Source organism: Cibotium barometz, chromosome 4 (genome assembly GCF_041138505.1).
Source record: "Cibotium barometz isolate CiBa-2024 chromosome 4, ASM4113850v1, whole genome shotgun sequence".
NCBI classification, from domain to species: Eukaryota; Viridiplantae; Streptophyta; class Polypodiopsida; order Cyatheales; family Cibotiaceae; genus Cibotium; species Cibotium barometz.
The window spans coordinates 19,418,867-19,563,045 of record NC_141049.1 but is presented as its reverse complement, the minus strand read 5'-3'; the positions used below and the strand labels follow the sequence as shown (position 1 = coordinate 19,563,045).

Sequence of the window (144,179 nt, the reverse complement as noted above, 5' to 3'; positions counted from 1 at the left end):
AATCAAACAGGGAGCCAATGTTCTCAGGGAGATCAGGAAGGCACAAAAGGCTGTAGGCTTCGTAATGCCCATGGCTCCTTTCCAGAGACTTGTGAGGCAAGTATGTGACTATTGGGGTGTCGGATTCAGGTGGTGTAGGACAAGCCTTCTCACCCTACAGGAGGCAGCAGAAGATTTTCTCATAGAGTTTTTCCAGGATACCATGCTTGCTGCCCATGCACATAGGGTGACAATAATGAAAAAGGATATCAACACATTAGTGAGAGTAAGGTACAGATATGATAAAATTCTGAATGCAGAAGACTGGGATGATATTAAGATGAGAGACATCTTATTAATACCACCAAACAGGAAGCACTCTAAGGATGAGGTGAAGATAAAAGAGGTCACACACAACTATGAGACTAGAGGGAAGTCAGCCTATGAGGATTTAATGAAACAAAAAGTGAAGGATTCATCTTCGGACCTAGAGTCAGAAACACTTGTTAAGGAGTTGAAGATACAAGAGAGGCTTCTGGAATTGGGGCCCAAAATTAAAATAAAATTAGAGACCACTGATTTTGATATGGCTGATTTGGAGTTCAGGCTCACTAGAGACTGTATAAAAGCTCTTTCCCAGAGAAAGTCGTACCTGACAGATACTCTCATCCTAGCTACTCTCTAGTGAGTGTTTTCCAAGATTATTTTTTCTACAAAAGTATCAATCCTTTTCAATCTCAAACTGAGTCTTTGAGTCTTTTCTTGTGCAGCATGTTCAAGAGCAAATTGCATCCTAGGGTTATGCATAGGATCTTCATCACTGATCTAGGAATCTCTTTCAAGCTCAGAGATCACACAGAGAGCAGTGCAGACATTGCAAAATGGTTCAATTACTGCAATTTTGAAGTAGTTGATGTCATCTTCCTACCATACCACTCCAAGTAAGTACACCTAGATTTTAGATTTCACAGTACTTTGCTTTTTTGGTTCCTTTATCTTTTTGGTCCTTATATTATTCTTCTTTTTGTAGCTCTCATTGGAGTTTTGTTTCCATTGACCTTGAACAAAAGAGATGTTATACATTTAACTCTCTTCAAGGTATCCACCAGGAGCTAGGCCTGTAAGTCTTATCCTTAATGTATTATCATGAAAGTTTGGAGTATGGAGGATACTAATATCAAAGAAATTTGATAGTTCTCACATTTCCTTTGGTATTGTAGTGTCTTGAAAAGACTTTTTGATGCCCTGGACATATGTCCTCTAAATACAAATTTACTCAACCTTATTGAACCAATTGCACTGTAGGTTTGTGGAAGAACACCAATCTTATTTTATCTTCTGTATAGAGAACTGTTTATCTTTATTTAAATTCTCATAATTTATTTACAGACACCACAACAATCAGACCCATATTCTTGTGGATGGAGATTACTTATAATAGCTAAATATGTGTTGGACTCCTACTTTGGAGAGAAGCAGCCTGAGTTTGTAAGTCAAAAGATTTACAATCATCAAATTTTTTAACATAAATGCAGTTAGTTTCTGAAAATAATATTTTCTTTATTGCAAATGCAAGAAGATAGTTTTGGCTCTGACTATGTCTATAGTTTTAGAGACAATACAATTTTGAGGTTGCTACGACTTGCTTCTCCTATTCCTGCATCTCCTCCAATTCTAAACGAGCCAATATCCCCTTCCAATATTGATGTAGAAGTGATTACTGAGTAGAAAGATGATTTGAAATCTTTCAATCTAAATGATAACATTCTTGATGGGTTCCAGAAAGTTCAGGAGCAGCCTTCCAAAGTGCCTGAGGAGATGAAAATGGAAGATGAGCCTCTCCCACGAAATATGAAGTCTTCGGATGTAACTGAGGAGCAAAAGGAGAAGCTGAGGGAGAGCCATATCGACAAGGAGCCTTTATCTGAGTCTTTAGACCAAAGCCAGGCTCAACCTAAGCTAGAAACCCAAATATAGGATTATTTGTACATCTGTAGATATACCCTCCTCTGTACATCTGTGAGCACAACAACAGTAAATGCAAAGATAAATGCAATTACTTTTTCTCAATGGATCACTTCTTGGTTTGAAAATGTTAAGAATTCTATAATGCTTTTACTGTTTGCTAAAAGTATATATGAATTGTCTATTGTACTTGAGTTCAAGATGATTGAACTATCTGAATTGTTCTGCTTGCAGATGTCTACATTTTTTGAATTAAAATTTCGATAAAACAATTTTGCCAATCTTGAATGAGTACTTTAGGAAACTCAGTTTACCTTTTTGTTGTTTAAAATGAATGAAAATCCCAAGTAGACACTCCCTTCAGTCTCGTTTATAATGTCATTCCGTAATCAAGAGAGTGTGCAGTATCTTCCAAGTGTGATGGATGCTATTAAAATGCCATTCTCGACAACATCTATATCAATAATATCATTTTCTAGACATGAAGAGCTCTCATCTTGTTCCATTGGTACTAGTTGTGTACCTATCATCCTGCTTCGTTTATAGTAAAATGAGAAAATAAAATTCTGGGAGGCAAACATGTACTTGAGATTGATTGTGTCATGGACAACCTCACAATACATAGTGTTGGCCATAATTTTATCCCAACCATCATCCAAAAATTTTGGAATGTCATCACAGCCTTTTGCTTTAAAAGAAAACATAGTCTTACAAACTCTAATTGAATATTCTTGAAAAATATCTATGAAAACATTGACAGGCATAAAAACTGTGATTTTGACTATTCTTGTTGCAATATTTGGTTTCAATGAATGTGGGCCTTTAAGGCCAAAGCAGGTGAATAGATGTATGTTTGATAAGCCGTCATGGTTCTTTTCATGGTTGAAAGGGTGTCCAAATGAGGATTCCATACAGGTTAAAAAGCAAAAGCAAAAGGAGTGCTTGACAGGTCTTGAAGAGAAGCCATTGTTTTTGGAAAACGGGGTTGTTGACGAAGACGTTATTATGCCGAATGAAGAGCTGGAGGTGCCAATTTGTGCAGAGGAAGAGATGTCCTTTGCAATCGTATGTCGATGCTGTTGTGGAAAGTGATTTGGAATGCTCTTTTGGTGATGACTTGATTGTGGCTGCGGATGTTGAACATATGTGTGATGACACACCCATGTGGGAGGATAAGCAGGTTCTTTTGGCCAACGAAAAAGATGCTTTTTATAATGATATTTGTTTTGATGATTCTTCTATACAAACCATTACCAAGGAGGACAGGGTAGAGAGCTTTTCACTTGAGGATGATGATGTGAGTGCTTATATGTGTGGACAAGATGTGGACCATGAGCTGATTGCTTTGAAGAATGAAGAGGAGCAGGTCATTGCGGACTTCTTGGATGAGCATGTTTATGATTGTGAGAATGTGATTGATGCTGTGGATGTTTCCTTGTCTGATGAGCCAAGTGATATGGATCTTATGCATGAAGATGAAACCTGGATGGGCATAGACAAGAATGTTATGGATGATTGCTTTGATGTGACTTTGGACAGGAAAGATGATGCTCCCTTATATGCTTTGGTTAGAGGATGGTGTTCACAAGTGGTCTTGAATTTGATGATGAGTGCTGCCATACAACAGGTTAGACAGATGAGTCTATGCATTGTGGGTTATCACTTATGTGATGCTTTGAAGCAGGAATCAACCAAAGTTTTGGACAAAGAGGACAGGATGTGTGATGAGGATGTTACAAAGGGGTTTTTAGCTGCTATGGGTGAGAATGGTGTGGTGATAAAGGAGAAGCTTTCAATGAAAAAGATGGATATATGGTCAAAACCAGTACTCTTGGATGTTAAAGTTGAATGGTGGTCTATGCGTTTTGGACATGGTTTGCATGCAGATGTTGAGGGTGCTTATCTTCTCAAGTGGTGGCAGTGTATTGATCAGTCCTTGTTCTTTCAAGAGCCTTTATGCTGGCATGGTGAATTTAAAAGGATGCTCTTTGACCCAAGTGGGTGGATGTGGTATGCTATGATGTTAAGTTGGGTGATACAACTTTGGCCATTTGATCCAGGAATATGAATGCAAGTTCTTGTTTTCTGCTGAGCATGAATGCTCTAGCAGGCTGGGGGGTGGCAAAGTATGTCAGGCAAAAATCTGAAAGTTGTTTTGGGCTTGTGTACATATGGAATGCATGGTATGCAATAAAACTTTGCCCTTAATGCCCTGGCAAATGTACAGACTGAATGGCTTTGCAGTGAGCTAATACATGTGTGTTGCTTTTTTCGAGAGCAAGTGCTTCAAATTGGAAGTTTTTTTATTGCAGCAGTATGGTGTGCAGTTGGTTGCCAAATGCAGGGCACCGACCGATTCGAAAGAGAGGCCGCCTTTGGAGCATGGGGAATTGACATGTCTGGCAAGTCGAGGTGCAGCTGATGATGATTAATGCTAAAAGCTAGGGGAAAGAGTGATTGTAGCCATCCTTGAGGCCTTAGAAAAAATAAAACAAATATAATATCGATGTGGCCAACTTGAAGGGTCCACGTGGAGGCTTGTGCTGCAGCCAACGCCTTCGCCAGCACGATGAGGGTGATGCTAGAAGGTTGGCGAAGAGTGGTGAGTCGGGTTGGGGTGTGGTGTGGTTGCCACTTTGGAGAAGAAATGACTCTCTGATCAGCGTGGGAGAGCTAGGGGGAAGGGAGACTCCCTGGGATTGTGGAGAGCAAACAGACAGTGTGGTTGCTGCCTTGTGAGAGAGGGGCTGGAGTGGAGCCAGACGGAGGGTGGCCGGCACAGCCACGATGCAGCAGAGAGAGGGCTACTGACAGTGTGGAGAGCGCCCTGGGTTAGCTGTTGTTGCAGGCGCTGGAGTGGCTGGCAACCTCGACGACGGGCTCTGGGTTTGAGGCCGCCGGGAGGTGGACCACCTGCAGAGGGAGCCGCCTAGGATAGCGCATTGGAGGGCTGGCGACGGCCTTGGTGAAGCGCTGGTGGGACAGCGTGTGCAGAGCGAGAGGAGCTGACAAGCTGCAGAGGCTCTTGTATTGGCGTTGCTGCTGGCCATGACACAGAGAGAGAGAGCTGCTGAAGTCGAGGGTTGCTGGTGGGGCGCTCTCTGAAGAGAGAGAAGTGGCTGGTTTATGTGTGGGTGGCGACTGCAGGCAGAGAGTGCAGTGCAGAGACCGGGAGAGAGGCTTGGTTGTCAGACGCAAGGGTGAATTCCCTTGGCAGTAAATCCAAGCTTGAGTCTTGGTTTTTGGTGTAATTGCTGAGTTTGTTTGAAGTGTGATGAAGATGGGATTGGATTTCCCTAAGTGTTATGGTGTGGATGGTGCTGTGTATGTTTTTGCTGAATGATCATTTGTCTATCGTGGTTTTGAGCCATCTTTCTGGTGTGGGTGGGTGGTGAACTGTGAAAAGTGTTCCAGCCTGTGGGCTGGTGGTGCCCCTGTTGGTGTTCGTGTTTCCAAAGTTGGGAGGTGAAGGGCTATAGAGGCATGGTCTTTTCTTCTTGCTTTAACCTCACATCGGCATGTGTCTTCTATGCAAAGCATAAGGATATGATGCACTTATTGGTGAAAAAAACATTATTTGGAAGGGTTGTAGGATTTGTTTTTGTTATTGACTTTCAAAAAAGAGGTTTGCCACATGCACATATATTATTGATACTGGAAAGTGGATGAAGCCATTCTACAACATACAACATTTCAAATGAGTTTCAATTCAAGAGTAGATATATATATATATGGAGATACTACCAGCCCAATCAACATCTGTGTACCCATGTACACATATCTCTGTCCCAATCTCATAGAATAGTCCACAATGCAAAGTAGACCTCACATACCTCAGTATGCGTCTCACAGCATCCAAATGCGGTTTCCGTGGAACCTGCATAAATTGACTCACCAACCCAACAGCATAGCTCAAATCTGGTCTGGTGATCGTCATGTAGATCAAACTTCCTACTATGCTCCTGTACATAGTAGGATCCTCCAAGATCTCTCCTGAATCTGCACTCAACTTGCCATTCTGATCCAATGGCACAGAAATAGGCTTACAGCCTGTCATACCATACTTGGACAACATGTCCAAGCCATACTGTCTCTGCAGTAATCCAATACCATGTGGTGACCTAATCACCTCAATGCCCAAGAAATATCTGAGCTCCCCCAGATCCTTCATCTCGAACTTCTGTCTAAGCAAGATCTTTACATCAAAGATCTCTGCATCATGGTCCCCCGTAATGATCAAGTCATCTACATAGATGACAACAAGCACAACCCCTCTATCACCATGTCTCACATACAATGAGAAATCTGCATTGGCTACATGAAAGCCAATAGTGACAAGATATTCAGAAATCTTGTCAGACCATGCTCTTGGTGCTTGCTTTAAGCCATACAAGGCTTTCTTCAACCTGCAAACATGCTCGGGGTGACCCACATCCTCATAACCAGGTGGCTGCAACATATACACCTCTTCTTGCAAATCCCCATGCAAGAATGCATTCTTTACATCCATCTGATGTAAAGACCATTGCTTTGACGCAGCCACTGCTATCACAACTCTCACCGTTGCCATCTTGGCAACTGGGCTGAAAGTTTCCTCATAATCAATCCCATATGTCTGCGCATATCCTTTGGCTACCAATCTAGCCTTGTACCTGTTTATGCTTCCATCACTGTTATGTTTAACTTTGTACACCCACTTGCATCCAATGGCTTTCTTGCCTTCAGGCAATTGCACTAAATCCCAAGTTTCATTTCCATATAGTGCATCCATCTCCTCATCCATAGCTTTCTCCCAACACACATTTCCAACAGCCTCATCAATGCATGTGGGCTCAACAACCTGCACAACCTTTGCCATATATGTATAGTGATGTGCCACATAACCATCATATGTAAATCTCTGCACAGGGTTCTTCACTCTCCCTGATCTTCGCAGCTTTTCATTCATGGCTTCCATAGCCTTCTTTACACCAGGTGTTCTCATAGCTGGGATCCCAAGCTCCTCATCAAGGCTCATATCTGAGCCACTAGACTCTCCATCAACATGAGAATGCCCTGCAGAAATGTCAGGCATACCAAGGGGCTCAACCACTTTCTCTTCTCCTTTACGTGATGTACTAATCACATTTGCAGGGCTGGTATTATGACGCAGCCTGCCACTCCATGGTCTATCAACAGACCCACTAGATGAGGACTCTCCTGGTCCACTCAAAGACTGTGATTGCTGACCTGCATTCTGTGCAACCACACTTCCACTTAAATCAGCCCCAACAGCTTTTTTTTCAGCAGCATACCAGCTGCTCATCTCATCAAAGACAACATCCCTGCTTACCCTCAACTCACGTGTAGCAGGGTTATAACACCTGTATCCCTTTTGCTCAAGGGAATATCCAATAAACACACATTTTTCAGCTTTTGGATCCAGCTTGGTTCTCAGCTCATCTGGCACATGCACATATGCAATGCATCCAAAAACTTTCAGATGAGATAAATCTGGTTTTCTGCCAGTAAACCTCTCCTCTGGAGTTACATCATGTATGGCTACAATTGGAGTCCTGTTCATGATGTATACTGCTGTAGAAACAGCCTCAGCCCAATAGCAATGCGGCATATTCTTCTCTTCCATCAATGCTCGCGCAATCTCAGCAATGTGCCTGTTTTTCCGCTCAGCAACTCCATTTTGCTGCGGAGTGTATCTGCATGTGTACTGTCTCCGAATACCATTCTTCTTCAAAAATTCAGAGAACTCATTGGAGAAGTATTCTCCCCCTCCATCTGACCTTAGGCACTTAACATATTTCCCTGTTTGCTTTTCAACCAAAACTCTGAAATTCTGAAAGTGAGTGAACACCTCACTCTTCTCCTTCATGAAATATACCCACACTTTCCTTGTGTGGTCATCAATGAAAGTGACATAGTACCTGCAGCCTCCCATAGACACGGTCTTCGTAGGACCCCATACATCTGAATGCACAACATCTAGTGCATTTCTGCTCACATATCTCTTACGTGGAAACACATGCTTTGTTTGCTTCCCAAATTGGCATGCTTCACATATTTTCTGCATACCTTCCACTTTAAATTTTGGCAGCCCTGTCACAATTTCTTTTGTCTGCATAGACTTCAATCTCTGCACATTTACATGTCCAATTCTTTTATGCCATATGTCTGTGTCTGCAACAACTCCTGAACCATTTGCAAACATCGCAGCACTCATTTCAGGCATGTCTACATCCAACGTAAACATTCTGCCCACTCTGTTGCCTTTTGCAACCAACCTGCACTTGTCTTTGAAATCTTCAACATAACACCCATCAGGGTTAAACCGAACCTGCAAACCCTGCTCAATCATCTGGCCAACTGAAACCAGATTCTTTGTTATGTTCGGTACATGAAGTACATCTGCAAGGTACTTCACTTTGCCATCCTGCATAGATAATGGCACATCTCCAACGTGGGCAATTGGATGAGCAGTGTCATCCCCTGTTTCCACAAAACCTGGTCTTTCCGGGTTTTTCATCTCCTTGAACCACTCCCCATGACTCGTCATGTGGTTCGAAGCGCCTGAATCCACATACCATACATTATCTTTTTGTGCTGCATCAACATTTTCAGACATGGCATTCACAACATGCTGCATAACAAACAACCTTTCATTATCCTCATTATTTCTGCTTGAGGATGCATAGTTGTTTTGCTGCACTTTCCCATTTTGCATGTCAGCCTGCTTCTTATAACATTCTGACTGCACATGTCCAGGCTTACCACAATAATAGCATTCACGTGCATCATTATATTGCCTTTGCCAATTTCCACGGCCTCTTTGACTCCCCCTGCCTCTGAATTTGCCTCTTCCACCTACGTGTTGTTGTTGTTGTTGATTCTGGGACTGTTGTTGTTGCTGCTGCTGCTGGCCATAATTCTGATTACCTGTTCGGCCACCTCCTTGACCGCGTCCACGGCCTCCTCTACCTCGTCCTCTTCCTGAACTCGTGTAGAAGGCCTATTGCTCTGATACCATGAAAAGATGCAGGGGGGAAGAGAGCTTGAGCTCTTGCAAGCACACACACACACTCACAAAACCCTAATAGAGAACACACAAGGTGAGAGGCTGAAAATCTTCTTCTTCTCTACTCAACACTCAACACACCATATACAAGATAAGAGTACACGCAATATGAAAGGTACTCAACCAATACATACACGGGTTCTCTATAGTGTGAACCCGACTAAATGAGCTGGCGCTATAACTATGCCAGCCTCTAGAGTGGCTGTCACACAGCCTGTCATCCCACTGGCCGCATATCACCCAAGATCTCACCAACCATGCCAGTGTGCGGGGCCTATCCCCCAAGCGGGTCATCAGTGTCCACCGCCTCACTAGAGCTCGATATCTCAACAACCCCAACACATACACACCCCCTAGCATACACCCCCAACACACTAAAACATACACGAGGCATACACACATTATAACTAATCACATATGCATACCTTATCACTCCGAACACATTAAATCCATACACTCACTAAACACTAAAAGAGAAAATAAAAGATAAGTGAAAAAAGAAAAGAGGAGAGAATAATCACAGGAGAGGATGCAGGAAGAAAGAGAAGTAGAGGAAAAAGGACAATGATATGAGCCACAAGATCACACCAAGATTTCACACAAGCCAAAGGAGCCATTGGAAAGATAATTGGAAGGAGAATAACTCAAATCTCAAGCATCAACAACAATAGCTAGGAATTGAAAGGAACATATACATGCTTATAGTGACAAACCAAGGATAAGTTTTTCATTAAATCTAAAGTAAGGTTCTACATCTTGGCAAAACATATGAATTCAAACTTTCATATGAGTGGTACCATTTAACTCTTTCTTAACAGTGGCTAGTTCTTTGACTTGTGCCAATCTCATGCAAGGAAAAACATAAGGATACCTAGTATCCATCACCCAAGAGGTCCTCCGGGCCTCTGCACTTATACGAAAACACCCAGATCCTCATGGGTCTCATCCATAATCGCATGAGCCATGCCTTCTTGATAAACTAGGATGCACATGGGACAATGATCCTTGGTGTCATTTCTAGATGGGCAACAACAACACGTCTTGATGATCAACCCGACCATGGTTGCTTAAGCACTCTAATTACATTGCCTCCCCACTAACCCAGTGCTTCTCAATGAAACCTAATAATTCAATCCAAGATAGATAACTATCTCTACTAACTACAAGAAGAGAATCAACTCATGTAGAAATGCAAAGTGAAAATGAGGAAGAAGGGACTACGAACCCTAAACTAGACTCGCAAGTGAACATACCTATAAGCAGCATCTACCTAGGCTTGATACCTAGGCTGGGAAAGATCATAACAAGAAACCAAATCCATGATAAATGATAAATTGATAATCAAAGAACTGACAACCATTAAAATAATAGTATTATTTAAGTCTCGACTAATGAGAGCAAAAGAGTTTAGTATGTAGCTCACAAGAGCATGTTATGCATAATCTCCAAGTGCAATCACTAGCATGCACCCATCCACATCCAACTCCATGAAATCACTCCAATTGCATCATCCATGACATAGGGAATTTCTACAGCTTTTTATATTTTCTTGCAAATTTCCAATCTATCATTAAAATTTTAGCTATTTTTTTTCATATCTTCTCACTAATTTATACTCTCTGAGTTCTAATGAACCATTGACCATACAAATGCATACATATGTAGGAGAACTCTTTCATTCCATTAATCAACCAAATTTGGGAGAACTTGCATCCACTCAATAATGTAATGACAATGTAGGCCCATAATATTTTAACAATGATAGAATGGTTGAACCAATAGTAATACATGCATGCATGTGTGTGTGAAAGACTTGGTGCCTCCACACTCCTATATTGTTATAATATCAAATACAATGCTAATAACCTTGGAAGCTAGTTTTATAACCACATTTAGTCTAGTGGATAGAGTATGATGTGTCCTTTTTATACTTTTCATTCACTTTTGGATTAGGGTTACATAATAGATCTCACTTTTTGTGCTTCTTCCTTCATTTGGATTGAGGTTATGGAATAAAGCTCACTTTTGTGCTTCGTCCACCTTTTGGATTTGGGGTTAGGAAATTGTGCTTCTTCCACCTTATGATCATGTTGTTGTGAGCTCTTCCTATCTAGAATTTGTTCATGGTACTAGAGCGCCAAGAAGCTTAACGACATTGCATTGGTGAGAATTCGATTCTCAACCCATTTCTTTTTCATTTTGAAACACACATCGCACATCATTTTAAGGGGAGAAACCATTGCCCTCTTGTGAGAGCTCATTGTGGATGCCATAGAAGCCCACATTGGACTTACCATTTTGCTATGTTTCGGGACAGCTCAACCACACTCAAATCAGTGAGAAATTAGCTTGAAATAAAAGGCATTTAGAGACCTAGCATTGGGCAATGTAAAGAGAGTAGTTCTCAGCTCATTAATGAAATTAGAGAGCATTTTAGTTACAACACTAATATAGCAATGGGAGCTTGAGAAATAGGTTAATCTCAACATTATGAACATTTTTAGAGATTTGCAACCCTACGACTCACATCTTTTGATGCCTATAGATTTAGTCCATTTTGAACCTCATTTACATGAGCATGAAGCAATGAAGGTGCCAAGAAAGCATGGGAATGTGAAGCATATGATGTTGGAAAGCTTGCATTATTGCATCAAATCACATTAAATTACAACCCATCAAAGAGTTTTGAAGTGATTAGTGCTTGATATATGACAATTTGGACAAAAACATGAAAATTTAGACATGTTCATGTATGTATGTATGTTGGTGAATATAAAGCAATGTATCCTCAAATTGTAAGGATAAAATTTATGGTTAAATTGCCAAGATAAATGATTTAGAAGCCCGCAAATATACATTGAGTTTATGTGAAGCTATGGGTTTACGATTTGCTGTTAAAAAACAAATAATAATTCTTCTACTCTAAGTTTTACTTTTTTAAAATTTTTGGAAAGAAGATTTGACCCAGATATTTGGAGCTATAGAGCTCCTCAATAAAATACATGTAACTCAAGTTATGAGCAAAAATATATGTTGTTATTTGTAAAAACCTATTAAAACACATGTAGCCATTATTATCTCATTGGTGGATGTACTTGGTGAATACTTGCATTTGGACACTTAAATGTATATTGCAATAAGTCCATGTGTTTTTATTTGTATGTGTGATGTCCATGTTCAATGAATATACCATTGGTATGTAAAAGCCAGAATATACTTATACCCTCAGTGTGTGAAAGCTAGAATACTTGTAATAAAAAAATGTTATTGTTGGAATAACCAAAGTTGGTGCATTTGATAGTTGAGCATTTTGCACCACATTTGGACATTATTTTACATTTTCTTATTTACTAATTTTCATTTTATGTTGAGACACACTTAGAAGTATTGCACCTAATAATGAGGTACAGTCTTAAGGTGATGCAAACAAATTTGAACAATTGGAATAGACCAAATATATGTGACATGGAAGTCAATCTATGCTTTTGTTCAAGGCACGAAGACACTACCCCACAAGCTCCACAAAAGAAATATTGGCATAGATGATCTAATTTGGGATCAACTTGAATGTGTAAAATGCTATGATAGGACAAAAAAAGCACTTGCCAATCACCTAAAGAGGCATTGGACATACTTAAATGCTTGCTTCAAGCCAAGATTACAGTGTGAGAGATTCACTTAAAGAAAAAGCTCAATCTTATTAAGGATTTTCCATAAAAAACCATCCATAAATACTTGTTAAAGATTAGATGATGAGCTAGTTGTGATGGGTACCATGGTTGGAGATGAAGAGATCAATCAATCCATTCTTAGAGGACTCAAAGGAGAAACATAAAAACATTTTGTCACATAAAAATTCATAAGCTATGAAGGCCTTGTGAGACCATTAGTGCAAGGAGAGGAAAGAAACCATCCCAACACATGTAATAAGCAAGCATATTCTCTTGCAATGAGGAGGGACACAAAGGAAGGAATCTAAGAAGGTTTAAACTTTTGTGAAAAGGAGTCCAAGATAATAACAATAATGTAAATGCAACCAAAAGAGGTAGCAGACAATAGTCATACAATCGAGGTACAAGCTCATATAAAGGTTAAGGAAGAGGTGGACGGCTAGGTAGACCTAGCTCATGTAAGTTTTATTGCATCCCATATCTCATGTAACTTTTTGTGTCATCTCAAGTCACTGAAAAATAGAATCTAGGAATGGAGGAAACAAATCTTAAGATTCACATTACATGTATACATTTTCTTCCAATGAAGCAGGTACATCAAGCAAATGAGAAATCCATGTCATTGATTATAACCACAAAGAATGGGAATGTATTAGGAGACCTAAAATATTGTTGGCACATTATAGACACTAAGCTATGCAAAATCAGAGTTGCTCATTTACAACCACAAAGCATGGGGACCTTAAAGGTTATTAGTACATTACAATGATAGCATAGGAGCATATTGGGAGACCTCAAATTGTTGGTACATTAAAAAAATGATAAAGCAATGAGAAATCTAAGTTGCTCATTAACAACCACAAAGAATGGGAATGTATTGGGAGACCATAAAGATTATTGGTCATTATAACCACAAAGCATGGGAATGTGTTGGGAGACCTTAAAGATTGTTGGTACATGGATTCAGCACCATGAAAAAATTAGAGGCCATTTTTAGCCCAATGGCTATTTTATAAGGTCCTGCAAAAAGTGATGGGCTATTTTACAAGGAATACTTGTGTCAATATTTTTTTAAATTGTTCAAATTCGCTAATTTTGAGTGGGTTATGGAGATAAAATTACCAAAACATACACTACATGTTAGCATGTAAGATTGACAAAAGATTCACCCAAGATTTTTATACTTTTATATACATAGAAAACATATATTTGCCAACCAATAAATATTTATATTATGATAATAGGATCTTATTTTTTACCTTGATCGATAACTTCAAATAAATTCTCAAACCACACTACACATCATGTGATGAAGAGTGGTTTAGCATACTCAACCAAACATAGGATGGATCTCATGCATAAAAGATGATAGTGAACATGCATTCATGGATTTTGCAAAGTGCCAACGCAAATGCCAAGTGGGAAAGTGCAAGCAATTAAGAATGTGTTCTTGATGCCTGGAATTACTAAGAATTTAGTGTTTAGTGTGGACAAATAGAGGGGAATTAAATCCTGCCATTTGATGAGGGAAACACCCTAAAAACTCTCCCAAGTATTGAGCTTTAGAAGACAGACAAGAGGATCTTGGTCAGTTGGCCAAACCATAGAGAAAACCCTTGTAACTATATTTTGGGCACCCCGGGTCACTTACTCCCAGGCAGCCTAGTGGGAAAAGGCTTGGAACTATAAAAGCCAATTTCTCTTGTTTGTAACTGATTCTCCCATTTATGCAATAGAAGTGAAGTGTTCTCTCTCTCCAATTTCTCTTGTTTGTAACTGATTCTCCCATTTGTGCAATAGAGGTGTTCTCTCTCTTGCAACTCTAATCTAGCATGTGTGGTGTGCTTAGGGTTTGGGTTTGGGAGTGACTAGTGCTAGTCACTTGTTCTCTCTCTCTCTCTCTCTCTCTCTCTCTCTCTCTCTCTCTCTCTCTCTCTCGTGATTAAGCTAACCAACGCGATCCTCTTCTGTGGAGATCCCACACGATCTTCGTGAGAGAGCTTACATCACCCGTTGGATTAGAGCAACCACCCCTCGGTGTGATAATGAGTGCGGGAGGACGGCGGTGACGAGCGGCTATGGTGGAGCTCTTGAGCCATGCTCGAGCTTGGCGGATAGGCAACTTCCAACGACATATTAGGATAGGGTTTCCTTAACATCTTTGGCACCACTACCGGGGAGCGCCATCCGCTTCTTGGCTACGCCATCTTTGATTTGAATCCGACGGAGCCCCCATAGCCGGTGCCAGGTAGGCTCTTTGGCATGCGGTTTTTTGATTTTTTGTTGTATTTTAATGTTTTGTTTAGTTGTTTTTAAGGTTTTTTAAAAGATTCATTGATAGCTTTGTGTTTAGATTAGGATTACTACTTGTTTAAGTTAAAAAAACTTGTGATTTGGGTGATTAGAGAGCTTAATCAAGAGGATTTTTACTTAAACCTGGGCTTCTTTTGTTATTTTTAAGCTTAATCTTATTTTTTTCCTTAAGTCCTTTGCATAGGTAGGTTAGCATTACTAGATAGAACACTAATCAAACAAAAAAAACCATAAACTATCTCTTAATTTTCACTAATTATCACTAACCTACTGGTTAGTGTGATCAGTGGACTTAAAGAGAGCAAAAAACTAAAAAATTGAGCCTAAGACTAATTGGAGTGGCATTAGTGTTCTAAACACTTGCCTTGACTCAAATCTATGCTTAGTTCACTCCAATTAGGCCTTTAATTATTAGCACTAGTTTGGTCTCTTTTGTCTAATTTTTCCTCTTTTGAGTTGATTAATTAGTGATCTAATTAGTGAAATTATTTTGGGATAATTACATCTTTGGATTAGCATAAACATTGCTAATCCACCTATCAAATCTCCATGCTTAAACTCCTCACCACAATTAGGAGTAATTTGAGGGCAAAGATGAGGGTTAAGGAGTGATTAACAGTGAGATTAAGAGAATTAATTTTTAGTTAGGCTAGAGTGCCTCTAAATTAGTTGAAATCCACTAATTTAGAGGTAGCCTCTAACTTTATCCCTTTCCCACCTACCTAGCATTAATGAGGGAATCTTAGTTGTCTCCCACTCACTTCCCTCCAATTTGAAGTTCAAATTCCAAATTTTAAATTCCAACTCGCCCACGGCTGTTCCACATTTGCCACGGGCGTTCCATCCTAAAGCCACGAGTGTACGCTTGTAAGCATACGACCATACCCAAAAAAACCATTTTTTTTAATTAAAAAAAGTTGTACGGTTCCACACTTGCCGCAACCGTTCTATACGAAAGCCACAGGTGTACACTTGCAAGCGTACAACTGTACCCCAAAAAAATTTTCGAACGGTCGTTCCACACTAAAGCAAGGGTGTACGTTTGTAAACGTATGGCCATACCAAAAAATTTATACATATTTTTTTAAAAAATCCGAACGGTCGTTCCACACTTGCCGCGGCCGTTTCACACTTAAGCCACGGCCGTATGCTTGTAAGCGTACAACCATACAAAAAAAAACTTTTTAAAAAATCCGAACGGCCGTTCCACACAAAGCCACGGGCGTACGCTAAGCGTACGATCGTACCCAAAAAAAATTTCAAAAAAAAATTTCAAAATGCCGTTCCACACTTGCCACAGCCGTTCCACACTAAAGCCACGGGCGTATTGTAAGCATACGACCGTACCAAACCCAAAAAAAAAACTTTTTTTTTCTTCAAAATTTTTAAAGCTTTAGAAGTGCTTTTGGTCTACCTCCCCAACTCACTAGGGTCATTTTTACATGCATAAAACACCTCAAAAGTCCAATTTTAACCTTAAGGGTGCATTCACGCGCAAAGCAAAAATGAGCTAAAACTCGTATTTTGGGCCTACACGCGTATTGTTGAAGCTTTTTTAAGCTTCCCCGCACACCATGGACACCTTTCGATCATGGTTGCATGCCTCCATTCCATTCGGCATCACCCCATCCTCAATTGCTCATTCACATGTGGTCGCCATGCCACACATGCTTGGCCGGGAGGGCGAAACGATCTTTGAAGAGCCCTCATCTACTAGTGGGACTCCTCCATAGATGCACCCCAGCATGGATAGACGCACCACACATTCACATACCCTCTTCTCTATTCACCATGGATCTATTTCCACCTCCCTTATGCACCACCTCCCCTTATGCCACAACTTGACATTCCAAACTTAACACAAGCTCTAGGAAGGGGAGTGTCACAACACTTGCACCCATAAACATCACATACAAAACCTGTGGGTGAAAATTTGTAAAATTCTGCCAAAATTCCATGGAGTTGGAGACCCCATATTTCACATCAAGGTCTTTAACCAAATCTATCAAGCATTTAAAATTTTCAACGATGCAACCAAAGTCCATCTCCTTGGACTCAGCCTTGAAGGCAAGGCCATGCAATGGTTCCGATCATTGGACACTCCACACAAAAGCACTTTTAAAGCGATGAGAGAGGCCTTCATTCTCAGATTTGCACCCTACGGGCCCAAATGGAACCCCATCATCCAACTATTCCAATTGGAACAAAATGTGAGGATGCATTACGCGACTACATCGCTTAGATCAAGTACCTTGGTTCACATTGCAAAGAGAGGGAAAATTTGAGAGATAAGCAATTAACGGACCGTTTCTTGTTGGGCTTGCACATTCCAAGGCTTCACGACCACCTGTTAGTTAAGGACCCCTCCACCTTTGATCAAGCTTGCCAAGTGGGGGATCTTTCTCGATGACAACATGTGAGAAAGCTATTCCATGCAATTAGCCACCACGCCAATAACAACCCAAAGCTCGTTTGTAATGTTACCTTCTTCTCCTCCCGGGCCCTAAGCCTTGCTGGTGGCACTGCCCCAAACCAACTACTCACATAACGCGCCACCATGCCCCAGTACCAATCTTTCCATCCCAACCGTTGCCTCTCCAAGCACACCTATTGCTCATAGAAAGATTCCAACCAGGACCATTATTAAACCTATGGAGCCCATGTGCTACGCCATCCCCGAGGCACCCCTAGCACCTCATCTCCCTTTGCTGGTGCCTCACATGGACCCTAAACCACTTGTGCACACTATATGTGCCCCCGTAGGGAAACCACCTCTTCTGTGTTTCCTCTACCCCCATGAACCCCATAGAGTGGCGGAATGCCCTAAAAAGAAACGTTTACCAATGCAAACCCAATGTCAGGCAGTGGAATTGACCATTACTATAAGAATTGTCCTTTGCAATCAGTTTCTTATTCCACAGTCGAAGGCATGTCATCCCTCAATGTATTGAGCGTTCAGCATGGAAAGATATCCACTATCCCATTGAATATTGTCACACAGTTTGCAGGCCCAGATAAAGAAGGCCACATCCCAAAAGAAACAACGCTCTAAGCACGTTGGCCACGGTTACAATCGGGTTAGCATCCACATGGACTCAACAAAGACCACATCATCCTCCTCCTGGAGCGATGATCGTGCTGCCAAATTGCCACTCTGCCATGCAGCCCACCAAAAACTCACCAAACGGGAAAAACAGCAGGCCACATATCCCAATGCGATCCTTGAGAAGCAACGTCTTCATGAGGCCCAAGCACTGGTAGAGCAATACCAGGCTCAACTTGAACCGCCACCCATTTTCATAACCTTTGACCCCGTACCTGGGTGCGCGTTGTCCCCCATTGAACTTGAACTTCTGCACTAGGTAAGGTAGGAGTCCCGCAAATGCTCAAGGCCGAGGATGATCCATTCACCAACATGATGTTGACAAATGACGATTTTGCCCCTCCTGCGCCTCCTCATCCTCCAACGCCTATTCCAAAAATGGCCAAGCCCAAATCCCCCGTTCACATCGAACAACTCGATGTGAATACTGACACAGAGTCCGACAAAGACTCACGAGGTCCACACACCAAATTTGCTGAGATATTTTATCCTCCTACTGCAACCACCTCTCGATCTCCACATCTATCAAATAAGGACCAAATTGAACTTCCATATACTATTACTGGTCCACACGATGATCAAGGCCCCGCTCCTCAACAAGAAGCCCCTACTCATCAACGCGACTTGGTCGGCCTCTCTGCCTTTCTTTCCTCCCAAATCCATATGCCCATTGGAACCTTGTTAAAAGGTAGTCCAAATTTATGGAATGACCTTCAAGATTGGATGGAACACAAACTACAGGCTTATGTGGAGGTGGAAGCTTCAAGCTCCTTAGATGAATGCGAGCTCCATCATCCAGACTTACTCCATCACCACCACCCACAACACAAAGATGCACCAGCAATTCGCATCAATGCACTGGGACAATACTTTGAAGGTGATGACACAAACACAACATTTCCCATTTCTTATAACACGGACATGTGGCCAAAGGCATCTTGGATGGAGGTACTGGTGTAAGCATCCTCACACAAACATGTTGGGAAACCTAGGGCCAACCATGCCTTGATCCCACCAAATTGGTGATCAAGCTTGTGGACAGGAACTGTGCGAAACCCTTGGGCCTAGTGTATGACCTCAAGGTCAAAGTCTGTGACATGAATTTCCACCTCACATTTCTGGTCATTGACTTTCGTAATGCTGCCTATGATGCCATCTTAGGTCGACCCTTCATGAGAGAAACCCGACTAATCCATGACTAGGACTTGCATCATGTCTACCTTCGCAAATAGTCTCAAATGCTTAAGGTCAATTTATATACATGGCACTCACATCCCATGGCCAAATCTCCCTTTGCTGAAGACTCTGTGACCACCACCAGGACCAATGATCTCTTGGTTTGCGAGGCTTGTCATTGCTACACTTGACACCCTCACTGATCGCAAACTCGGCACATAATTTGTGCTCCCAAACAGCCCTACAAAGCCATTGCCTCACTTAACACCCTGAGTGTAAGTGTAGCTCCACAACCTGAAACAACCACCCTTCGGGTCTGGATAGATTTCCCCTTTGGTAGAAACATGCAAAGAAAACATTCCTTGTTATCTCCCATAGCTAGCCATATTCTTTTGCCATGGGAAACATGGGTCTATCTGGGCAAAACCTCTCTTAAAACTATCCATGCCAAAGTTCAATTGCCTAGTAGACAACACATACAAAGCTTTGGGTCTTTTACACAAACTATACATACTATATCTAACCCATTGGCTGGTAAGTTCTGAGAAAAAAGCAGCAATCATCCTCAGAGGAAGCTGGGTACAGAACGCTACAAGTACAATCAACTCCACTGACAACACAACCACCCTCAAGCTTCCCCAAGGCAAGGTAACAATGATCCTCTAGTCTCGGGGGGGGGGGGGGGGGTCACTCATAAATATGTAAGCGTAACACGTGGGTTTAATAGAAGGGGTTTTTTAAATCCTTTTTTAACACATTTTTTACATACAAAAGGGTACCATTTAAAGGGGGTATTTACGGATTGAATAGAAAAAGGGTTTGTTTTATTCATAAAAAATTTACAGATTAGGGGTTTTTAAATTAGGCCTTGAATGCATGTGAAATAGAGAGTTTATATATAGTGAACCCCCCAAGCCTCTGGTACGGGAAGTGCATCAACTCTAATCCTCTGCCCCCACCAAATGCTTCCACAAAGGGTACTCCCTCACCCCCCACAATAGTTGGTAAGTCTTCCACTGTCCCTAAACTACCACCAGAACTCAACCCACCAAGAATATGGATTGGAGTCCTGACCAAGAATGGTCTCCAACGGTGGCAAGCACACATCTATCCTATGGTCCGCACCAATCTCATATTCTTGGAGGCATGGAAAGCTCTTGGAAAACCCACCCTTATATTCAAATTTCACATGAAATGCATTTAATGAGTGTTGGGTCTTTCATTCCTAAAATTTCTATTGAAAATAACCAGTTGGAGTGCAGATTTCATGTCATAGATGCAGGTGCACTCCAAGGCTAGGTTATCATTGGAAAAGAGTGGATCGATGCCACTCACTGCCAAATCAATTGGCGTGAAGAAACGGCCACCATGGAAATCAACGGCAAAAAGGCCACAGTCCTCTTGTGTCCCCAAGAGGAAATCATCCACAGATCCTCACCCTCGACTGCCCTTCCACCTCACGCCCCCTCCTCATCACCGATAGTCTCCCCTATTCCCCTACCCCATGCCTCACCAAAGCCGGTCAATTGGCCACTGTCAACACCACCCACCAATGACAAACAAGCCTCATCTCGTCGACATTGCCCCTCAACTCTACATCCTTGACCACCCACACTGCAAGCACCCTAACCTCATATCTTTATCATGATAATCAATGGTGGGTGCCCAAGAATATTCTAACCGCTTAGGGATTCTATGATGGCTACATAGAGCTATGGATTCCCAGACGGCCATATCTAAAACCCAAGCACAAAAAGCCAACTAAGTCAACAAACACTAACCCTAAGACAAAGCTTCAACGTTGGCTAGTCCCCAACCACCTATTATGAGCACAAGGCTACTATGAAGGCAACACTCGCCTCTCGCTACCCAAGAATGCTGCTTGTGCTCATCCACCACAACCACGCCCCCAAAAGTCGCGACAAAAGGTCCGACAACCACGGGTTCGCCAACCCCAAGAACAGCAAAGCCAACAATGCTAGGCACCTACCAATGTGCTCCAACCAATGTGCTCCAAGCACAAGGCTTCCATGAAGGCAACACGGACATGTGGCTCCCCAAGCCACAATCAAAAGCCTCCTCTCCGCGTCAACAACCATCTCATAGCTCAAAGCCTCATCGACAAAAAAGTCGGAAGCCTCACCAACCACTGACCTTCATCACTCGGCAGCGTTGGGTGCCCAAATGTCTCTTAGAAGCCCAAGGCTTCCATGATGGAAATTCCATCATTTGGCTCTCAAGGCATACCCCTCAGTAATTCACCCAAACCACACCCACCACACCAGTACTTGTCCAATCGACAAAGATGGTTTGGCAACCAATGACTAGGCAAGTTCCCTCCTTTACAAAATCCTCCAAAATTGCCCACACCCAACCCATGGGCACTCTAAAGCTCAATTTGCCCAACCCTTTCAACCCACAGAGCCTCAGCCACCATGAAACTCCACCCCGCCCCTCGACTTCATCACTGAACCAAGAGATTGTGCTACACATGGCTAAGCTTATCCAACCACTAAAAGATAAACTCAAAGGTAAGCTCAAAAGTCTAGCCACATGGGCCACTCAGTACAAAACCCTTTTTAGGGCTGCTGACCAATAAACACACGCCCAAAGAGAGAAAAAAAGGGAGTCTCTGGGTGATTAGGACCACGGGCATACCTTTTTCCCTCGCCCATGGACAACACCTACAAATCTCACTGGGTTCTGTCCTCTGCGAACACACCGCATAAAGCTTCATCTCATCATCAATAACCATTCAGGTACATCTTTGGATGGGGGGACCATGGTGTGTGCAAGCCTGGTCCATGGTATGACCCATCGCCTGGATCTTCTTAATCACCCCTACTACACACTCGAATAAGTGCACTTCATGTCTAATCAATCCTACCCAAAACTTCTTCTTCGGCTCAACACCTATGCCTCGACATCAACTACCACTCCTATATAACACAGGATCCCAAAGCTCTAATGACAAAAGAAGACAAAGCATAAAAAGAAAATGAAAGAACACTAGAACCTTATGTCTCAACATCCACGGGAGCCAAGATACCCATCACAGTGTCTTAACAAAGATGCTAGAGCTTCATGAACATCGCCATTGACATACAGCATCTCGAAGCACAAGCAGTCTCCATGCATGTTGCCTCCTTGTTCCTCTGAAATTCCCCCCTTGCAACTTGCTTACTAAACCCATTGTTTTAGTAACTCTTCTTTAATCATGCCACCTACCATTGGGATACTGGTCATTAAGTATTCCATGCTAGTCTACTCATTTAAGTACTCTGACTCCTCTAGTGAGGATGTCCCTCCACAAAGGCAAAATTTTTTTTAAGAAAGAAAGAAAAAGACCAAAAAAGAGAGTACTACTGGGCACATACAAAAAAGAGAGTACTACTGGGCACATACAAAAAAGCAAACTCATAAGAGCCCATCAGACTCGCTGGATACTTAATTGCTAGTACTCCACTAACTTCTTTCCATCTTACTAACTCCCCACTCCCTCTCCTTTCCGATGAGACATGAGAACCAAACCAGTGCGATACTTCCTTGCGTTGACAACCCCTCACTGACCACGAGGACGGGATCGACTTCAGGAAGGGGAGTATGTTAACCACATATTGGTTAACACATTCCTATGACAACTATGTCCGCACACTTATGTAATGGACGCCCGTGTTATATTGTAAATCCCATCATTTGATGAGGGAAACGCCCTAAAGACGCTCCCAAGTATTGAGCTTCAGAGGACATACAAGAGGATCTTGGTCAGTTGGCCAAATCATAGAGAAAAGCCTTGTAACTATATTTTGGGTGCCCCGGGTCACTTACTCCCGGGCGACGGCCTAGTGGGAAAAGGCTTGGAACTATAAAAGCTAATTTCTCTTGTTTGTAACTCATTCTCCCATTTGTGCAATAGAAGTGGAGTGTTCTCCCCCTCCCTCTCTCTTGCAACTCTAATCTAGCATGTGTGGTGTGCTTAGGGTTAGGGTTTGGGAGTGATTAGTGTTAATCACTTGTTCCCTCTTGCTTCCTCTCTCTCTCTCTCTCTCTCTCTCTCTCTCTCTCTCTCTCTCTCTCTCTCTCTCGTGATTAGGCTAACCAACGCGATCCTCTTTCGTGGAGATCCCACACGATCTTCACGAGAGAGCTTACATCACCCATTGGATTAGAGCAACCGCTCGGTGTGACAACGAGTGTGGGAGGACAACGTGGTGACGAGCGGCTATGGTGGAGCTCTTGAGCCATGCTGGAGCTCAGCGGATAGGCAACTTCCCATGACATGTTAGGGTAGGGTTTACTTTACAATTTATAACTTAATCAAGTGGAATAGTACTAATCTTTAAAGATTAGTGTATAATCTCCTTCATAGCAACAAGATTTGAAGCATTGCAGTATCCAACAAGTTTACGGTAATAAGAAACCAAGAAGAGAACAATTGTAAGAGGAGTAGATAGATTTAAGGACATGGCTATAAGGAACCCAAGAACAGGTTTGACAGTGCTTCCATCACTCTTGTTCGCAACACAAAAACTTCAAGCATCAAGGTTTTGTTTTATTTATTAGAAGTCTAGAAGTGCATGGTAGGAACTCTCACGGACTCAAAGGACAGCTATGGCTTCTCCTCCGTTTTAGAAGAGCTAGGGACACAAGGGGAGGGAGGATCATTGGAATGCTTCATCTTGGCCAATAACACGCTTAGACCGAATAAAAATCTCGTGTTTGGTGTCTATCCACCAAACGGAGCTGGAGGTAGCACATCATTTCTCTCTCTCTCTCTCTCTCTCTCTCTCTCTCTCTCTCTACCATTACAACACTGTAGTTGGCATACTTCGCGGGGAATTAGCTCACGTTTATCATAGTAAGCCCAATGCACCATTGTAGTAAGCTACAACTGAAGACATGACTGGTAAGAATAGCAATGTCTTGAAGTATTGCCTTCCATCTCTCAGCGCAACACTCAGCGCATCATTGATGGAGATAGACCATATTTATGAGGATGACCTTGGAGATCTTATGGATGCCATAGATGATGATTTAGGAGATGATACCATTTATCTTTCATGTGGGGATACCTCTTCATTTTTCAATAATAACTATGATGATGTTGATGATCATATTATTGTTTTATATCATCATACACACATAAAGGGTTTTGCACAGGAGGAGATGGTGCATGGTTTGGCTCATGCCCATATACCTATTGATGCAGTGGATCATGTCTTTGACTTTTTGTGTAATGCTACATGGGATGATGGCATTGGTTCGCTCTTACCCTCGCATGATGCCAACCTTGAGATATGTTCTTTTGGCTCCTATGCGTGTCTACATGATCCTATCTTCTTTAGAGCTAGGGCATTTACTTTTGGATACATTATATGACATTTCAGATGCATGGTATTTTATTATGTGGATTTACATATATTACATCCAAATTTGCACTCAAGCAGTTATTTTTGGGCCATGGATTTGATGGTATTTTTGGTGGTCATTTCACCTTAGACGAGGAGCTTGGATATTTCCTTCTCAATCCAAGTGGTCACACATTTGTTTCATGGTTGGATGGTCTACACTTTGGTTATCCATTTGACATGGGCGGATATATAGCGCATTACGTCATCAACATGGGTGGATATCCATTTTATCCACAAGAGGATTGGCTGGACACATCAATGACATTGGCTCGCCACATTTTCCATTCGATCTAGGTGGTTAAAGAGCCATGGGGCAACACTCATATCTTTCCCATTTGATCTTGGAGGATACTCGACTAGCCTCATCATCGAACGGGAGTCCTATATCTTTTCCATTTGACCTCAGGGGTCATGAGATTCATGTATTGGTATTGGTTCTCTACGATGGTGACATTTAGTCATGTATTGGGCTTTTTGTATATAGCCGTTGTATTTGTCTTTTGTGCACGACAACCCTTCGATTTCGAGGATGAAACCATTGTAGGAGGGGATGGTTTCTAATGAAGTAGATTTGGTATGCACATGCATGTGATGGATGGGGCTTAAGCACTTGGGCATAGGTCATTCACATGTGTACTTTGGGGGCCTTGGGCTATATTAGGCATAGGGCTCATGGACATTGTACCCTTTTTGATGATATTTTACTCTATAGACATCTTGTCTTCTTGGAGTTTATGCCCAAGCTTTCATGGTGAACTTCACCCATGTCTAGATTTTCATGTAAATGACGTCTCATGTCTCTAGGCTCCACGTAAACAAATCTCCCTGTTTCCCCCCTTCTTGCAAGGATGGAAAGATGTTTAAATTGGATGCGGCTCCACGTAAACAAATCTCCCTATTTCTCCCCTTCTTGCAAGGATGGAAAGATGTTTAAATTGGATGCGGCTCCAACAAATCGTATAAAATGAAACTCTGAAGGTTATCTTGAGAGCGTTTATTACCCATGGGACAACTTAGAACAATAAAATATAGGCAACAATAATAACTATTTGAAATAACTCACCCTGAGGCATGACATATTTTGCAAGAGCAATTTGAAACGTCTTTGGAAGGGAATGGTCTGTCTTTTCATTCACACACGTCCAAAAACACACTCTCTTCGTTGTGCAGAGCAGACACTGAGGAAACCCACAATAAACTCAAAGCTCGAGCTGTTTTATGCGAGCTATGGTGGAATTGTGGTCTGATGAGAAGCCAAGCCATGGTTATCACGCGCACAGTCATCGTGGTGGGTTCCATCGCTGCTGCAACAGCGGCTTTCTTGTGCTACTACCAACACCACTCCTTCACAACAACAAGAAGAAAAAGAATAGCCTCTTTGGATTTGAAGCCCCAACGCAACTTCAAGGTCCTGCTCGCCGACAACTCCCCGCAGCCCTTCGCCCACCTCCGCGGCCGCCACAACACAGGTTCTTCTCTATGACCACGCGGGCGCTGCCGGCAGCTTCAGTAAAAAATAAAATAAATTAAAATACGTACTCCGTACATCATGAACTAGGTTCAATGGAGTAGATCCAATTAGGTCATGGACTAGGGTCAATGGAGTAGATCCAATTAGGTGATTAGAAACATTATGGTCATGAACTAGAGATCCAATTAGGTGATTAGAAAAATTATGGTGCTCTTGTGTGCATAGATGTATGTACATGAGGTTTAAGGCGAGTATCCTGAACTAAACATTGGCCAATTGATTTTGACTTGGTCTGCCAAGTGGTGAATAAAACTCTACACACCCAACTCCACCAGAGTTGTTTGGGCCTAACGTACTGTCACTGCAGGATTCCACTGCCATGAATGTAAGATTTTTGTGTTTGGGAAACACATTGATGGCTGTTGCATTTACTGGTTGGTTCTTCCTTGTATTGCTTGCTTGTGCATGTAAACGTTGGAACTGGACTTCTTCTTTTTGCTCTATAAGCATTCACACCTGATGGTATCTTCATTGACACAATCTTGTTTGTTCTGCATAAAGAAACAGAAGAGTTGCATCCTTTCCATGAAGAAATAAGCATTTTGTTAGAGAGCTCTGGAAGTCCACGAACACCTGCTACCACAGAGGTGGGTCCACCGCCTATGACAGAGGACTGCATTTGGATCGATACGAAAGATCAGCTGGTAAGCTTGGCCAATGTTCTTAGCCAAGAATGCGAGTTTGCAGTTGATACAGAGCAACATAGTGTGAGATCCTTTCTAGGCTTCACTGCCCTTCTCCAGGTATACAACACAAAAGCATGCAGTTCTCTCATTTCTGGTAAATGACATGATAGCTGACTAGTGAATGGCCTTTTTTTTGTGTGTAAAAGCAGGTGTCAACTCGCAAACAAGATTTTTTGATCGATGCCATTGCATTGCATGATGAAATGGGTATTCTACGGGATGTTTTTGCTGATCCCGGCATCTGCAAGGCAGGTTTTACTGCTTCTGTTTGATGTTTAATACGGAAATCAAGTGGGATGTTTTTCTCATAAAATCTAGTATTCACAAATGGTCAATCTTACAAGTGTGGCATAGGGGTTGTGAAGGGGGTGTCTCCTTCGGGAGCTTGAGTGTTCTTAAGCGGGCACTTGGCCATTTGGTGTGGAACTTGACAATGAAAGGAATGCAACACCGGTTTTCTTGTAGAAACACTCACAATTTAAGCACTAGGTGTAGGGGATTGGGGTGGTAGAATTTGTGGTTCACCACAAGGTTGAGGGGTGAGTGAGACTGTGTCAGGCTTTGGCATGGCTATAGATACCGTAGAGCATAATGGCCTAGACGATGATAGTTGATGTAGAAAGTGAAAGGACTTGGTGTCTGATGTGAATATTCAATCTACTATACAATGTTAAAGACATGGCGTTTCCTAGTTGTTTCCGTTTCTGAGTTTCAAGTAGTTTCCGTTGCAAAGACATCATCCTTTTCCGTTGCATGCAACTATGCCAGAAACCCATGCTAGTGTGACTAACATACACTCTCTACCTAGTATGACTGGCAATTGTGTGCCACCATTGTGACTGGGAACACACGCCCAGGGTTGCCTGGTGTGACTAGAGCCTTGTGGATCAGTACAAGTATTGAGAACATGAGATTTCCAATGTATACATGCATTTGCACTGACTAGATGATTTGCTAGTTGTGTCATGTTTTTGTGTGCTGCGTGCGTTGTCATGGGTCAATCCTGAAGTCTTGGGGATGCCCGGAACTATCGCATATAGGACTGTGTGATAGCACTTGTTTGTTGACGAGCGATTGGCATTTTGCAGGGCTTCAAACAAGTGAAGAAATCATGCCCAAAAGCCATTTGGGACTTGAATCATTTTCAAGAGGAATTTTGTAATTTATAGTGTTCACACACACGTTAATGTGTGTGAACACCATTAATGTGTGGTCACATTGGCTTATGGGCACTCATCCCAGTTCCTTTGACCCAGGCGCCCTCTATTGGGCTGGTTTGGAGTGCCCAAACTCATTTTTGGCATAAGTGTGCTTATTGGATGGTGGCTGACCAGGGCCACTCTTACCCCATGTACACCGTCTGGAATGCCTCTTTCTCTATTGGGCTGGTTTGGAGTGCCCAAACTCATTTTTGGCATAAGATGGTGGCTGACCAGGGCCACTCTTACCCCATGTACACCGTCTGGAATGCCTTTTTCTCCTAAGTGCCTTCATGAATACCTTCGCTTAAGCAAGGCAACCTAATCAGCACTGCCCTCTCAGCTGTACGACCACTGTACGGACTGCCACGTGACCTGTATGACCACTGTACGGAGTGTCATGTGCACAGTTGCATAGAAACGCGTTTCGTACAGGTTCGAAACGTACGAAACGTTTCGTCTTGTACGAAATGCATTTTTTTCATCATGCCACGTTTCCCCAGTGGCGGTCGCCTGTGACTTTTCGCCGATTTGTGTGCCAGCCTGCCATCGCGCGTGTCAGCCCGCGTGCTCCTTGGTGTCCTTGGGCCTTGTGGAGGTCTTCCAAGGGGTAATGTCATGTTTTGCTTTATGTTGGTTTTCTCTGCACAACTCACAAAGCAGCACACTTTTTTCTCTTCCATCAATATTTATGGCATATCTTCCACGGTCCACCCTTGCTCTATTGAGGCCTAACTTCTAAGGCTATCTACCTTCTCTTCCCCTTGCTCTATTGTTGGCCAAGATGACAGTTTAAATCATGAATCATATAATGAGATTAGTTTATGTTCTGTGTCGCACTTGCAGGGCCAACAATCTGCATTTATCCCCACCTTGTAGGATGCCTCGAACAGGTGATTCTCTTTGGAACAATGTCACCTTCGAGTCTAGATATGGTGGCTCAGGCTCCGGAAAGTGGAAATGCAACTTTTGTGCTGATAAGCACCATGGCAGTGTCACTAGGCTGAAGGCACATTTGTCACAAACAAAGGGTTTTGGCATCGGGCCATGTAAGCATGTGCCACAAGAAATCTATGATAGTCTCAAGGCTTGGAAGGCCATGCAGCTAGGTACCCCCCTTGAGGATATCCCCAATCTGGGAGAGCCTAAAGCACGTCAAAGTGTCTCCAAGAGGACTCGCAGTATCAGAGAGGAAGATACCAGTGGTGAGGTTGCACGTGGTGTTGCAGGTGGTTCTAGCTCGCACCTCGAGCCAAAAGAACTAGTCTTCCAGTGTTTAAGAAAGGACATGTACAGGCAGGGATGCAAAAGGCTGCCATGAAAGAGGCAACGAGGGAGTTGATGAAGTTGTTTATTCAATGTGGATTATCCTTCCACATTGTCAGGACTCCTCGATGGAAGAAGGCAATGAGAGCTGTCTCCCGCATTGGGTGTGAGTGGGATGGCCCCTCCTACGAGACATTGCGCACTACTGAGCTTCGCAAGGAGCAACTGGCTGTGGAGATGGAGATGGAGCCTCTCAAGGCCACTTGGGCAAAGTATGGTTGTACTTTGCTTTGTGATGGATGGATGGATGTGCGGAAGAGAAATGTGTACAACATTCTTGTGTCCTCCTGCAAAGTCACAATGTTCATTCGTGCCATAGATGCATCGGTGCCAGGGATAGTGGTTACAGGGGAGTTCATTATGTCCCACATGCGCCAGGCAATCAATGAAATTGGGCCTGATAACATTGTGCAGGTGATCACGGACAATGGGTCCAATTGTGTATCCATGGGCAGGATGTTAGAGGAGGAGTTCCCCAAGATTGTATGGACACCTTGTGCAGCACACGGCCTTGACTTGATTGATGATTGAGGATGTGGGGAAGCTTGATTGGGTGAGCCATGTATTTTTAGTTGCATCTACCATGGTGAACTTTGTCACAAAGAGGCCAAAGGTTTTGAGCATGTATAGGGCCAATAGTGATCTTGAGCTTCTAAAGCCCTCCAAAACTCGGTTTGCATATATGTTTATTGTGGTGGAGAGACTAGTGAGAGTGCGACATGGCTTATTACGCACTATTGTGTGTCGTGAATGGACAGCATGGGAGGACAAGGATGAGCCCAAGTCTATAGCATTCTCTCGTATGGTCATGAGAGATACTTGGTGGCAGGATGCAGAGGGACTTGTGAAGGCACTTCAGCCCATGTATAGTGTCCTATGGCTCACAGACATGGAGGGGAGTACCATTGGGGTGCTTTATGAGTTCATGGACAGAATTGGTGAAGCTCTCAATGATTTCACTACCTTGTCGCGTGACAGGTGCTCACCCTTGGGCTTTAACTTTAGTCTTTGAGTCTTTCTCTTGAGTCTTCCTATAAGTTATTTTATAAATCTTGATCTCTTATGTATGTCACATGTAGAGTTCAAGATATTAAGGAGATCTGGAATCGGCGTTGGGATTGGTTTCATAGGCCAATCCATGCTGTTGCTCACATTTTGCATCCCCTTTGGAGGAATGAGGAGCAATACCTCAATGAGGAGCTAGAGTCAAGATGGATCGTGTACATTACCAAGTTGGTGGGACTGGGAGGTGATATACAGCTTATGAGAAAGCTCGAGGATGAGCTTCTCATTTACCGCAACGGTAGCCATATGTTTGGGTGAGCTACTGCATTGCTCAGGGAGACACAGTTGGAGCTAGTGTCTTGGTGGGAGAGATACGGTATTGAGACACCCAACTTGGCAAGGTTCTTGATTCTTGAATCTTGTATCTTTGTCTCCTATTCTTTCAAAATCTACATTCAAATGCTACTCTCTTTTTGACTCTAACTTAACATTCTTTTTTGTACAATGTAGAGACGGATTGCATTGAGAGTTCTCTCCCAGGATTGCAGTTCAGGGCCTTGTGAGAGGAACTGGAGTACATGGGCTCTTTTTCACTCGAAAAAGAGAAATAGACTCTCCACAGCACAATTGGAGAGGCTTGTCTTTTGTCATTGCAATCTCCGATTGCTAGAACAAAAGGGTCATCCCATTGAGCCTTGCCAAGTGAATCCAGATAAGATTGATATCATGAAGTGCAAGGAGATTCCCGACATTCCTCAAGAGGAGAGAGACATCTATTCTATGCTCTATGAGGAGATTATGGCTCCGGCTCGCGCTACACGATCTTCTCGAGAGGCTAGTACTAATGGTGCACCTGCACCTCTAGAGGATGAGGCATTTGAGGACTCGGCTACTGGCAGTGACCTTGAGAGTGAGGTTGCAGAGGCAAAAGATGCAGATGAGGATGAGCATGAGGATGCAGATAGTAGCTAGCAGCTGCCAGTATCATTTTATTTGGACATGTTATTTAGTTTGATCTTGGATTTTGAGTCATGACTCATCACCCACGTGGTGATCCTTTTGATTTCTGTTTAGTCATCAGTGATCACCCACGTGATTTGTGATATCATCATATCTTACATGTATTTTGTTTTTATTGAAATGAATTCAATGTGGTCTCTTATAAGTTATGTTAATAGTTTTTTCTTTTGTATATTTCAAGTCAAAAATATACATGCTTTTTCTATTTTGTATGAAACCTTTTTGTACCCGTTTCTTACCTTTTATGAAACGTTTCAAAACGTATGAAACCCGCTTCATACCTGCCGTTTCAGAAACGCCTGGCAACACTGGTCATGTGACCTATATGACCACTGTGTGGACTGGCTGTTGTACATTCACCGGCACTGCTGGTGAGCTGAAATCACTATTGTACGTGCTGTTTCCAGCCCTGTACTTCCTGTTTTAGGGTTGAAATCATCATTGAAGAGCTGCTCTATACTTGTACTTGCTGAGTAGAGGCTCTCCCAGCATCATTGGTGCTGAATAACCAACTTACAGGTGATTCCTTGTGCAGCCACCTAAGATGGCGTTCTTTGCTAGAGGCAAGGATATTTCTTCTTCTAGAAGTGTCATGTGCACACATGGACATGGCTGATTTCCAGTGCTAATCCCTGATTAAGCAGCATATAAACAGTAGGATTAGGGCAGTAGCAGCCTTGGCAGGCACCGGAAGGCATCTATATGGACCAGGAACCAGTTGGCCAGGCATACAAGGGGTTCTACTTCTTGGCAACATATTGGGATTTGTTTGTCCATTGATCTGGCCGATGAGGAATCGGCCACTTGGATTTGCAGCCTATAAAAGGCTAGTCTTTGCTCATTGTAGTTCGTCTACCCCCTTTTAGGACAGGTCAAGAGTTAGGGCTATTAGGGTCTTTATATGTTCTCTTTTGGAAGGCCAAAGGCCACAGTCTTGTACAGTCTCTATTGCTGTTTTGTGGACTTCCGCAAAGCCTTCGACACAGTCCCGAGAGAGCAGGAGGTCGAGGAGCAATGGCACATTTTCGCTTTGATCCAGGACGCATGTTCCAGACATTTACGGCATCCTCAGATCAGATGTATGACATATTGTACCCAGACTATGGGACTGGATGGAGTTAGGAGTAGATAACATATCATACTTGTATCACCCCTTCAGCATATGCATTAGTAGCCCTAGTACTCCATCCACACCCTCTTGTTTGTACACCACCATTGAGTCCCCTATGGTCGTGTTGTCATACTTGTACATTTTATTCTCACTCCACATTTTCCTCTTGATGACTAGAGGAACATCATTGTACTACTTGTTTGTCTCATAGGCCAAATTTGGCCTTTTGCAGACGTTAATATATCTTTCTTTCTTTCTTTCTCTCCTCTCTCTGTCTTTGTGGGTGATTTGCATCAAGGTTTCTATTCAGTTACTTAGGGCTGAAAGAACACACTCAGAGTTTTCGGGCATGTGACATTGGTATTAGATAAGCAGGATCAGCAAGGCGAAGTGCTGAAAGTGTCCCAAGAAGGTGCATAGGTTCAAGGAGAGTAACACAACCAGGGTAGAAATCCCATGGGGCTGGTTGGTGTCAGCAAAACCCAAGGGAATGGCAGCCCTGAGGGTCGGACGCCATTTCGGGCATACCAAGGAAGGCTTTTGGGAAAATAGTTCCAAGGGGGTGGAGGCAAGGATGCTATGATCAACTTTGGGAAGGAGACCATCGTAGTGTTTAGGGACAGGGCATGAAGGCAAGGGGACAGATGCACATATCTCAACACTAGATTTGTAGTGGAATCAGAGATATGGCAAGGTTTTCAGTGAAAAGGTTGCCAAGAAGGAAGGATGACAAGTTTGGGAGTCCATGAGGAGACAAAGGATGAGGACAGTCATCCAAGGTCGAAGGTTGGAATCTTGTCATCAAGGTTAGTTGGAGGGGATGTCATGTGCACACATGGACATGTTTGATTTCCTGTGCTAATCTTTGATTAGGCAGCAGATAAATAGTAGGATTAGGATAGTAGCAGCCTTGGCAGGCACAGGAAGGCATCTATATGGATTAGGAAGCAGTTGGCTAGGCATATGAGGTTCTACTTCTTGTTGGCAACATATTGGGAGTTGTTTATCCATAGAGCTAGCCAACCAGCAGTCGGCCAGTTGGATTTGCTTCCAAGAGCTTATACAAGGCTAGTCTTTGCTCATTGTAGTTCATCTACCCCCTTTTGGGGCAGGTTAATAGTTAGGGCTATCAAGGTCTTTATATATCCTCTTTTGGAAGGCCAAAGGCCACAACCTTGTACAATCTTTACGTACCCTATAATATACTGAAAATACAGCTCTCTCTCTCTCTCTCTCTCTCTCTCTCTCTCTCTCTCTCTGTGTGTCTTTGTTGGTGATTTTCATCAAGGTTCCTATTTAGTTACTTAGGGCTGAAAAGAGACACTTGGAGTTTCCGTGCATGTGACAAGAAGCATCCTTGTTCCAATGTGAGACTATACATGGCTTGTGAGATCCACATAGGAGTCTGTATTGGGCCATGTTTGAGAGATCCACACTGGACGTGGTGTGAAGCTTTGGATTCTTCCCCTTGCTGAGTGGCTTGGATGGCCGGGGCCCAGTTCCATAACTATTGTCCAGCCAGCTTGGTGGGCACTCCCACCTCCTTTTTTTTTCTGGGAAAAAGATCCTTCTATTAGTTACTGAAAAACAGCCTCGGAGGGCTAAAAACAGCCGCGAAGGGCTAGATACAAACTCACCTCATATAGAGGGCGGGAATCAAGAAATCAAGAGAGGGAAAAGAGACGCTTCTCTTCTGGTTGGCCGCTCTCTGAGGAGAAGACATGGGGAGGGGGGGGGGACACCCACAGAGGTGGTCTGTAATATCAAGTGGGGTCACCACCTCTATCAGTGAGAAAAGTGCTTGGCCAAACCAGAGCCTCAAGAAATCTTCCCACTGCTTCCGCATGCGGTCAGATCCACCCTGCAACTTACCCCACTGGCTGTGGAGGGTATGTATGATATCGAGCCAAATGCTCTTGATAGACTGAGTTGGCAGAGTATGGTAACCCTCAATGGCTTCGCTACATCTAGCTCGCCATATGTGCCAGGTTGCAATGCTACTGCAAATCTCCCATCTCTGGCAAGAGCCTGGTTGCTAGTGATCTGCAGGTGAGGCTGTGATTCGTATTGCCGAAATTTGGTGGTGAGAGACCTGAAGGCCTAGCCCTCCCCCATCCTCCTTGTAAGCCCTGACCACCTCAACCTCTGTGGCCCAAGTGACGGTGCCCCATGTAATGATCGGAGTGGAGGTCCTGTCCATAGTGAAGATGCGGAGAATCTGCGGCCAAACCTGCTGTGCCTTAGGGCAATCCCAAAGACAATGTCGCTGAGACTCCTGGGGGTGGTTGCACCTCGGGCAAGTAGCTGGCCGACCTCCAACTGCCAACCAAGTGCCGATTGCCAAGCTCCAGTGTGCCATCAATCAAAGAAAGAGGGTGATCTTTCTAGGCCGAAAACTGTCCCAGAGCCTCTTCCAAAAATCTGAGAGGAAGTGCTGTGAGAGGCCTTGTGATTGCCAGCGTGCTTGTTGTTGCCGGGGTGCCATCAATCTCTGGCATCTGGATCCTACGGCCTAGCCGCGTTGTATATGCAAAGAACGGGGCATCCAGAGTCTCTTCTCGATCAGCAGGGTCATGCCAAGTCTACTCGCTTGGGTCCCATTGAAGGCGTGTGAGAGGTCGACACTCTCATATCCATAGCCACTATAATCTCTCCGTGGCCACCTTGGCCGGTGGTGGGTCTATGTGCCACTCCCGTGCCTGAAATCCAATCATCCTCACCCTCTGTAAGGTGCAGCCATTGAAATCCTTTAGGGGAAGCTCGGATCTCTCTAATTTGCCATGGGATCCAATAGAAAAGGTAAGCAGACCACTCCCCTCATATGCTCCATGGACAGCCACAAGAATATCATGCTTGGTAAACGCGCCGAGCCATACTAGGGGAGTCGGGTCTGGGATAGGAGGCAACCACTCTTGAGGAATAGCGGAGTTGATGTCAGTGCTAAGCCTGTCTCTACGCGGGATCCCTGTCAGGTCTCTCTTGCACCTCCGGGGGTAAATGTCTGTGTGTGATCCAGTCTCCAAGGGACCGGACAGGTCCTATGCTCAACGCTCCCCTTCACACATGAGGTTGGGCCCCCAACCTGTGGCGACTGGGTAAACGAATCAGGGGGTTCCAGACCAATGGTTGCCGAAGCCGCTTCTCTGAGGCTACTGGAGCAATTTGTCTAAGGGCCGGCGGCCTAAGGTGATCCCAAGCTCAGAGTAAACTGGCTACAAATCTGTCCTCAAAAGCTGGACTAAAACCGCAGGCCCTCATCTTTGTGAAGATCCATCTGGTACTATGTGGCCTAGAGGAAGTCCTTCCAAGGCTCACCCCTGAGAAGGAGTCCTCGAACAATCAGCTTGCCCAGCAAGGCACGATTGTGAATAGTTGGGTCAATGAGGCCTAGCCTTCTTCTACGTCATGGCTGAATGATCACTCTCCATGCCACCTTGGCCCTGGCAAGCCTCCCATCATTGCCGGCCCATAAGAAGTTCCGGATCAACCGCTGTACCTCTGTTCCTGGCCAATACAAGCTTGAGAGAAGGCCCAGCACGAAGTGATGTACCATAGTGGCAAGTAGAACCTGGTTTATCACCACCACTCTACCTGCAAGGGAGAGTCTCGTAGAACTCCAGTATAAAAGCTTCTTCCGAATACTCAGAAGAAGAGGTGCGAGCTGCTGCTTGAGAGATATCGATGCCCACCTGGCATCCAAGATAGCGAACTTGAGTGCCTCTCAGAATCCACCGGAAAGCCTCAATTGGGTGCCAAGTCGGGGTGGGTGTAGAGCCTATTGTCACGTGCATGCCCGTGCCATGGCATAAACCTTAGCATGAACATCAGTAATCCCTGATTAAAGTATCAGTTAAGGACATCATCAGTGTTAGTAGCATAGGTAGCATTATCTTCATCAGCATTACCATCAGCATCAGCACAGCATCAGAAGTACCATCTTCACCATCAACATTATCCTCATCATCATCAGCCATGGAGGAGAAGGTTCTCTGTCGGCTGGCTGTAGACATGCAGTCGCCAGCCAGCAGAGTACCTCAGTAGGCGGCTGGTTGCTCAGTATTGGCCGATAGCAGATATAATAAAGCGCAGCAATGGTATTTATTAAAAAGGGATTTTTGTCCAATCTGTACTGGCCGACTGCTGTATGCTGGCTGACCAGCAGTCTACCCACATATATAAGCAGTCCATCATATTCAGCAAAGCATAAGTCATTGGTAGAGCAGTCTTACATCTAGCATTCAGTAGAACATCATGAAGAAGGGCTAGGATCAACCCCTATGGGACTGACCACGAGCCTCAGCCATGTATAAGCATAAGCTTGGAGCCACCTTTTTGTACCATATGAATAAAGAAAACCTGACACCTAATCTCTCTCCTCTCTATCATATGATAATTAGCATTAATGTTATTAAGTATGCTTAGGGTTGTGGATCAGTACAGCAAGGCTTCCGTGCATGCAACACCTACCCCGAAACTACACAACTTGTGCTAGTTGAGCTGTGCTCTTAATGCGCGACAAAAGATCTTGATTGCCTCCGTGAATCTCTGGAGATTTCCCACATCTTTTGAAAGGCAAGCCAGTGTGTCGTCTGCAAACTTTGAGTCAAGTAGCTCCTCCTGACGTGGCAGAGGGGGAGATGCAATCCCTGGAGCCCGGTCTCCTGGGCTGAGAGAAAACTGCTCATGGCCTTGGCGACGAATAGGAAAAGGTAAGGTGCCAGAGGACAGCCCTGTCATACCGAGTGGGAAAGGGGGAATCTGTCGCCACGGGCTCCTTGAATGAGAACCCAGTTGTGCGAGGCTGAGCATAGTCCTGAAATCCACTCCACAGGGAATCCCATACGGCACATCGTGCCCTCCAAAAAGCTCCAATCCACCCTATCATAAGCTTTCTCAAAATCCAGAAGTAGCACTATGAGGTCCTGCTGCCGCTTCCTGGCCGATGCGGTCTCCTCCCAGCAGGTGAAGATATTATCCAGGATGCTCTAATCCTGAACAAAGCCAGTCTCCCTACCTCCTTTCTCATCCACGTGAGGCCAATTAATGGCTTGGGCAGTGCCCACCCTATACTTAAGGGCACTGCCACATGGCAAGAGGGGGGGGGGATTGGACCCCTTCCACCTCCTCCACACCAACTTTACTTGACGACTCTCTCTCTCTTTTTACTGTCACACATTTTGGAGGTTGGCGCATATCTCCCTTGCTCTCTATCTGAAAATCGAATAGCTTCAGTGTGGGCACCTCCTGTGTACTTGCTGTAGACACCTACTGTACCTGTTGCACCTAACTCTATACCTACTATAGCCGCCTTGGACAGTTTTCTTGGGTAACTGAGAGTGGTAAACAAGAGTGTAATCTAGTAGCAACAATGGCCAGCTTCACAGCTGTATGGAATTTCAGGAGAGTGAATGAAACTCGCGGCGGTGCCCGGGGGACTAGGGCCTTTGACACATTTGTTGATTCCATCAATGCATATTAAAACACTTAAACATGGCCACAGCCTTAACACATATCCATCATCACTTTGCATAAAACATAAAAACTGGACAAAACATCCACAAATGCTGAAAATGGATCTTGCACATGTGACACCACATAGAGGCCGGAATGGGCCGACCCCCCCCCCCCCCCCCCCCCCCCCCGGAGTATTTTATTACCCAAGGAGAATAATATATGTACAAGCTTTGAGGGCCTTACTCTCCCCATGGGAGATGCCGGATTATCCATATACAAATGCCATAACACAGCCCAACACGAGGCAACCAAGCCAGAACATAGGCTGTAGAAATGCCGAGCCAATAATATAATCCATATACCTCCGTGTGGGTACTGATTCTTTCCCAAAAACCACGGGTCTTCATGCAATAGAGTTGGTACAGCAAGAACAACGCTCCATTCAGCCGGTACAGTGGCTGGTAGTGGTTGGTACAGTAGGTACAACAAGTATAAATGCAGGTACAATAGGTACAATGACTGGTACAGCAGGTACAATGGCTAATATAGCAAGTACAAAAGCTGGTACAGCCAGTACAATGGCTTCAATATTTCTTTGCGATGGAAGTCTCCAAAACAGTCCCCAACAGTCGGTATTCTTCATGGGCAGCCTTCAAGAGAGAGAGAAAGAGAGTAGTCATCATTAGGGCAGTCTGTAACGATGGTAGAGGCTAGTGTGTAGCAAGAGAGCCTCTATTAATGAAGAGAGAGGGCTCCAATTTATAGATTTGGGGCTCCCATGAGTGAAAATGGAAAGAGAAGGCTATGATGACAAGTGGAGAGCCACACAATAGCTGGAGTGACAAGTGTGTGGCCACTTGTCTCACTTCGATCCAATTTCTGACAAGTGTGAGGCCACTTGTCTCACTTTGATCCACTTTCTTGCCACATGTCCCAATCTAAGAGATGGGTTCTCCCATAATCTTTACCTCTAAAAATATCCCAACTAGTAGACATTCTGTCATAGGCACTTTGCCAACTCTTGGTATCTGCTCAATTCCAGATGTAATGACGCGAACTTAATTTCCATCGGAGTCGGGTCAAAATAGCAACTCTCCTAAATTTTAGGAGTGTGGTCCTTTGTATTCTAGGATAATCCCCCATTCCCAAAGCTTGTACTTTCCAAATATTTAGACATTTTGGAGTCCACCAGACTCCTTTCATATTGGAAAATGTCCAGGTTGGTGACATCCTCCCTAGCTTCTTAAAAGTTGTCCGCAACTTTAAGCTTCAAGCCATATATTCAATATATAATCATGTCCCATCGAGTGGGCGAGACGAGACAGTCTCAAAAATCCAATATAACTGAAGAATCCATGTCCCAAAGAAATGGGCGAGACTAAATAAGTCTCCATAATAGCAAATATTAAAATCATGTCCCAAAATAAATGGGCGAGAATTCCGTGGAAGATATGCTAGACACAGGCACAAGAGCCAATTGTGTCTCAATCACCAATATCAATGAGATAATCATATGTCAATGAAAATCACCAACCAAGTGCTAAGACACTTAAATAAGTGCCACGCACAAGAAACTAGTGCCTCACATAGAAACATGTGCTATGCACACAAACTGGTGCCATTCAAGAGCACAAACCATGGTGATAGAAAAGCTGGTTCTCCATAGTTCTAGCAATCCTTTCTCCCAATCCCAACAGTTCCCATGTTCTCCCATACAATCCCAATTCTGATCAACAAGCATGGTGTGGAAGCAATGAAACACTCACTCGACAATCGCAACACGAATCCACGTGTATGGTGGAGTGTTCATTGAATTGTCCTCTCACAATCCCAACATGAATCCACATGCATGGTGAGATAAACAATGAACCCATAAAAATAAATAAATCCATGTCCCAAATAAATGGGCGAGACAAAATAAGTCTCTTGCCAACAAGGTATCGGTCCACATGACCCTTGGCATAGACATAAGTCCTGTGCCAACTAGGCATCATGTCCACTTTACCACTTGCACTCCGTGTTGGTACTCTGACCACACACCTTGGACGAGAGGTGGGCTCAAGTAACAAGATAAAACAATCACTCGCAGGCATAGATAGCCCGGTGTTCCATAAGCATTTTTGCTACACATAGTTTATAGGCATTTCGGCCACCAACTCACACTACCCTCTCAAGTGCCCATGTTTCCTTCCATGTGCTCTGTATTGTTCCACCCAGATATGGAGCACGTAGGACAAGAGAACACTACATACGGTATGTTGTGCTCGACACTACCCTCTGAAGTGCCCATGTTCCCTTCCATCTGCTCTCTATTGTTCCACCCACACATGGTAGAAACAATCTTCAAGAGAGCATGTAGGACAAGAGAACACTACACAGGGTATGTGAACCATGAATTTCATAAGTCCCATGCATCCCAAATAAAGGGAGCCAAAAAGAATAATCCATAAACCTGAGGATAGATCCAAATCCCTAGAAAAGAAGTCCAGGAATCCATAGACCTGTATACCATAATCCTTGTATACCATAACTCTTACCACATACTCCGTGCTAACCACACACCTTCGAGTAGAGGTGGACTTTATCCATAAAAGCATCATATCCATGAGATATCCAAAGATTTCTTCTCTATAAATTCGGACAGATTCGTCCATAGAAATTGCTTGTGAAGCCCAATATCTATATAAATCTCGTCCAAGAAAGAAATCTCCATAGACATAGTCCATCCCAATAAAGGGAGCCATAAACAATGTTTCCGTGAAACCATCTCAAGGCAAACAACACCACCTTTCTCCTTGCATGGCTATACAAGGGTTAGTGAACATCAAAAACACTTCATAGTAAATAGCAAAAGCACCAACTTTGCAAACTCAAAGTATACTTAGCTTTTCTTTGCCAGGTTGGTCATGAAGCCAAAAGAAATATCTCCTCACCATATCCTTAAGATATCCCGAGATATATCTCCATATAGCTTGCTTGTAAGCTTGATAATATAATCCACAATATCCATATGGAAAGAGTGCTAAAAGTGTGCACATAAAGCCAACTCCACACTTCCAAGATAAAATTTTGTGAATTCATAAACCCTTAGATCAACAAGCTGTCTACTGCTCATGCTCTTGCTTCATAAGCTATGAAGCGTTGGCCATGCTTAACAGCAATGATGGTAAGTGTGGTCCCACTTGAGATCTTTTCTCTTCCTTATTGATAGAAGGAAGCCTCCGCTTCCAAGAAAGCCTATGCTCTGATACCAAATTCTCACATTATGGAGGATTACAAGCCACTTTCTTCTTCTGTACGCATTGGAGATGACTCCTCCTTACCTGTCCATGGAGTTGGTAACATTTCTTTTGGTTCCTCTGCTACTTTACATGATGTTTTACATGTGCCACGTATTTCGAAGAATTTGTTTTCAGTGAACATGGCTGCTCGGAAGGGACTTGGCATTTATTTCGATGATGAGGTGATTGAGGTGATTGATCGGAGGACTCTTACGGTTGTGGCTAATGGTGTTCATGATGAAGGCCTCTACAAGATCACCAACTTCTCTTCTCAGATTTCTTCCTCGGAATCTCATCTTCATCAGCTTTTCTCTCCCTCCCATGCCTTAGTTTCTATTGCAGATACTTCTTTGTGGCATTCACGTTTTGGTCATGTGCCTATTGCCGCTCTGCAGAAGCTTCATTCCAAGCAACTTGTAAGTGGGCTTCCAGAGTTGAGAGCTCTCCCACACATTTGTTCCTCTTGCATGATGGGGAAACATCACAGGGAGTCCTTTCCAGAATAGGCTACACATAGAGCTACTCGGAGACTTGAGTTGATCCATGTAGACTTGGCTGGCCCTATGGAGGTTGAGTCCCTTGGCGGGGCCCGTTATTATATGCTCTTGGTGGATGACTTCACACGGAAGGTATGGGTGTGTTTCTTGGCACGCAAATCTGATGCAGTTGCCAATTTCAGGTCTTGGCTTCCAATGGTTGAGAACCAATCTCAAAGCAAAGTTTCATTCTTACGAATTGACAATGGTGGTGAGTTTGTACCTTTTGATGAGTTCCTTACTTCTAAAGTCATCCAACGGCAGACGACTGTTCCTTATACTCCTCAGCAAAATGGAGTAGTGGAGCGGCAGAACCGAACAGTGAAGGAGATGGCTCGATCCCTCTTGCATCATGCGAGTCTTCCTCCCTCTTTCTGGGGTGAAGCTGTGGCTACCTCAGTTTATCTCATGAATCGCTCTCTCACAAAGGTGGTCGATGGGAAGACACCAGAGGCGGCGTTTTCTGGACATAAGCCCTCCATCTCACACTTCCGAGTTTTCGGTTGTGTTGCGTTTGTACATGTGCCAGGTCAAAAGAGGACTACACTTTCCCCGAAGTTGAAGAGGATGATCTTTACGGGATATAGTTCGAAGTCGAAAGGATACCGCTTTTGGGATCCTACGTTGGAGGACATCATCATATCTCGTGATGCTCGCTTTGATGAGACCCTCTTTGGATTTGATTCCTCTTCACCCATGCAGTTTTCTGAGGATATTGATCCATGTCCGCCTGATATCGGTGAATTTTCTTTGCTCCCATCAGGCACTTCATCACCCCCTGTGCCTCCGGTGACTTCAGCAGCGATTCAGCCCGCTGTTGCTACTGTTTCAGCCCCTGTTTCTGCTGTCTCCAGCCCCATACAGAGTGCTGGACCGTCTTGCGGAACTTCTCAGCCAGTCTGGACAGCCTCTACATCATCTCCCACATGCTCGGACGTCCCTTCTTCATCCCCGGCTGCCCTGGGTGCGTCCATTACAGCTGCAGATACATTTGTGAGGAAGGCTGGTCCACCCCGTTGGGTGCAACAATTACTTCGAGATTCTGGCCTTTCTGACATTCAGTTGCATGACCAAGTCTCTACTTCTTCATCCGGTCTGAGGAGATCTTCTCAGGTTCCCATTCCCACAGTGAATTATGCTCTTATGAGTACTTTGTAGACGATTGATGAGCCCGAATCTCCAGAGGAGGCCCTTGCCCAACCACAGTGGCGACAGGCTATGGAAGCCGAGATGTCCTCTATTGAGAGGAATCATACATGGGATTTAGTACCACGGCCTTTACATCGACGAGTCATCGGTGTCAAATGGATCTTCAAAGTCAAGTTTCATGCAGATGGTACTTTGGATAAGTACAAGGCCCGTCTTGTTGCTCGTGGATATGCTCAAAAGGCCGGCGAGGACTTTGATGAGACATTTGCTCCTACAGCCAGGTTTACTTCCATTCGTATTGTCTTGGCTGTGGCTGCTCGTTTCAGATGGCCTGTGTTCCAGATGGATGTTAAATCTGCCTTTCTGAACGGTGATTTAGAGGAGGAAGTTTATGTGGAGCAACCTCCTGGTTTTGTGATTCAAGGACATGAGGACCATGTTTACTTGTTGAAGAAAGTTCTTTGTGGTCTCAAACAAGCACCTCGTGCTTGGTATCAAAAGATTGATGCTTTCTTGTTATCTCTTGGTTTTGAGAGGTCATATGCAGATCCAAACCACTATGTGCTTCTTTCTGATGGGGATATATGCATCATTGTGCTTTATGTTGATGACCTCATTCTTGCAGGCTCACAGATTGAGTTGGTCACTCAGGTTCAGTCTCAACTTTCCCTCACGTTTGAGATGACGGACCTTGGCTTACTTCATTATTTTCTTGGTCTAGAGGTTTGCAGAGAAATGATTGCATCTCCATTTCCCAGGAGAAGTATGTGAAGAAGTTGCTTGCAACTTATGGTTTGACAGATTGCTCTCCTCTCTCTTGTCCTATGGATCCCAATGCGAAATTGTCTAAGGAGGATGATACACCTTTGGTGGATTCCACAGAATACCGGCAGTTAGTTGGCTCCTTGCTTTATCTTGTCAACACCCGACCGGATCTCCCTTATGCTATGAGCGTACTCAGCCAGTTCTCTTGAGCAACTCGGAGATCTCATTGGTAGGCAGCTTTGAGAGTGCTTCGGTATCTTCGTGGCACATCAGATTATGGCATCACTTATTCTGGTGGTTCTTCTTTGGTGGGCTTTACGGATGCTGATTGGGCTGGTTGCATTGATACTCGGAGATCTACTACGGGATATTGTTTCATGCTTGGTACAGGATTGGTCTCTTGGAAATCTCAGAAGTAGAGGACAGTTGTTGCTTCTTCTACCGAGGTTGAGTACAAATCCTATCTTCTCTCCGCAGCCGAGGCGTTATGGATACATCAAATTTTGGAGCATTTATGTTGTGCGGATGATTCCCCTGTTGTCATCTTCTCGGATTCTCAGAGTCCCATTGCTTTAGCTCAGAATCCTGTGATACGTGGCCTCTCCAAACACATTGAGGTTCACTATCATTTTGTTCGGGATTGGATTGAGCTTGGTCTTCTTCGACTTGTGTATTGTTCCACTCAGGACAATCTTGCTGACCTCTTCACCAAACCGCTCCCTCGAGCTTCTTTGGAGGTCTTTCTTCAGCGTGCTGGAGTTGGTCCGCCCATCTGGCGCTGAAGAGGAGGTGTTGGCATTATCATCTCCAGATTGGGCATATATGTGCATTTTTCATGCTGTATCTGGCCAGATTTATGAGGCCATGCATTCATCTTATTTTAGATATTTTTTTGCTATTTTTGTCTATTTTTTAAGACATTATTCTAGTATTTTTTGCATAATCAGCCAGCCCACTGTTTTTATACTGGCCGACTAGCTGTTTAAGGCTAAAATTAGATGCTCTTTTTGACTACTTTTTTTTGTCTTTAAGTTTGTCATAATCGGATGTAATGAAAAGTGTCTTTTGGAACTGGATGGAAGTTAGAAGTCGTGGGAGTTTTATCTATGGGGTAGTTCTTGGTGGTTAGGAAAAGAAGATAGAAAAGAAAGATGTTTTAATGGCGGATTCTCTGTGTAGTTTGGGCGGATTTCTGAATGCAAGATGTAATGTGTCAATCTCTTTGCCAATCTACTTGTCAATTCAGTTGTCAATCCATTTGTCATCAGCGCTGTCATTTAGTTTGTCAGAAAGTCTTAAGTTCTTTTAAGTCTGTGGAAGATGTGATAAGCAACAAACACTTGGCGATCACGGTGTTTGTGATGAATTTCATGCGCGGGCTTACATTCTTCTGTTAATGGTGAGTACTGCAAGATGAAGAGATTTATGTAGGCTGGTTAGATTTTTTTTCATTCATGCATTTATAGTGGCGGGGGTTTGAGTTCGCTCTGGAGAATTCAGGGGAATCATCTCATTTCTATTTTACAAGGTCAAGAGCAAGGAGTTTGGGTTTGCAGTATCGGGGAGATGACCAACATCAACGATGGTCGCATGAAGGAGATGACATTGGAATGTCAACAGATAGTTCTGATGAGGATTCAGAGAATGCGGTGGTTAATTCAGGGGTAGCAACTCCAGGATTAGCAGGAGGATTTCCACATGTTTTAGCAACAGCAGTAATACAACAGGCATTATTGCCTCGAAGACGGTTGCAATTCAATCCGTTACCGAATAGGAGAACCAACAGGCAGGTACTCCCAAATAGACCTTTTAACATGGCAGCAGCGGCTCGAGCAGATTTGCGCGTCAAATTCGGAAGCTTTTCAGGAAAGTCAAAAGAAGACCCTGATTGTCACGTAGCTCAATTTGAGACTCGATGGCAGGCTAGAGGATTTGCCGGAGTATATGATGCGCAAGCCAAGATGCGCCAGTTTGAGGCAACCTTTGAGGGGAAAGCTGTACAATGGTTTAGCAATTTTGTGCCAGGGCATTTTGCAGATTATGATGCATTGAGGATTGCATTTTTGAATCGGTTTCGGGTGGAAAAGACCGCCAATGATGTGTTGACAAAACTTAAAGCAGTAAAGCAAAAGAGGATGTTTGTGGAAGATTACACACAGAGGTTCAATCGGTATGTGAGAAGGCTCACTCCTCAAGAAAGGCCCACTGATGAGATGTTGGCAGCATATTATGTTAAAGGTCTCAAAAAGGAGTTGTGGAATGCAGTAGCTGGTGTTGATGTTGCGGGAGGAATAATTTTGTTGTTTTGCGGATGAAAGATGATGCAAATGCATATTCAATGCTGTTAGGAAGGCCGTGGTTTAGAACAGCAAAGCTTAAGCAGGATTGGGAGAAGAATGTGGTCACATTAAAGAAGGGTAAGAAAGTGATAACAATACCAATGGGATCTAAGCAGGACCTGTCAAGGGCAGTGAAGCCAATGATGGCACAAGCAATTAGTTTGGCGGACGAAGTTGAGGATGATGAGGAAGATAATTTTTTGGCAGCCAATCCAACTGTGGTCCCTGTTTTTGAAGTGGATGTGGAACGGATTCTTGATAGATATGTTGATTATCCGGTTCAGGAGGACGTGTTTTGTCAAATGGCTGACAGTACTTCCGAGAAGATTCCGCAGATAAAGGAAGAAAAAACTGATGATGGTGACAAGGTGGAAGAAGTTGATGATGCTGCTGAGATCGCACCTAAGGAGGCAATAATTAGAGCAGAGTTCTTGTATGATAAATTGATGGAGAAGGTTTCCAGAGTGAAGGAGGATGATTTGCAGGATTTAAATTTGGGATCTGTGGAGAATCCGAAGGTTGTCAAAGTGAGTGTCAACCTGGATGATGATTTCAAGGCCAATTTAAAGGTGTTGTTGCAGGAATTCATGGATGTGTTTGCTTGTGATTATTCTGATTTGAAGGGTATGGATCCCCAGGTGTATAGGCTTCAGATAAATTTAAAGGAGGATGCGGTGCCTGTGATCCAGCAAAGGTACCGAATGAATCCGAATTACGCCAAACAGGTGAAGGAAGAGTTGGATAAACTTCTCAATGTTGGATTTATCATCCCAGTGGATAAAGCAGAGTGGTTGTCCCCAATTGTGGTGGTGCCAAAGAAGTCAGGGAAAATCCGAGTTTGTGTGGATTACAGAAAGTTGAATGCAGCAACTATTGCGGATCCATTTCCATTGCCATTCATTGATTCAGTTTTGGATGATGTTGTAGGGCATGAGATGTATAGCTTTCTTGATGGATTTTCTGGCTATAATCAGATTCCAATGGCAGAAGAAGACATTGAGAAGACAGCTTTTATCACTGAATGGGGAGCATTTGCTTATACAGTAATGAGCTTTGGTTTGAAGAATGGACCACCTTCATTTTCAAAGGCAGCTTTTAAAACTTTTGAACCATATTTGACAGAATTTATGCGGATTTTCATGGATGATTTTTCAGTTTTTGGGGAGAAGATTAAACATTTGGAGCATTTAAGGAAATGTTTGGAGAGGTGCAGGATGTTTAGAATGGCTTTAAACCCGCACAAATGTGCTATTGCAGTTCAAAAAGGAAAGCTACTGGGTCACATCATATCCAAGGAGGAGATGTCAATAGATGCTGACAAGATTAGTGCAATTCAGAGGGCAATAGCACCGAATAATTTGAAGGCAGTTATGCGGTTTCTTGGTCAAACTAAATGGCATAGCCGTTATTTGAGATATTTGGCTGATGTGTGTGCACCGTTGAGTCATTTGACCAAAAAAGATGTGAGTTTTGTGTGGGGTGAAGCACAGGAAAAAGCCTTTCAGATTATCAAGAAAATGTTGGTAGTTTCTATTAGAAGTCATCTCCTGTCTAGATTTATACACCAGGGCCTTTGTTGTGGGTGTGCCCGCCCTTATGACGTGTTTTCCCATTTTTCCCCACTCTCCGTATTTTTCCCCTATTTTTTCCCATTTTTCTGAGGCTTGGGAGGGCTGCCAGATGATGCCAGGAGCACCCCAGTGCTGGCCGACTGGATCTTTATCAGTCGTGGGCTTCAGGGCTGCTGGCCGACTGGTTTCCATCAGTCGTGGGCATCTGTATGCAGTCGTGGGACATATTAATTAATCATGTAAAGCATATGACGCTGGCCAGAGGTATATGGCAGCATTTGGCCTCACTTTACAACAGGGTATCGCCCATGAAGAGGATTTCCTTGGAAGTACAGATGCGGGTTATGAGCCCTGCAAAGTCGTCGACGATGCGGGAGCATATTAACAAGCTGCAGGCTCTTCAGCAGGAGGTTCTTCAGGCTGGGAAGGAGATATCGTCAGAGGACATGGCCATTACGTTGCTGTCACATTTGCCCTCTTCGTACTCAGCATTTTACTCGTCGTTGATTACCAGTGGCAGGCTCAGCACCATCACGTGGGAGGAGCTTGTGCCCATGGTCCTGGACCAGGAGGAACGATTCACGAACCCTCCTCAGGGTGGAGGTTCGGAGGCCTTTACTGGCCAACGGTCGAAAGGCCGTAACACGGGCAAGGGGAAGGCTTCGTCGGAGAAGTCTTCTGAGAAGATGTCCGTTAGTGACCGCGAGAAACTGAAGGCAGAGAGGACCTGTAATGATTGTGGCGAGAAAGGCCACTACTGGAGGCAGTGTCCCAAGCGGAAGACCGAGAAGGGTGAAGACTCCTCAGCAATCATGAAGACTCCGGCTTTTGTGCACCTGGAGGTGATGGACACCGATGCTTCATTTTCTTCAGGCAGGGAGGAGATTGGAGGACTCTCCGCAACGGATACTCGGGAATGGATTCTCGATAGTGGTGCTTCCAGGCACATGACTCCTTCCCGTTCTGCTTTACAGGATCTCTGCAGGCTTTCTGGTCATATTCTTACTGGGGATACGTCCACTATCTCAGTTCATAGTGAGGGCAGGATGGAGATAGTTCCCGATGGCAGAGGGGGGAAGCATTCCTCCTAGGTGTTGTACATTTTTTCCCACTCTCCGTATTTTTCCCCTATTTTTTCCCATTTTTCTGAGGCTTGGGAGGGCTGCCAGATGATGCCAGGAGCACCCCAGTGCTGGCCGACTGGATCTTTATCAGTCGTGGGCTTCAGGGCTGCTGGCCGACTGGTTTCCATCAGTCGTGGGCATCTATATGCAGTCGTGGGACATATTCCTCAGTCGTGGGCTTTCCTGATGCTGGCCGACTGCCCTCTAGGGGGGTATATATAGGTCCTCAGCCCCCATACCTTATTTGTATCATATCTCGGGATCTTCTTGTGTATATAGAGCAGAGTTACACGCCTACATCTGTCTCTCTCTTGTGCTGTTTTTCTGCCTACGTTTTTGCTTTTGCTCTTGTGTTCCCAGGCTTGGTCATCATCTCCGCTGCGTATTCTGACAGTTTCACCTATCCTTCAACCACCAAAGTGGGAGTTACCTTTCCATATTTATGTGGATGCGTCGGATATGGCAGTCGGAGCTGTTTTGATGCAGGAGAAGGTTCCAGGATGGTTTAGACCAGTGTATTATACAAGTAGAATGTTAAATCCAACTGAAAGGAATTACATTGTCACAGAGAGGGAAGCTAGGGGAATGATTTTTGCATTGGAAAAATTCAGGCATTATTTGTTGGGAAACAAAGTTGTTTTTCATGTGGATCATCAAGCTCTGTTGTTTTTGGTCAATAAACCAAAGCTGGAAGGAAAGCTTGCAAGATGGATGCTTTTGTTGCAGGAATTTGATTACACTGTAGTGCATACTCCTGGAAATCAGCATGCAGTGGCGGATTATTTGAGTTGGCTAGAAAATGTCTCGGATATATCAGGGGTGTTGGATGAATTGCCAGATGCGGAATTGTTTCAGGTTCAAGGTCAAGCATATGACAACTGGTATGACCAAATGGTTCAGTTTTTGACCGATGGGGTATTACCTTCCAACATGACAGCTGATCAGAGGAAGAAGTTTGTTCTAAGGAGCAGACCATTTTTGATAATTGCCGGATCTTTGTATAGAAGAGGAGCAGATCAGATCATTCGGCGATGTGTGCCAGATGAAGAACAGAAGGCAGTTTTATAAGAAGCACATTTTGGTGTAGCTGGAGGTCATTTTTCGAGAGAGATTACTGGTAGAAAGATTATGCAAGCTGGACTGTGGTGGCCATTATTGCTGAGGGATGCTTATTCATTTGCAAGAGAATGTGTGCAATGCCAGAAGATGGGCCAGCCAACTTCCATGGATCGGATGCAGGATCATCCGATATTACCCCTTGAACCATTTCAAAAATGGGGTCTTGATTTTGTTGGGCCGATCAAGCCGAAATCCAGAAGAACAGGAGCAAGGTACATCCTGGTTGCAACAGATTATGCCACCAAATGGGTGGAAGCAGTGGCTTTGAAAGATAACAAGGCAGCCAGTGTGGCTAGGTTCCTGTACAAAATGATGACCAGATTTGGGTGTCCGATAGAATTGGTGTCTGATCAAGGTGTTCATTTTCTAAATTCAGTCATTAAGGAGTTGACATCCAAGCATATGATTCTTCATAAGAAATCTACCCCGTATCATCCGCAAGCTAATGGGCAGGCGGAAAGCACAAATAAGGTGTTAGTGAGGATTTTAAAGAAGATTGTTTCTGAAAATAGGGCAGATTGGGATGAGAAATTGGATTCAGCATTGTGGTTATTTAGAACTGCATACAAGGTGGCAACAGGCATGACACCTTTTAAGCTAGTTTATGGGATTGAGACAGTTGTCCCTATGGAATATGTGATATCTAGCTTGAGGCTTGCAGTTCAGCATAGATTGAGCCCTGAAGATTCATTGCTGCATAGGCAGCAGGAATTGTTAAAGTTGGAAGAAGATAGAATTTACAGTGCTTATGTGGCGGAAGTAAGTCAAAACAGAAGACAAGCATGGATGACAAGGCAGGTTAAATTCAAAATTTTTTAGAGGTGATTGGGTGATGATGTACAATTCGAAATTAGGGCCACACCCGGGAAAGTTGAAGCTTAGGTATTTTGGTCCATATCAGATTGTGCAAGAATTGGGGCAAGGAACTTTTAGATTGATAGATGTGTTTGGAACTCCTATCCCTAAGCCAGTAAATGGATTCCGACTGAAGAAGTTTTATGGCAAGATTCTTGAAATTCCAAGATGGATGATTAATAAGGCTGAGGACATTGCTGTGAGGCATGTGGAAGTTGAATTAGAAATCGGAGTAGAATTAGTAAGGAGGAAAGTAAGTTGGCAACTAGGTTCCTAGGGAAATTTGATGGCAGGCCGAAGCGGAATCGGAATGATTGAGGGAAAGCAGTTATTGGATGGACAATGTGGTTGTCAGATATTTTGTCAAAAGGATAGCCAAAATGAAAGTCACAATGGGGGGAATAAATTATTTCGAGGGAATCTTTGCACTCAAGTTAAGAAAAGAATGGTGCCACGTGTGAGACAGATTTTAGGCACACCTTTTGAGAAATTTGCATGGGGTGCGTTTTTTGAGAAGGAGCACCATGATAAACCTGCGAAGGGTCGATGTGCCCGACTAGTCCAAATCAAAGTGTGTGGAAGCTTGGTATTTTTGAGCGTTTTCTGTGTCCTGTTCAAGATGTTCTCTGAGAGTTTGAGGAAGAAGGTCTTCATGCAGTCCCAGGAGCAGGGAAGTGATCTTATGCCGCAGACGCGTTCGATGAAGGTCGCCATGGAGGAATTGAAGACGCCGCGGGTCGCTGTGCAGGTGATTGAAGATGATGATGAAGCCGACAATGTATCAGAAGCCCAGAGTCGCGACACGGAGTCAGATGAAGGTATTGATTTGCATGCAGAGGAGACGAAGGTTTGGCTGAAGCGGATTGGATTGTTTGAATTTGCACAGTTGCCTTGGTCTGCATGGCAGCACAATCCTTATGCAGAACAGCAGATGCAGCATTTGAGGGAAAACAGGGGCTACATCACTGATGATAAAGAGGTAACGCTGCAATTAGTGGCTGAGGTGTTTAAGTTGCCTAATCAACAGGGTGCAAAGCTGAAGAAGATTACGGAGTCTATCATGAAAGGGGAGTTTGGGCCCCCACAGGGCACCAAGGGTTACTATATGGTGAGGAATGCAGAAAAAGTGAGGAGCAAGCATCTGTTTTGGTACTTGGATAAAATCTGTTTGCTGGCAAAGACAGCATACATGTCCAAAGAGGCGTTTGCACCGTTATGGAATGCAGAGCGCGGGGTTCACATTGACTGGGCCTCATTTCTTTTTGAGAGACTGCAGATTGCGGAGCTCAAAGATAAGAGGAGATCACCGTCCCTGACAAAGCTTGTCCCATATTTGGGGGGTATTTTCAGTCATGTGTTGCAGGTACCTGTGGGACCGGTGGTAACGCTATCAAAGGAGGCTAAGAAGCGGAAGCTGGAGTACGGATCTCCATCGGGTTCAAAGCAAAAGCCAGCAAATCGCATAACTTGGGTGACTCCGGAGTGCAGTGATGCGGTAGCCCAAGGGGGAGCAAGTAAGTCTACACTGTTTGGTTCTTTGCCAAGTGTGCCTCATGTAGGGTCAAAGGCCAAGACTTTCACCTTCATTCCAAAAAAGTTGGGGGAACAGTCGGGAGAACAGAAGCCATTTCAATTTGTGTCCAAACCTCTGATGTCACAGAGTTGGGCTAATGTCAATCTGCCTGGGGTATTTACTGCAAATGAGGCTATTAATAGCCTGGCGGAGTTAGGCAGATTTATTAATAATCAAGAGGCAATGCTTGTGTCTTTGGAGGGTCAGAAAGTGAATTCAGAGCAGTTGGGAGTATTAGAAAGGTAGATCCAGTTTCTTAAGGATCAGTTGGATGTAGCAGGAAAAGAAAAGGCCCAGCTTGAGCAAGAATTGTCAAAATTAAATGAGCAGATGCAAGGGAAGATGGAGGAAGTGTTGCAAGCAGCTATGGAATTTGGTAGTTGGGCAGATGGCTTGAAAATGGCCATTGATGTGCAGTTCAAGTCCTTTAAAGACAGGATTGTGGAGCTTATGTCGGATAATAATTTTTTGATAAACAGACTGACTCCGTTGATCAGTATGGAGAAAGGAGTCTTGGAGGGGCAATCTGTTACAGGTGTGCTGGTGGCTGAGGCGGATTTGGAAGAGTTGAAGAAAGAGGTGCAGGAATATACTCAAAAATTACGGAGTCATGCCAGCCGCATGTTTGAAGAACATTTGGGGGAGCCCATTGATAAATTCAGAATGTGGTTTGAAGCTGCCGGCGATAAGCGTGTTCGAAATGAAAATGAGGAGCTGAAGCGGACTGTGGCAGATTTGCAGCAGCAGTTGGAAGCGGAGCGAAAGGTCAATGTGGTGCAGTTGGAGTTTGAGGGGGAAGGATCAGGAGTTAAAGCAAAGGCAGACAAGCAGGATGAGCTTCAGGTGAATACTGTTGTTCTTCTAGAGGCAGAGCCAGAAGCTGAGAAGACAAAGAAGTTGGAAGTTGAAGTGACAGTTCAAGATGCAAGTACTGAGAAGGATAAAGCGCAAAATAATCCGGATCAAGGGATTGTGGATCCGAAGTCAACCAAGCCACTGAGCTGTGCCAAGTGTTTAAGGCTAAAATTAGATGCTCTTTTTGACTACTTTTTTTTGTCTTTAAGTTTGTCATAATCGGATGTAATGAAAAGTGTCTTTTGGAACTGGATGGAAGTTAGAAGTCGTGGGAGTTTTATCTATGGGGTAGTTCTTGGTGGTTAGGAAAAGAAGATGGAAAAGAAAGATGTTTTAATGGCGGATTCTCTGTGTAGTTTGGGCGGATTTCTGAATGCAAGATGTAATGTGTCAATCTCTTTGCCAATCTACTTGTCAATTCAGTTGTCAATCCATTTGTCATCAGCGCTGTCATTTAGTTTGTCAGATAGTCTGTCAGAAAGTCTTAAGTTCTTTTAAGTCTGTGGAAGATGTGATAAGCAACAAACACTAGCTCTTGTCCAACCTATATATAGGTGGCTTGGGTTTGCATCATTAGCACTTCATTATTCAGCCATTGCTGTTGGTTGTATGCACCTACGGGCAACCCTCGTGCTCTACTTCAGCAGATACCAAGTCTTCTACTTAAGTTTTATTGCACACGTGTTTCTTTGCAAGATCTATTTGCTGTTTTTCTGTTTTACAGCCATTCTTTCAAGGAGAAGGACATGAAGAGGATGTCGTGTTAGGTACGATAGTGTTACATGACCAGCTGTGAGGAAAGATCTCTCTCTCTCTCTCTCTCTCTCTCTCTCTCTCTCTCTCTCTCTTCTGTCTATGTTTTTGCATCAGCATGTTCTCAGTGGTGTTTAGGGCTGAAAGAAGACTCTCAGAGCTTCCGCGTGTTACACCTGACATAGCATCTCTACATGCTGTTGACTGTTATATGACCTAAATGCTCTATATTGCTACCAAATGTGGGATTAGATGTGAGGTTTAGCCATGTCCACGTGACACTTACTATACCTGTTGTACTTGCAAGTACAAGCTGAAACCCTAACTATACTTGCAAGTACAAGTTGAAACCCTAACTATACTTGCAAGTACATATTAAAACCCTAACTATACTTGCAAATACAAGTTGAAACCCTAGCGTACGTGCAAGTACAAGTTGAAACCCTAATTGTACTTGCAAATACAAGCAAAAAACCTATTGTACTTGCAAGAATAAGCCGAAACCCTAATTGTACTTGCAAGAATAAGTTGAAATCCTAATTGTACTTGAAATCCTAATTGTACTTGCAAGTACATGCTAACGATCATCCTACAAGTACAGTACCAATACCGAATGTACGTGCTGTGAACCGCCACCAAGTGTACCTGTTTGAGTACCCACTATTGACACCGCGTACCAGTACCTATTTGTGTACTAGTACTAGGGAGGCTTGAACCACGGTCTCTGCGAGATTGTAAGCCAGGCTCTAGTACGAGAGTGCCTATTTGTGCGTGGTCTCGGAATGACAGTTTCGCGTTCACTTCCCTCCAAGTGTATGAAACTAGTGGACAGACTATTTAGACTTATTCGGCATCAACAAACTCCTCCGACACACTTCTGTTTGGTAACTTGTCTTCATACTTGCATTGCATTGGATTATCTGATTGGCAAGCCCTTGGAACTTTGCACAGATTTAAATACTCCAATAACAACCTTCAGTATTGAGGAGGGAGGGGGGCGTGTTCGTGGCGTGTACTATGCAATGCTCGTCTCTTTTGCATATTATCTTGTGCAATGATGTATCATTTAGTTGTTATGTGCAATGTGGCTTTTACATAATAAGTGTGACGTGCGTATTGTTCACGAGAGGACGTTCTGTCACTAACCTGGACATTTTCTAGTATGAAAGGGGTCTGGTGGACTCCAGGATGTCTAAATATTTGGAAAGTACAAGCTTTGGGAATGGGGGATTATCCTAGAATACAAAGGACCACACTTCTAAAATTTAGGAGAGTTGCTATTTTTGACCCGACTCCGATGGAAATTCTGTTCGCGTCATTACATCTGGAATTGAGCAGATACCAAGAGTTGGCAAAGTGTCTTTGACAGAATGTCTACCAGTTGGGATATTTTTAGAGAGAAAGTTTATGGAAGGACCCATCTCTTAGATTGGGACATGTGGCAAGAAAGTGGACCAAAGTGAGACAAGTGGCTTGACACTTGTTAGAAAGTGGATCAAAGTGAGACAAGTGGCCTCACACTTGTCACTTCAGCTATTGTGTGGCTCTCCACTTGTCATTGTAGCCTTCTCTTGCCATTTTAGCTCATGGGAGGCCCAAATCTATAAATTGGAGCCCTCTCTCTTCATTAATAGAGGCTCTCTTGCTGCACACTAGCCTCTACCACCGTTGAAAGCTTCCCTAATGATGGCTACTCTCTTTCTCTCTCTCTTGAAGGCTGCCCATGAAGAATACCAGCTGTTGGGGACTGTTTTGGAGCCTTCCATCGCAAAGAAATACTGAAGGCAAGGGTATTTAATCATTTATTATGATTTCTAGCCATTGTACTTGTTGTACCAGCCTTTGTACGTGCTGTATCAGCCATTGTATTGGTTGTACCAGTCCTTGTACTTGTTGTACCATCCATTGTACTTGTTGTACCAGCCACCGTACCGATTGTACCAACCACTGTACTTGCTATACCGGTTGTACTAGCCACTGTACTTACTGTACCAGCTGAATGGAGAGTTGTACTTGCTGTACCAGCTCTATTGCATGAAGACCCGTGGTTTTTGGGGAAGAATCAGTACCCACACGGAGGTATATGGATTATATTGTTGGCTCGGCATTTCTACAACCTATGTTTCGGCTTGGTTGCCTCGTGTTGGGCTGTGTTATGGCATTTGTATTTGGATAATCCGGCATCTCCCGTGGGGAGGATAAGGCCCTCAAAGCTTGTACATGAAATTATTCTCCTTGGGTAATCTCCAAGGGGGGGGGTTGGCCCATTCCGGCCTCTATGCGGTGTCACACGTGCAAGCTCCACTTTCAGCATTTGTGGATGTTTTGTCTAGCTTTTATGTTTCATGCAAAGTGATGATGATGGATATATGTTAAGGCTATGGCTATGTTTAAATGTTTTAATATGCATTGATGGTATCAACAAGTGTGTCAAAGGCCCTAGTCCCCCGAGCACTCACCGCCGCGAGTTTCATTGGTATCAGAGCATAGGTTTCTTGGAAGCGGAGGCTTCCTTCTATCAATAAGGAAGAGAAAAGATCTCAAGTGGGAACCACACTTACCATCATTGCTATTAAGCATGGCCAGCCACTGCAGAGCTCATGAAGCAAGAGCATGAGCAATAGATAGCTTGGTCTAAGGATTTATGAATTCACAAAATTTATCTTGGAAGTATGGAGTTGGCTTTATGTGCACACGTTTAGCACTCTTTCCATATGGATATTGTGGATTATATTATCAAGCTTACAGGCAAGCTATATGGAGATATCTCTCACGATATCTTAAGGATATGGTGACGAGATATTCTTTTGGCTTCATGACCAACCTGGCAAAGAAAAGCTAAGTATACTTTGAGTTTGCAAAGTTAGTGCTTTTGCTATGAAGTGTTTTTAATGTTCACTAACCCTTGTATAGCTATGCAAGGAGAAAGGTGGTGTTGTTTGCCTTGAGATGGTTTTAGGGAAACATTGTTTATGGCTTCCTTTAATGGGATGAATTCTTTTCATGGCTCCCTTTATTGGGATGGATTATATCTATGGAGATTTCTTTCTTGGACGAGATTTATATAGATATTGGGCTTCACAAGCAATTTCTATGGACGAATCTGTCCGAGTTTATAGAGGAAGAAATCTTTGGATATCTCATGGATATGATGCTTTTATGGATAAAAGTCTACCTGTACTCCAAGGTGTGTGGTTAGCACGGAGTATGTGGTAAGAGTTATGGTATACAAGGATTATGGTATACAGGTCTATGGATTCCTGGACTTCTTTTCTAGGGATTTGGATCCATCCTCAGGTTTATGGATTATGTTTATGACTCCCTTTTACTGGGATGGATTATTCTTTATAGCTTCCTTTATTTGGGATGCACTGGACTTATCGAACTCATGGTTCACATACCTTGTGTAGTGATATCTTGTCTTACGTACTCTCTTGAAGATTATTTCTACCATGCGTGGATGGAACAATAGAGAGCAAATGGAAGGGAACATGGGCACTTCAGAGGGTAGTGTTGAGCACAACATGCCGGGTGTAGTGTTCTCTTGTCCTACGTACTCTCTTAAAGATTGTTTCTACCATGTGTGGGTGGAACAATAGAGAGCAGATGGAAGGCAACATGGGCACTTGAGAGGGTAGTGTGAGTTGGTGGCCGAAATGCCTATAAACTATGTGTAGCAAAAATGCTTATGGAACACCAGGCTATTTATGCCTGCGAGTGATTGTTTTATCTTGTTACTTGAGCCCACCTCTCATCCAAGGTGTGTGGTCAGAGTACCAATACGGAGTGCAAGTGGTAAAGTGGACATGATACCTGGTTGGCAAGGGACTTATGTGTACGCCAAGGGTCATGTGGATTGGCACATGTTTGTGTGCTTTGAGCTTGGATTATGATATCTGGACTCATGGGACTAATTTGTCTCGCCCATTTACTTGGGACATGATTATGATATCTGGACTTATTGGAATCACTATCTTCCCATACAGAGGCCAAGAGGTTCATTGTTCATCTCACCATGCATGTGGATTCATGTTGGGATTGTGAGAGGACAATTCAATGAACACTCCACCATACACGTGGATTTGTGTTGCGATTGTGGAGTGAGTGCTTCATTGTTTCCACACCATGCTTGTTGATCAGAGTTGGGATTGTATGGGAGAACATGAGAACTGTTGGGATTAGGAGAAAGGATTGCCCGAACTATGGAGAATCAGCTTTTCTGTCACCATGGTTTGTGCTCTTGAATGGCACCAGTTTGTGTACATAGCACATGTTTCTGTGCGAGGCACTAGTTTCTTGTGCATTGCACTTATTTAAGTGTCTTAGCACCTGGTTGGTGATTTTCATTGGCATATGATTATCTCATTGATATTGGTGATTGAGACACAATTGGCTCTTATGCCTGTGTCTAGCATATCTTCCACGGAATTCTCGCCCATTTATTTTGGGACATGATTTTGATATTAGTATTATGGAGACTTATTTAGTCTCACCCATTTCTTTGGGACATGGATTCTTCAATTATATTGGATTTTTGAGATTGTCTCGTCTCGCCTACTCGATAGGACATGATTATATATTGAACATATGGCTTGAAGCTTAAAGTTGCGGACAACTTTTAAGAAGCTGGGGAGGATGTCACCAACCTGGACATTTTTCAGTATGAAAGGGGTCTGGTGGACTCCAGGATGTCTAAATATTTGGAAAGTACAAGCTTTGGGAATGGGGGATTATCCTAGAATACAAAGGACCACACTCCTAAAATTTAGGAGAGTTGCTATTTTTGGCCTGACTCCGATGGAAATTCTGTTCGCGTCATTACATCTGGAATTGAGCAGATACCAAGTGTCGGCAAAGTGCCTTTGACAGAATGTCTACCAGTTGGGATATTTTTAGAGATAAAGTTTATGGAAGGACCCATCTCTTAGATTGGGACATGTGGCAAGAAAGTGGAACAAAGTGAGACAAGTGGCCTGACACTTGTTAGAAAGTGGATCAAAGTGAGACAAGTGGCCTCACACTTGTCACTTTAGCTATTGTGTGGCTCTCCACTTGTCATTGTAGCATTCTCTTGCCATTTTAGCTCATGGGAGGCCCAAATCTATAAATTGGAGCCCTCTCTCTTCATTAATAGAGGCTCTCTTGCTGCACGCTAGCCTCTACCACCGTTGAAGGCTTCCCTAATGATGGCTACTTTCCTTCTCTCTCTCTTGAAGGCTGCCCATGAAGAATACTGGCTGTTGGGGACTGTTTTGGAGGCTTCCATCGCGAAGAAATACTGAAGGCAAGGGTATTTAATCATTTATTATTCCATATCGCCTTTCCAAGGCAATGGAATCGGAGTTGGACCGCCAACTCCAAGAATTGTTGCAATCTGGCTTCATCCGCCCCAGCGTGTTGCCATTTGCAGCACCAATCTTGTTTGTCAAGAAAAAAGATGGGTCTTCTCGTTTGTGTGTCGATTATCGTACACTCAATAAGCTGACTATCAAGAGTAGATTCCCGATGCCTCGAATAGATTTTATTCTCGAGAGGCTGAACGGGGCTAAGGTGTTCTCGAAACTCGATTTAAAGAGTGGGTACCACCAGGTGCGGATTGTGAAGGGGGACATCCCCAAGACAGCCTTCCGTACGGAACAAGCTCTCTTATGAATTTGTGGTCATGCCTTTTGGCTTGACGAACGTCCCAGCCACATTCAATCGCATGATGATGCGTGTGTCCCAGGAATTAATTGGAAAGTGTGTGTTCGTATTTTTGGACGACATACTAGTATTTTCAGCTACGGTTGACCAGCATGACATTGATGTGGAGAAAGTCCTGAAGTTGCTAGAAAGCAATGAGCTCTACGTCAATGAGAAGAAGTCCGAATTTTATTTCTTCGAGGTTCATTACCTTGGATATATAATTAGTGCAGAAGGCATTCGACTTGATCCGGCTAAGGTGGCCGAGGTTGTCAATTGGGAAGTACCTCAGACAACTTATGACATCAGATCCTTTGTGGGTATATGCCAAGCATACTCCACCCACATAGACAAGTTTTCTGACCTTGGCGGATCTCACCGATCTGCTTAAGGGTGTCAAGACAAGAAGGCAACGAATTCGAATGACTCCACGAGTGTTGTAGGCATTCCAGAACCTCGAGGTGGCTTTATCAGAAGCGCCTTGTTTAGCACTTGCCTCGTGGGGCGAGCCATTTCAGGTGATCACCGATGCGAGTAACATTGCAATTGGTGGTGTATTACAACAGAATGGTCATCCAGTAGCTTACATGTCTCGTAAGTTACTATCCGTAGAGAAGAATTACTCAGTCTACGATCGTAAACTCCTCGCAGTAATACAGGCCTTGAAACATTGGAAACATTTCCTTTATGGCCGTGACTTTGAGGTTCGCACTGATCATCAGACATTACGTTGGATTCAGACAATGCCAAGTGCACAATGGAGTGACCGACAGCACCGCTGGAGCCAGATATTCCGATAGTTTGGTGGTATGATTGAGTACCTTCCAGGAAAGGCCAATTTAGTGGCTGATGCTTTGAGCAGGAAGAGACAAGTGACTTTGATTCAGACCACTAGACTCGACCTTGTTGGTACGGGACTAGACGACATGAAGCACACGTACGCGGATTTCGAGGAATTCGGTACACAATGGGAACAAGCATTGGATGCCACAGGACCATGCCACTTTTTGATTACGCGATGGTTGGCTTTTTTACAAAGACCGACTATGTGTCATGAAGTCGTTTAGGGCAGCTCTTCTCCATGACACCCATGACGCCATTACTGGTGGTCGTAGGGGCATAAATTCGACTTTGGAGAAATTGGAACGGCAATATTATTGGCCAAAGATGAGACGAGATGTGTTTTCATATGTACAACACTGTGATATTTGTCAGAAGGTGAAAGCTCCTTGTGGAAAGAAGATAGGGTCGTTACAGTCCTTGCCAATTCCTAAGGGACCTTTCCAAGATGTTTCGATGGACTTCGTTACGAATCTTTCTCCCAGTCTGGGTAAGCGTAATACTCAGTGCTTAACTATAGTTGATAGATTTAGCAAATTTGTTATGCTTATTCCATGTAGGGCCAATTGGATTGTCGAGGATTTTGCCCAGTTGTTCATTCGGCATTGGTACCTGATTGGCGGGATTCCTAGGACCATAGTGTCAGACCGACCAGACAGAGATCTACAACGAGTTGGCCTTTGATGTGCTGAAGTGTTATGTCCACGATCAGCAAGGTAAGTGGAAATCATATTTGTCTTTAGTTCAAGCTGTTTTGAATGATTCTTTTTCTTCAGCTATTGGTAGGACTCCATATGAGGCAGCGTTTGGAAGACCATTCTAGTTGCTGTTGACCATGACCTCGTCTTTAGTACCTGAAGAAGCGAATAGATTGACGGAGTCTTACCAGGAGATTTTGGAGTCAGTAAAAGACAGGTGGGTAAAGCGCAAGAGGCCTACACTCGACAGGCCAATTAAAGACCGAAGGGATATAAAGTTTTCGGAAGGGGGATTGGGTTTATATTCGGATTATGAAACAAAGGTTGAAACAGGTGGGCAAGCGATGTCCAAAGTTATCTTTCAGGAGCTTCGGACCTTTTCCCATCCAGAGAAAGATTAACGAGGTTTCAATGAAGTTGAAGCTACCTCCAAGTTGGACTATGCACGATGTGTTTCACATCAATTGGTTAAAACCATATGCAGATCCGATCCCTTCAAAAGTTAAAGACAAGGCGGAATTGGATATCATTGATGAAGCTGAAGTTATGGTTCCAGAACATATCCTTTTGCACCGTTTCAAGCATGGCTCAGGTCGAAGGCAAAGACAAAGAGTATGGCTTGACAAAGAGTTTTTCAACGACTATCCGGCATTATTGACGGATTATTTGGAGGCTATGCAACTTCCGTTAAGTTAAGCAGAAGGGGATGTCACGTGCATCCCGCACTTGGATGCCACGTAGACATATCTGTACAGAAGGTGCAGGACCTGGGATGGAAAACTGGTCCCATGCAAGCCCAGTCCGGGACGAGTCAGCCAGGGTTCCATTCTAGTCGTTCGAGGTCAGGTGTACAATGTCTTGCACATGAAACAGTGCCAGTCCGCGCTGTGAGTCTCCCTCTGGAATGATGTCAGTAATTCTGTGTATCTGGTATGATATTGGATGGCAGACCACTGTGTAGACAATTAGGGTTTGCATATAGGAAGGGGCCAGCCCATAGTGAATGGGAGAAGAAGTAGGGTTAGAGATTCATGTGGGAGACATACACAGAGAGAAGAAGGGAGAGAGAGAGAGTTGTGGGGATAAGTCAACTCACCAAGTGTGAGTGTGTGACTCCCCTATCACACATGTATATTGCACTAGTACACATAGTGCACTTAGTACATTAAAAGTACTAAGTGTACTATGTACTATAACTTATGGGCTTGTACACACTATAAGGGTGGGCATAATGCCTTTACCCCAACAACCTCCCACTTAAAGGCAAAGTGCCCTTAAGTAAAGGAAAAGAAAAATCAGCATGTACATGATAATATACAAGGCCATATCAAGGCTGAAACTGGCCTCATCCAATGCCCATCAAGTGTCTGCAATGAGCAAACCGCTCCGGAGGCAAACTCTTTGTCAACAGATCAACCGGGTTGTCATCCGTATGAATCTTAACAAGCTGAATTTGCTTGTTCTCTATCACCTCTCTGATGAAGTGATACTTCACATCCACATGCTTCGTCTTTGCATGAAAGACAGGGTTCTCTGAATGGCACTCTGACTGTCACAATGCAACAATGGAATATCCCCTGTATAACCCAAATCAACCACTAACCGAGATAGCCATAATGCCTCCTTGCAAGCCTCTGTGGCTGCAATATACTCGGCCTCTGTAGTAGATAAGGTTGTGCACTTCTGCATCCTGGATATCCATGACACAGCACCTCCTGTGAATGTAAACACATAACCGGTAGTAGACTTCCGGTTATCTGGATGACCGGCATAATCCGAATCCGTGTAACCATGCACTAATGCATCCTGTTTGCCAAAACAAATGCACATATCCTGTGTAACCTTCAGGTATCTCATGCTACTGGCTGGGGCTGGCTGGGCAGCCCACGCTGGCTGGGCTGCCTACGCCCAGCTGCTGGGCAGCAATTGAGCAGCCCACGCCTGTTGGCTGGGCAAAGAAAGGCGACCAAAAAAGAAGGCAAGGCCACCCTCAGATCAGAATTCAGCACGACTAGAATTCAGCTCAGATCAGAATTCAGCATAACAGTACGACTGCTCCACTGCTGAGTTAAGCTTGGCTCTGATACCAGTTGAATGGGAGAAGAAGTAGGGTTAGAGATTCATGTGGGAGACATACACAGAGAGAAGAAGGGAGAGAGAGAGAGTTGTGGGGATAAGTCAACTCACCAAGTGTGAGTGTGTGACTCCCCTATCACACATGTATATTGCACTAGTACACATAGTGCACTTAGTACATTAAAAGTACTAAGTGTACTATGTACTATAACTTATGGGCTTGTACACACTATAAGGGTGGGCATAATGCCTTTACCCCAACACATAGGGCTACCCCAAGGACAGATATGGGCATGGAGGAGGTGTAGAACCACCCCCATAGGGGCCAAGAAGGCCTTGGCTGTGCCCACCAGCCATGGGATGGCCATGGAAGGGTTGTAGGACAGCCCTAGGGGTCCTGGACAGGCAACCGACAGTCTCTCTCTCTCTTTTTTTTTTTTTTCCCCCCCCGGAAAAACGATCCTTCTATTAGTTAATGAGAAAACGCCATAAGGCTACAAAGCTCACCTCGCAAGGAGGGATAAGAAACACAGTGAACACCTGAGCTCCACCCTCGTGGCTGGCCGCTCTCTGGGGGGGGGGGGGGGGCTACCTAGTAGTACATGTGGGGGGTGAGAAAAGCCAAACTGGAGGCCTGTAGTGCCAAGTGACATCCTCGCCCCTCGCGGTGAGGAAAGGGCCAGGCTGCCAAGTGCGGAGGAAAGCCTTGCGGCGCCCTCTCATGCGATCCGAGTCGCCCTGGAGTTTCCCCCAGTGTCCTGTACATGTGGGGGGTGAGAAAAGCCAAACTGGAGGCCTGTAGTGCCAAGTGACATCCTCGCCCCTCGCGGTGAGGAAAGGGCCAGGCTGCCAAGTGCGGAGGAAAGCCTTGCGGCGCCCTCTCATGCGATCCGAGTCGCCCTGGAGTTTCCCCCAGTGCCGCCGGGGGGGGGGGGGGGGGGGCTACCTAGTAGTACATGTGGGGGGTGAGAAAAGCCAAACTGGAGGCCTGTAGTGCCAAGTGACATCCTCGCCCCTCGCGGTGAGGAAAGGGCCAGGCTGCCAAGTGCGGAGGAAAGCCTTGCGGCGCCCTCTCATGCGATCCGAGTCGCCCTGGAGTTTCCCCCAGTGTCCTCTCAAGGTGTGAATGATGTCCACCCAGAGGGCCTGTATGACCTCCGCCGGTGGAGTCGCCTGGCGGTCAATGGCCTCCCTGCATCGGGCTCTCCAAATGTGCCAAGCCGTCATGCTGCTGATCATCTCCCATCTGTGCCCGACCCCCTCCTGAGGGGCTGCCGAAGAGAAGTCTGGCGTCGGAACCACCGCCATCGCCCTGTCAGAGACCTGGATGGTCGCACTGCCAGGGACGTCCTCATATCCAAGGGCCGGGCCGCTGTCCGTGGCCCAAGCCACCGCACCCCACGTCACCAGCATCTCACCTGGTGAGCCTGCAAAAACCATCCTGAGAGCGCGCTGCCAGACCTGCTGTGCCTGTGGGCAATCCCATAAGCAGTGCCGCTGCGACTCCTGTGCATGGCCGCACCGAGGGTAGGACGCTGGGTGACTGCCGAAAGCTAGCCAAGCCCCCACAGCCAGTCCTCTATGCGCTGTGAGCCAGAGAAACAGCGTCACCTTCCGGGGCCGGAAGCTGGCCCAAAGGCGCTGCCAGAAGTCCCTAAGAAAGGCAGGGGAGAGCCCCTGTCGCCGCCAATGCTCGGCCGCCGCCGGGGTGCTCGCTATCCTGTGTCTCTGAATCCGCCGCCCCAGCCTCGCTGTGTACTGAAAAAAGGGGATGCCGGGGCTGGTAGGGGCCAAGTAGGGATCTCGCCAAAACCACTCACCTGGATCCCACTGAAGGCGAATAAGAGGCCTGCTGTCCCAAGCCCATAATCTCCAAGAACAGTCCTCCCCTATCGAGGCCGGTGAGGGGTCTACATGCCACTGTCTCTGATGAAAGCCGACCACCCGCACCCTCTGAAGAATACATCCCTGGAGCCCATCCAAATCTAGTTGTGTCCTCTGAAGCTGGCCACCCTCTCCCACCTCGAAAGTGAGTGGGGCGACTCTCTCCGCTGTGCCGTAGACCGCTAGAAGGATCTCATGCCGAGTAAAGACACCCATCCACTGTGGAGGTGGAGGGTCCTGTACTGGGGTCCGCCACTCTCGGGGGATGGCCGCCTCAATGTCCTGTCTCATCAACTCTCTGCCCCTCATCCCACTGAGTCTCCTCTCCTGAGCCTCTAGAGGCAGCTGCTGAAAACCTATCCAGTCGTCTAGGGACTGGGCTGGGCCAGAGCTCAGCGGGCCCCACGACACGTGAGACCGCGATCCAACCATATGGCCACTGGGGAGTCGAATCAAGGGGTTCCAGATCAAAGATTGCCTCAGGCGCTCCTCAGAATCGGTGCCCGGGGGAGTCTGGAAGAGTGACAGCCTCAGATGCGCCCAAGCCCTCAGAAGGCTAGCTGCAAAACGCTCCTCGAAGCCAAGGCCCACTCCTCTGGATCGCTGCTCTGTAAAGATCCACCTGATGCTGGGGGTCCAGGGGCCGCTAAGAGAAGGGGTGCGGCTGAGCATCCTGGAAACAAGAAACTCCTTCCACGGCTCAGCGCCTGGCAGGAGGCCACGAACTACCAACTTGCCAAGCAATGCTCGGCTTTGGCAAATAGGATCAACAATGCCCAGGCCGCCTCTCTCCCTCGGCTGAGTGATCACCGCCCATGCCACCTTGGCCCTGGCGGGCCGCCCGTCGCCACCGGACCAAAGAAAGTTCCTGATGAGCCTCTGCACCTGGCCAATGCACGCCTGAGAGAAGGCCCAGCAAGAAGTGATGTACCACATAGTAGCAAGCAGAACCTGGTTGGCCACAACTACTCGGCCAGCCAGAGATAAACGAGCGGTACTCCAATACAGAAGCTTCTTCCGAATGCTCAGAAGAAGGGGGGCTATCTGCTGCTCCGGAGATATGTCAATGCCCACATAGCATCCCAAATAACGCACTGTAGTGCCGGGGGGCAGCCACTGAAAACCATCAACTGGCCTCCAAGTCGGGGGGGGCATAGAGCTGACCCACAACCCACACGACTTGTGCCAGTTGATCAAAGCGCCCGAAGCTCTGCAAAACCTGTCCATGGCTAAGGCGAAGCGGCGGAGGTTCTCCTCACCTCCCTGAAGATAGATAGCAGTGTCATCCGCAAACTCCGAGTCTAGGAGCTCCTCCGAGGTGTGGATGGGAAGCTGGAGGCCCCGCAAACCTGTATCCTGTGCCGTCAAAAAAGTGCTCATGGCCTCCGCCACAAAAAGAAAAAGAAAGGGCGCCAAGGGGCACCCCTGTCGTACCGAGTGCGAGAGCTGGAACCTCTCTCCGCGCACGCCCTGTATCAGCACCTGGCTATGAGCCGATGTGTAGAGTGTAGAGACCCCACGGATCCACTGAGGGGGGAAGCCCATCCTCTCCATAGTGCCTTCCAAGAAGGCCTAGTCCACCCGATCATATGCCTTCTTGAAGTCGAGAAGGAGCACTGCCAGATCCTCCTGTCGAAATCTAGCCAGAGCCGTAGCCTCCCAGAAAGAGAAAATGTTATCCAGAATGCTCCTATCCTGGATGAAGCCTGTCTGCGTGGAGTGGATGATGTCCGGAAGGTGAGGCTGAAGCCGCCTGCTGATCGCCTTAGCTAGGACCTTGTAGGCCGTGCCTAGCAAGGTGATCGGTCTCCACTGTCTAATCTCCAGTCTGTCTCCTCCCTCTTTGGGGATCAAGTGGATCAACCCCTCTGCCATGCTGTCCGGCATGACTCCTGACTCCATAATCTCCTGGAATGCCAATCTGAAGCCCCTATGTAAGAGGCCCCAGTACCTCTGGAAGAAAGCCACCGAAAGACCGTCCTCTCCTGGGCATTTGCCCCGAGGTAATGCCTGAAGAGCCTCCTCCAGTTCCGTATCCGAGAAGGGGGAGAGAAGGGAGTGCTGCAAATGGGCCGGCACAACCGGTCTCGTGAAGCTCCAGACTACCTCCCGAGCCTCTCTCACCCTGTCATCTGCTGGCTCAGCAGAGAGAAGATCCCTGTAAAAATCTGTGGCTATAGCCCGAACCCTGGGAGGATCCACCACAACCTGGCCATCAGCCTGCCGAAGACGCCTGAGACCCTCTCGTCTGAAGCGAGGCCCCGTCGCCTCAAAGAAATCTCGAGTCACTCTGTCTCCAACCTGTGTCCAAAAAGAAGCCCGAGCATGGAATCGGAACTCCACCCTCCTCTCCTCGATGGATCTGATCTCAGTGCGAGCTGACTCCATCTGCTCTGAGATCCAAGGGCTCGTAGGATCCCTCTCCTGGAGTCTCTGGAGGGACGCTAGACTCCTCCGTAGGCTCCTCTCCTGCTCTCTGAAGGCCTCTAGCCGGTCCAAGGCAGCCTGTCTGAGCATCTGGCTGATCTCCTGCAAGCCACTGGCAAGATCGCTGGCTGCCGATCCTCTCCTGAACTGCAGCTCCTGCCAGACCTGCTCAACTCTGATCGCAATCTCGGGCTCCTCTATGAGACAATCTGGAATCCGGACGCTCTGGCCCTGCTCTCCTCTCGTGGGGTCCTCGATCTGGAGAAGCACTGGAAAGTGGTCTGAAAACGAGGAGCCTGCAATTATGCCCACAGTGCCACCTCTATCACAGGCCCACTCATCAATGTAAAACCTGTCGATGCGGAAAAGGTTAACTCCTGTGGCCCGTCTATCCGAGCGCGAGAAAGATAGACTCCCCTGCAACCTGCCAAACTCCGGGAGAGTCCACGGATCCTGGCCTCTCACCTGTAGCACTAGTTCCTCCCAGGCAGCGAGCTCCGGCCCATGAATGGTCTCCTGGCTGCCCCCCATCCTGTCCTCTGCATCCTCCAGCATGTTGCAATCCCCTCCGAGGCACCAGTGGTCTGCCAGGGGGAGGGACTGCCTAATGGTGCTCCAGAACTCGGCTCTCCCGGTCGCCCCATTAGGGGCGTAGAAGTTGAGGAAGCCAATGCGGTCTTCCCCAACCCGAAGGATGATCCACTGCGCACGACCCTGGACCAGAATGCCAGAGTCCACAACCTCGGATAGAAGCTGCTCGCTGATTGAGATGCATACTCCACCCTGGTTCCCCTGGGAGCCATATGCCAGTGACCAAAAAGTGTGACTCCTGCCTGGCAAGATCTTCCCGCAGGTGCGGGTACGCTCGGCAGAAAGGTGGTGCTCCTGGATGAAAAGGATATCTATGGGTCCTCCAACGAGAGCCCTCTGGATCTCCTGGCGAAGTCTGCCCCGACCAATGTAGCAGCGATGTCCACCGAGACCCTGGATGTTCCATGAGAGGATCCTCATGGATGAGCTATGGCAAGTGAAGCAGCCTCCACTGGCTCACCCCTCTCAGCCGGCCCGGATGATCTGCCCTCCACTCTGAGTCTTGGGCGCCGGCTTGGAGGGAGAATAATCACTGTCTGTCCGGGTGCGGAGTCTCTCCAAAAAGAGGGTGACCTGTCTCTGTGTCCAGCCCCACTCCGCCTTCGCCCTGTCCAGGGCATAGGCGTGAGACCAATCCTTTGCATATATGTATCTAAAGGTAGGCTGCACCCTCGGGGCGGCATGGAGGAGAATCAGAAGCACCGCCTCAACTGAGGTGTGGACCGGATCCGCCCGCCAGTCTCCTATACCAAACAAGCTCATGCGGGCTGAGTGTAATCGGGTCTGCAATAGGTCCGTGAGCCTCAAGTCACTGAAGTGGTGAGAAAACTCCAGTATCTGATCACGCAAAACTTCCTCTACAGAGTTGCAATCCCATGCTGTGTCTGGGGCAACACTGAGAGGAAAGGAGAAAGCCACCATGCTGCTCACCACTGAGGGAGAACGAGAGGGATGGCACACCACGCAAACTCGCAAGGGCGCGACCAATGTCTCGAACGGGCCAGCATCCAGCTGGAGGCACCTGAAAAAACCGTAATCCACTGGTAGCCCCATCACTCGCGGGGGCCCCCCAGGGGAGGCTGGAGAGAACTCTGTGGCGGGCGAAGCGAGGATCGCCATCTCCACCGGCCTGGAGTGGCGGTGGAACAGCCGCTGGACTGAGCTCTGGCCTACCCAGCTGCGCTGCCCCGGGGCAGTGGGTGGTCTGGCGAAGTATCCTGGAGAGGCCGAGGGAGGGATGGGGGCTCGCAGCGAGGAGGGGGGAGAGCGAGGAGAGGATGGAGAGGCATCTGCCAGAGGATAGGTGTCAGGGGGGGCCGCCGGGGGAGGCGGGAGGGGGGGGGCTGGGGGGGGAGAGGGGGGGGTGGAAGGAGTGCTCTCCGGGTGAGGGGAAGGGAAGCCGGGGGTCGAAGAGTGCGGCCCGGGATCCTCAGGAATCTGCTCCAAGGAGGGGGCGGGGCCCCCCGCGGGGGGAGGCGGGAGCGGGGTCTCCACGTGGGAGGCTCCACCAGCGGCCTCAACGGGCACTGAGTCTGAATCCTCGTCCATCGGGGTGGGACCTGCTGGCCGTCTATCCCTGACTGGAGCATAAGTGCGGGTAGGTGCCTGTACGCCAACCGGAGTCGCCTGTCCGCCAACCTGTCCGCCAGCCTGTGCTGCCTGCTGGCGTCTGCGACAGTCCCTGAGGGCCGGGCGTTTCCGCCGGCGAACCTCCTGCCATCCGCCAGCCTCCTGGGTCTGCGCGGCATCCTCCGCCGGGGCCTGCTCGTCAGATGATGGCGCCTGCTGTGGCGAGCCAGGGATGTCCGGTCTCTGAGGTGGATGGCCACCCCTCGGGTCTCCTGCAGGGGGTCCAGAGGCGGCATAGCGTGAAGGATGAACCCCCTTGCGGGGACAGGCGCGTGTGAGATGGCCCATCTCCCGACATGTGTAACATTGGCCGGGGAGGCCCGAATACTCCACGCGCTGTATCAGATGTCCTCCAGAAAGACAAGGGAGAAGGATCGTCTTCGGGAGGGACTCCGGTGACGGAACCACAACTCGAATGGCCGGGAGTCCTGCTGCCCGAGCAATCACTGAAGCCGCTGTCTGAGGCGTCTCCACCACCTGCCCGAACGCCTTGCCAATGGATGACAAGAGGGGCAAGTACTCCCTACGGAGTCCAGGAAAGCAGATAGTGACGGGGAAACTTGTCGCGCCTGCTAGCGGGTCAGAAGCGGGGTCGAAACCATGAGTCCATCGCACCAGGAACGCCCGGGATGAGCGGAGGGCAATGGGGCTCCGAGCCAGCACCATCTGAGCTGCCTGTGGGGACTCGAAATCCACCTGGTAGTAGCCACGTCCCAAAAAATCTACGCTGACGATCTTGGCGGGCACGCCAACAAGGCTGCCTTGCAGAAGGTCGCGAAGCTCTCTCCGCATCGGACGGCTACCCACTATCTTGCAGACCAAGGAGGAGGCCTCAAGAGCGGAAACTGTGGAAACAAACAACTGAAGATCTTCAGCTGTGAACTCCATACGGAGACCGGAATCGGCAGGGTTGGTCGGAGCGGCTTCCATGGAGTCCTCCAGAGGGAAAAGGCCAGAAACCGGGGTCACCAACGGGAGGGACACAGCCCTGCGAGGAAAAAAAGAGAGGTGGAGGGCTACAGGATAGCGGGGGCGGGGCGGGGGGGGGGGGGGGGGGGGGGGGGGGAGCTGAGGCGGGGAGGAGCTAGCGGTGGGCGGAGGGGCGAGACGGAAGGGAGGAGAGGGAGAAGGCGGAGGGGAAGAGATGCGCAGCGGAGGAGAAGGCGGAGGGGGGAGAGGTGGCGGGGGAGAGAAGAGAGGCGGGGGAGAAGGAGGCGAAGGGGTTAGAGAGGCGGGGGAAGAGATGACGGGGGAAGGAAGCAAGCGGAGGGGGGAATGGCGGGGAAGGCAGCGTGGAAGGTGGCGAAGGAAGAGAAGGCGGGGGGGAAGAAACGTGGAGGGAGGCGGGGGAGCGAAGGCGAGGCAGAAGGCGGGGGAGAGATGGCGAAGAGGGGCGCAATGAAGGAGGCGGGGGAGAGGACGGAGGAGAAAGCGGTGGACTGGGGAGAGGGGGGCGCGATGGCGAGAAGCAGCGGGGGGGGGGGGGGGGGGGGGGGGGGGGGGGGGGAAGGCGGAGCTCGCAGGCGAGGTCGTCAGTCGCTCAAGTTCGTACTCTTATCTTTTTAGTTAGACCTTTTAATCAGTCTCTCTCTATTTTTCTGCACATCTACATTCAGTTTTGTGCGTTAATTTCATCGCGACAAGTGTGCAGTTTTTCTGAGCATTGAAGTTACCGATCTCCCCCGAAGCTTCCGCATGTTACACTTCAATATTTATTCGCGATGGAAGCCTTAAAAATAGTCCCCAACAACGGTATACTTCATGGGCAGCCTTTGAGAGAGAAAAAGAGAGTAGCTAGCATTAGGGCGACTTGTAGCGATGGTAGAGAGCCATATCCTTAGTGTGCTGCTTTGTGAGTTGTGCAGAGAAAACCAACATAAAGCAAAACATGACATTATCCCTTTGGAAGACCTCCACAAGGCCCAAGGACACCAAGGAGCAGGCGGGTTGACACGAGCGATGGAAGGCTGGCACACAAATCGGCGAAAAGTCACAAGCGGCCGCCACTGGGAAACGTGAACGAAAGTGCGCGGTACGAAACGATTCGTTTTTTAGGTTTTTAAAATATGCATGATGAAAAAAACGTGTTTCGTACAGGACGAAACGTTTCGAAAAGTTTCGTACGTTTCGAACTTGTACGAAACGTGTTTCTATGCAATTGTGCACCCTTGGCTCCACCCCTTCAACCTTGGATGATCATCATCCCTTGGAGTTGCTCCATAAAAGCCTTCCTTGGCAGCCCCATGTGGCTATTGACTCTCATGAAACCCTTCCCTGGGTTTGCTTGACACCAACCAGCTTCTGGGGGTGTTGACACATGTTGAGCTACTCTCCTTGGACCTATGCACTTCTTCTGGGACACCAACAACACTTAGCATAGCTGAGCATGATGCTCTGATACCACTGTCACATGTGGAAGCTTAGATGGTCTTCTTTCAGCCCTAAGCACTCTCTAGGAACTCTTGATGCAAGAACAATCAACATAGACAAAGAGAGGAGAGAGAGAGAGAGAGAGAGAGAGAGAGAGAGAGAGAGAGAGAGAGAGTGTAGACATCTATGTCATGGGGCAGTGATGGGTGAACTCCAGTAGGACCAGCCAGGGCACTTTTTACCCTCCATGAGAGGGGTTTTATCCCCTGTGCACATGGGTAGTCCATCTACCAAACTAATGCGGCTGTCAATGCAAACTAACGAATGTAGGTCTGCCTTTTTGAGCTCTATGAATGCTGCCCTCCCTCTTCATTCTACACATATCGTATAAATCTTTCAGTGCAGCCAATTGAACTAGTATTAAGCCTGAGCAGCAACAATAACGCGGCACAACCTATTGCAGCATATTTTAGCAGTTGGGCTAGGACAACATAATTTTTTGCTCATAGCCGTGTTCTTTGAGAGCACATGAACTTAGTACACTGGTTTTGGAAGATCTAGTGATATTCAATGTAACTATGTAAGCTTTATTCAGTTCAACAACTTACCTTGGACTACGGTGAGGGAATTATTATTTTTCTCTTCCTTGTCTTTGTGTGTTCTCAGTTTTTTTGTGCATAAGTTGCCTAAAGAACTACATGTCGACATCGTGCACCTTTACCAACTGCAAAGCTTAATTCTTGGGCTTGTGCTGCATTTCATGACAGTGTAGTCTGTTCTTTTTCGCTTCAGGTTTTCCATGGTGCAGACAGTGACAGCCTTTGGTTGCAGAGGGATTTTCATATCTACATTGTCAACTTATTTGATACCTCAAGAGTAAGAATATTTTGCAGCTATTTTTGGGGCAGAAGTTTGATTTTGTTTCATCTCAATCCTTAATTGAAAGAGGAACTTACTGCTAGAGATTGACAGGCTTGTGACATCCTTGGGAAGCCTCAACGGTCACTTGCATATTTGCTGCAGAGCTATTGTGGTATTGTCGCCAATAAGATTTTTCAGGTAGACACCAAACGCTTAGTTCAGTATGATTGGTCAAAATGTTGTTTTAACTAGACCACAAATCATGAATATTTTTGGATCATCAGTATGAGTATGGTGAGCATAGTAACATAAAAACCCGTTTTGCCCTTTGGAAACGGCATGAAACGTTTCTGGCACGAAACGTTTCGAAACAAAACAAAACCTGCCCATCGAAACGGTGTTTCGCCCAAATGTAAAGTGAGGGTAAAAAAAAAAGGGCAGAAGGTTTTTTTTTTTGCAAATGCGATTTTTGCCGTCGTTTCCGTCCTTGTTTGCTGCCCATTTGCCGCTTCACGCATCCGATGCTTCTTCTCGGCTGCAACCTATTGCTCCGCCTCTTCTCCTCGTCCACTCCTCCTTTTCACTCCTTCACTTCTTCTCCTCCATGCCTCCTCTTCCTCTTCCCTTTTCCTCTTTCTCTCTTCACCTCCACGGTCCACCCCTCCTCTTCTGTCCTTCTCTTTCCTCCTCCTCTTTCTCCTTTTCTTGTCTTCCAACTTTCTCTCCTTTTCTTCTCACCTCTTTCCCTTTTCTTCTCACCTCCCTCTTGCCTTCCAACTTGTTTCTTTCCTCCTCTCTTCCTCTCCTTTTCTTGCCCAAATTTTGAAAATACCAAAAAACCTACTCCCAAAATCATGAATTTCATACCCACTAGTCCCAAAAAAGTATCTTCATCTTTCCGTTGGCTATGCTATAAATTTGGTATGTGTATATAAGAAGTGTCATTTCGAAATCTTTGCGTTTCGTCCAAAACAGACAAAACGAAACGAAACGAAACGTTTCATGTTACTTACTATGATGGTGAGTAAACTTTTTTTTTTCCTTCTGAAAATAGATCCTTCTATTAGTTATGCTAAGTACATGCTTAGAGCCTCCTAAATAGGAAAAACACAGGGGAGGGTAGTCCCCTCCATGGCTGGCCGCTTTTGGAGGGAACTACCTCATACAAGAAGAGGGGAAGGGGGGGAGGGGGGAGGAGGGAGCCACACCGGTGACCTGTAGTGCCAAGTGAGGTCACCGGCAATGTTTGAGAGGAAGGGACCCTGTTGCTAGGTGCGGAGGAGGCCTCTTGACGTCTCTCCGCATGGGTTCCAATCTCCCTAAAGCTTCCCCCACTGACCGCAGAGGGTATGAATGATATCTGGCCATATGACACGGATGGACTCTGCTTGTGTTTGGGGGGGGGGGTCAGGGAGCCCTCAATGCCGCCAAATGTGCCATGCTACAATGATGTTGACGATCTCCCACGGTGACAAGTGCCAACGGACTAGGCTATTACCGCAGAGTCGGGAGTGAGGATAGACTTTATCCTACAATGGGTGATCCTGAGGGCCTGACCATCATCTGTCTCCGCATAGTGAAGGGTGGGTATTGACTCTGCATGGCGAGTAAACTTGCCAGTATAGGTTCCAGAAACCTCTATGGAGGGTACTTCTAGTGAAACCTTGCATTTTTTGTGGACATGATTGTAATCCCCATTTATCTATCCTTCAAAAAAGGTCACTCATGTACCTTATCCTGATTGATACTTCATGTACTCATTCCATGTGCAGTACATACCATATCTAACCACCTCAAACTACTAATAATGGCAGCGAGCTGATTGGCGACTTCGTCCCTTACCAAAAGAAATGATTGAGTATGCACGCACCGATGCTCACTATCTATTATACATTGCAGATTGTCTACAGAATGAGCTTTTTCAAGGCAGGTCTGGTATGCACCTATTGCTTTTTTATTGTAATCTAAAAGTGTGATTCAACAGAGCTTTATTTGCTCATCTGTGAGTCAATTGCTTGAATGCTAGGTGACAGTACATGCCAGCACTCAAACAATGGAGATGTTGCTGTAACTGGGTCACTTTATGAGGAGTGTGTGCGGCGTTCCAATATGATGTGTCTGCAACTGTATGTGAAAGATGATATTTCACCTGCTACAGTTGCAGTATCCCTTCTTTCTAGATATCATGGCTACTCCAAGCCATACTCAGGCAATATCAGTGATAAGTTGAAGGTAAGTTTTTTTCTCTAAAAAAGCTGTAGTTTTTCAGCTCTATGTGTACTGGTATTGACTTACTTTCTTTACAACAGGAGGATGAAAGGTTCCGAAGCATTTTGTACGCTTTGTGCGAGTGGAGGGATGCTGTTGTATGCTCTCAACTTTTCCAAAGAATCACATTATGCCACACTTGCATGTATTCCATGGAGATGGATGCTATTTCAGTTATTGCTTTCTGAACTCATTGGAATCTTATTGGCAGGCTCGGGCTGAGGATGAATCGCCTCGGTTTCTTCTCTCTGATCGAGCCATTTTAGCACTTGCTGAGAAAGGCTCTTCAAGCACTAAGTCAATATTGAATTCTGTATCTGAGGAAGATGAGGCTTTTCCAGCCTCAGATATAGCCCAGTACATGACCCCTCTTTCTTCACCTTCCCCTGTTTTACTTCAAAATATTAAATCACTGAGAGACCTCTTACAGAATATAGGGAAAGAAATCACAACTGACTTGCAGGGTTGCATAGATTTCCACCAACTAGAGATGCCACAAAACAGAGAAGGTTTTTTAGCATATTTTTGGAATCTTTTCAAATCCCACAAAAATGTCTACACAACAAGAGAGGTTGAGGAGCATGAAAAGGATAAGAGAAGCCGAGCTCACAGCAGGCGTGCAGAGCAACGGACTCACAGGAGGTGGAAAGCTGGAGACTTTGAAGCTTCTCGGAAGCGCTTTGTGCAGAAGTTCTCATGCAAAGGGCCAGTGTACCACAATTGTAGAATATATGCCGGAGATGGTCGCTTACTTTGTTATTGTGACCGCAAAAAGCTAGACTGGTCAGAAAGGATGAGCTCCTTTGCGTTTCACATATATATTCATGCTTGACCACCTCTCTAGAATATGTAGTTTTGACATCGTTTTTTGCTATGCAGGTATGTGCAACGAGGGTTGGCTGAGTTTATGGATGAAGATCCACCAGCTGTCAAGCTCCTTTTTGAGCCAAAAGGGCGCCCAGAGGATGAGAACAATGACTTTTATATCCAAAGTAAGACTAACCGTTGTGTTGGATGTGGTGAAAGCAGCCACTACCTACGCTACAGGGTTATCCCTTCCTGCTACAGGCAACATTTTCCTGAACATCTAAAGAGTCATAGGTCGCATGATATTGTTCTCCTATGCGTGGACTGTCACGAGGTTGCTCACCGTGCTGCCGAAAGACACAAAAGACAGGTTGCACTGGATTATGGTGTCCCTTTGTTTGCCAGAAGTGTGGTTGATTCTGGAACGGTTGGGGGAAATGGATTTGAGGCACAGGTAGTTGATGGTGCAAAAGGAGGAGTTTCACCCCTACGTCTGAGAACTGCTGCCATGGCCTTGTTGCGTCATGGTCCCGTAATGCCAATGGAGCGGCGAGAGCAGCTTGAAGCGGCAAGTTTTGTCTCTTGAAAATTCTATTTGCAGTCTAGTTTACATTTGTTGAGATTCTAATGTTTGCATTTTGATGCTCTTTTGCTGTGTAAATTTGGCAGGTTGTGCGAGCTTACTATGGGGGAAGGACTATTTCTCAAGAAGATATAGAAGCTGCTCTAGTGGTTGGCAAGGGGCCACGAGAGCTACGCCGTTTCCGTAAGAAGAGAGGTTTAACTGTGGATAAATTCCTCAAGCCCAAGGAGGATGGTGTTGGATATGGACAGAATGCTAAGTTGGAAGCTGCAAACAATGAAGAAAATGAATGTTGGAAGGAAAATATTGACATAAATGTGACTTTGGAAGATATTTCTGGTGCTGAAGCTAATGCAAAACCTTTGATTGGAAGCATTGAATCTAAGGATACGGAGAAAACAAGCACCTCAAGTGATATTGTAAAGGTTGTGGCAGAAGATGGTATGGTTCTGCCAGGGGATACAGAAAGTGCTTCAATGGAAGAGTTTGATGGTGACAAATCTGTAGATGAAGCCCTCCTCATAGGGAGTGCAAATAAAATCCTTGTCATTACTGAAGACTCACTTGATAAATACCCAAGACCCTTCATGGTAGAGGATACCGGCAATGTTGCAGCTGAAGGCTTTGGTGATGATGAGGAACCTTTAGATGAAGTCCTATGTGTAGGGAGTGGAATTGAAATCCTTGGCGTTGCTGAAGATCCACTTGGCGCAGATGAGGGATTTTTGATGACAGAAAAGACATGTTCAGAAGGATGTTCGGAGGTGTTCTCTCCTGGACAAAAGCCATCACAGAGGGTCTCTTTACTAGGTCATGGGCCTCATGGAAAGAAAGTGGTAGAGATTCTCTTACAGAAAGAAGGAGAAGCTGGAATCACACAGTTTTGTCAAAGGTGGCGTGCAGTTTTTGTGGAGTCTGTCAAGCCTACTCATCTTCCTCCGGGATGGGATATTTTGCACAGGTTTTCTTTCAATTCTCCTCTTTAGCACCTTTGCTTTGATCCATCAACAATTGTCCACCCCCCTTCTTTTTCTTCAAGAACAAAAGCATATGTGCATTAGACTAAACATTTCTAGTAGCAAGAGGAAGAGAAAGAGATAAGAGTTAAGGCCACACTGATCTTAAAATAGGATTTATTCCACCCTAATGCTATTAGGGTTTCTTGCAAACCCTTGACTGTTAGTGTTTCTTCCCAACCCTTATGCTAACGGCATTAGGGTTTATTTTTAACCCTAATGGTAGTGGGGCTTGGAATAAACCCAAATAGCATTAGGGTGTTTTGCGTCTTTTACTCACACGCTGGCACACAACATCCTTCTCTCCAACTTCTTCCCTGCTTATTTTTCTTCTTTTCAAGTAGAAAGCAAGATTTGGACACATTGAACTGGAAAAAGCGTCTCAAAAAAATGTTTGCAACATAGAATGAGTGTGCTAAAGGCTTGGATGTATCCTAGGATGCCATAATGGGGCTTCAAGACTGAAAATCTTCATATGGCAGTGTTACTTGAGTGGATCAATATATATAAATCGACTCTTGCAGAGTGTTACTTTTAGTGATAAAGGCTGGAAGGATTGACAAAAGTGCCGAACCACTAGAAAATCTTACATGCGTGCATGTAGAGTTTGACTGGGTTGAAGAGAGTATGGATAAATACCGTTGAGGACTATTTGGAGATTGAGGCTGGTCTTGCCAATTTGTTGAAGGGTTGGTACGCCCACTTGCTGCATCAGATCCACTCTAACCAAAGCTTCTTTTGGGAAGCGAAGTTTCCCACATTTACTGCTGTGAGGTGATGATCCTCTAGGCTTTTGGGATGCTAAGCTAGATATATTACGTAAGGATGACTGGCTTTGGCAGTCTAGTGTTCAACCCACATAATCTATGTTGCTGTTCTGTTGCTCTATGTATGCTAATGGGGAATGCTGGTTATACATCCCCATTCTCGGTGCTTGCCATTTATTTGCACTCGCTTGAACATCATGTCTATCGTGGCTTTGTGTTAGGCCTCATATACGGGCTTTTACATCCTACACGTAGCCCCTCTTCCCAGGACGTTGCATGCGGAAGCTCGAAGGAACCTCTTTATGTCATGTGCACCATTGTCCTAGGGTGCTACGTGGATAGTGTGCTGCTTCTAGGACAGTAAGTCACCTTTTCTTATGGACCAAGAGCATGTTGTGAGCCCTAGTCCAAGGGACAAGTCACCAAGCACCATCTAGGCTTAGGGTTAGTGTCCATTGTGCCTGTGGTACAAGTCTATGTAACCCTCTTTGCAAGTCGTAAAATGTTGTACTGACCAACCGGAACCAAAAGGGGAAAAAGTGGACCAATTATTGGGCTGATGGAGTGCGCCTATGTAAAGAGACTTCAAGGGCACATCTTTTGAGAGAAACCCTAGCTCTTGATGCCTATATAATAGCAGCCAGCTAAGGGCATAAATCATCTTGCAACTTGTGAGCTCAAGGGTCAGCCCAAGCATGAAGAGGCCATGGACCCTTAAATAGCTTGCATAAGCGGAGCATAGAGGTCAACCATATCCTCATCATCTGAAGGAGGTTGTTCAGCCAGCCTCTAATGCTAAAATGCAGGTCATCAAGAAGGCCATCTTTGGAGCAAAAACGCACAGCACATAGGGGCCCTACAACAAGAAGGAAACCCAGCATACAGGCTGGCCGGAGAGCTGCAGAATAGGGTACATATAGAGAGAAAACGCAGCCCTAAAGGTGCCCCGAACGTAACTTGGTTGAACACAATGCAAATCAATACACTTAAATACACCAAGATTTAATGGACAACATGCTCAATACAAGAAGTAATTTGTTGAATTGACAAGAAAAGTATAGTCATGGGCATTTCTGACCAGATTTCCATACCAATGCATATGAATACAGTATTGCAAACACTGTGATTGTTGGTGTAGACTTGCAACTCACACTAACCTCTCGAGTGCCCATGTTCCCTACCATCTGCTCTCTATTGTTCCACCAACACATGGTAGCAATGATCTGCAAGAGAGCACGTAGGACAAGAGAACACTACATAGGGTATGTGATCTTGGAGTCCGGTTTCTTTCTCTTGCTACTTGCTTCCATATTTAAGCATAAAAGCTTACCACTTGCAAGTAGAAACGATGACAGCGGAAGTCTTCGCGATGGAAGTGCTTGGAGTGTTGAAATCTTCGTTTTATCGCAATCCTTTGTGACAAAAGTCTTCAAGAGGATGAAGGGAACCCTGGAAAAGCTTCCGCTATGGTTCAACTTGAGAAAGGAAGGCTGAAATTAGGGTTTTCAGCAAAAAGACCAAAAATTACAGCAAAAATAAGAGATATTTTGCTGAATTTCAGTCATTGGGAGTGTGTAGGAGTGTACAACACTTGGAAGCTTAGAAAACACCCTAGCAAGCTTGGATATGGAGTTGGGAAGGAGAAAGTGCAAAAAATACAGCCAAAGATGTCTCATGAATGTAGGCATATGCTCACTTATGGTAGTGCTATGTGTGAACAGGGCTTAACCAAGGGCACTTTTTCCCATGTGGTTTCCCCCCTTGGATATCAAGTGTGAAAGGACACTCTACATATAATATTTTGTACTTCTATATTACATGGATGTGACACACATGCAAGGGTTGACTTGCATTTTGTGGCTACCACACTTTTGGCTCTCTCTCTCTCTCTCTCTCTCTCTCTCATTTCTGTGTGAGCTTCTCCATCCTGCACCTAACCCTAATGTGCAGGTTTTTGTGTGTGTGAGTGTGTGAGTCCAACACCAACAATTGGTATCAGAGCTGGGGGCTGCCTGTGGAGTTATGTCCCTAAAATCTACGATTAACTATGAGTTTCTGCCGCTTCCACAGTTCTGTCCGTCTCCTGTGAAATTCCGTCGACGGAGCCAGTCCGTCCGTCGTCGCTGTGGCTTCTCCGTCGCCTATTTGCTTCCGTCCGCCAGATTCGGCCGCCAATTGCCGGCGGCACTAGTGGGGAGAGCACCGTTGCCGCTCAGTCCACAGGCGGCGCCTTCCTTTTCAGACACCTCCAACCGGTGGCGCTAGTGCGCAAACCTCCGCCGCCGCCCGTTCCGCCCAACCTCTTCAGCGGGCCGCCGCTGTCGCTTTTTGCCTCCTCGCCTAGTGGCTGTGCCCTCTGCAGCCGACTGTGCACGCAATCATCTTTGACCATTGGCTGCGACAGGCTACACCTCCACGTCCCCGTCTCCCACATCCAGGCGTTCAGCTCCCCGCCTGGCCTCGATTCCGCCACGTGCAGTTTCCCGTTCGGCCTAGATTCCGCCAGCGTCACACTCGCGCTTGCAACTCCTCCGCCTGCACATCCGTGGTCCCCCGCTACGTGCAGGTACTTTTATTTCAGAAAATAACAAAATAAACAAGAAAAAAAAACTTTGCAGGCATTCTGGTGCAGGTTCAGCAATCTTTTGGGGTTTGCCAAGATTCCCCTTTGCCAGAAAAATTGCAGGTGGTGCCATTCATGCTGTTTGGGTTGGAATTTGGGGGTTTTTCAAATTGAGGTCAAAATCAGCATCTTTTAGTTGCAGAAATTTGGGGCTTTTGTGAAAATTGGCCAATTAACTGCACATTGAAGCGATTGGAGTGCATAAAAATTGCGGCTTTTCAGATTGGAGCATGTAATTGGGCATTACTACTCTGATTTGTCACATATGTATACACATTGTGTGTAATTGGACAACTTGGTGCAGGTTTATACTTGCTTCAGTTTGTAGGCAAATGTTTGCACAGGACATTTGGTTGCCTGGCAGTGCACATTGGTGCTTGGTTTGCTTCCAGGTATATTTTGTTGACATGGCTCAAAATGCTACAGATGTATTTGGTGTGCTCACCCAGGAGGACAAGTTGGATGGATCTAACTACTCCCTCTGGAGTTTCATGATCCGTAATTTGCTGGTAGCCAAAGGGCTTTGGGGCATCGTGTGTCGTGATGACACACGCCCACTTACCATACAGCCAGCCACGCCTCAAAGAGGAGGTGCTCAAAGAGCTCCTGAAGTAGAACCTGCTCCCACACAAGAGAAGAAGAGATGGGACTCTAGGGATGCACAGGCCATGTCATTGATAGCCCTTTCAGTGAAAAGGACTATTATTCCGCACATTCGTTCTTGCAAGACATGGAAGCTTACATGGGACACATTGGATGCAATGTATTAGGTACGCAACGAGGCAAGAGTTGCCTACTTGAAGAGGCAATTGGATCTTCTTTCTATGGATGAGGGTGATTCCATGGCAGATCATCTCACCAAAGTGAAAGATTTGTAGGAACAATTGCTCAACATTGATGTGGTTATCCCAGACAGACAGCTGGTCACCAACACTCTTTATTCTTTACCACCTTCCTACTTGGGCTTTCACACCTCTCTCAACCTCTCTATGAGAGGAGGTGGTGATCCCGTCACTTTTGAAGAGCTGGTGGGTTTACTCTTGTAGGAAGAGCAAACAAGAGCAAACTTAGCAGCAACCGTGGTGGAGACGAGGCATTTACAGCCAAGGATAAGGGTAAAGCAAAGAGTTGTAAGTATGGGGGACAATAGTCTAGCAAGGCTGGTCATGGACAACCCTCTTCTGGTGGTGAAAAGTCTGACAAAGGGGATGCAAACAAGCCTAAAAAGAAAGGCATATGTCACTACTGCAATAAGCTTGGACACTACATCAGTGAATGTAGGAAGCGCATTGCAAAAGAGAAAAGGAAAGAAGCAGGCAATGCAGTAGCAGACTCTTTTGATGACAAAGCATAGCAATCAGCTAATGTAATTCAAGAAGAGTACACTTTTTTGGTCACATGCACTAGTGATACACCAAGTGCTTCAAACAATGATATGTCTTGCATTGCATCTGACAGACAGGATGTATCATGGTATTTTGATAGTGGTGCTTCGAGCCACATCACTTCATGCAAAGATGTATTTCAGCACTTGCTTTATGCTTCAAATGGCCGCACTGTATCATGTGCAGATCATACCACATATCCAGTAAAGGGAATTGGCAATGTCATACTTATTGTAGCCAATGGTGTCAATATATGTATGAAAAATGTATTGTATGTTCCAGGCATAAAGAAAAATTTACTCTCCGTCTTGGCCATAAAGGACCAAGGTTTAAAGGTTGAATTTGAAGATGGGAAGTGTTTGGTAAAAGACCCATCAAAGGGTTATGAAATAGTCACTTCTGGAACACGATACAAAGGCTTGTATAAGCTGGACAGTTATGACAAGCGTACTTATGATGCAAATACAGTGGCTGCCCACACTCCTGCTATGCATGATGTAGAGCTATGGCATGCTCGTTTTGGGCATGTAAATTTTCGGAGTTTGATGCTTTTGCAGAAGCATCATATGGTTGATAACATGCCGCCTCTTGCGTCTCCACCAAGACATGTATGTGAGGGGTGTATTTTGGGAAAGATGCAACGAAAACCATTCCCCAAAGATGGAGCTGTTAGAGCTGAAAGTAAATTACAGCTCATACACAGTGATGTATGTGGTCCAATGCGGACACCATCCATAGGGGGGCATCTTTACTTCGTCACATTCATTGATGACTACTCCAGGTTTGCTTGGGTTTTTACCTTTTGAAAGCGAAAGTAGAGGTGTTTGCATGCTTTCGACACTTTGTAGCAATGGCTGAAAATATGTGTGGATGTAAAGTCCAAACACTCCGCTCAGATAGAGGTGGAGAATACATGTCAAATGCATTCAAGGATTATATGCTTCAAAAGGGTATCAAACACCAATGTACTATGCGTTATACACCGCAGCAGAATGGTGTAGCTGAGAGGAAAAATAGATCTCTCATGGAGATGGCAAGATGCATGGTGAGAGCACAAAAGTTGCCTCACAATTTTTGGATGGAAACTATAATGTGTGCAACTCATGTGTTGAATAGGTGTCCAACAAAAGCTTTGAAAACCATAACACCATTTGAGGCTTGGTATAGCCGAAAGCCAACAGTGGATTATATGCGTACATTTGGGTGTTTGGCATATGCACATGTGTCAGAACAACTCCGAACAAAGCTAGATGACAAAGCAATGAAATGCATTTTTGTGGGCTACAACAATGAGAGCAAAGGATACCGTCTTTATAATCCAACAACACGAAGGATTTTTGTTAGTAGAGATGTGGTATTTGCTGAAAATTCAGAACAGCCCATGTACAGCTTGTATTAAAGTAATGATATAGGCATACAGGACATGTTTGATGGACTGTTACCTATTGCAATTAGGGGGGATTCAGATCAGCCAGTCCCTACACAAAAAAATCCTCATGTTGAACATGTGGAACAGCCAGTCATTCAGCCCCCTTCTATAGAAGAAGTGGAAGATCTTGTCAGGGAAGAGCAAACAGCCATAGACACCGCCAAGTCAGTGCCAAGATGGTTGCTAAAAACTTTGCAAGAAAGCAAACTTGCAGTTCCACTCACAGGTAGAACAAGGGCTAGTTCCAGCCATGCATTGAATATACATCATGGGGAGTTTGCATTAGCCATGGGTGGTCTCTTTGATTCAGAAGAGCCTTCTTCTTATGAAGAAGCACATGAGAATGAGCATTGGGTGCAAGCTATGCAAGCTGAAATCTCTCCTATCATGAAGAATAATACTTGGGATCTTGTGGAATTGCCTAAAGGCAAGCATGTCATTGGAACAAAGTGGGTGTACAAAGTCAAAAGGAAGTCTGATGGTACTATTGACAGGTACAAAGCAAGACTTGTGGCTAAAGGCTACTCCTAGAAAAAGGGAATAGATTATGAGGAGACTTTTGCTCCTACTTCGAGAATGACCACAATAAGATCAGTGATTGCATTGGCTGCACATAAAGGATGGAAAGTGCATCAATTGGACATCAAAACTGCATTCTTAAATGGGGATTTACAGGAGGAAGTATATGTAAATCAGCCCATTGGTTTTGTAGTTCCTGGTGAGAAACATAAAGTATGCAGGTTACACAAAGCATTGTATGGGTTAAAGCAAGCTCCAAGAGCTTGGTATGATAAAATACATGCTCATCTAACCAGCCAAGGTTATGTGAATAGTCCAGCTGAAAGCATATTGTATGTGAAGAAAACTCGTGCCGATATTCTCATAGTCATCTTGTATGTAGATGACATGCTCATTACAGGTACTAGCAAAGCACAGATTTCAGATTTCAAAGCTGATTTGAAAGCTGAAGTTGATATGTCAGATTTGGGGCCTTTACACTACTATCTTGGCATACAGTTTATGCATACAGATGATGGCATTGTTATGCAGCAAACTAAGTACATAAAAAGTTTGCTAAAAAGGTTTCACATGGATGAATGTAAGCCCATTTCTACTCCAGTAGAACCAGGTGTACGGCTTACTATGCATGATATTGGAGAGTCTTTTGAGGCCGGCATTTACAGCCAGGCAGTGGGATGTCTCATTTACTTGTGTAACACGAGGCCAGACATCTTTTGGGTTGTCTTTGTTGAGCAAATTCATGCACAGCCCAGGCACAAAGCATTGGCAAGCAGTCAAACGCATTTTTCGTTATCTTCAGGGTACCCTGGATCTTGGTTTGTTCTATCCCAGGGGGGGCAGCTTGCAGCTTTATGCATACAGTGATTCAGATTGGGCTGGTGATTATGATACCAGGCAATCCACCAGTGGGAATTGTTTTTTTCTTGGCAGTTCATGCATATCTTGGTTAAGTAAAAAGCAACCCACTGTTGCCGCATCTACTTGTGAGGCTGAGTACAAGGCAATCTTCACAGCTACAGTAGATTGTGTGGTTGAGGAGATTATTGGCTGATCTTCGTGAGTGTCAGCAGACACCCACCACCATTCTCACTGATAGCCAGAGTGCTATGGCCGTGGCACGAAATCTAGTATTTCATGCACGTACCAAGCACATTGAGATTCATTATCACTATGTCAGAGAGAGGTTACATGCAGGGGAGATCAGTTTATCTTACTGCCCTACACAGGATAATGTTGCAGATCTATTCACAAAGGCTTTACCTCGAGAAAAGTTTGAAAAGTTTGAAGCTTTCCGCAAAGCTTTGGGCTTACTCTCATACAGAGAGTGATCTGCTACCTTGTACAGGTTCACACTTCCACTACAGGGGGGGTTTGTAGGCATATGCTCACTTATGGTAGTGCTATGTGTGAACAGGGCTTAACCAAGGGCACTTTTTTCCATGTGGGTTTTCCCCTTGGATATCAAGTGTGAAAGGACACTCTACATATAATATTTTGTACTTCTATATTATATGGATGTGACACACATGCAAGGGTTGACTTGCATTTTGTGGCTACCACACTTTTGGCACTCTCTCTCTCTCTCTCTCTCTCTCTCTCTCTCTCTCATTTCTGTGTGAGCTTCTCCGTCCTGCACCTAACCCTAATGTGCAGGTTTATGTGTGTGTGAGTGTGTGAGTCCAACACCAACAATGAAGGAGGCGCCTACTTCTAGAGAGAGAGGGAAGAGTGAGGTGGTGAGTTGTCCACTCTAGGTGTCAGGTAGATGCTTTGTGGTGCAAGCTAGAACTGACACATGGCTGGTTACTCCCTTTGTAAAGGGGATAAGGTCTGGGCGGTGGGCATTGGGTTTTGTTGTCATGTGCACAGTGTGTATCTACCGTGTGCTACAAGCCCACAAGTCTTGGCTGTCCAATAGCAACGCGACAGCTATGTGGCATGTATACATCCGTATACTGCGGTCGCTGTATAAACCCATCCCCTGAGATGCTCATAAAGTGGTCTCTGTAATATAGCATCTTCGGTGGTAGTGGGCTCTCTGGTGCTGTCCATGTCTCCTGTATGTAGCGCTGCCATATGTCCTGTCTCATCACTCTGTTCCTCTCATTGAGAGAGAGGTAACCCCGTGGAGCAGACTGATCATACTGAAAAGGTGGCAACCGCTCAATGTCTATCCCATGATGTGAGAACCACTGTAGCATCTATGCATACCAAGATCCAGTGTGTCCAGCCTCGGCCAACTGTCTGGATGCCTCAAAAGCTCGGCTTTATGCTCAAGAGAGGCTCATGCTTCTTTTATACTTGGGGAAGCCTTCCTTTTTACCAAAAAGTGATGCTTTTGCCTTTTACTTTTCTTTTAGTCTTTTTAACAGTAAAATATTACTAAACTTTAGTCAAAAGTTCTTGTTTTGCTTTTCTAGCTTCAGAGCCTTGCTTTTTGGCCCTAGAGCTACTTTTTGCAAAAGCGATTTTCAGCTTTTTGGTCTAGCTCAGTCTCCTCTTTCTTGGCTCACAATCAAACATGTTTGACTTTTTGCTTTTTCTTGCTTTCATAATTTATAAGTGAGTTTTGGTCGTCCAAAACTTAATGAAGTGTGTACACACTCACTTATAAATTAGTTCTAATTCCTAAGGCTAGGTTTATGACCAATACTTATCACATGTCACATGCATGCCACATAACCATGTTAGCAGACAGTTTTACACGCACGGTTCATGGACGGGTGTCCCTTTACCCGGAACCATGGTCACCATGAAACTCATTTCGGTGGCTTTGAAACTTGTTTCACGTTTCAATCTTGAAACGTTTCATTTGCACATTGAAACCATATCGTTTCATGTGGGGAAAAAGGTTGTGATTTTGTGTGCTTTTATAATTCTTTCTCTTTCCTTCTTTCATCCTATTTGTTCTTTTCTCTTCTCTTTTGTATGTCTTCTTTGTTTACTGATGATAAATATGCTAATATCATTTTATAACTGTTGGCCAGTACCTTCACATTTTATGTATATGATCATTTCAGTCCAATGTTTCATTGTCCACCTACCTGGCGTTGAAACGTTTTGTTCCAAAATAAATCGTTTCAACATTGTTTCATTTCGATAGTGAAATGTTTCGCAGTGACCTTGCTCGGAACTACACATTGGTCAAGCAAGCATAAAAACAGCATGTAATTTCAATTTCAAGCAAGTACATAAAGATGCTATGCAATGCAACATTGGTATAGATAATCCTCGTTCATGAGACTATACCAAAATAGATGTGCCCCAGGCAAGTACATGAGGTATGAGACCCAATGGAACACCAATCCACTAGGCATTTCCAGGCATGTACACAAAGGCACAAGTCCCAACAGAAAGCCAATTCCACAGTATCACATGAGTGGCATGAATCCCCGGGATATACAACTGCCATGGACATCAGTCCAATGTACATACATGATGAGAAAGCACGGGTGGACCAATTGGGTGGCCAAATGGTGACACCGAATCAGCCCCAAAACAGAGGTTCCATTCAGCCCAATGCCTTCCTAGTATTTGGATAGGTTGGAGGACGGGGTACGAGATCTTCGCTAGAACTCGTAGCTAGTCCTTCGATACACCAATAAGGTAACCCACCTCGAGACTCACCTTCAGAAGTTCGATAAAGAATGCCTTGGTATTTTTTTTTTCCGAGAAAAGATCCTTTCATTAGTTATATAAAAACGCCCGTAAGCTACAAAAGATCCTCTCTGCTCATAAGAAAACAGAGCAGAGAACAAAGCAAGGCGGCCAGGGAGACTCTCCCTAGGTGTTGAAAAGTACAAGTATCAGTACAAAGAACTGAGAGGCTATATCATACAATAGGAGGGGGGAAAAGCCAAACAGGTGGGTTGTAGTGCCAACGGGGGGACCCCGCGTGTAGGGTATAGAAGGCGCCGCTGCGCCAAGTGGTGTGAAAGGCCTGGCGCCGCAAGATCGCCTCATCCGAGTCGCCCTGGGGGATGCGGTCATACTGTCCTCGCAGGGTGTGGATGAACTCCTGCCAGATCCCTCGAACAGTCTCTGCTGGTGGCTCCAGTCTCCCCTCAAAGGCCCTGAAACACCGGGCCCTCCAGGTGAACCAGATGGTGAGGCTACTGAGGAGCTCCCATCGTAGATCCCTCTCCTGTGTCCAGCCGGCGGACGAGAAGTCCGGTGAAGGAACAAGGCGAGGCTGGCCCCTAATGAATCTGATGGCCTGGCTGTCCTGCTCCGTCTCATAGCCCATAGCAGGCCCTGACGAAGTCGACCAAGCAGCGGCACCCCATGTATACATCCCCTCTGGAGTGAGGGGGGCCAGAATGCGCAGCATCCGCAGCCAAATCTGCTGCGCCTGAGGGCAGTCCCATAGGCAATGTCTCTGTGTCTCCATAGGGTGGTCGCATCGGATGCAGGCCGCCGGAAGACCGCTATAGACAAGCCAGGTGCCAACTGCAGAGCCCCTGTGGGCGACCAGCCATTGGAAAGTCGAGATCCTGCGTGCATGTCGACTAGCCCAGAGCCTGGTCCAAAAGTCCTCCAGGAACTCCGGTGAGAGTCCCTGTAGCCGCCAGTGCCTGGATGTAGCTGGAGAGACCATTCTCCTCGCTGTCAAAATATGTCGCCCCAACCGAACAGTATACTGGAAAAAGGTGATCTCTGTGGCCTCAAAGGATGCATAAGGATCATGCCACTCGTACTCGCCAGGGTCCCACTGGATCTGGGCCAAGGGGCGCGCTACATATGCCCATATGCGCCAATCAGAGTCCACATCTGCGAGGTCTGGGTCAATATGCCACTTCCGAGAAGCGGCGGCCACCACCCGTATCCTCTGAAAGATGCACTCTGCAACCAAAGGCGTCTCCACCTCCACTCTTTGAAGTCTGCCCTCATCCTGGATCTCATAGTCGAGGCATATGCCATCCTCAGTGCAAGCTCTGACAGCAATCAGGATCTCCAACTGTGTAAACGCTCCCATCCACCGTGGGGCCATGGGCTCGACAGGCGTGAACCACTCCTCTGTGAGTGCCTCCTGAATGTCATTCCTCATAATCAACCCCTCTCTGAAGTGACTCAGCCTCTCCACCTGGATCTCCTCTGGGAGACTGCAGAAGGCGTGCCAGTCTCCAAAACTACGTGCTGGGCCTGCCGCCAATGGTCCCCAGGCTAGATGAGGCCGAGAACCCAGCATATGACCCTGCTCTGTGCGAACCGCTGGGCTCCAGATGAGCGGCTGTCTGGCCCACTCCTCATCACAAGAAGGAGGTCTCTGAGAGAGCCCCGGTCTCAGCAACTCCCAAGCTCTCAGGATGCTCAAGGCAAATCTGTCCTCCCATCCTCTACTGAGGCCTGTCCTCCTCATCTCTATGAAGATCCATCGTATCTCTGGTGCCCAAGTGCCCCTTGCTGGGGGAGCCCGAGCCTACAGCCGTTGCAAAAGAAGCTCTTTCCAAGGCTCAGCGCCTGGAAGTAGCCCCCGAACAATCAACTTCCCCAATAAGGCTCTACTCTGATCAACTGGATCTATAATGCCCAAGCCTCCCTGAGCCAATGGAAGTGTAATAACTGCCCAAGCAACCTTTGCCCGAGCTGGCTGACCATCCCGCCCAGACCAAAGAAAGTTCCTGATCAGCCTCTGTACCTGGCTGATACAAGAGCTAGAGAAGATCCAGCAAGACGTAATGTACCACATGGTCGCTAAAAGCACCTGATTTGCCACCACCACCCTCCCAGCCAAGGATAGCCGAGCTGTACTCCAATACAAAAGCTTCTTCCGAATGCTCAGAAGAAGCGGGGCAATTTGCTGCTCAGGTGACAAATCTAGTCCAATCTGGCATCCCAAATATCGCACTGCTGTGCCAGGAGGAATCCATCTAAAACCGGGGTCTGGGCTCCATGCCGGAGTGGGAGCGCTACTGATCCAAAAGGCCACTGTCTTGCGCCAATTGATCAATGCTCCCGAAGCTGCACTAAAAACCTGGAGCGACTGCTCTGCCCGTTGAAGATTGGCCTCCTGGCCATGTAGAAATAAACCCGTGTCATCAGCAAACTCAGCATCGAGCAGGTCCTCCCCCCTAACTGGGAGCTGGAGTCCTCTCAAACCAACCTCCTCTGCCGTCAGATACATGCTCATAGCCTTAGCAAAGAAGAGAAAAAGAAACGGGGCGAGAGGACACCCCTGACGGACTGATCTGGTCAACTCAAAACTCGGCCCCTGTCCTCCTGCAATCAGCACCTGGCTACGAGCTGTGGAATATAGAGCCGCCACCCCTCGAATCCAACCTGGCTCAAAGCCCAGGCGAAGCATAGTGCCCTCTAAGAAACCCCAATCGACTCTATCGTATGCCTTCTCAAAATCGAGAAGCATCACGACCAAGTCCTCACCAAGAAATCTAGCTCGGGCCGTCGCCTCCCAGAAGGTGAAAATGTTGTCAAGGATACTACGCTCCTTGACGAATCCTGTCTGGGTAGCATGAATCAACTCCCCCAGGAAGGGCTGGATCCTCAAACTCAAGGCCTTTGCTAAGACCTTGTAGACAGTATTGAGGATCGTAATAGGTCTCCAATTGCGAATATCATCTGATACTCCCTCCCCCTTGGGGATAAGAAAGATCAAGCCCTCTGAAAAGCTCTGTGGCATCACCCCAGTGTCCAAAACATACTGAAAGCCCCTGCGGAGGCCTGGCCCCAAAAGGTCCCAATAGCGCATAAAAAAGGCAGGCGTCGATCCGTCCTCGTCTGGGCAACTATGGCGCGGAAGGACCCTCAAGGCCTCAGCAAGCTCAACCTTTGAGAGAGGCTCACCGAGAACTGTACGCATACGATATGTGACCCTCCTCTGCTCATGGGCCCACACAGTCTGTCTGCAAGCATCCCGAGCCTCAGTGGCTGGCTCCGCTGAAAGCAGGTCTCTATAGAACCCAGTGGCTATGGCTCTGATCTCGTCAGGCTCAGTAGCTACCGATCCGTCCGGCCTCCCAAGCTGGCGGACTCCTGCTCGAGCATGGCGGGGCCCAGTAATCTCAAAAAACTCCCAGTCACTCTATCACCAAGCTGCGTCCACTGAGAGGCCTGGCGGCGATAGTAAAACTCATGTCTCTGCTCCTCTTCCTCTCTAACCTCCTGGCGTGCCTGGCTCAGCTGGGCGCCACCCACTCACATGTAGGTTGCTGCTCTTGAAGGCGCTGAAGCGAAGCAAGGCTACGTCTCAGCCGACGCTCCCTCTCGCGAACCTCTCCCAGCCGTGTCAAGGCTGCAGCGTGCAAAAAAGAGCTGAGCTCGATGAGTCCCTGGGCACACTGGCCTGCTGCATCCTGGTCAGAGCTCTAACTATCATGCCATATCCTCTCAATGTCCTCAGCGAGACTAGGATCTGTAAGTACCCTCTCTGGGATCCTCAACTGCAAGTTGGTCTCGTGTCCTCTCCTCAAGTGTCAAAATAACTGGCGCATGGTCTGAAAAAGAGGTGCTAGCGAGAATGCCAACGGAGCCCCCTCGCTCCCCTAACCTGTCGCCCACATAAAAGCGATCAATCCGTGATAGATTAGTCCCTCCCTGCCGGCGATCCAACCGAGAGAAACTAAGACTGTCCTGAGAGCGGGAGAAGGCCTCATGCTGCCATGCATCAGTGATCCTCAGTGTCATGCAAAATCGCTCCCAAGCTGCAAGCTCCGTACCGTGCACTGTAACGTGACTGCCTCCCACCCTATCGGCTGGGTCCTCAAGCATGTTGAAGTCTCCCCCGACACACCAATGTGCGGCCTCTGGCAATGCATCCGTTACCTGGGTCCAGAACTCTGCTCTGGCACTAGCATGGTTGGGCACATAGACATTGAGCACGCCAAAGAGCTCATCATGCGTCCTCAGAATGACATACTGTGCTCTACGAGGCACAATGATCCCGCGATCCACAATGGCCTGCCGCCATACATCCGCAATGACCATACATATCCTCCCTGCCCACCCAAGGGGCCAAACCCTGCAGACCAAAAGGTGTCCCATCTACCAGGCATCACCGAACCATATCTCCGGATCCTGCTCTCATCCAAATGGTGCTCCTGCATCAACAAAATATCAATACTGCCCCCAACCAGGCATCTCTGAAGCTCCTGCCTCAAGCAACCACGATAACGTATATAATGTGCGCCGCCAAGGCCCTGTACATTCCATGAGATGATCCTCATGGATGACCTGCTGAGGTGGATGCTGTCTCAGCCGTACGGCGGGCCTTCGCAAGCGGCGTGGATGGAGAATAGTCCCCATCCGAGCGGCTACGAATCTGCCCACCCGGTGTGCTGCAAGAATCTCGGATCAGGCACCAGTGGCTGTGTCCCATGGCGACTGCCTCCCGCTCAGACAGAGCACCCTCGTGTATGCATACATATCCAGGGTTGCGTGCTAAGTCTGCCACTATGCGAACGACCAAATGTCGAATCCCTGAGGCATCCACACTCCCGGGATCAATGAAAAAATGAGCCAACTCCCATAGTCGGCCTATCACATCTGTCACCTCTAGATCGCTTACATGGTGAGAAAACTCAACTGCCTGAGTCTTCAAAGTGCTAAGAGCGAGCTCCAGAGTCCACTCTCGGTCGCATGGGCCACAGAGAGGGAATGAGAAGGCCACCGTTGAATCAAGTGCCTCCTCCTCGCGGGCCGGAGGTATCACTACATGAACTCTGATGGGTGCTGGCTCATGGGGGCCCTCTGCTCCAAAAAGCCGTGTGAAGGAGTAATCAAAAGCCTCCGAGCGCTGTCTAGTGTCGAGACGACTCAGTTGACTGCGGATAGAGGATATCCGTGAAGCCCGAATCGGCATGGTAAGTCTCCTCTGCGGTGCTCGAGCAAGGTCGGTGCTCAGAGCCCTCCGGACTGCAGGTGAACACGCCAGGGGACTGCCAGGGCCTCCCGAGGAGCTGAGGCGAGCGGGGGGGGGGGGGGGGGGGGGGGGGGGGGGGGGAGGAGGGGGGGAGAAGGGGTGGGGAAGGACCGCTGCCGAAACCGGAGCAGGGACGGGAGGAGGCGAAGGTGGAAGCGAGGCGGGAGGGGGGGACGGGGGGACGGGGGAGGGGGAGGTGGGGGCGAAGGAGGGGGTGCTGGCATCTCCTGGTCCTCAGTCGGCGTTGGGGTCTCCTCCTGGAGGGGAGCAAAGCTGTTCCTCACGGGAACCCAGTGATGCTGAGACTGTGGCTGCTGCTGCATCGGTTTCTGGGCGTGCTGCTGGGGCTGTCTCCCTCGACGGCGCCCCTGTCGAGTCAGCCACTCCGAGGTCTCTGTGGGCTGAGCAGGTGTCCCGGAGGCTGCCTGCCGAGCCGCCTCTGTGGGCGGGCCCTGCTGTTGCGGTGCAGGTCGGGGTCTCCTGCGAGGGCAGGCCTTGGCCAGGGCCGACCTGTCTGCAAATAAAGCACTGGTTCGGGAGCCCCGAAAACTCCACTCTCTGATCAATCCATCCCCCCCCCCCCCCCTATCCTAGGTAGCTGAATGACCTTCGGAAGGGAGGAGATGTCAGGAACCAAAACTCTGACCGAAGGTAGCCCAGCTGCTCTAGCCACCACTGAAGCTGCAGTGGGGCCAGTCTCGAGCACCGAGCCCACCAGTGCTCCTAGCCTCGAAAGGAGCGGAAGGTACTCGCGGCGGAGTCCAGGGAAGCAAACTCTAACATGGAAAAGGCGCTCTCCCTGCTCGGCCGCTACTGGGTCAAAGCCATGCTGCCAAGGTCTGAAGAATGCCCGAGCGCCCCTGATGTCAAGGGGACTCATGGCAAGGACCTGGGCCACGCTCTGGGCAGTCTCGAACTCGATCTGGTAATGTCCACGGCCCAGTAGCTGAACGTCCAGGATCTTGCCCACATCTACAAGAAGGCGGGCCTGGAGAAGATCCCGGATCTCCCCTCTGCTGGGGCGAGTACCGACTATACGGCATATGGTGGAATGTGCCTGGAGGCGTTCCACCTCTGCGGCGAGGCTCGCTTCCTCTTCTGGCAAAAGAGAAAGCCTGATGGGGGTATCCTCAGGGGCGGTCGAGGGGGCTGCGGAAGAGTCCCTCTGGGGTGGGGCGGGAGGAGCCTCCTGTTGGGGTAAAGGCACTATGCCCACCCTTGTAGTGTGTACAAGCCCATAAGTTATAGTACATAGTACACTTAGTACTTTTAATGTACTAAGTGCACTATGTGTACTAGAGCAAATATACATGTGTGATAGAGGAGTCACACACTCACACTTGATGAGTTGACTTATCCCCACATATGTCTCTCTCTCTCTCTCTCCCTTCTTCTCTGTGTGTTTGTCTCTCACATGAAACCCTAATTATTCTCCCATTCAACTGGTATCAGAGCCAAGTTGGCGACCTTGCCTATTGCGAAGCTATCTTTCAACCTTCCGACTGCAGTAATGTTGCAGCCAGACGACACTCTGTATCTCGTGGCTCCTGAGGCGACTTGACAGTGCTGTTGAGGTGACACAAGGTGCACACAAGCGAGGCAACAGGTGGCTGGCTTGGGTGTTGCAGGTGTCAGCAGCGGCCATGACAGGCAGCGTAGCAAAGCAAGCACAGTAGGCACAGGTGCTGCACAGCAGGCATTTAGTCAGCCACAGCAGGTAGTGAACCAGACGCAGCAAAGCAGCGCACAACAGCGCACGGCAGGTGGACATCGTGGGGAAGCGTGTAGCGCTGGCCAAGGCGTAACAAAGCCTTCATGTGCGTTAATGTACCATGTATGATCAGAAATTGATCTTAAATCAAGGGGCTTTTCAAGATTTTATGCTTGTTGAGCTTGGCAAAGCAGCAGGCAAGACTTTTATGCCTTGAATCCTCAGAAATCAGCTTGCAGTCAAGGGGCTTTTGCCCAATTTTTGTTCGGGACTATTGTATGCAGTGGTCGGGACTGTAAAAGTCTGATTTTCACTCATTTGGACAGCCAGGAGAGCATTTATTGTTGCTGTACTTGCTGGTACAGATTTGGTACATCTTTGTACAAGTTTTGGCATGGTTGTACATTGATTTGAGTGAGGAAAAGGTTCATTTTCAGCCGCTGTACTTGCCGGTACAGGTTTGGTACATCATTGGTGAGCACTTAGTACTGTTGTACAGTACTTTGGAAGGGGAACAGAGCACATCTAAGGTGCTGTCCTAAATCTGCAGCAACCAGATTTTGGTGATTTTATCACATACAGTGGAAGTAGAGTTGCATTTGTGCTTCCGCAGTGGGAGATAAACTTTGGGAGAACAACTGTGAGCACTTTGTGTGCTTTGGTGCAGTGTTTGCACATCTTGCAGGGAGTCAGGCATTGACTGTGACAGGTTGCATATTGCTATGGCAACCACAGGTGAGAGCTCTTCATTGCTTCACATCAAGAAGCTTGAAGGCTCACATAATTATGATATTTGGCAAACCCAGTGCTATAATGTGTTGCTCCAGAAGAAGCAGCACAAGCCTATCAAAGAAAGGGGTGTAATGCCCGCTTCTCTTACTGCTGAAGAGTGGGAAGATATGGATGAGTTGGCAAGATCTACTATCATGTTGTCTGTGTCAGACTCTTTACTTTTCAGCATTCGTGAAGAGAAGACAGCTTGGGGAATGTGGTAGAGATTGCAGGACTTGTATGCCCAACAAAGTGCCTCAAGCAAAGTGTATTGGTTGAAGAAACTCATAGGTCTTCAAATGAAGGAAGGGGCGTCTATGACAGTCCATCTAAATGAGTTTAATGGTGTTGTCAGCCAGGTTATCAATCAAAAGTTGGCAATGGACGATGAGTTCAAAGCCACCTTTCTCTTATGCACTTTGCCAGAGAGTTGGGACACATTCAGGACAGCCACTAGCAATTCGAATGCTATGCTGTCATATGCAGATGTTGAGGGTGCTCTTCTTCAAGAAGAGATGAACAGGAAGAACAATTCTGTTGGAAAGTCCAATGCAATGAATGCACGTGGGAGATCCCAGCAAAGGTGTAAAAGCCAAGAACGGAATGGAGCAATTGTCTCGTTTTGGTTACTTGCCTTCTCTAAAGTTTTCAAGTTTTCAGTTTTGTGAGCATTGTATATATGGCAGGCAACTCCAGTGCCCCCACAAGAAAGCTCTTGGACAGAAAGATGCTCAGTTAGAGCTTGTGCATACATATGTATGTGAGATGCCTCAGCTTTCTTTGGGAGGGGCAAAATATTTTGTGTCTTTTATTGATGATGCCACACGTAAGGTGTGGGTTTATCCTCTTCGTTTGAAGAGTGATACATTCTCAGTGTTTGAGAAGTTTGTTGCTCATGTTGAGAATCAAACTGGCAAAACACTGAAGGCTTTGCGTTCCGACAATGGTGGAGAGTATATGTCCAAACAGTTTCAGGACTTTTGTGATGCTAAAGGCATCAGGAGGGAGCTCTCTACTCCTTATGATCCTCCACAAAACGGGACAGCAGAGAGGATGAATAGGACCATTCAGGAGAAGGTCCGTTCTATGTTGTCACATGCCGCGTTACCTCATGGTTTTTGGGCTGAAGCTGTTATGACAGCCGTTCATCTTATAAACAGGTCACCTAGCACGAGGCTTGGTGGGAAAGTGCCAGAGGAAGTATGGACAGGGAAGCCTCCGTCATACAAGCACTTGAGAGTGTTTGGTTGCGTTGCGTACGTGCACATACGCAGGGAAATGCGCACCAAACTTGATCCTAAGTCTCACAAATGCATATTCCTAGGATATGGTGACAGAGGTGAAATGGGGTATAGACTTTGGGATCCCGTGAATAGAAAGATTATACGCAGCAATGATGTCATTTTTGATGAAACATGCATGTATAAAGAGCTTGCAAGGCAACAGGAGCCTGGCAGAGTCATCTTTGATAATGATGGACATCATGGACAACAACCAAGGGCTGTAAATCAGCCATTACAGCAGCAAAACCAGCCCTTAAATGGTGCTGAAAATGGTCCAAATGGACAGCCAGAGATGGTAGAAGATATCCCTATGGATATCCCACAGTTAGAGGAGATACCGGGCATGATATTTCAACCTTATGGCATGGAACAGGAGCCACCAATAGGTGATATGCAGGCTGGACAGCAACCTGCAAATGATGGTCATTGGGTACGGAGGTCCACAAGACCCTCCAGAGCCCCTGACAGGTTTGTTCCAGGGGTTGACTACTTGATGCTTACTGACTGTGGGGAGCCCTCATGTTATAAGGAGGCTTTACAGAGGGCAGACAAGGCTCTTTGGGAGCATGCCATGAAGTCAGAGATGGATTCTCTGCACAAAAATTGAACATGGAAGTTGGCTTGTGGCAGTCTCAATGATGCCATGGTTGCTACTAGGCCGGACATTGCATTTGCAGTGGGAGTGGTTTCTAGATACATGGCCAAACCTGGCAAGAAGCATTGGGAAGCAGTGAAAGGTGTCATGAGATACTTGAAGGGCACACAGGATATGTGCATTTGTTTTGGCAAACAGGATGCATTAGTGCATGGTTACACGGATTCGGATTATGCCGGTCATCCAGATAACCGGAAGTCTACTACCGGTTATGTGTTTACATTCACAGGAGGTGCTGTGTCATGGATATCCAGGATGCAGAAGTGCACTGCCTTATCTACTACAAAGGCCGAGTATATTGCAGCCACAGAGGCTTGCAAGGAGGAATTATGGCTATCTTGGTTAGTGGTTGATTTAGGTTATACAGGGGATATTCCATTGTTGCATTGTGACAGTCAGAGTGCCATCCAGTTGGCAAAGAACCCTGTCTTTCATGCAAAGACGAAGCATGTGGATGTGAAGTATCACTTCATCAGAGAGGTGATAGAGAACAAGCAAATTCAGCTTGTTAAGATTCATACGGATGACAACCCGGCTGATTTGTTGACAAAGAGTTTGCCTCCAGAGTGGTTTGCTCATTGCAGACACTTGATGGGCATTGGATGAGGCCAGTTTCAGCCTTGACATGGCCTTGTATATTATCATGTACATGCTGATTTTTCTTTTCTTTCATTTAAGGGCACTTTGCCTTTAAGTGGGAGGTTGTTGGGGTAAAGGCACTATGCCCACCCTTGTAGTGTGTATAGCCCATAAGTTATAGTACATAGTACACTTAGTACTTTTAATGTACTAAGTGCACTATGTGTACTAGAGCAAATATACATGTGTGATAGAGGAGTCACACACTCACACTTGATGAGTTGACTTATTCCCATATATGTCTCTCTCTCTCTCTCTCTCCCTTCTTCTCTGTGTGTTTGTCTCTCACATGAAACCCTGATTATTCTCCCATTCACCTCCATCAGAGTCTGAAGCTATGGCGAAGGCGGAGCGAAAGCGGAGAGACCTGCAAGAACCGAGCTGCACACAAAGGGCGGAGGGGGAAGGCGGAAGGTTAAAAAAAGGAAGAACCCCCTGGGGGCGGAAAAACCAGAAAGAAGGGGAGGGGGGGGGGGAAGGCGGCGAAGAAAACAAAACCCTAGGGAGGGGGCGGAAGCAGTACGAAAGGAGGGGTGGGGGGAAAGAGAGGGCTGGCGGAGGGGGGGACGGGGCGCTGAAGAGGGGAGGGGGGCGCGATGGCGAGAAGAAGGGGGCGGGCGCTTTAGCGCAAGAGAGCTAGGCGAAGGGGGGGCGCATAAGCGAGGGCGGGGGGGGGGGGGGGGGGAGGGCGCGTGGGTGGGTAAGGGGAGGGGCGTGCAGGCAGCGCGAGCAGGGGGGTAGAACGGGAGCTTCAGCGAGCAATCCAGGCCTACGTTCTTTGATTTTGAGTTCTAGAATGCCTTGGTATTTTTCTCTAGGAGCTTGTGTTAGCACATTCATCCCCAGTTTCTGCTCATTTATGGTGCCCATTTGGTCCCTTTTGCATGGCCCTTGCTTGTGGGCTGGCCACCCCTTTTTCAAGTATTTTTCTGGGATTTTTCCAGCTTTTCTGGCATTTTCCAGTCGGCCTGTCTAGTAGCTCTAGTCGGCCTGTTTTGCAGCTCCAGTCGGCTAGCTTACCTCTACTATAAATAGTGGGTGCTGGCCTCTCATTGTTCATTCAGTCTTGTACATATTTTGCTCCCTCACTTATGAGACTTGTAGTGTCTCTTGCTTGGGACTGTTTTGCTTCAGTATATTTATCACCATTTGGCCACCCAATTGGTCCACCCGTGCTTTCTTATCATGTATGTACATTGGACTGGTGTCCATGGCAGTTGTTTACGCCGGGGATTGATGCCACTCATGTGATACCATAGACATGGCTTTCCGTTGGGACTTGTGCCTCCGTGTACATGCCCGGAAATGCTTGGTGGATTGGTGTTCCATTGGGTCTGGTACCTCGTGTACTTACCTGGAGCACGTCTATTTTGGTATAGTCTCATGAACGGGGATTGTCCATACCAATGCTGCATTGCATAGAATCTTTATGTGCTTGCTTGCAATTGAAATTGCATGCTGTTTTCATGCTTGCTTGACCAATGTGTAGTTCCGGGTAAGGGGACGCCCGCTCGTGACCCGTGCGTGTGAAACTGTGTGCTGACATGATTATGTGGCATGTGACAGGTGGTAAGTATTGGTCATAAACTTGGCCTTAGGAGTTAGCACTAATTTATGAGTGAGTATGTACACACTTCATTAAGTTTTGGGCGACCAAAACTCACTTATAAATTTTGACCAGCCTGGTGTTCACACACATTGATGTCCCGAGGTGGACATAACCCAATGTCCACCGCCTAGACCTTATCCCCTTTGTACAAAGGGAGTAACCAGCCATGTGTCCACTCTAGCTTGCTCCACAAAGCACCTGCCTGCCACCTACACTGGACAACTCACCACCTCACTCCTCTTCCTCTCTCTAGAGTTTGGCGCCTCCTTCATGAGCGCTGTGGGGCTGCATTTTCTACACATTCTCCTTCCCAACTCCATTTCCGAGCTCGCTAAGGTGATTTTCAAGCTTCCTAGAGTGTTTCCGGATGCTTATCACTCTCCTACACACTCCCAATGACTGAAATTCAGCAAAACAGCTCTCTTTATTGCTGTAATTTCTGGTCTTTTTGCTGAAAACCCTATTTTCAGCTCTCCCAAGGTTCCCTTCATCCTCTTGAAGACTTTTGTCGCGAAGAAAGGCGACAAATGAAAGATCTCAACACTCCAAGGACTTCCATCGCGAAGACTTCCGCTGTCATTGACTCTACTTGCTATTGGTAAGCTTTTATGCTTAAATATGGGAGCAAGTAGGAGGAGGGAGGAACCGGATTACAAGACCACATACCCTGTGTAGTGTTCTCTTGTCCTACGTGCTCTCTTGTAGATTGTTGCTACCATGTGTTGGTGGAACAATAGAGAGCAGATGGTAGGGAACATGGGCACTTGAGAGGGTAGTGTGGGTTGCAAGTCTACATCCACAACCACTTGTTTGCAATACTGTATTCATATGCATTGGTATGGAAATCTGGTCAGAAATGCCCATGACACTATGTACTTGATTCTCCCAAGATCAATATACTTTATTTGAGGGAGGGGTCGGCCGTTCCGGCTCATTGTGTGTCTCTTATCAATTCAGCAATTTACTTCTTGTATTTTGAGCAAGTGTCCATCAAATCTTAGTGTATTTAAGTGTATTGATTAGCATTGTGTTCAACCAAGTTACAATATTCAGCATAGTTTTCTCCATATCTCTCTCTCTCTTGCACTCTCTGTTCAGCACATTCTATTGCCACTCTGCTTCTGCTCTGTGCACTCTTTCATGGTATCATCGCTCCCGGTTTAGCAACCTCTTTGCTGCCCCAGATTCAGCACTGTTTTCAGCACCTCCTTCTCTGCGTTTTCCTTCAGATATGCAGCTGTTTCATGCTGCGTTTTCTGGACTGAACCTGGTCACTTTGCCTCTTCGTTTTTCTCTCAGATCTGCAGCTTCCTTTGCTGTGTTTTTTGGACTGAACCTGTTGGTTGCTGCGCCCTTCAGTTTGGCTTCATCAACACAGCCTTCTGGTACTGTTTGACCAGCGTTTTCTCTTCCACGTGGAGTTTAGGACATAGGCGGCCTGTTTTCTTCAGGACAACAGCTTCCTTTGCTGCATTTTTCCTCTCCCGTGGGTTTGCTCCTTTGCAGAGGAGGTCTTTGGTGTTGCAGGCTTTGGTGGCACTCTTGGTACCTGTGGAGGACACTTCTTCTTCTTCAGAGATTGTGCGTTTTTTCTTGAGGAGAGCCTAAGCTATTGTCCTTGTTGTTGCCTTTCCCACTTGCACCCTCTTACAACATATTCTCGGGTGTTGTCCAGCCTCTTAGGACTGCGTTTTGGTGGGAGGAAAGACCCTATATCAGCGTTTTCTGATTTGGACAGTTTTATTTTATGAGGGTTGGCCCTATTGATTGGATCAATGATGACAGCTTCAGATTTGGCTCGCGTACCACTCTCGTTATTTCCTTGATGAGGCAGACAAGTTGGGTGGGAGTAACTTTCAGTCATGGAAATTGCAGGTTACTTCTATTCTCAGGGAGTATGGTTTGATGGAGTTTCTCTCGTACAAGAATCGGTGCTTGTCGGACCTTGCCTCTGCGGAGGATGTATGTTGGTGGAGGAAGACTGACAGACAGATCTATGGCTTTCTCCTCCTGAATTGTCAGGATTTGGTTCGTCGACACTTCATCTATGCTCCTGATGATGCTTCTACTTTCTCTGTGTGGTAGTTGCTTTGTGACCTATATGGTGATGCCAGTGAGATCGGCAGATGCTTTCTGCTTCTGGGTGCTATGCAGCCATAGTTGTCACGGTACGAAAATACGATACCGTACGGGAATTTTTGGTACGCTATGAAATTTACGGATACCGTACGATAAAATACGGTTTTTTTTAACACTTACAATCTATGGAGCTTCAAGCTTGAATGTGAGGGAAGGTTGGGAGGGGAGGAGTCTATAGTGCTTGTTGAGGAACCAGAACATGGATATCTCTCCCAGTTGGATCTCCCGATTGTAGAACCTGGATGGGTAATGCAATACCAAAGGTCTCCCAGTGTAGCGTTTATGACTAAGGGACCGTCCTTGCACAAATACGAGTAGTGCATCTAGGGTGATAGGTTTAGGGACTCCCCTCTAGATCAAAATGGCCATGTCCAAATCTTTTCTCTCGTACATAACTTGAGAATCTAACTGTCTAGCCTACCTATACCAGGGATCTCCAAGTGATGTAGGAAGATTCTCTCATCCTACCAATCAAGTGTACACTACCAGTCTACCTTGCCAGATTTTCTAGGTCTCTCAACAACCCCATTTGGAATACTGAGTGGACATGAAAGTTGCGAAGTATTGCGAGCATTTGGGATCTTCGTTAAGCATGGTTTCTTTATTTTTTTTAAGCATTTGGATTTTTTTTTTGAAAGGAAAAAATTTTTGGGAGGAGAAAAAAAAAAACTTCGTACTGTACGATATCGTACCATACGAACCATACGATACGAATGGGTTCATACCGGTACGAGAAACAACTATGTATGCAGCCAGTGATCTTATGGATACTTCTCGTTTCTCCTGTTGCCCTGCCTTCAGCTTCTGTGCATACTTCTCCTTGCCAAGATGACATATCTGGGAATGTTTTTGAGGAAGATAGTGGGCTGTCTTTGCTCACAGCTTCTGAGGGGGATTTTTCTCCTATTGCTTTGCCTCCGATCCTTTCTTCGTGAACCAATGACCAAGATGTGTTGCTGGTCCCTTTGCCTTCTATGGAGGAGCCTGCTTCTACGCTGTGTGATGCTATTGAGGAGGCTACTACTACTTCAATTACCACTATTGTGAATGTTCCTACTTCCCTTACCCTGTGTGAGGATTTTGGATTGTGGTCAGGTGTGTTCGTGACCGTGCCTGGGGCACAGTGGTACTTCCAGGGATTGAAGGATTGGGATTTGGATTTGGTTGGGCCTGTGGAGTCCCGACATCTGTTTTCAGAGGGGGTAGTTGAGTTCTTACATCTGGCGATGCCAACCTTTGAGGAGGGTGCTATTATACAGCATTTGGCTACTCTTGGTACAAAGTTGGAGTAGATGGACTCTATTTCTTTTGAGGGTATTATCTTCTTGGAGCTACAGGCTTCTAGGGATTCTTGTGACACTGTGTTTACATTTGGGTTTAGCACCGATATTTGGAGCAGCACGACGCAACCTCACTCACTTATGAGACTTGTAGTGTCTCTTGCTTGGGACTGTTTTGCTTCAGTACATTCAGCATAGTTTTCTCCATATCTCTCTCTCTCTCTCTCTCTCTCTTGCGCTCTCTGTTCAGCACATTCTAGTGCCACTCTGCTTCCGCTCTATGCACTCTTTCAGCTTGATCATCAGATTCACTGGGATGTGCGGGTCTTCCGGCCCACGCAAGAAATGGAGATGAAACACAATCATGGGAAACCTAAATAGTCCTCTGTGATATGCAGCGGAAGTCTTTGTATTGGAAGATCCTGTCACACAAATGCTCACACCGTCTTCTGTATCCTGAGTTTCGTGAGTTTACTTTAATACTTCAAACTTTAAAGAGATGAGAGATAGATATATGAGAGCTGTACACCAGATTGGGTCCCGAATTACCCACTGAAGGGCCCCCTATCCAGATAACGAGATAGTATTTGCTTTATTTCTTTAGAGAGAATGACTGTGGACTGTAGATAAGCCAAACGCAAGATCTCAGAGGATCGGAAGCCTGGCTGAACTTTACACGGCTGTAGAAACACCTCGATGAACTGATCTCGAGCCTATGCACTCTTCCCAAGGGCATGAGGAAGGGCTGCACACCTGAGGCTGAGAAAAGAAGGCGGTGGACTGTTCTAAGCTATGTTAGAATGCTGTAAATGCTTATGAATGATCGAATACGCTTTACCAGATGACTGGTGTATGCTTGGATGATGCACTGAATGCTGGATACTGATGTATACTGATGAATCTAGGCAGAAACTGCTGGAAAACTGCAAACGCAGGGCTGTAGACCTGATTACTGGTGTAGGACTGATGTTGGACTGAAACGCAGACTGTAGGGGCTGCTGTGCACAGGCCGGCTGCTGGATATGCAGAAAACGCAGGTGTACTTGCTGATTCAGGTCTGTAGATGTACTGTATGGCTGCGCTTATGGCTGTAGGGACTGCTGGACTGCATGCGTTGGAGAACCAGGGCTGGCTGAAGCAAACTCAAGCACTCCAAGGGCTGGATGAGACTAGTCTGGTGCTGAAGGCAAGGGTACTCCTAGGGCTTAGGAGGAAAGCTCTTAGCACACTGAAGATTGAATGGGAAACTAACACCTATGCAAGCCTATTTATACTAACTAGAGGCTGGTCAAGTTGGCTGGTCATTTATTTAATAAAGTTTATATTTATAAATGACAATAAATGCTAAACAAATACCAGAAAATATGGAAAAAATACCAGATAAATCCTAGTAAATTCCCTAAGGCTTCTGGGATGTTCTAAATGATGCACATGCATATGAATGCATATTATACAGGATGCAGAGTGCTTTCTGATGCAAACCCTAAGGCTTCTACTGACTCTACATGCATGAATGATTCTCTCCAAGTGAGTTAAGGGACTTGACTGACTGACTGACCCGCTAAGGTTGAGGAATGACCTACGTAGCTCGTGCGTGACTGATCCTGGACTGAGGATGTACAATGGAGTCACGGTGTACGATTTATATCATCCTACTGGGTTCTAATACTGAACAATTGTTGCACTGCTGATGATGAGCTAGTTTGTCACCATGCACTGAGTGCAGAGTGCATGTGACATTCCCTCTTGCTTAGCTTGGCGGCAAGTTCATGGTTTCCAAGTAGTCCGCCAACAACTGGGGGTACTCCTGGAAGAACTCCTCGTCTAGCCATACGGCTTCGTGGGTGCCTTGATCTAGGAATTTCGTATAGAACTGACGTATCTGTCGACCGGAACCATGCTTCCATCGATGAAGAAGGATCTACTTACTTCTGCTTCGTCTACCACGTCTGGCTGCTGTTCATCTGAAACATCAAACACTGCTGGACCAACATATGGTTTTAGCCAAGAAACATGGAAAACATCATGCATTGTCCAACTGGTAGGCAACTTTAACTTCATGGAGACATCACTTAACTTTTTGATTATTGGAAAAGGGCCAAAACTACGGAATGAAAGCTAGGGATAACGTTTGCCCACTTGTTTCAATCTCTGTTTCATGATACGCAAATAGACCCAATCCCCTTCCTTGAAGTGGACATCTCGTCTAGACTTATTCGCCCGTCTGCTATATGCTTCCTGAGCTTTGGTCAAGCGGTTCTTGACTGACTCAATGATCTCGGAAAATGCATCCGTGGTTTTATTAGCCTCTAAAGATGGAGACACCATTCTCGTCAAAAGAGAAGAAAAACGGCGAGCAAAGGCTGCTTCATATGGAGTCCATCTGACACTGGATGAATGAGTGTCGTTCAAGATAGCTTGGACCAATGGAAGATAATGTTCCCATTTGGACTGCTGGTCATGACAGTATGACTTGAGAACATCAAAGGCCAACCGGTTATAAATTTCTGTTTAGCCATCTGCGGATGGAATGCACTAGACAATTGCAACTTAGTTCCGAAGTTTTCAAATAATGCTCTTCAGAAATGCGAGGTAAACTTGGAATCTCTATCTGATGTTATGGTGCTAGGCAAACCACAAACTGGATACCAATGCTTGAGAAACAGACGGGCTACGTCCTCGACTGTGGCCGTATGCTTGCATGGGATGAGCATGCAGAATTTACTAAAGCGATCCACAATGGTAAAATACTGAGTGTTACGAGATCCGGTGGATGCTGGTAGAGGCCCTACAAAGTCCATAGATATGTTGATGAAAGGTCCGTCGGGGATAGGCAAAGGTTGAAGTAAACCTACCTTCTTTGTATGGGGAACCTTGACTTTTTGACAAATCTTATAGGCTTGTACATGTGCGTAGACATCACGCCTCATCTTTGGCTAATAAAAGGACCGTTATAATTTCTCAAGGGTACTGTTGATACCCCTATGTCCTCCAACTAGGGAGTCATGGGCATCGTTGAGAAGAGCGGAACGCTTTTTCTGCGTAACACAGAGACGGTTCTTGTAGAACAACCAACCATTCTGTACTGAATAGTGGCCAGGCTCAGAATTGAGGGCCAAACTATACTGAGTACCAAACTCAGGGGAGTCGACATATTGGTCTTTCATACTATCTAAGTCCTTCCCCGTGATTTCGAGAATGATAGATTCTTGGACTGCCTGGATGTTGGACTTTCAACTAAGAGCATCTGCTACTGGGTTATGCTTACCAGGGATGTATTCAATTATACCTCCAAACTGTTGGAAGATTTGACTCCACCTGGCCTGTCGATCACTCCACTGGGCACTTGGCATAGTATGAAGCCACTTAAGTGCTTGGTGGTCTGTTTTCACTGTGAAAGCCTGTCCATAAAGAAAAGGCTCCCAATGCTTGAGCGCTGTGATCACACCCAAAAGCTCTTTGTCATATACCGAATAATTCTTTTCGGCGACATCCAACTTTCTACTGTAATATGCCACGGGTCTATTGTCCTGCTGGAGGATTGCACCTATGGCTACATTGCTGGCATCGTTGATGACCTTGAAAGGTTCGTCCCATGATGCTAACTTTAAGATAGGTGCTTCTGAGGCAGCTTTCTGGAGTGCACGAAATGCATTAAGCGCCTTGCCTGTAACTGAGACTTTCTGCTTGCGAGTCTTCACCCCCTTGAGCAGGTCGGTAAGAGGTGCGGCAAGGTTGGAAAACTGATGGACATGAGTACTATAGGCCTGACAAAGACCTACAAATGAACGGATTTCTTGGGCGGTCTTAGGAATGTCCCAATCTAAGATCTCCTGAACCTTTGATGGATCCAGTCTAATCCCATCGGAACCGATGATGTAGCCCAAATACTGAACTTCCTTAACACCAAAGACAGACTTTTTGGCATTTATGTAGAGGTGATTATCTCGCAAAAGTTGCAAGACTTTCTCCACATCTTTCTCATGCTGCTCCGCAGTGGCTGAGAAGACTAATATGTCATCAAGGAATATGAAAACACACTTTCCAATGTGGACTGCGAAAATCCTAGACATCATCTTATTGAAGGTTGCGGGTGCATTTGTAAGCCCAAAGGCATGACTACGAACTCGTAGTGACCACGCTCTGTCCGAAAAGCTGTTTTTGGAATGTCAGCTTCAAAAATGCGGACCTGATGTTAACCACTCTTGAGGTCGATCTTTGTGAAAAACGTAGCACCGTTTAAACGCTCCAAAATGTACTCTATCCTTGGCATAGGAAACTTATTCTTGATAGTGAGTTTGTTTAATGCCCTGTAGTCTACACAAAGGCGTGTAGATTTGTCCTCCATTGGACAAATAGGATGGGTGCATCAAATGGGGAGGAAGAAGGCCGAATGAATCCGGCTCGGAGACGCTCAGATAACTGCTTTTCTAACTCGCCCTCTAAAGTCTTGGAAAGACGATATAGGGAAACATGCTAGGAGGATCTGATCCAGGGACCAAATCAATGTGATGGTCCTCAAGGCGAGAGGGTGGGAGACTGGGCGGGAGATCGTCCCTAAGCAGAATGTCCTGGTGTCTGGATAGGAGGTTTGCTAACTGAGGGACTGAAGATGTAACGGATGCTACAAATGAGGGAGGGGCTGTTTGAGCACGAACATAAAGGAGTGCTCCTTCTACTCCCTTGCGGATAGGTCGTCTGGCCTGGAGATGCGAAATCAATGGGATGCCAAGAATGCTTCTATCCCCAGGAATCATGACTGGCTCAGGAAAACCTTTATAAATAGTAAAAGTGTCCTGCTCTCAAACGAGAATAGGCTCGATACTGACGGAACCACTGAATTCCTAAGATCATGTCACACCCCAACAGAGGTGAGACGATGAAATCTCGTTGAAATGAGGCCTTCTGAACTTCAAAGGCAAATTGCTGTGCCTTCTGGGAAATGTGGGTGTGAAGACCAGGTGTAAACCTGTCCACATCCAGATGATATGGGACTAATGTGCAATTCAATTTATTAGCCAACTGGGGAGAGATGGCGTCTTCAGAACTACCCATATCGAAAAGGACTACAAATTGTCGGCCCTGGGCAAAGCCATAAGCTCGGATGAGGCTCTTCTGAGCAGCATCGCTCTCACCCTCCTGCTTAGCATCAAATACCACGGATGGCATAGGATGCATAGAAGGTAGAAGTTGAACTGCATTTGAGGTAGTAGGCGGGGCTGGAGGAGTTGGGGAGACTGTGGCAATTGTGGCAGAAGGAGCTTTCGCGGCTTGTGCCGCTTGCCATTTGTGGCAATCCTTCTTACCATGCCCTATAATATGACAAAAAAAACATCTATTTTGTGACTGGTACTGCCTTTGCTCCTCTCTGGAGGAAGATAACCTCTAGTAATGCCTGCTTTAGCCTTTTCATCAGGGGTTTTCTTAGGTTCGTTATCATTCTTGCCTCGTGAATTGGAGCTATTACTGCCGTCCTTTTTAGCATCTTTAGAAGAAGCGTTACCTTTCCCTGTCTGTGCAGCTGATTGCTGCTGCTGGGGTTTGGTACTGGATGGACTGCTTGGGTTGCCCCCGTTCAGCTTCATTTCTTCATTCTGAGCGAGAGTCAGAGCCCGGTCACATGTACTTGGTTCAAAGTTACGAACTGTGAACCGAATGTTAGAGTCCAATCCACGAATGAATCTCCATCTTAGCCTACTCAGATAACCCTAACTGTTGTGCTAAAGTAATAACCTTATCGGAGAACTGAAGCACTGGGGATCCGTTCTGTCTGAGTCCATAGAACTCGTCTTTCAGACTGGTCATGTACCGGGGTGGGAGAAATCTGGTCTTCAGGTCATGGACAAAGATGTCCCAGTCAAAGGCTGTGAAACCTGTGGCCCTGGTCTATATGAATACTAGACCAATGCTGCCACCAAGTGACTGCCTCACCAGTGAGATGGGGAGCTGCTAAGTGGACTTTATCTTGTGGGTCTGTGATCCTAGCTAATGGAAAATGAGCATTAAACTGATGAATAAATTGATTAACTGATGAATGATCACACTTACCATCATACTTACTGAAGTTTGGTTGACTGCGAATGACGGTGGTTGATGCTGCTGCGGACTGCTAGCTGGTGACACCTATGACTTGGGAGACTGAGGAGAGCTGCTGATACCTCAAGTGTATGCCCTGCTTTTCCCATTGGTGTTCGAGTAACATACGTTCTCGATCAAGCTCACGTTGGTGTTCCCGAGCGCCGAGTTCAGCCTGACGCCGGTCTTCGTCGATCCTGCGTTGGGCTTCCTCATAGTTCCATCTTTCTGCTTTTTCTCTTTTCCTTCGGGCCTCATCCTCTCTCCTTTGTTGTTCCATCTGAAAGAAGAGGGAGATGTAGTCGGGTGCTGCTGGAGGTGGAGAAGGACGTGCTGCTACTGCCTCCAAGAGTTGGAGACGCTCCATGAGCAGCTGGTTCTGAGCTCTAAGAAGAGCTATGGTGTCTGCTATAGGCGGAAGAACATGGTCTCCTTCGGGGGAGACGTCTTCCGGCTGATGAGTACTCTCTTCTGTAGGCATGATGCTGAAGTCGGTGGTCGTGCCGGATGTAACAGGAGGCGGACGCGTGTATTGGAATCGTATAAATGTGAACAAGATTCTGAGCACTTAACACTTGAGCATTACAACCACAAAGCTGAAAATGACAGTACACCACATAAAGGGGCCGATGATAGGCTGAACCCCCCCCTCCCCCCCCTTAGGTTATATTACCAAAAGAGTCTGCAAAGTACAAGATTACGGGTGCCTGGGGATTCACCACCAGCCTGCACCTGATTCTTCCAAATACATTATGAATGAATACATTTCAAACAAGAGAATCTGTAGGTACATCCGTCCTCTACACAGGTACATCCGCCCTGCACAAGCCTCTTCACAGGTACATCCGCCTTGCACAAGAGTATCACAATCCTCACAGGTACTCCGCCCTGCACAAGATGTAAATGGATCTTTAGGCCCTGTTTCCACGCGAGAAAACTGATCCAGAAACTTGTGTTCTCCGCGAGCAAGTGTCCCTAATGCTTGCCCTAAGCACCTGCTATACCAGGAATCCTTGAGACACATCCATGCTCACATATTCCATTGCTGTCCGGCCTGTTTTTGTGCAATAACCAGTCCAAAACAGCAACTTTCTGTCGCGAGAAATCCACCTGTAAAGGGTCCACAGCCCTGTGGAGGTCCCTAGAGCTGTCCTGCACTGTCCAAGTTGACTTTGGACACCTGTAACCAGCCCAAAACTCGCAATAACCAGAAATTGCAGGTCTGAAATTTACCAACCAGCCCTTTAGAAGAGTGTGGGGATCGTTGTCCAAGCTTGTGTGAGTCCGGGAAGCAAGCAACCAGCCCTGTAGCAACTCCCAAAGCTCCAACCAGCTCTCCAATATATTGAATAATGAGTAAAACAGCCCAAAAGGGCCTCTTGAGGGAGGTGCCTTTTTCAGGTGCCACCTCAGGGGCCTGGTGGGTACACATGCTGGCTGACATGTGTCCCCATAAGGTGTCCAGGTAGGTGTCCAGCCCATAGTGCTCCATTTGTCCTGTTTCTATAAGTTTAGGTCCAACCAAATGGGAAATGGCCACTCCGGACTTCATTAATTTTGGTCCAACCAAATGCGAACGCATTATAAGTTGTCCGGTCACTTATTAATGAGTGTGGACCTGCAAACCAATAAACCTTAGTAGTAAATGAAGTAAGCTGTAAAATTGAGTGTGGACGCACTTACCACCTGCAAAACCCATAAGCCCACAGTTTTAGGCCCAAACAGGAGTGCACACACGTGTCCACAAGGTGCCCGGGCGTCCCCGGTCCGTCGGACTTCACAAGCCAAAATAACAAGCATTGTCCAGGCAGCAAGACAATGTCACACAAAGTAAAATAAAGTTATGGCATGCATCATTTATGCATTGTGCACATGTAAACTTGGAGAACCACCTATCATCATTCTTGTACTTGAAAATATTCCGCCTGCCATCATAACACACCATGTGTGCATGGCCGGAATCCACACGGACACCACCCGAAAGTCCACAAATGTCCTGCCATGTCCTTGGACTCATATGCATCCACTCATATGATCCATACACATGCCCAGGTATAATACATACATGCATCCGCATGTTTCTAGGCCTGACACGCATCCGCATGTCCCTAGAATATAGGGGTTTGTGACACTGGAACGCAATCTAACCATCCAAGGATGCCCCCACGCTAGGATAGGGTGTGTGTGGACAATTTGAATCTGATACCAATGTGATATGCAACGGAAGTCTTTGTATTGGAAAATACTGTCACACAAATGCTCACACCGTCTTCCATATCCTGAGTTTCGTGAGTTTAGCAATCCACTTTAATACTTCAAACTTTAAAGAGATGAGAGATAGATATATGAGAACTGTAGACCAGATTTGGTCCCGAATTACCCACTGAAGGGCCCCCTATCCCGATAACGAGATAGTATTTGCTTTATTTCTTTACAGAGAATGACTGTGGATTGTAGATAAGCCAAACGTAAGATCTCGGAGGATCGGAAGCCTGGCTGAACTTTACACGGCTGTAGAAACACCTCGATGAACTGATCTCGAGCCTATGCACTCTTCCCAAGGGCATGAGGAAGGGCTGCACACCTGAGGCTGAGAAAAGAAGGCGGTGGACTGTTCTAAGCTATGTTAGAATGCTGTAAATGCATATGAATGATTGAATATGCTTTACCAGATGACGGGTGTATGCTTGGATGATGCACTGAATGCTGGATACTGATGAATCTAGGCTGAAACTGCTGGAAAACTGCAAACGTAGGGCTGTAGACCTGATTACTGGTGTAGGACTGATGCTGGACTGAAACGCAGACTGTAGGGGCTGCTGCTGGACAGAAACGCAGACTGTAGGGACTGCTGTGCGCAGGTGTACTTGCTGATTCAGGCGTGTAGATGTACTGTATGGCTGCGCTTATGGCTGTAGGGACTGCTGAACTGCATGCGTTGAAGAACCAGGGCTGGCTGAAGCAAACTCAAGCACTCCAAGGGTTGGATGAGACTAGTCTAGTGCTGAAGGCAAGGGTACTCCTAGGGCTGAGGAGAAAAGGTCTTAGCACACTGAAGATTGAATCCTATGCAAACCTATTTATACTAACTAGAGGCTGGTCAAGTTGGCTGGTCATTTATTTAATAAAGTTTATATTTATAAATGACAATAAATGCTAAATAAATACCAAAAAATATGGAAAAAATACCAGATAAATCCTAGTAAATTCCCTAAGGCTTCTGGGATGTTCTATATGATGCACAGGCATATGAATGCATATTATGCAGGATGCAGAGTGCTTTCTAATGCAAACCCTAAGGCTTCTACTGACTCTACATGCATGAATGATTCTCTCCAAGTGGGTTAAAGGACTTGACTGACTGACTGACCCGCTAAGGCCGAAAAATGACCTACATAGCTCGTGCCTGACTTATCCTTGACTGAGGATGTACAATGGGGTCAAGGCGTACGACAAATATCATCCTACTGGTTTCTAATACTGTACAACTGTTGCACTGTTGATGATGAGCCAGTTTGTCACCATGCACTGAGTGCAGAGTGCATGTGACATCCTTAGTCCAGGATAAGTCAGTAGCTAGTCTAAACATCAATCCGAAGGTAAGAAAGACCATAAGTCCTAGGGGCAAGGGTCCTCCCAAACCCAAGCCTCGTCATTCGGCACTCTGGTGCCAAGTCCAAACCCAAGGAGGCTCAATCTAATCTAACGCTTGACGAGAAGCATGCTCAAGGCATCACGGTTGGTAAATTGTCCCCTATCAAGATGGGCCAGTATAGCATGAATAATTTTTGTTTTTTCTGCCATAGTAAGGGACATACCAAGGCCCAATGCCCCAAGAAGATGGCTGCGTCTCAACAGGCCTCCACGGCTTTGGTTTTAGCCAGTGCCACTTCGTCTACCCCTCCATCTACTCCATCATCATTGGGACCTACGGTTCACACCATTATTAGTAGGGAGTTGCAAGATAAGCAGGAGGTCGTTCCACCCAATTATGAGCCCGGTGAGCTTTTCGAATGTCATGGTTCAGTTGGCGAGCAGCGTGTCGTGATCTTGTTTGATACCAGCAGCATAGGATGTTATCATGGAACAGGCTGCTCAGTGTGCTGGTTGTGGGTTGACTCCCATTGTCCATGAGATCATTGGGTTTGGGCAAGCCATGTAAAGTTCGAGGCCCGAGGAGTGAAGCTCCTCGTACAGCAAGTGGAGTTCAAGGATTTGATTGTTTTCCCTCTTGTAAGTTGTGACATCATCCTTGGCATGAAATGGTTCCACATGTAGGCTTTCCCTAAATCCTGAACACATGCACCATTGTGCGGGTGCCATGTGGACATTCTACAGCTTCTAGGACAGTTAGTCACCTTTTTTGATGGGCCAAGAGCATGTTGTGAGCCCTAGTCCAAGGGACAAGTCCCAAGCATCATCAGGTTTAGGGTCAGTGTCCGTCATGCTTGTGGCACAAGTGTATGTAACCCTCTTTGCAAGTTGTATAATGTTCTGTTGGTCAACCGAGCACTTATTGGACTATTTGGGAAGCCCAAGTGTGTGTCAAGTCCTTGAGTTTGGGGCAAATGTGTCGTGTCAAAGTGTCGAAATGCAGCCATTTACATGGTCAAAAGTCTTAGTCTTTTGGGGGCCATGGGCCACAGCCCATGGGCACCCTTAAAAAGGGGCAAAAGTGGACCAACTATTGGGCTTATGGAGGCCGCCTGTGTAAAGAGACTTTAGGGGCACATCTTTTGAGAGCAACCCTAGCTCTTGATGCCCATATTAGAGCAGCCAACCAAGGGTATATATCATCTTGCAATCTGTGAATTCAAGGGTCAGCCCAAGCATGAAGAGGCAATTGACCTTTGAATAGCTTGATAAGGCGATCATAGAAATCAACCATATCTTCATTGTCTGAAGGAGAGCATAGAAGGCTGTCCAGTTTGCCTCTAACTCTAAAACACAGGTCATCAAGAAGGCCATCTCTGGAGCAAAAACGCACAGCACATAGGCAGCTTACAGCAGCAAGAAGACACAGCATACAGGCTGGCCAGAGAGCTGCAGCAACAGGGTACATACAGAGAGGAAACACAGCCCTAAAGGTGCCCCGAATCAGCCCAAAAACAGAGGTTCCATTCAGCCCAAAACAGTCCCCTAGGTGTCTGTGTTCATGGACAGCCAGAAAGTCAACCTTGTACAGAATTTACATCTTGCAATACATACGGAAATACACCTGGCAACAGGTGGGGGGCGTTAAGAGGGTGGTTGGGACCCAAATCGGGTGTGATGTACGCTATCTCTATCTCTCTGTCTCTCCATCATTTCTGCAAATTTCAGGAATCAGCAAGCACTTTAAGCAATCTCTTCTCTGGGAAAGAATAGTTCTGCATAAGTTGCATATCACTTTTTACTTGTTATTGTGCAGAGATAATGTCACTTCAGATTTCAGTGCGAGAGAGAGAGAGAGAGAGAGAGAGAGAGAGAGAGAGAGAGAGCGCGTTGGATTGGGTCCCAAATAACCTTCTGAAGGCCCCCCACATGTAGGTGTACTTGCTTTGTATTGGTGTAGATGAATGTAGGACTGATGTGGGCTGGATCTGGTCCACTAGGACTGACTGAGCTGTGCGTTGATTTGCTCACTTGAACGTGAAGATTTACTGCCCGGAAGGAGATTTCTGGCCACCTTTTGCTTGCTATCTGCTGGACCTTGCTGTCTTGCGTTTCCTTGCCCATGTGCTGCTGCTGAGCTGCGTTTGTGCGCTTGAGTCTTGCAGGGCATGAGATGGAGAAATGAGGTCCGCAACTATCCCTTATACCTGAGTTCAGGCCTTGCCGAATGGTGTTTGGGCTTGTCGTAGGCCATCATGGGTCCTTACACGTGGCCACCTTGGGACCCGGGCATGGCCATGGGCCCCCTGTGGGCTGCCCATGGCAAGCCCTAAAGCAACTTGCCTTTCCCCTTAGCTGTCATTACCTAGACTCTGACTTTGACAGATGTCCAGACCCGACCATGGGTCCAATAAGTGCCAGGGACACGTCTACATGACCACATCATACAAGAGGGTTACATCCTTGTGCAGGATGGGCATGGCACTGACTTGTGCGGGGCTTGCATGTGACTGACCACCCTTGGCGATACACCTGCAATTTCTTTGGACAGGGCTTACAATTATGCCTGGTGTGCAGCCGTAGGGCCTTGCACTTGTCCTGTACAGTATCATGCATGTCCATGGCATCTCAGTGCGGGATGGACATGACAGAAGTGGTGGCATGTGCCGATTCATTTTGCTTCGGTGGAGCCTTGGAGGCAGATGCCTCCTTTGCCAGTGCTGAAGAATCCTCTGGTTTCTTGAGTGGGAGTGGGAACAGCTGCAATTCTTCTCTGTAGCATGATAGAAGCATTGGAAATCCTACATCCCATTTTACCGCGATACACCACTACAGTGGATGGACACATGGCAAAACAGACAAGGTGAAGTTACTGATTTAGGGAGGCCAAGTAGTGCAAGTTAAGCAAGATAAGCACCAGAAGGTATTCTTCAAAAATTATCCAATGAAATGCGAGGGAAAGGTCTGGAAAAGTGTGTTGACCAGCCTTTGGCATGGGTTGAGTAGCATTAATATAAAGTTTTCTCACATTTGATCAATTTTTGATCAGAAGCACTTGCTTTTGAATCTTTCGAAGTGTCTTTTGGATTAAAAGCATAGCTATTGAAAAGCAGAAAGGAAGACTGACAAATAGGCTGCGTTTGATTTTTTGATAAAGACGTGAAGAGAGCTTGGGGCTCGTGTACGGCATTGTGCAAGCAATGATTTATTGATGCTGAATGCTTGTTTAGTAAGTGACGACCTATGAAGAAAGTGCAAGGTCCTCTTCGAGAACCGCTTGTTCTATTGATGGACTAGACTAGACTAGACTTAGCACTCGTGCAGAGTCCATGTAGGGCATGTTGCTGAGAGAGAGAGAGAGAGAGAGGGAGGGAGGGAGGGAGGGAGCTCATGCATTCACTTGAGGAAATAAGGTTCATGGTTCTCGTCTAGGTCAGGGGAAGATGGGAAACAAAGGGTTAGTTCGTTCTTTAAGGAAATCATAAGCTTGTATTGGGTGTATTGTTTAACTGTTAATTGATGTAATTTGGTTTTTTTTCAAAAGTAACTAAGATCTCAAAATGGCATGTGCAGTGGTCGTCGTGAATTTGGAGAATACAGTGTATACAATCCATCCAAAAAAGCAACAACAGCAGATGAATGATATGTCGACGGGGTTATTTGGCTTTGCTTCAGTTTCATGTATTTACCTTGAGAAGTGTTGGCCTTTGTGAGGAGGCGAAGATTTCTCATGAAGGTCATGCTTTAGACTCGTTTGTTTGTGTGTTTGCACATTCAAATGGATATTGGGTATTGGAGTGGTTAAATTCCATGAACATGAATCTAGGGTCATATAGAACAACAAACGCAATAAAAAGAAGTTGAACCTTCAAGTGTCTTAATTCATGTACATAATTAAGAACTACACTTCTTTTGGTCTTCACGAGTTTTAAGAAAAACAACGGAATAGGGGCATACAATGTGTGAAAAATAAATTTAGTTAATTAATGACAATCATCCGAAGGTTGATCCTTTTTGTAAAAAGAGAGGAGAGGGAGGGGGGGGGGGGGGGGATATACCTTAAGGACCCCAACCATTTTTCATAAGTTTACCTTCACGCCATTTGAATCTTGCAAATTAGTGCATTTTGTTTTCAAATACAAATAGATATATAGAAGTCTCTTTTCTGACAGAAGAACAAAAACAAATAGATATATTCCTAGTGGTCTTTCTAAATTGTGCACACATCCACACACCACTTCTACAAATTTTGCTAAAAAAAACATTGTGATCAAACTAAACTATACGTTTGAAAGTTTCTACAACTAGCATGGGAATTGATCTCAATAAAATGGCCAACATAAAAAGTTAAAACACCATTCTATTTCTAGGTGTACTTTCCTGGAACCATAAGTTATTTTTACATGCTATATGTAAAACCCAGACTTTAGTTTGACAGACTCGAGTGTTTGTGTACATGGAGTTGTCCACTCTTGACTACTGAACTTGGGTGAAGTTAGGTGAAGCCATGTCCTTAAGATGATTGGGGTTGGATTGGGTCTTGTCCTCCTTGTTGGTCCAGTTTTGTGCTTGGTTATCCGTAGACATAGTTTAGATCTGTTGGCCCAGACTGTGCGGATGCATCAGGGTTTCTTGTTGTTTGAAGGAGTTCCATAGACAAGGCCCAGCTTCCACTAAACCCAACAAAGTCTTTCTACTCTTTGCACCTCTCGTGGTTAGGGCAAGAGCTTGTCGTCCTAATTCTGGTAAGGAGTCCCCGGGAGGAATATACACAAGGACCCATTTTCTTAAATATAAAAACCGCCAAAATTAGGATCCTAATACAAGATCCAAGAGATTAATTCATTCGAGTCTTTGTTTCTCACAAAACAGTATCACTCTGGACTCTCCGTTGAGACCAGCGAGTCAACAACGAGATCCAGTGAGCTTCTTCGATGCAAATGCAAGGGCAACAGGAGGTTGTTTGGCTATTTTTGGCCACTCAACAATGCTCTGCTCTATACGGTTCAGAAACATGATAACCAAAGAGAGAGAGAGAGAGAGAGAGAGAGAGAGAGAGAGAGAGAGAACATACAATAAAGGAAAGCCTTACATGGATCAGAAACAAGATAACTAGAGAGAGAGAGAGAGAGAGAGAGAGAGAGAGAGAGAGAGAGAGAGATTTCGCTCTTTGCCGAACTGGGCATTACGCACCAGGTAGACACAAAAGAACCTGCCGTCGTTCTGCGTAATGGCGCTCTGGATCTACAGCTGCAAAGAGTCCACCTAAATTGTTCTCCCCTTTCTGCATACCAGAGGGCGAAGAGATGCCAAACGAGAGGGCCACGTGGCAATCTTGGATGCGCCATGTGGATTACTTACATTCCCCAGCCGAACCTTATGCCAGCTGTCTTAAATACTCTAAGCATTTAAGAAAGAGAAAAAGCATAATTCTATACAACGTAGTCTCATGGCTCGGAATCTTCACCCGCTGCACCCATCACAAAACTGCCTCCACACAGATTTTTTTTTAAAAAAAAAACATGAAAAAAATTTGGTATGGAGAGTTGTGCAAAAACAAGGAAAAATTAGTGTTTGCAGCACGAAGCGAGTTGCATGCAACAAGAAATGGTCGTGAAGGAGTGAGGTAAGAGAGAGAATGGAGGGGACCGAAGGGGTAATGGGAAGCAAAATGAGAGGAGAAGAGAAAGGCGAGGAGAGAGAGTGGGCGCAAGTGGTACAGGTGGTTTGATGCTTTCTTGCCTATTGAATAGGCAGCTGATGTATTTTTCTTTCCTTATTTTATTATTATATAACTACAAGATGAAGGAAGAGTCTCCACCCCTTTAAGTGAAGAAAGGAGAGGGAGAATTTTTGAAAAAGAGAAAGGAGAAGAGAAGACAAGTGTTTGGGGGTTTCTTTCCCACACTCCTAGATGCATTGGGGCTTACAATTAGTTGTCATTGCTGCTCACAATTAGTTGTCACCATCAAACCATTTACTCATTGAGTTTCTTTTATATATATATATATATAATATATATATAATATATATATTAGAAAGCAAATTGCCCACCCCTCCCCCCTCCTCCACACACACACACACACACACACACACACACACACATCTTCTAATATTATATTATGTGCATGTGTAAGAGAGAGAATATACATACACACATATATTATGTGCATGTGTAAGAGAATATACATACACACGTATATATATTATGTATGTGTATCTATAGGTATGTAAGCATGTATATATAAATAGATTTATATGTATGTCGATGCACACACATGTATGTTCATGCACACACAGACACAAGCACATGATACGTGCACACGCATACAAACACACATACACACACTCGCACGCATGGACACACGTGCAACACATAGAGATATGCACACTTGCACACATACTCAAGCTTGCATATACACACGTGTATACATGCACACAAGCACATAAATACACTCACACAAGTACATGTGCACTCACATGCACCTGCACGTGCACACACATCGATGTACATGAGTATATTCACATGCTCACACACACGTACATGCTCTATTTAATCGTGTGTGTGTGAGAGAGAGAGAGAGAGAGAGAGTTTCTATGTGAGAGAGTGTGCGCGAAGAGAGAGGGAGTGCGTGCATGTTAGATTACCGTAGCACCACTACGGGTGCTACCACAGGAGGGGACGGCCTCTGGCTCACCACCCAGCCACCGCAGAGGAAGAATGAGGATTGCCCCTCATCCCCTAGGCTATATAGTGTGTGGCCTGCCGTCCAGACTAGCCTGGCCGCCCATGACTCCGCATGGGCGTCCTCTCCCACTGAACCCCGGATGGCCACGTCTTCGGCCATCCGGTCTGCCCGCCGTCGGTCACACAAGCGTTACAGCCTACGTGACATGACTCCCCCCTTAAGAAGAGGTTTCATCCTCGAAAACAAACTTGGGAAACCTCTTGGAAATTGCACTACGGCGTTCCCAAGTAGCTGCCTCCTCATCCCTGTCTGTCCATTTAACAAGTACCTCCTGGTACACTTTATGTCGGGTTTGTCTGAATCTTTTCAGGTTCATGTGGTATCTTTGGTGGCTCTATCAAGTCCACCAAAATCTTTAGAGAAACTACGTTCTCTAACCCGTGAAATGATTTCTTTAGTTTACTGATATGGAAGACAGGATGGACTTGTGAGCTCTCCGGTAACTCAAGTTTATATGCTACGTCCCCAATCTTCTTAAGGATTTTAAAAGGACCACAATATCTCGGAGAAAGTTTATCACACTTTCTCGTTTTCATGGTTCCTGACTGCACAGGAACCTTGAGGAATACAAAGTCACCTTCTGCAAAGGTCACCTTTCTACGTCCTTCATCCGCATAAGTTTTAGCGCGATCTTGAGCTATACGAATGCTCTCACGTGCGGCTCTGAGCATATCATTCATATCTTCAAGGAAATCCTTGACAGATTGAATCTTCTCCTTTTCTAGGCCTACAGCCCATCGGAGATCACGGCTGGAATCCATACATTAACATGAATGGTGTAAATCGAGTCGCTGAGTGTTTGGAGCTGTTATAGGCAAACTCCAATAAGGGCAAGTACTCTTCCCAATTAGATTGCTTCTTACTAACATACGAACGCAACATATCCTCTAGAATTTGGTTAACTCTTTCAGTTTGACCATTAGACTCTGGATGATATGCCGTACTCATACTCAGAGTAGTATCCAACTTTTTGAAGACACATCTCCAAAAATGACTGTTGAACTTTCTCTCTCTATCCTACACTAAATCTGCGAGACGGGCAGGCCATATAGCTTGTAGAGATGTTCAATAAAGAGTTTTGCTAACTCTGGTGTTTTAACCGTTTTCTTCATGGCGATAAACTTTGCCATTTTAGTTAACCTGTCCACTACCACCCACACCGAGTCATTCCCTCGACTCGTCTTGGGTAAACCGGTAATGAAATCCATGGAAATGCTTTCCCATTTCCCCTGAGGAATCTTTAGCGGATGGAGTAGTCCTCCAACCTTAGGACGTTCGTGTTTATTGACCTGGCACTTATTGCATTTCAGCACATAAGTTTGGACGTCCTTAAACAAACTAGGCCAATAAAACTGTCTTTTTACTAGTGCATAGGTCTTTTGAATCCCGGGATGACCCGCACTTGGACTATCATGACTTTCTTTAAGAATTTGGGCCCGAAAGTCACCAATAGTTGGTACACATACTCTACCCTTGTAGAGTAAGTACCCGTCGTCAATAGAGTAATTAGCACATTTCTCCCCCCGATGAAGTTTCACCCCCCTTTGAATGCTGTGGCAGTCAAAGGTGATGAAGGGCCTACATCAGAGCTCTCCTGCTCCAAACTATACCCGAAAGACACGGCTAGTCTCTTCGGACTAACTCTCGCTTTCCTTCCCGTTGCACCTTCGGCCAGTCTCTTCGGACTAGCAATCCGTGCCAACGAGGGAGGTGGTCGCGTTTGTGAAGAAGTGTGTATGCGTACAACGCGCCAGACCTCTGTAAAAGATGGATCGTGCTCACATAAACCACGTAGTGACTCCAAGAAATCATTCTTGAAGACTCTGAAACTAAGTTCATTAATCTGTGGCATGCGACTAAGTGCATCTGCCACCACGTTATACTTACCTTTCTGGTAACGTATCTGAAGGTCAAACTCCTGTAGAACCTCCGCCCACCGAGCTTTTCTACCCTTTAGTTCATTTTGACTTGAAAGCCATTTCAAACTTTCATGGTCCGTCAGGACCTCAAAAGAAGCACCATATAAATAGTGTCTCCACTTTTTCAATGCATGAACTATCGCTAGTAACTCTTGCTCGTAAGCCGAGTAGTTACGCTGCGCACGATCTAACTTTTTACTCTCAAATGCAATTGGGCGTCCCCTTTGCATAAGTACGGCCCCAATGGCCTCATTACTAGCGTCTGTTTCCAAGACAAACGGCTCATTTGGATCGACAATAGTCAAAACAGGTGCAGTTGTTGCTACGGTCACCTTGAGCTTATTAAAGCTCTTCTGTTGGGCTCCCCCCCAATTAATGTTTTTAGTTTTTGACCGTGCGATCTTCGCGTAGTCCTTCACATACTGTCGGTAGAATCCTGACATGCCAAGAAAAATGTGCAGTTCCTCGAGATTCTTCGGCGCTGGCCATTTAAGAATAGCCTCTACTTTTTCTGGCTCCATCCGCGTACCATCGACGGATATAATATGGCCAAGGTAGTGAATTTTTGTTTCAAAAAATTCACATTTGCTCTTCTTTGCAAATAGTTTGTGCTCTCGCAACAACTCGAACGCTAGACGCAAATGCTCTATGTGTTCTTTCTGTGTCTTACTGTACACAAGAATATCATCTAGGAAAACTACTACGAATTTTCCCAGATATGGACGTAAAATGCTGTCCATCAGCGTCATAAACGTCGCTGGAGCAGCATTGGTTAGCCCAAATGGCATAACCAAAAGCTCAAAATGCCCGAAACGGGTCCTAAATGCTGTCTTCACAACATCTTCTGCTTTAATTCTAACCTGATAATACCTTGATCTCAGGTCTACTTTTGTAAAGTATCTCGATCCATAGAGTTGATCAAACAACTCATCCATGCGTGGCATCGGATACTTGTTCTTAATCGTTATCTGATTAAGAGCCCTATAGTCTGCACATCCGCATAGATCTGTCTTTCTTCTTTACCAGAAGAATAGGCGATGCCCACGGACTTGAACTAGGCCGAATGAAGCCTTTGTTCAAATATTCCGTCAATTGTTTTTCCACCTCCTGTGCCTCGGAGTGGCTTAATCTATGAGCAGGTTTGCTTATAGGTTTTGATCCTGGCATAACTTCGATGCCATGGTCTACTTCTCTAGATGGTGTAAGCCATCTGGCAAATCGTCAAGAAAAACATCCTGAAATTCCTCTAATAAATTCATTAAAGTATCTATGTACTTTTTCTTTAATGTGTCTTTCACCTTGGATTTTTTCTTGTTTGAATCGCATGCATGCCAAACAGGGTTTTCAAACAGTGGGTCTCGTCCAAGGCTATTTTGTTTTCCTTGTTTGTCTACGCAAACATCATTTACAGTTTCATCTACTATGGAAACAGAATTTAAAAGAGGGTAACAAGCATATGCCTCTGCTATCTGGCCTCTGCGGACCGCTGTGCACCGCTCCATGGAGGAAATAAGTGGTGTGGCGGGGACAGTACGGTTGCCATGCAGGGTAATGACTCTACCTCCATGCTCAAAACGTAGCGTATTATGTAGGTAACTCCGACACTATGAGAGAGAGAGAGAGAGAGAGAATTTCTATGTTGGAGATAGTTTGTGTGGGAGGAGAGAGAGTGCATTTACATTAGTGTATGTGCGGTGTGTACATGTGTGCGTGTGTTTGTGTGTGTGTGAGAGAGAGAGAGAGAGGCAGAGAATTTTTACATAGGAGATAGTTTGTATGGTAGGAGAGAGTGTGCGTTTGCATTAGTGTATGTGTGGTGTGTAGATGTGTGTGTTTGTGTGTGTGTGTGTGTGTGTGTGTGTGTAAGTGCATCTATGTGTAGAATGTGCTCGAGAGAGAGTGAGATGGGACAGACCTGGAGAGAGAGAGAGAGAATAAAAAGCAGCTTTTAATAAAATATAAACAGAAATATAAATTAAATAAAAAACATATATATATATATATATATGTGTGTGTTTTTATTTATATTTATACATACATACATACATATGTATGTATGTATATGTGTGTATATATATATATATATATATATATATATATATATATATGTTTGTGTGTGTGTGTGTATGTGTATGTGTTTCGATGTGTGTATGATATATCTATCTATATATTTAAAAGTGACCACAGCTTATCACCCATCTCCGCACATTAATATTTAATCAAAATTAAATAAATTATGTTGATGTTTGTATTTATATTTTTAAATATATGTATATATGTATAAGTATATGTGTCTATGTATAGGTATATGTATCTAAAACATAATATTGTATATACTATATATTTACATATGTGTATGTGTGCGAGAGAGAGAGAGAGAGAGAGAGAGAGAGAGAGAGAGAGAAGAGAGATGGAGTGTGTGCATGTGTGTGTGTGTGTGTGAGAGAGAGAGAGAGAGCAGGTGTGTATATGTGTGTGCATGTGAGAGAGAGAGTTTCAACATTTGAGAGTGTGTGTACATGACAGAGAGAGGGAGAGGGCCATGTGCATGTGCATGTGTGTGTGTGTGTGTGTGAGAGAGAGAGAGAGAGAGAGAGAGAGAGAGAGAGATGGTTGTATAGAGGGAATAGTTCTTTTCTGGAACCTTGATCAGCCGCAGCAATGCGCGGGTGCAATACTAGTTATATATAAAAAAAAGAAGTAACTAATCCAGACGTTTAATTTTGGTAAAACAAAGGTTTTACAAACCTTGGCAAATCGTTTAGCTCTGAGGCATTGAATGATTGGGGAAGTTTAATTTTGGTAAAAGAAACGTTTTACAACCTTAGCAAATTTCACTCATCTATTAGCAATAGCATGAATATTTTTGATTGGTGTCCACCCTGCTGATCAACATCAAGAAGCGAGTAATACTGGCACCCATCCAATTTAAATGGATTAAGTGTAGCCTTATTATACTAAGTCTGGGACGTCACATGCCATATTTCTGCTTGTAGCTTTGCCACAGCTGGTCGACGGTTTGCCCGAGCAGATCTTGGAAGTAGCTCACGTCCCAGCCAGTGGCCAGCTTGGCGTTCAAGCTCCTCACGAAGCCGGCCTGCAAGCCCTCGCAGTACTGCAGAAAGTAGGCGGTCACATCGTAGCCCTGGTCCCAGCGGTCGCCTTCTCCGGGAGACCCCCAGTGGCTGGGCGCCAGCCCGGCCGTCAATCGTATGTAATCAGCCATCCCTTCTATGAGCCCGCCGTCCGCCGTGCCCTGCCCGTTCCACTGCCACACGTGCGTCATCTCGTGGTACAGCACGCCCTTCACCTCAGTGGCCACGTCACCCTCCGAGTAGGTGGCCACGTAGCTCTCGAGGAGGTGGATGGCGTGGCCATTAGAGGAGCCGTCCCCTTCGGTGATGGCGACGGCTCCGTTCTGGGGCACGTCGTCCACGTAGAGGGTCACTTTGTCGACCTGCTTCTGCGGGACGCTGGGCGAGCCGACGTAGAAGGCGTTCTGGATGAATTGGGAGGCGGAGGCGAGGATGGCCTGGGCCTGGCTGGAGCCGACGACCTGGTCGAACTTCACCCCGCCGGCCTCATTCTCAGCGTTGTTGATCACAACGTATTGAGTGTCAGAGAGAGCCGCTGGGACGAAGCTAGTGAGAACTACCAGTGCAAGAACGACAAGTGTCGATTTGGTGAGCTCCATACGTGTGTGGGGGGGGTGCGTGTTTGTATGTCTTAAGAGAGAGAGAGAGAGAGAGAGTTCTGGAGTCTGCAATGCAGCCGAAAAATGTGCTGTGGTATTCTGCGCCTGGACTCTCTCACCTTATAAGGTGCCCAGTCCTCCCACAGTACCTACTTTTTGACTGACTTTGTTGTGTCATAGGCCGTTGAAAATTCAAAGAGAAATTTCCTACAAAAACCTTCATAGGCATGAAAGCTAGGCATTTGTGCAATATTACCCACTGCCCAGACTTCAATGTAATAGAAAGGTTAATCGAGTCGGGCTAAGTAGCACTGCAACAGTGACCAAAGCGCAAGAATTCTTGGGGCCGGCGGTGCCGGCCCCCAAGAATTGCCACCGCCGGCCCCCAAGAATTGCCGGCCCCCAATAATTCTCGCGGGCCGGCACCGCCGCGCCGATCAGGCCTCTCTCTATCTACCTAGTAAGATATGTATTTTTCCAAACAGCTGTTCACACTAGTGGCCGATCGCCATCACATCGGTTGGACCGCAAGGTCAAAGCACGCACTTTTCTAATAGTCAAAACCAGTGTGCTGAAAACGCGTTTCACCAAATGGTGAAAAAACCTTCTTTATATGATATCTCTATCTATATTACATAAAGGAAGAGTTTCATAAAGCTGTTATGTGGTAAGAATTTAAAATTTGGAGGGTCCGGAACCGTGTTTGGAATTTCGAGGAGGGATAGAATTTAAAAAATATCAAGTTGGAAATTATTTACATGCACAAATCAGCCCACTAGTCATCTCTAAAAATCGAAGTTATTTGTCACTATTTTCCAATAATTTAAAGGCATTTTCAACTTAAACCTAGTAACATTGAAACATTCACCTATGTAATTTACAGGTTTTCACTCTAAGACCTTATATAATGAGATAGTTATAAAAAAAACAAAAGTTACAAGTCCTAAGGTTAGGTATTTTGTAATGTCAATGGTTTTATCTTAGTGATAAGCTTGATTCAAAGCAAACCTTGTGTGGTTTGGATGCTTGATCAAGGGAGGGTGCTAGAAAATATGTGATCTAGCATCCATCCCTAGTGAAAGCCTTTGTGTGGGCAATCCTTATTGGTACCTTAGAATAAGTGGTCTAAGGTTAGAAGGCTCTTGTTTTACTTGATTATTGTGTGTAGAAGTAGGTGACTCCTTGATTCTAGTGATCACCTTTTAGTAAGTCAAATGGGAGATCTTAGGGGAGGTGGAGTGGTTCTAGGCCTCTAGGTGTCTCCTCCTCATGATTCTATATAAACATGCTTTTCTACTCATTCACTAGCTAAGTGGAGAGAGTAGAGTGCATACTTTGTGTACTTGCTTAGTGCTTAATATATTAAGTGGTCATTTGTGGAAATACTCTCTTCATTAGCATTTGTTTATGATTATGTTTATGGGATATTTCTTGAGCACATTCTATTGCTCTTGAGTTTCATTCATTTATGCTTGTGTAGCTTGTTGATGGGTTGAGCACATTGATATGACAGCGTAAGATATGCTAATCACTCATAATTGATTTCATATTATCTCCTCGTGATTAAGCTCTCATCATTTCTTTTAGCAATAACTTGAGCTACAGAACTCCAAATCCAATGTTGAGTAGTCTAAACACACAAAATAAGCTTTTTGTCTATCACAATATAGTTGATTTTTTTGAGTAACACGGTGAAAGTTATTGCTGTTTAGGCAAACTACAATTTTTTCTCATATGTTTACAAATTAGCACATTTCATTTGCATGTATTTCCAATTGTAAGCTTCAATGGAGAGCTTCAACTTTGCTTACTTTGGCTTCCAAATACCTACAATCCACAAAGGAAAGGCTTGTTTTAACTCACCTCTTGGCTAAACTCTATGATTTGCTTTTAATTTCTACTCCAATGGTGCTTTACAATTTCTTCCTTGCTCCAAATAGTTTCTTCTTCACAATTCTTTCTTACACTCACAAAACCTTAGAATAAGAGCACCTAGCTTTGATACCATGAAAAGAGAATAGATGAGACCAAAGAAAATAAAAAAAACCCTAATTTCTCTCATTAATCCATCTCACACAATGTAGAGAAGCTCCATTGCTAGCTTCATCTCCTTCACCAAAATTAGTACATTCTACAAGTGATAAGTTCACACATAACATAACCTAATACTAATGTCCACACACACTTGGCCAATTGGGCACGGCCATTGTCCACACACACTAGACTACTATCCACATCTAATGCTATCCACCATCAGTTGTCGATGAGCTTGTATTCTCAACACTTGGCCAATTGGGCACGGCCATTGTTGTCCACACACACTAGACTACTATCCACATCTAATGCTATCCACCATCAGTTGTCGATGAGCTTGTATTCTTAACATGGTGGTCCACCTATATATACATATATCCAACTAGGTTTTTAGGATCATGAAACAACAAAAAATTTCATGCCAAAAAATATTCATTTTATTTCATTGTTAAGTTGATATTCATAGCTTTCTCATGTCCTATGAAGCTCTTTTGTTATCTCAAAACATAATTTTGATGTACTTGTTTGGGCGTGAAAAACTCACGAAACTCATGGTTGTGAGCATCTTCCGTTTTTCACATCAAAAAATCTTTTAATGTACTTGTTTGGGTGTAAAAAACTCAAGAAACTCATGGTTGTGAGTATCTTCTTGTTTTTCACATCAAAAAATCTTTTGATTTTTGTAAATCTGAGTTAAGCTTGGGACTTCTCACGATACTCACAGTTGTGAATATCTCCTCGTTCAAAAAAACTTTGATTTTTGTAAATTTGAGTTAAGCTTGGGACTACTCATGTTACTTCAACACTTTCTGCATGGGTTTGGTTTCTTGTGAACCAACTTTTGTTGAAAAACCCAAGGAACTCGCGGTTGTGAGTATCTCTTAGTTTTTCACGTCAAAAAATCTTCCTTTTTTGGGGTTTTTTCCCAAGGTAAGCTCAAATGTTGAATCTCCATGTCGATTCAAATCTTGCTATATATGATTTTTATTATCCTTGAGCTAATTGTTTTGGACGTGAAAAACTTGAGTTATTCATGGGCATGAATATCTTTTGATTTTTCACGTCAAAAATCTTTTGACTCTCCATCTTTGAAGGTGATTTTCTCTGTCATGGATGTTACCATATTATAGTAGTGATGTGTGTGAACACACTTAGGACCGCAGGGGCACTTTTTCCCTCACTAGGAGGTTTTTTCCCCCGTGCATTGTATATACGCCCATTATCTTCTAGGGCTTGTTATCTTTCATTTTTGGCACTCATAATACACTACTGTGTTGTGCTCAAGCTTCCTCATCTTCTTGAAGTTGTGTGTGCATTCCTGCAACCCTAATTCCAACAATTGGTATCAGAGCAGGCTTCCTTCTCCCGGGCAGCATCACCGACACCTGCCGCTTCATCTCCTCCGATTGCGACGAGGTTTCACGAGCGTCTGCAGGTTAGTATATGCCGTGGGAAAGCCCGTAGGGCTTGTTCGTTTCAAAATTTTGATCTAAAGTCATTTCGCCCTCCGTTTTTGCATTCCAAGTACTGCGCAGGCAAAATCGTCCTACTGTGCAGATTTTCTGTCAAGATTAAAATCTGCAGGACAGGTGCCCATTCGTCTGTTTTGGGCTGTGCTACATAGCACAGGTCGATTTTATACAGGTTTACCTCTTACAGACAGCATTTACATCTAGTAGTACAGTCATTGGCCATGGCTGACAACAATGATGTATTCCGCATGTTGGCTGCTGAGGATAAGTTGGATGGCACCAACTATCCATTGTGGGCATATATGATGCGACATGTATTGGTAGCAAAGGGGTTATGGAACATTGTGCAGGGTATTGATGCACGTCCTATTGTGGCTGGGAATGCTGCAAACACATCAGAAACAGGTACTGTTGATGATGGTGCAGGCACAAGTGCTGTAGCAGCTGTTCGAGAACCACCACTTTCAGCAGAGCAGATTCGTTGGGATGGTAGAGATGCGCAGGCTCATGCCTTGATTGCGCTGTCTGTCAAACGTACCATTATCCCACATATTCGCTCCTGCAGGACTTCTAAGGATGCTTGGGATGTACTTGCCACATTGTATCAGGCAAGAAATGAGGCTCGTGTTGCTTATCTCCGAAAATAGTTGGAGAGTGAGCATATGAACGAAGGTGATTCTATGGATAGCTTTTTGACAAAGATCAAGGATTTCAAAGAGCAGCTCATTTCTGCAGATGAAATCCTGTCAGACAGTTCACTTGTGCAGACTGTTTTGAATGGTCTACCAGATTCTTATCAGGGTTTTGCTTCCACTCTTCGCTTGATGATGAAAGGCAATCCCAATGCCTTATCATTTGAGGAGCTAGTTTCTGTTTTGCTGCAAGAAGACCAGTCAAGGCAAAACAGGAATATTATGCGTGTCGCAGATCAAGCTTTCGTTGCTAGTCAGAGAAGCGGGAAAGGTAAAGCTGGCTTTTCTTCTAGTAAGCAGAAATCTGCAAATGCTGCGCAACCAAAGAAGGAAGACAAAGATGAGAAGAAGGGTGACAAACAGAAGACATTTTGCAAGTACTGTAAGGGAAATGATCATGTCATCAAAGCGTGTCCTAAGCTGGCTGCGAAAGAGGCTAAGAAGAAAGAGGCTGGTATGGCTGTTTGCAGATGCCTCTCCTTCTAACAATGAATCTGCTAATGTTGTGCTAGATACAGAATGGGCATTCAATGCGCAGTGCAGTTATGACCCATCTTTGCATGACACATGTATGTCTGCAGTAGATTCAGATGTATGGTACTTTGACAGTGGTGCCACTAAGCATATCACCTCGCAGCGCAGTTTATTCACTTTCCTTGAGTCTGCTCCCACAGGGAATACTGTCACTTGTGCCAATAACTCCTCTTATCCCGTTGAAGGAGTTGGACAGATTGTGCTGAATGTTGCAAATGGCAACACCTTTACACTTTTTGATGCATTGTATGTGCCAGGGATCAAAAAGAATCTGCTGTCAGTCTCCGCATTTGCCAAAACAGGTTTGGTTGTAAAATTTGTGGATGACAGATGTACTGTTCATGATCTCTCTTGTGGTGACATCATTGTAGCATCTGGTTCACTATGTCAAGGGCTGTATAAGCTCAATATGGATGGCAAATGTGTAGAGGATTCAGCATGTGCTATTATGGATACGCAGGCTATTTCAGATGCAAAACTGTGGCATGCACGTTTTGGTCATCTGAATTTTGCAAGTTTGCTGCGCCTGCAGAAATCTGAAATGGTGTCTTCTTTGCCTAAGCTTGAGGCACCTGTCAAGCATGTTTGTGAGGGCTGCATATTGGGTAAAATGCAGCGTGCTTCCTTTCCCAAAGATGGATCAGTGAGAGCTGAACGCAGATTGCAGCTTGTTCACAGTGATGTTTGTGGTCCCATGCAAACTCCATCATTTGGAAACTACCTTTACTTCGTGACTTTCATTGATGATTTTACCAGGCATGCATGGGTATATCCTTTGAAGGCAAAGTCCGAAGTGTTTTTGTGCTTCAAACAGTTTTTGGTTATGGCTGAAAATGTGTCAGAAAGTAAGATGGGCACCCTCCGTTCAGATCGAGGGGGGGAGTATATGTCTTCAGAATTTAATGCATTTCTGGCTGAGCGTGGGATAAAACACCAATGTACAGTGCCGTATACACCACAGCAAAATGGTGTGGCTGAGAGAAAAAACAGGTCTCTCATGGAAATGGCAAGATGTATGGTTAAGAGTCAAAGTCTACCACATGGTTTTTGGCTTGAGGCTGTCATGTGTGCCACTTATGTACTAAACAGGTGTCCCACCAAAGCATTACAGGTTGTCACTGCATATGAGGCTTGGCATAGCCGCAAGCCATCTGTTGGCCATTTACGTGTTTTTGGTTGCCTGGCATATGCATTAGTGCCTGTGCAACATCGCAGAAAATTGGATGACAAAGCTGTCAAATGTATTTTTGTTGGATATAGTGCTGAGAGCAAAGGCTATCGTTTGTATCATCCACAGACAAAGCGCATTTTGGTTAGCCGTGATGTTGTATTTGTGGAAGATGCAGTTCGGCCCTTGGTTTCATGTACTAAGGAGACAGATATCAGCTCACGTGATGTCTATGATACATTATTGCCTCTTTTCAGTGGTGCACAGTCAAGTGCAATACCTCATGAGGCAGTTTTTCAGCCTATGCAGGTTTTAAATGATGGCACAGATCAGCCTATATCTGATGCAGATGTGCATGATGCACTTGAGGATGAGAGACAAGAGATTGAGGGCTCTAGGAGCATGCCTAGATGGCTAGTGCAGACTTTGCGTGACAGCAAGTTGGATGCCCCTTTGTCTAGTCGCACTCGTTCTGGCTCTCATGGTGCCTCTTATGCGTCAGATTGTTATGCATTGGCTGTTTCTAGTATGTGCGATGAAAGTGAGCCTGTTTCATTTGATGAGGCACAAAGTTCAGAAAATTGGATGGCTGCTATGCAAGCAGAATACGATGCTATTATGAAGAATGGTACATGGTCTTTATGTGACTTGCCCCCTGGCAAGAAGGCCATTGGCACTAAGTGGGTATACAAATTGAAGCGTAAGCCTGATGGCACAGTGGATCGCCATAAGGCTAGGCTTGTTGCAAAAGGTTATGCTCAAGAGAAGGGCATTGATTTTGATGAGACTTTTGCTCCCACATGTCGTATGACCACTGTTCGTAGCATCTGTGCATTAGCAGCTCATAATGGTTGGAATGTACATCAGCTGGACATAAAGACTGCGTTCTTAAATGGAGATTTGCATGAGGAGGTGTATGTATCGCAGCCTCGTGGTTTTGTTCAAAGAGGGCAGGAAAACAAAGTGTGCAGGTTAAAAAAGGCTTTATATGGTTTAAAGCAAGCTCCACGAGCTTGGTATGAAAAAATACATGCATATTTGACTGCACATGGGTTTCAGAATAGTCCAACAGAAAGCACTTTGTATGTTAAACGTGTGGATGGTGTACATCTAATCATTGCTCTCTATGTCGATGACATGCTGCTCACAGGACCAAATGAGAGTCATATTGCTGATTTTAAGGCTGATTTGAATGCCTCTTTTGAGATGTCAGATTTGGGGCATTTGCATCATTATTTGGGGATACAATTTAAGCAGTGTGATGGAGGTATTGCTTTGTGTCAGACAAAGTATATTGAAACATTGTTGCGGAGATTTGGCCTTGAAGACTGCAAGCCTATTGCTACTCCAATGGAGACAGGTTTGAAGTTGAGTCTTCATGATGCTGGAGATCACTTTGATGTCACACTCTATCAGACAGCTGTTGGTTGCCTCATTTATGTATGCATTACGAGGCCAGACATTCAGTTTGCAGTCTCACAGGTGAGCAGATTTATGCATAGCCCAGGCATTAAGCATTGGCAGGCAGTGAAGCGTATCTTTCGCTATTTGAGTGGTACTCGGCATCTTGGGTTGTTTTATCCCAAGGGGGGATCATTGCCGCCAGATTTACATGTTTTTTCAGATTCTGACTGGGCTGGTTGTTATGACACACGCGTGTCCACGAGTGGTTTTTGCTTCATGCTTGGAAGCTCATGCATATCATGGTTGAGCAAGAAGCAGCCTACTGTGGCCACTTCTAGTTGTGAAGCTGAGTACAGGGCAGCTTTCACAGCTACGGTTGAGTGTGTGTGGCTCAGACGCCTTATGGCTGATTTGGGTGTTGGGCAGCCATCTGCCACCACCATCTTCACTGACAGTCAGAGCGCATTGGCAGTTGCGCGGAACCCAGTGTTCCATGCTCGTACGAAGCACATTGAGGTGCACTACCATTATGTCAGGGAGAGACTCTCTGCAGGAGAGATCAGTTTGGCTTATGTGCCAACACAGGATAACCTTGCAGACCTTTTCACAAAGGCTCTGCCTCGTGAGAAGTTCGAAGCTTTTCGCAAAGCTTTGGGCTTACTTCCTTTTGTGGATTCGTCCACATAGCTAGACACTTCCCTATACATGAGTGCTAGCTCTTGTTCACCGCATCACTCCAGGGGGGATTTGTTACCATATTATAGTAGTGATGTGTGTGAACACACTTAGGACCGCAGGGGCACTTTTTCCCTCACTAGGAGGTTTTTTCCCCCGTGCATTGTATATACGCCCATTATCTTCTAGGGCTTGTTATCTTTCATTTTTGGCACTCATAATACACTACTGTGTTGTGCTCAAGCTTCCTCATCTTCTTGAAGTTGTGTGTGCATTCCTGCAACCCTAATTCCAACAATGGAGTCTTAGGGACTTACTAGGTATGTGTTTCTTACATGTATGACCCATTTTTTTGGGTGTGAAAAACTTAAGCAACTCACGGTTTGTGAGTTTCTTATGGTTTTTCATGCTAAGCAATTTTTGTGGTTTCATATCTCTGACTTCTTGATCTCTTTTCCTTGACCCTTAGCATGAGTTTTCTCCACCTTCAATCTAGAATTTCAGCTCTAAGTTCCTCCCTTGCCCATTTGTGAGAGAGCCACTCCTTATCTCCTTATGAAAGGATATCTACGTTGGCGGTTGGTGGAGATCATCCAGTTCTCTTCTTGAGTTGCATGTTTCCTGTTCCAACCACCACTAGATAAAACAGATTGTTGCTTCTCTCCATGGACCTCACATGGATTCACACTCATCGTCCACAAAAAGACGTCTTTGTTGTGGCTCTAAGGAGCCAACATCAAAGCATGGATCTTCAGCCATTCTCCTCGCCGCTGCTTCCGCGTACACTTCTAGCAACACAACAACAAAGCATGAAATCAACGCTTTTCATGGTTATCACTACTCATCACATATGTTTAGCATGTACTAAAAACTAGATTCAAGCAACAAACTACTATCCTAATGATCAAAGTGAGCTCATGTAAGTCCATCAATACAACAAATAATAGTTAGAACTACTATAAATTGTATCAACATACCAAAACTTTAAGTGACTTCTACATGAAAGAGATCAAGTACTGATTAGTCATACGGGTTTTCACCCGCTCTCTCATCCACCTCTTCACCAAGCATTGAAGAACTGGCCTCCATAGTTGGCCCTTGCATGGCCTGTGCCATGGCTGCACACAAGAGCTAATGATGTCATTGTCCATGTCAAGGGAGCCGCACACACGACCAGTCATGATGCATGCGCCTTGAGAATGGGTGCAGTACCACAACCCAACTCAAGGCAAACACCCTCCTTGTGGGACACAGGAGCTCTAAGAAGCATGCCATAAAAGCATGGCTCCTCTCCATGCCTACTCTCTAATCTCTACCTTCAGGCCTCTTGGCCCTCACCACAACTGGCATATAATGACACATGACACTGTCCATCAGATGCATGCGAAGAGACTAAATAGTGGCACGCTCTCTGCCACGTAGACACGGGGATCCGTTCCACAACGCCGTATCATGAAGAGCATCAAAAGCTTTGCCTAAGAAAACATAAGGTGTATCAGATAGATAAATGCATTGCAAACATTTAGAAATACACAATACCATGAGGCAAACTTAAAAAAATATACCTCAACCTGGGAACCACCAACATCGTAACACCCAAGAGAAGGCTCATGCTCTACCACCACTCGGCGATGTATATCTAGATCTGAAATACGAGTGTATCTCTCCACCCATCCAATAGAATCCCCTGCACAGATAATAAAGCTTGGAGCCATGTAGTTGGTGGGCACTTGTTAAAACTATAAACATGACATATACATTTACATTGCAAGTACCTGCAAAGGAAGCCATGACCAGTAGCCAACCATAATCTGCCAATGTGGAGGCAGCAAGAGCAATCCCAAATCGTACATGCTGCTCTGTCAGCCTATCCCATATTGGACATGGCTCTCCACCACTACGAGGAAGAACACCACATGGAAGATCCAAAAAGATGAAGTTTGAAGCCCATGTGACAACCCTACCCTTCTTGACATACTGCCTCTATGTGGGCCTCACTTGTGGCATATGCTCATGTATCAAAGTAAATGTAGAATTCCTCAAGCCACTTGCAAAGTCTTTTGCAATGCATATATAATCCCCGACGATAACAATACACCTACTTCCAACATCTGACAATGGAGCAAGTGCTACATGCTCCTCTAAGAACAAAAAGGTTTTACTCTTCTTAAGTGTTTTCCTCCCTATAGTGGGCGTTGTGTTCTCCTCCTCATCCATAAGGTCTTCATCTTTTGCTTCATCATTCAATTTCTCCTTTCCTTTTACTTCTGTAAAATTTGCTTATTTAGCATTATTGCTAGCTCTTATTATTTTCAAACAAAAACATGATTAATTGGATGGGATCATTGATATTTACCATTTTTCATGCGTGCCTCGTACTTCTTGTGGTCCATCTTCATCTTCTTGTAAATCTCCTTTTCCCTCTCAAGTGTGTGTCCAGAGTCTAGATCGATCCACCATGGACACTACTGCAACTCCCATTCGGATAGTGTGTGCATGGGAGGGGGATACATACAAACCCCCTCGTTTTTAGCCAATACAGCCCATTTTCTAGCTCTGATAGGAAGAGCATCCATGAACCCCTATCCCTTCAAATAGTTGAAGTACCTATAGCCACATTCCCAAACAAAGTACTGTAAGGAAAACATTGAATTGCATAATTCCTAACCATTGCAAAACTATAGACCAAGTACTTGACACTAGTCTGAGACACTGTCTAAGTCAAATTTAATTCTCTTAATGCTTTGAGGTCTTCACTATAGACTTAAGGCTAACATTTTTAGACACCAATGTGTAAAGGTCTTTAAAAACTAACATCTAAGAATAGAAAATATACCTATAAACTAGTCTTTGTGCAGCCAACTGCACCAAGTCTAAATTCTTCAATGCTTTTAAATCATCTCCTTTCTCCTTTGAATCTGCACGAACTTCTAAAGAAAACAAATGTTTTCTTCCTTCAAGCTTGACCTCCTCAAAGTAGTCAAATAATGTGATGTTGCATGGAATGTTCACACCCCTAGGGACATCCACAAAGTCAAGTAAGATACTTTGGGCCTTTTGAAATATTCTCTCCAACATCACCTCTCTTTTTAGCCATCTATAGTAATATAAAAAAATATGTTTTTAGTTTCTCAAATTTAAAGGCACAACATATGGCAGTTGAGATTCTCAAAGGAAGCATAATAATATGCACAATCTATAATGATGATCACCTCGAGGAAGGCCAAAGCAGATTGTAGTAGCCTTATTTGACTCAAGCAAGGACATCCAATATGTCTTTGTGGCTAAACAAACATTACAAAGGGCAAGCATGTTTAACTTCTCCAGTGTGACATAACTGTCAGAATCCCACTTTAGACAGAATAGTTTCTCCAGTGTGACATAGCTGTCAGAATCCCACTTTAGAGAGAATAGTTTCTCTCGCCACTCATCACCTCGCAGCTTGGGATCAATGATATTAAGAATCTACAATCAATCGTTTAAGTTTAGAGCCATCAATTAGAAGAGCTTTGCTCAATTTATCCGAAAATGAAAAAGACACTCAATTAAAAATGTAAAAATAGCAGAAGTCTTTACCTTTGATATCCTCTCTCCATAACGTGAAGCGAGCTCATTGACATAGGTCTCTTTTGCCTTCTTCAACTCACTTTGAGACAAAGTAAGCTTTACTTGATCCATTTTCTTTGCAAGAGCCTGACTTATTTGAACCTTTCTAAGACAAACAAGAACCATTCAAATTTTAAGATGATTGAAAGCAATGAAAACATAGGAATGCGTATTGTATACTTACATTATAAACAAGTTTTGCCAAGTAACGCCTTGTCAAAGGGTACCAAGGCTCGACACCTTTTGTATTCTTTCTCCTGATTTGTGCAATCAACTTCCGATCTCTGTCTGGCAAGTCTCTCAAATAGTCATCTGCACTTGCCTCACAGATATTTGCACAATTGACAATTTTGTCCCTCAAGGTTGTTGTAACTAATGCATGTGTGTTTAGACTACTCAACCAAAGAGACTTAGTGAGTCATGGAAGAAGAAAGACTTCATTAGCAACATTCAAACAAAATACAAAAGTGGTAAACACTTACACATTCATCCTTTGCAAGCTTGATAGAAGAGCAATTTTGCTTACTTTTGTGGGATCAATCATTGTGCAAAGGACTCGACAATGTTTACCTCTATTTCTTTCATATGACTCCTTGATAGCCTGCATCCATGCAACTGTGCGGTGACTCCCCTCCCAGACAAAAAACATTTTTCTAGACAAAACTTGTAATTCTTGTTTTTTCTATAACTCCTCTTCAAATTTCATATTAACCTCTTGCCAAATGCCATCCCATTTCATCGCAATATCCTTAGAAACAACTCTCTCCTCATGGGAACAAGTCCATACAGAGACAATAAATGCACCCTTCTCTGCAACGTACCCCTCTCTTCCAAAAGCTTTTTTTAATCCACTCACATCATCTCTCAAACCTCTAACCCTGGCATAGGGTATCAATCTACAAAGAGGACTGGGAGGGCAGTCAAAACAGCTAAATAACCTAGTTTTCCTTAAGATATCCTCTCCCTTATCCATATATATATATTTACCTCCTCTCCACTATCATCCAATGGTGCAATCCCTGGCTGCACAATATAAGGTACAATTTGTAAACATGCTTCTACCTCTCCCAACCCATCATCGGGTTGACTCTCTACCTCTACCAACCCATCATCGGGTTGACTCTCTACCTCCGGTCCGATGTCTGTTACATCGTGGATATTAGTCTCAGCCACTCTACTGATAGTGTCTAGTGTATCTGCATGGAAATCTTCAATATCCAAAGAGGTCGAAGTAATATTCCTCGAGCTACTTGCTCCTTTTCTCCCCCTTTTAGCTCGAGATGAAGCCTTTGAGATCGGGCTGAAAGCACAAAGTTATAAAATAGTGTATGAAATAAAGGAGATATAAATAACTCATGACAATTTCAACCATCCATTTCTTATATCAAGACATACCTCAATGGTGGTTTCCTGGAAGCCTTTGGTGCCATGACTACTTTTATATTTTCAATCTCTCTACCATACACTTCGTAATCCCTGATGTGCATGCTCACAGGTGGGAATGATGAAGCCTTGTTGGTCGAAGATGTGAGCAACTTATATGGCCTAGTGAAGCCACGTGGAGCTATACGAGCTGATGGAACAGCACAGACATTCATCGAGACCAACACCACCATAATATACTACTGGTCTGAAGGCTTGTGTGAGCTCCAACCCCTCAACAGAACCGACCCCAACACCGAATATGCAATGCATTTAGACCGGTCGGCCACATTCCTACAGAGGTACCTTAAGATAATGGACGTTTTGGTCTTGAACAGTGGCCATCATTGGAACAAAGGAAAGATGGCTGCCAACAAGGCCATCTTTATTCATATCCAGGCCAGCTTCAATATCCGAGAGATTGCCTTACATATCCGTAAGACTCTCTCTCTTTTTGGCCCTAAACAGGGTACGACGCCGTGCCTTGTTTAGGGCCAGAAAGAGAGTTGACATTGTTTAGGTGGCCCAGGCCCGAGAGCCTGGACAAGGCCAAATTAAGCTGGTCTCTCACGCTATCCAGAATGCACACGCGCATAGTGCAGCTCCTTCAGGACTGCAACTATGCAATGCTACATCAGGCCTTGCTCTGCAGAGCGGGAGTCTGACAACAGCGGCGAGGTCCAGCTGATTCAAGAGCTGTCAGACTTCATCCCTTCGTGCGCCAAAATAGCCTATTCCATGCCCCTCTTCATGCTCATAGATTATTCCCTAGGCATCGAGATGCTAGAAGACTTCTTGAGCTCAATGGAGATGCAACAGCTAATCAAGGCGGCCACGAATCACTTCGTGTGGACCAACGACCTTCTCTCCTTTCGGAAAGAATATATGCGAGGTGATACCTACAACACCCTCTCGGTGGTGCACCTCTCCAGGGAGCAGGTGGTGGCAGCCTCGTCACACAAGAAGGTGAGCTTCCAAGATACCTGTCGACTCTCTCTTTGGCCCTAAATAGGGCACGGCGCCGTGCCCTGTTTAGGGCCAAAGAGAGAGAGAGATCTTTCTCTCTCTCATAGAGAGTATTTCTCTCTCTCTCTCTCTCTCTCTCTCTCTCTCTCTCTCTCTTTGGCCCTAAACAAGGCACGGCGCCGTGCCCTGTTTAGGGCCAAAGAGAGAGAGAGAAAGACTCTCTGTGAGAGAGAGAAAGATCTCTCTCTCTTTCCCCTCCTTCACATTCTGGCTACGAACATAAACAACATGCCCCTGCTCTGTTAAGGTAAAGAGAGAGAGAGAGAGAGAGAGAGAGAGAGAGAGAGAGAGAGAGAGAGAGAGAAAACCTGGATTTGAGACTGCAGGCAAAAGCTCCAAGCAAACGCTCGACGGCTCCAATGGTTGCAGCGATGGTGTCAACAATGGTGTCTTGCAAACACCCACACACACAAACACACACACACACACACTCTCTCTCTCTATCTTCAAAACTCTTTATGTATTTACACACCCACACACATACACACACACACATAAAAATTACACATACACACACATAAAAATTATGTATAATATTTAGACACACACTCACACACAAAAATAAAAAAGGATTATAATAATCATTATTTACATAGTCTATGTATAATAATATAAATACACACGTGCAAAATATATACTAAATGTTTCAACTATAATTAGACGGTATTATAATACAGTGAGAAGATCATCTTAGATCTTTGCCAAGAGATGTGCCTTCACACAAAGAAGATTCTTCCAACCTCAGTAGATTGAGGCATGAAGAGGACTTAGTCGCAAAAGGCACTACTAGTTAGGGAGATTGAACAGACACTACTAGAGAGATTGAACACCTAATGGAGGAGGGTATGCCACCTCTAAAGCATATTTCAGAGGAGCCTCAAGAAGATCTAGCTGCCCTCGTAGCACCTCTCTTAGGAAACGATTACTTGTTGAGAGAAAACTTGGAGAAAACTTACACCTAAGGCTAAAGTAGACGCAATGTTAAGAGCCCCAGAGTTCTTGGAGTACATGAGAGGCATGTTATTACATGAAGGGACCTGGGAAAAGTAGTCTTGGATGATGATGTAAACATGAGTGTAGGAGCTATTCCAATACTTGATTTTGAGCCCTTTGCCACTCCTCCCTTACACCTTGCCCATGTGGTTGTCACTCCACCCTTAGGCGCTGCTATGAGGTGGACACTCCTATCTTCGGTGCCTCTCCACCTTTTGACATGCCCTCCGAGTTTGTCACTTCTCTCTTGGGTGTTGCCCACCATGATCTAGCCACTCCTCCATTGGGCACCTCTCCATCTTTGGGTGCACCATCCGAGCTTGCCACTCCTTTGTCGGGCGCCTCCCATGAGCTTGCCACTCCTCTACCCGGTGCCTCTCCAGCCTCAGGCACGGCCCACGAGTTTTCCTCCCCTCTATTGGGTGACACCTACAAGCTCGACACTACTCCATCTAGTGCAGCCCATGACCTTGATGCTGCTTCTTGATGTGGTGCACATGCCCTTCTTACCAGTGGCACTCCTCACTTTGGCAATGCCAATGACACTATCGACCATGTGGTTGCCACTCCACCCTCCCCGGTGTGTTGCTTATGAGGCATCTTCTCATGGGAAATCCTTTCCAGGTGTGGTGCATGAAACCGTGCCAATGCTATCTTTGACAAGTACTTTGTTGACCTTGATGTGTCATCATAGTCTAGTGTGCTAGATGCGTTGCTACGGCACTCGCATATGGCACAATGTACTGTCGCTTTCGTGATTTTCAGCCCACGTTTGAGGAGGGCTGATGCTGGTGTGCTACTAAGCTTGAGGCAGTCCTACAATAAAGTTAAGTGTAAGATGCATCCAAATGGATTGGCTACAACGTGCCCTTACAACATTTGTTTCGAGCAGTGTCTTGCCAGGTATGCATCGCGCCACTTCTCGCATACTTCAGATTCGTTGTTGAGCATTTCATATAGGGTTTGTGAGGAGACAAAGCTTGGACAGTGGAATTGAGGGTGTTCTATGGACTAGTAGTGGCCCTGCACCTAGATGTAGTCATTTATTGGACCCTGAGATGAGGGCAATAATAGCGAGGTTTTGGGAGGAGCATTGTCGTACATCACCAGAGCACAAAAAGGCAATGTGACATAGGTTCATCATGGGAAATACATGGTGCATGGGGCTTGATTTCTTGAGATGACACAGACAAAGTTGTACTTTGAGTTCAGGTCTGCACACCCTAAGATTACCATGAGCCAGTGTTCATTTGAGGCTTGGAAGCCTTGGTTTGTGCGCTACTCAAGGCAGTCTGACACATGTCTTTGTAGGTACCACATTGGATTTTAACTTTTGTATGATGTCTTTTGTGTCTTGTCTAATGCATGGCGGAGCTACCCACAAGGTACAAGTCCCCACCATGACACAAGCCATACGATGGTAGACGACATCCTCTGCCCACGGGCATAATATCGAGTGAATAAAGTCCCTCGGACTATAAGGCACCACCCTCGATGGCCGAGCCATCATTAGCGAGTATCACTTTTATGATCGCTCTTATAGCACCTAGCTTGTGCAGCATTGCTTCCATAGTCACTCATTATGACTTTTTGAGAGAGCATGGAGTCACATGGACAGGGGTGTGGATATGGTCTAATGGATGTGGGCAGTTCAAGAGTACTTGTCAGTTTTATTGGATATATTCTTGGCATCATAGGAAAGGCTACTAAGTGATTTGGAGATTCTTCGAGACAGGGCATGGAAAAGGGGAGCACGATGGTGCGGGTACATGTGTCAAATGTGCGCTCAGATATCACTAGCTCCGTTGTGATAGTCAGCACTTCTGTGATGCACAACATGTATTGGATTGGTGCAATAATGCGCATTTGACCACTAGTGTTGCTTCTTCCTTCTCTGTGTGAGATGCCATGATTGTCAAGAGGTTCTCTTGGTGTGTTGACAGTAGTGTCCTTGATGGTGCTTCTCTAGATTATGTGACAGTGGATGTGTTAACCTATGAGTGACAGACATTGAGACGTATTATGTTTTACGTCATTAATTTAAATATTCTGAGTCATGGGCCGGGCTTGTCGGCACCATATGTTAAGGATAAAGGGATTGGGTGATCGCCGATGAGAGGCGTACCTTGAATATCAATAGGAAAAGGGTTAGGATCGGTCGGCCATGTATGGGCGCCCATGTGTGAACAGCCAAGTCACCTACTATAAGAGTCAAATGTAACCCTAAAACCGTTATTCTTATGTGTTGAATACAAGAGTGCTCTTGCCTTACCCTCTTGGTTTCCTTCTCTTGCGCGTGTGTGTGTGTGAGAGAGAGAGAGAGAGAGAGAGAGAGAGTGAGAGAGCGATCGAGCACTATGTAGCGGCACGGCGGCGGTGAGGCGGTAGAGTGGCGACGACGGCTCCTTCTTCACTGCGACGTGGGAATCCTTCACGGCGGCGGTTTTAGCGGTGAGTGACACACCTTTGCATTCTGTTTAAGCTTGCTTTCCTGGTTGTATGCTTGTAGCCATTCGTGGCTTACATACGGTGTTCGGCAAGTCCCCAGCTACGACTCGTGCGACAAAAGCGCACATTTTTATTTTTCTCTCTGGCTAGTACATCTATATGATCCCATTCAGTTTCAATTACAGGATAGCACATGTGAAATATCTGAGAAAGGTACAGATGATACCTCTCACCAAAGGTGGGAGTGGATGAAGTGTATGATGATCGTGCATCTGCCGTATCTGCAAACACAGATATAGCATCAGTAGGTTTATGACAGGTCAATCTAGTCTTGATTGTATATACGGATATTTATGCTCTTAACGTGCTCTTGCTTTTTTTTAAACTATTTTTTGTTTTTCTTTTCTTTTCTTTTCTATGTATGAAGCTATATATATACATCCCCTTGAATTTGGTAATTACATGGTCAGGGGAGAAGGTCAAGGAGGAAGCATTAGAATGTCTAATTCGCCTATTGACCATGACTGACCCCTACTCCGTAGAGGACATATCCCCGATAGCCCAATGCTTTCCTTTTCCACAAGACGACTATCCTCGCATGGTTACATTCTTGATGAGTTTATGTGGATGGGAAAATGAAAAGGAAATATCTGACAATGATGAATGGATGGATGAAACTCATGGCACTACTGAGGTTGACTTTATTTATTTGGATGATGCGGATAGAGGCTTAGCTTTAGGGCTAGAGCTAGGACTCTACAACATCCTCTTATCATATCCTCAGTAGTAGTGTGGTGACTGGTAGGTAGGTTAGTGTTTTCAAGTCTTTTCTAGTTTGGATTCCTTAGCTTTAGGGCTAGAGCCAGGACTCTACAACATCCTCTTACCGTATCCTCAGTAGTAGTGTGGTGGACTAGTAGGTAGGTTAGTGTTTTCAAGTCTTTTCTAGTTTGGATTCCTTAAACGAGTCTTTAATTTTTCACACTGATGTGCCTCTCGAGGTATAGTGCTTGCTAGTTGGTTGTAGAGGTGGAAAAGTTTGAGGTGGGTTCGCTTTCAAGTCTTGAGATAGCCGCAATGCTCATACATAAATATCTCATCAAATTGCAGGCATTTTTCTCATCGAATCAAGGAGATCTCCAAAATACAGGTGTAATTCTTCCATACCCACTCTCTTTTGTTTTTACTGTTCAATTAATTGCATGAACTATAATGCATGACCACATGGAAATTGTCAATGTACTACTTAGTTTTTGAAGTTGCTTGATGTGCTAGTGTAAATCATTAATGAGCTTAACTTTATTGGATATATTCC

General features: G+C 45.5%; 2 protein-coding genes across 5 annotated transcripts; one reads left to right on the top strand and one right to left on the bottom strand.

Annotated features, from left to right (window-relative positions):
- Positions 1-25,743: 25,743 nt before the first annotated feature.
- LOC147639006 (Polynucleotidyl transferase, ribonuclease H fold protein with HRDC domain-containing protein) lies at positions 25,744-116,895 on the top strand. 4 transcript variants are annotated; one of them, XM_086786493.1, is made up of 12 exons: positions 25,744-26,156; positions 26,720-26,961; positions 27,054-27,152; positions 72,929-73,012; positions 73,109-73,195; positions 74,812-74,932; positions 75,024-75,229; positions 75,307-75,363; positions 75,477-76,048; positions 76,145-76,640; positions 76,742-77,616; positions 116,602-116,895. In XM_086786493.1, the coding sequence occupies exons 1-12, from the start codon at positions 25,934-25,936 to the stop codon at positions 116,669-116,671; spliced, it is 3,132 nt and encodes a 1,043-aa protein (XP_086642619.1). In that variant the 5' UTR covers positions 25,744-25,933; the 3' UTR covers positions 116,672-116,895. The 4 variants fall into 4 exon arrangements, with proteins under 4 accessions (XP_086642619.1, XP_086642626.1, XP_086642632.1 ...); XM_086786500.1 differs by having other exon boundaries at positions 25,750-26,156; positions 26,726-26,961; XM_086786506.1 differs by having other exon boundaries at positions 25,750-26,156; positions 74,812-74,923.
- A 7,584-nt stretch (positions 116,896-124,479) lies between these two features.
- LOC147639005 (uncharacterized) lies at positions 124,480-125,549 on the bottom strand. Its single transcript, XM_086786484.1, has one exon. The coding sequence runs from the start codon at positions 125,388-125,390 to the stop codon at positions 124,668-124,670; it is 723 nt and encodes a 240-aa protein (XP_086642610.1). The 5' UTR covers positions 125,391-125,549; the 3' UTR covers positions 124,480-124,667.
- Between the last annotated feature and the right edge of the window lie 18,630 nt (positions 125,550-144,179).

Excerpts from the sequence above, each read along its gene's own strand:
- LOC147639006 (XM_086786493.1), top strand. The coding sequence starts at position 25,934 with ATGAGAAGCCAAGCCATGGTTATCACGCGCACAGTCATCGTGGTGGGT. Across the intron at positions 27,153-72,928 it reads CTGATCCCGGCATCTGCAAG|GTTTTCCATGGTGCAGACAG; the intron begins GCAGGTTTTACT and ends TTTTCGCTTCAG. Across the intron at positions 76,641-76,741 it reads GGCGAGAGCAGCTTGAAGCG|GTTGTGCGAGCTTACTATGG; the intron begins GCAAGTTTTGTC and ends TAAATTTGGCAG.
- LOC147639005 (XM_086786484.1), bottom strand. The coding sequence starts at position 125,390 with ATGGAGCTCACCAAATCGACACTTGTCGTTCTTGCACTGGTAGTTCTC.